Source organism: Saccopteryx leptura, chromosome 4, assembly GCF_036850995.1.
Source record: "Saccopteryx leptura isolate mSacLep1 chromosome 4, mSacLep1_pri_phased_curated, whole genome shotgun sequence".
In the NCBI taxonomy this organism is placed as follows: domain Eukaryota; kingdom Metazoa; phylum Chordata; class Mammalia; order Chiroptera; family Emballonuridae; genus Saccopteryx; species Saccopteryx leptura.
The window spans coordinates 103,437,722-103,581,900 of record NC_089506.1 but is presented as its reverse complement, the minus strand read 5'-3'; the positions used below and the strand labels follow the sequence as shown (position 1 = coordinate 103,581,900).

Sequence of the window (144,179 nt, the reverse complement as noted above, 5' to 3'; positions counted from 1 at the left end):
TAAATCAGAAAAAACTAAGAACTATATGATTCCATACATAGGTAGGACATATAAATGAGACCCAGAGACATGGACAACAGTGTGGTGGTTACTGAGGAGAGAGGTGAGGAGAGGGGGTGGAAGGAGAGGAGATGCACAAAGAAAACCAGATGGAAGGTGACAGACGACAATTTGACTTTGGGTGATGGGAATGCAGCATAATCAAATGTCAATATAACCTGGAGATGTTTTCTCTGAACATATGTACCCTGCTTTATCAATGTCACCCCATTAAAATTAATAAAAAAAGAAAAACAAAAGAAAAAAAACATTCCTACATATTGAAACCTATAAGGCAACACAATAGTGATGTCGTTTTACATATCAAAAATATTCACACATCTTCTACCTCCCATTCCTTTGTCCAGAGGTATATGTTACTCTCAGGATTCCAGGAAGAAAGGAAGAGTTAAAATCAGTGTAGGGTATGTAAATTTTGTCTGTTATTGAAAGGGAAAGGAAGTTCTTCAGATAACCTTTATTCTATAGTTAAAACTAAATGACCCAGTCGTCCTTGCAAGCCAGAAAGCTTCTGCATTCTTCTCCCTCCTTTCTCTAAAGAAAGGACGGGCAAGAAGCCTGACTTTTCCTCCTAAAATATTAATATTTATTTTTGCAATTCTTTGGTACCTTACCACAGAACAACAGGAAGATGCTGGCTTTCAACCCATGTAAAGATGAAGCAGATACTCCTGGGAAGATTATGACTTCCCTTACTTTCACACTAGAGTCGTTGTGAGGGCAGGTAGGGCCTTCAATGCTTAAAGAGAAGAATCTGCAGGTCTGAGAAAACACTGCCAAAATGGAGGCTTAGTATCTTTAGACTAAATCTTTTATATTTAATTTTTTTCCTGAAATTCGTCATAGCTTTTACTTGAAACAGAACTCTGAAAAACTCTTATTTTTCTTGTTTTAGATTTGTAGTTCCTTAACACTGTGTTGTCTTGGCCATCTACTGCCTTTCTTTCATCATTTGTTTAATTTCCTTCCTTTGCTCTCAAACTCTTTTGGGAAACTATTTTAATCTACTCTATTTCTTCTCCCAAATTTTCATTTGGTTCCCACTGGTCATGTTTATTTATTAACTTACAATGACTGCTTCCTTTATCAGGTCTGGAGAAGCATGCCCCAAGAAAGGCTGTCCCTTTGAAAACATGAACGCAAGGTAAAAAATATTGAGTTGATAACTGCATCTACTAGAAACAGTGATCCCTCTTCTGCTTTTGTTTTATTTGAAGACATAGGTTAGTAAGTATTATGACACTTCTCCCAGGAAGAAATACAAATGGCCAACAGATATATGAAAAGATGCTCAGCTTCTTTAGCTATTAGAGAAATGCAAATCAAAACTGCAATGAGATACCACCTCACACCTGTTCGATTAGCTATTATTAGCAAGACAGGTAATAGCAAATGTTGGAGAGGCTGTGGAGAAAAAGGAACCCTCATACACTGTTGGTGGGAATGTAAAGTAGTACAACCATTATGGAAGAAAGTATGGTGGTTCCTCAAAAAACTGCAAATAGACTACCTTATGACCCAGCAATCCCTCTACTGGGTATATACCCCAAAAACTCAGAAACATTGATACGTAAAGACACATGCAGCCCCATGTTTATTGCAGCATTGTTCACAGTGGCCAGGACATGGAAACAACCAAAAAGCCTGTCAATAGATGACTGGATAAAGAAGATGTGGCACATATACACTATGGAATACTACTCAGCCATAAGAAATGATGACATCGAAACATTTACAGCAAAATGGTGGGATCTTGATAACATGATACGAAGCGAAATAAGTAAATCAGAAAAAACCAGGAACTGCATTATTCCATATGTAGGTGGGATATAAAAGTAAAACTAAGAGACATTGATAAGAGTGTGGTGGTTACGGGGGGAGGGGGGAATGGGAGAGGGAAAGGGGAGGGGGAGGGGCACAAAGAAAACAAGATAGAAGGTGACAGAGGACAATCTGACTTTGGGTGATGGGTATGCAACATAACTGAACGACAAGATAACCTGGACTTGTTATCTTTGAATATATGTATCCTGATTTATTGATGTCACCCCATTAAAAAAATAAAATTATTATAAAAAAAAACAACAAAAAACCCCCCAAAAATGGGAGGAAAATTTCATTAGATAGTGTAAATTATGAACATTTTTCTTAAAAAAAAACAACCCACCCCCAAAACCTGGCTTTATACTTCTTTTTGTGTGTGCTGGTTCTTAATCACAGCTACAGCTGAGACCCCTTCTGTCCTCAGGCATCTTCTTACCCACATCTATTTGCTAAATTATTTTTTTTAGATCTTTGCAATTGGTTTTACCCTTGCTGGTGTCAACTAGATCACCATTATTTGAACTGAATGCTAATGTATGGTGTTTGCTATTAGGTTAAAAGTTTCCTTGGAGTGGGTCCAGTTCTTCTTATCTCTTTTGATAAGCAATGGCTTTCAAGGTCCTGGCTTGATGATCCTTATTTTGAATTAGGAATTCTTATCTCTCTACGTGATTTGAACAGTCTCAGACTATATGAGTATCTTCCAGGTCTACCAGATAACCATCCTCTATTAAGCCTGCACATTTAAAAGTCTTGAGGAAAAATTAGGTGGCCACAGTGGACCAGGCAGCTGAACGAAGAACACTAAAGAAGCTCCTACAAGGCTATTCTACCACTTCTGTCAATTGTGTTTGTTTATTTATTTATAAAACCTAAAGTATAGCTGAGAAACAATATGATATTAGTTTCAGGTGTTTAACATAGTAATTTGACCTTTATATACTTCATGAAGTGATCACCAAATAAGTCTACTAACCATCTGTCACCATATGAAGCTATTACGATGTAATTGACTATATTCCCTACGCTGTATATTACATCCCTGTGATTTATTTTATAACTGGAAGTTTGTACCTCTTAATCCCTTTCACTCTTTTGCCTACCCACATTTCCCACTCCTGTCAATTTAAATTCCACTGCCAAGTCATACTGTTTTCTAAGTGTTCACTTAGTCCTGGTTTATGGCTCAAGGCACTTTGCATGTACCAGCCCATTAGCCCTCTGCATTCCTCTGAGTCAGGCAGCTGAGAAGTGGAAATAACCCAGTTTTCAAATGGGGACCCAGAGGCACAGAGAGCTTAAATAACTGAGACAGGATCACTAATTCAGACAGCCTAAAGCTGTACACACATGGGACCAAGACGGTATCAAAATGTTTCATAGGACTGAACATAACCTCTCCTGTACTACTGTTCCCCTAAGTAACAAATACACAACTTTGCAGCAAGATAGAACACCTCTGCATTGGATGCCACCTTCTCTCTAGCACTGGGAAGTAGACAGGCTGATGAGGCAACATCATCCATTTGGGGGTGTTTTGACTCTTAGAGCCCTTTTCCCTCTAAGTCAATTTTCTTTCAACCTGGGGCAACAGTGTGGATTCTATGGCTAGAAATGCCAGAACTCAAACCTTGGCCCTATCACTATGTCCCTGGGAAAGTTACCTAACCCCTCTGACTCAGTTTCCACATCCATAAAATGGGGAGTAGTAATAGTACATAGCTCATACAGGGTGTTATGATGATTGAACAATGTAATTCATGTAAAGCACTTATGTATGGCCAGTAGCCACGGCCACCATCACAGCCGCCTGGCTTGTGCAGGTTCGCATTTGATTTGGACAGACAGTAATGAAACAACAGAGCCAAGAACTGGTGGGCCATTAGCTTTAATCCTAGCTTGCACCCGGTGGGCAAGAAATACACATAGTGGGAAAACATTTCCCTTTCCATTCAGGAAAGCCACTGACTTATCCGAGTTTCCTAGAATCAAAGGTTTGTACCTCACCAGCCTTATTCACCTCTGTTCCCCATCTCCTTTTCTCTGCACAAACTCTGCACAAACTGGCTTCTCCCTCAGCACTCTGCCATCTTGGCTGCTTCTCCTTTCCTCCATGTGGCCTTTTTCTGCTCTCCTCTAGCATGGGCTCCTCTGCCCTGTTTTATAGTGTAGAAATCAAGACCTTTAAGCCAATAAACAAACAAGGAAGTCTCTGATACAAAGTCACTTATCTGAGGCATAATGGGATTCCTCATGAGATTCCATCATGCAACAGTCAAGTGTGTAGGGAAAAGCTTAGTTTTGAAAAGCTTAGTTTTGAAAAGATCTTAGTATAAAAAGGGTGGGAAAGGCTTAGTCTTAAAACTAAGCCTTAGACTATAAGGATCCTGCCTGCTTACAGACTGTCCCCCTCACACAATACGAACTATAAGCGAGCAAACATGCATCATATTTGCAAACTTATTTGACCCACACCCCTGAAGAAATTAAGGGCACTGTAAATGTTTGGGAAATGAGAACAGGAAAAAACTAAATTACCCCTGAAAATATCTGAAGGAAACTGCTTACATGTTTTCATGGTTCCTTTCTGTCACAGGCAGGTCTACCTACCTGACCAGAATCCCCTCCTTTTCAAATCCTTTCTCCATCCCTGTTCTGTTGCCCTCTGTTTTCACATGAAGAACATTCCCTTTACTCACCCAGAGTACTTTATTTTCTTTCTTCTCACTCTGAACCAAGCTCTCTGATTGCCAGGAACGCAGGGACATTTATTTCCATGATCCTCTGCTCCATCAGCTACTTTTTGACCAGGATCTCCTCACCCTCACCCTGCTTTGCCATTATGATATGTTGTGTGGACAAAAAGTGAGAAGATCTAAACTGTAAAAGTATAATTTTCATATATAAAAGTCACATAGGCTACATATATGAGTGCTTACCATTATGTCTAATTGTCTATCAGCAGAACAATATAGCCTATATTAAGCATATAAATATTAACTTTATTAGTCTTTATTTGGAAGTAACAAAACTGGTATGTTCTAAAGAAGGTATGTAAAGAGCAAGGGGGGTGGGTGAAACCCAAGATATCAATCATGTTGGACATCAGGAGGAAGGGGTAGAATGTGGTAAAATTCAAAGAGGGGTGGCAGTTGGAAGTTCAGTTGGTGGGTATAGCACAAGAGACTTGAGCAACCTACTATGGTTCAGGTCTTGTGTGGGGTCAAAAAAGAAGATGAAAGTTCATGTTTCAAGGACTTACATATGGTCCAGTGAGAAACACAGACTCATGCATGGATTAGATAGGTGAGCACAGGTGCTATGGGTTCACAAAGAGTATTTAGATTAAGAGAGGTTCAAGATATAACAGCTGAGCTCAGGAATAAAGGCTGAGTCACAGTTATGCAGGGGATTTTAGGAAGAAAATATTTTAGGTGTATTTATACCACTATACACAGGGTGGAGCAAAAGTAGGTTTACAGTTGCAAGTACGTGAAACACAGCATTTATTCTTGTATTATTATTCATTTATTATTGTATTATTTTCCATACAAACAACTTACTTTCCCCCCTGTATATATGGTAAAAATATATGTGTTTTTTTGTGTGTGTGTGTCTGTTACATTTATGGTGTGTATATATATATATATATATATATATATATATATATATATATACACACACACACACACACACACACACACACACATACACATATATGATAGAAATTATATACTATATATTAAAATATGGGATATTTATGGTATGTATATAGTAAAAGTTTTATTAACAAAGAAGACACTTTTGTTGCAAAAAATTATGCATCATTGTATCTTCCAACTAAAAAAAAACCTTAGAAATATAAGAAAACTTTGACAAAACACCATTATAATATGGCTGTTGATATGTAGCTTTTTCAATTCCAATTACCAAATAAACAAAAAAACATATGTTAAATATAATCAACAAACTTAATTCAGTAAAAGCATATTAAGATATGGACACTATAAACAGTGAACACAGATGTTTTTCTTTGTAAACTAGAAGCAGAAAATGTACATTCTTATTTTGATGGGACATCTAATAGCGATTATCTATTTAGCTACAAAGCAAATCTTAATGAAATATTTTAAAGAAATTTTATAAACCATTATCTCTGACTAAACTCAAGCTAGAAATCAGCAATAAAATTGGATTTAGTTTTATAAGGAGTCACTGAAAGACTTATAGCAGGAGTGACACAACCACATGGCTCGTGGGTGGGGGGGCAGCTGGGGGCGTTAGGAGAAGGCAGACCACCAGCTAAGGAGATACAGTAACAGTCCAAGAAAGCAGCAGTGTCGATGGTCTGAACCAAGACAGGAGGAGCGGGGAATGAAAAGGAGTGAACAATTTAAGAAATATTTGGTAGCCTTGGCCGGTGGGTGGCTCAGTGGATCGAGTGTCTTCCCAGTGTGCCAAGGTTGTGGATTAGATCTCGTATGGGAATCAGTGAGTGCACAACTAAATGGAACAACTGAGTGGAACAATGAGTTGATGCTTCTCTCTCTCTCCCTTCCTGTCACCCCTCCCCCCAATCATTGGGAAAATTCAAAACTTATATTATAATATTTGGTAGATAAAATAACAAGGACTGGCTGGCTGACTGAATTTAGAAGGACAGTGGAGTTAAATGACAGATTAGGCAGTAACATGGTGGGAGGCAAGTGTCATCGATTTAGGTGAGAGATACTGGGGAAGAAACAGGTGTTGGGGAAAATGGAGAGTTCACCTTCAGGTTCATTGCACTTCAGACACACAGCCATTGTACAGTTCCTGGAGAAGAAAGAAAACTGTAAATTGCCATTACCAGCAAGCTTCTCCTTTGTAGAAGAAATTCAGAGCTAAGGCCATGAAAGGTAAGAGAGTGCCAAAGTCCCTCCTTAATGTGGTGCCTAGGAGGGGATGGGTGTGCCTTATCAAAAGCGTTTAACAGGACTTAACATGCCCAGCGTCTCACACCCAGAGTTTACCTGGGACCAGTTAAGACATGCTTAGGAGCAAGCTAAATAAATGTCCAATCCAGTTGGGAAAACAAGACTAAAGACTAGACAACAAGTGCCACAAATGTCCAGGAATACAATAGTAAATCAGGACAAGAAGACAGGACTGGAGAGTGGTCTTGCCTTAGTAAGTTGAGGGGAGACACAGTATTCTTTTAGGTGATAGAAAGATCAATGGCCCACAGATAGGAATAAGCTCTGGGAGGAGGGACCCAAAGAAGCCCGCTTGCGGAGGGAAAGAGGGAGATGGAGCCTGTAGCTGGGCCATGTAGCAAAGATAGTGTCAGTAAACTGCAGTTCATTCAAGGGCTGTGATGTAAATTAAAGGAATTAAAATTAATTTTGCCCTGTGATTTTCCTGAGTTTCTGTACGCTTATTTGGATAATTGATAGACTGATGAGATTCAGGAGAAACATTTTCCAACATAGACGCAAAATAAAGCCTGTTGTTTGCTTTCACATTTGAGAATTAAAGGACCTTGATTACTTGAGGGGTTTAGCAAGTGTTGATTACAATGACTCAGACACTCCTGAGGGCATCCAATGGGCACAAACCTCTAGGAGAGTGTATGGCTCTGAAGGCACGTAGTACAGAGGGCACGGGGACAAAGAGGCAGAACTGCTTTGGACACTGCCCTGGCCGGGCAGTGCAGTTTGTTACAGCATCATCCCAATATACCAAGGTTGCAGGTTTGATTCCTGATCAGGGCACAAGCAAGACTTAAACAATGAGTGCATAAATAAGAGGAACAAAAAATTAATATCTCTCCTTACTTTCCCCTTCCTCTTTCTCTAAAATCATGTTGTCTTCCTCCCTCTTTCTCTAAAATCAACAAAACAGCCGGACCAGGCAGTGGCACAGTGGATAGAGAGTTGGACTGGGATGTGGAAGACCCAGGTTCAAGACCCCGAGGTCGCCAGCTTGAGCGCGGGCTCATTTGGTTTGAGCAAGGCTCACCAGCTTGGACCCAAGGTTGCTGGCTCAAGCAAGGGGTTACTTGGTCTTCTGAAGACCCGCAGTCAAGGCACATATGAGAAAGCAATCAATGAACAACTAAGGTGTCACAGCGAAAAACTAATGATTGATGTTTCTCATCTCTCTTCATTCCCGTCTGTCTGTCCCTAACTATTCCTCTCTCTGACTCTCTCTCTGTCTCTGAAAACAAACAAACCAGGCCTTGGCCAGTTTGCTCAGTGATCGAGCATTTGCCCAGCATGTGGATATCCCAGGTTTGATTCCTGGTCAGGGAACAAAGGAAAAGTAACCATCTCCTTCTCCACCTCTCCCCCTCTTTTTCTCTCTCTCCCCTCCTGCAACCATGGCTTGATTGAGTTGGCTCTAGTGAGTTGGCCCTGGGTGCTGAGGATGGCTCCATGGCCTCACCTTAGGTGCTAAAAATAGCTCTGTTGCTGAGCAATGGAACAACACGCTAGATGGGCAGAGCATGGCCCCATAGGGAGCTTGCTAGGTAGATCCCAGGAAAGACACATGTAGGAGTCTGTTTCTCTGCCTCCCCTGCTCTCACATAACTTAAAAATAAAGTAAAATAAACAATTAAAAAAAAAACTGCTTTGGCCACTGAGTGGTCTCAAGCAAATATAACCTCTTTCATCTTTGGTTTTCTAGGCTGTAAAATGAAAACTGCAAATGATGTTTGTGCTCCATAATTCCATCACTCCCTATCTAAATCTGGCATTAAACATACTGTGGGCTTGGTGTCCAAAAACTTTAAGAACCACTGATACTGCTCAGATCAAATGATCTGAACCCTCTTTGAGATTGTAAAGCCTTTGTTGAGGAAGGTCACAATGGTTCCACCAAAACCTGAAAAATACACATGGAACACTTCTCACAGCACAGGGCCCCAGTGGGCGGATTGTGTGTGTATGGTAGACTTGGAGCTGGATTGCCTGGTCCTCCAGCAAGTGAAGCATTGTGTGTCTGTCTTCATGAGAACAGATAAAAAGCATGGCTCAGATAGAGTGAAATGTGGCCAATGTTTGGCAAGGGCTTCTCAGTGAAAATAAAAGGTCTTAAAGAGTGGCTTGCCATTTCAGATCTCCTAGGAGAGAGAATGTGGTGTCTGTCATTAGAAATTTTATATCAGGTGTTAGAGTCACAAAATATGCAGGCTACTTTCTGGAAGCCTGCCATCTGAGGACAGGGAGTCACTGTGCTCCCCTCTGGCTTAGAGCTGCCCCAAAGGAGTGACTCGTGGGGAGGTTTGAAGACCAGACCTGGCTGACGCCCAGCATGTTGAAGAGCAATGAGTTATCCAAGAAGAGGCAAGGGCTGAGCCCCAGAGAATCTGAAAAGACAAAGAAGTCACTGTTCTGCCCTGACTACTGCCAAGAAACCTCTCCTAACCTCATTGCTTTTACTCAAACATTTAGCAGTAAACTCATCCCTACGCCTTTAATGGTCAAATATCTGGCCAGGGTTGGAATTGGATAACATGAGTTTGGATGTATTTGAAAGTAATGGAAAAAATGGAAGATGATAATACAGTTATACAAGAAGGCTTAAAGCGCTGGGAATTTTGTGGTTTTGAGGTGGATTCGATTCTTCATTTCCTGGTGCTTCGATGTTTATCTCTGTGCTTTAGGTGGGGGGATCAAGTGACTCATTTATACACAAGGTCATGCGTCATGCAGTGCTTTCTGATAAACATTCAGAGACAAGGTTAAAGCAATCTGAAGCCAATGTTGCTAATTGAACTATATTGTTTAGCTGATAAGGTGTTTTTCTAAATCAAATCAAATCCATAAACATTTATCAAGCATCTGCCCATCACACGACAGGCTAACACACAAAAATGAATAGAACTTGAAAGGCAAGGAAATGAAAAACAAGCCAGCGTGGAGATTGTAGCTGATATTTTCTGAATTATCTCCACTAAGTTAGAGACAGGAAGTGAACTAACTTACGACCAGCCAAAAAGGAAACTTTTTCTGGGAAATATCCCTTGATATGGCCAAAACAAATATTTTGATCTGGGAGAAAACAAAAGTTAATACAAATGTAAAACAGATCTTCACATTAAGATGCTAGGTCAACTCAGAACAGCTTCAGTGAAATCAATGAACATTCATTAAGTGGCAGCTACTTTGCTATGAAATTTTTTAAAAATGTCATGAGGACTAATTTAAGCATAAGTTATTTGAGGAAAAATGGGTATTATACTGTGCAAAACATTTTTTTTCCTTTGTCCTCAAACCGTAATTGTGGTGGTTCTTTAGGAATGTTAGATGGAGAATAAAAAAAATATTGTACTTGCAGTTCATGAGTTTGGCAAAGCCTATCTTTGTTTACCTGTGCATCAAATGAAGACATGTGGATGCAATGATGGTATAATTAGGTGGATTTGTATTTGGTTAATTGTCCACATTGATTTATTAATTGATGTCTGCTGCATCCCAGAATGTTCTTGAAGGCATGAAGGCTATTGGGGTTAACTGAAATACCACATATTTGCTTTGGGTTGAGATTACATCACTTCACCCAATAAGCATGAGCTGGGAAAACGAGGAGAGGACATTCAGAGTGTATGTAATTCGGGTACTCCTCCAGCACCTTAAATTCTATCCTTGAATCAGGTTAGACCACCAGGAGGGTGACCCCAGGACCTGCAGCGCCTCAGGGAGCTCCCCTCCCTCACCCGCAGGCCAGGGCCCACCCAGCTTTTTATTCCACATCATTGATCTGCATAGCCCTCTGCCTGGCAGGTCCTCACAGTGTCCACCTCTACTGTCCACGTGTGGACACCAGAGGCCTGGAGGTTAAGAAAGGTGCCCTGGTTACACAGTAAGTAAGCGGGGGAACTGGGGTTTCAGCAGATCACAGGTTCTGGAGCAGGAAGTGCAGGTCCGGGAGAGCTGACGACAGAGAAGAAGCCCCTACCTCCCCCGCACCCCCCGAGAAGCTTCCTGCGTCCAGCAGCATCAGCTGCTCGGTCCCCATCTGGGGACGGAACGCTGAGAGGTCAGGCTCCTTCTCCTTCAGCGGGTTCTTGGTGGTCCCAGTGCAGGGGCCGGTGGGCTCCGGTATTGGAGCTGGCATGGAGCACAACAGACAAGGGTTAATGCGTGTGCCTGACTTTCCCTGTCCCCTTCTAAGTCAGGACAGATGCGGCTGCCTAGAAGGAAACTCCAGCCCAGGACCCCATCCAGATAGTCTTCCTAGGCTGGGTGCTCAATATTCCAGTGGGACTTGGAGCTGCTGGACAGGACACAACGGGCCTGTGCCTGGGAAGCTGATTGGAGAGATGGTGGCACTTACTGCTCCACAGGAACCTGGGGCAGGTAGTTCAAACAATCAAGACAGTAGCAAAATTCAGAGACGTTCATGGCCTAGTGTGAAGCCAAACAACACACAGTTTCTTGTAATCTACAGACAAATATGTGGGGAGTGACTTTCTACCCTCCCACATAGCTGGCGGTAGGGGACATGGGAGGTCCAGATTACTCTGAAATGGGATGTGGGACACTCCAGTGGGAAGGCCTGCGAGGACCCTGAGGAGTCCACAGATTTGAGTCTGAGTTCTGGGCCTGCCCAGGTCATACAAGGGCCTTGGGCATACAGACCCATCTACACCCGCTTTCACCAGCTCTGGACATTGATGGCCTGGTACACCTGCTCCTATCTAGGGAGATAGAGAAGTCTTCCCTGTCCACTAGCTCCTCTGTGGTCTGCTGGTTGGCTCTGCAAAGACAGTGCCTGGTACCCGGGCCAGGAGACATCTGGGCCCGCCTGGGCTTCACCACGTGGGGAAACCCCACTACAAATTCTGCCTCCCCCCCAGACCGAGTACAGAGAGGCATCTGCACCAACCTCCAGCCAGGGAGGGAACAAATGTCACCTGAAGAGCCCCAAATTAATAGGTGGATAGGTAAGCTTGGTCCCCAGCGCTCACCTTCTCATCCTGCCCGCCATGACCTGGGATGTACACTAGGTAGACTCAGCAGGCTTTCAACCTAACAACCTGCTCCTGCCCAGGCAGGTGCCCTCACCACCTGCCTTTCCCCGACTCTGCCCCATGTGAGGAGGGACAAGGCATGTGGAGTCGCCACGTGGGATCGCAGTGGCCTGCCCTGGGCCACCCTGAGTTACCTGAGCGTACACCTTGCTGGATGACCAGCAGCACAGCAGCCCGGAAGGTGCGGTGGCAGCCCTGCCCACTGCGTGCGAACGTGCCCTCACCACCTGCCTTTCCCCGACTCTGCCCCACGTGAGGAGGGACAAGGCACGTGGAGTCGCCACGTGGGATCGCAGTGGCCTGCCCTGGGCCATTCGAGTTACCTGAGCGTACACCTTGCTGGATGACCAGCAGCACAGCGGCACGGAAGGTGCGATGGCGGCCCTGCCCACAGCGAGTGAACGTGCTCTCACCGCTGGCCTCCTCAGCCACAGCTGCAGCCGGTAAGACTCCGCAGACACCTGGCAAGCATTCTCCCAGCTTGGCTTTCTCCAATCTAGTGAGCTAGACGGGAGGCTGTCCCTAGAATGGGATGCCTGGTTACCATAGTAACTTCTGTTTTGTTCTGTCACAAAGAAAGTGAGGTCACTTCCAGTCTACACAACCTGGGCCCCTATCTTCAATCAGACTCACCCAAAGACCCCTCTGGGGTAGTGACAGCTCACCCTCCTCACTCATGTCACCTTCATAACTATACGCAGACATCCAACACAGCCCTCCTCACAGCTCCCTCAGAATGTTACCAGACAAATAATCTTTGATAAAGGGGCCAACAACACACAATGGAGAAAAGAAAGCCTCTTCAACAAATGGTGTTGGGAAAACTGGAAAGCCACATGCAAAAGAATGAAACTCAACTACAGCCCGTCCCCGTGTACTAAAATTAATTCAAAATGGATCAAAGACCTAAACATAAGACCTGAAACAATAAAGTACATAGAAGAAGACATAGGTACTAAACTCATGGACCTGGGTTTTAAAGAACATTTTATGAATTTGACTCCAATGGCAAGAGAAGTGAAGGCAAAGATAAATGAATGGGACTACATCAGAATAAAAAGTTTTTGCTCAGCAAGAGAAACTGATATCAAAATAAACAGACAGCCAACTAAATGGGAAATGTTATTTTCAAACAACAGCTCAGATAAGGGCCTAATATCCAAAATTTACAAAGAACTCATAAAACTCAACAACAAACAATCCAATAAAAAAAATGGGAAGAGGACATTAACAGACACTTCTCCCAGGAAGAAATACAAATGGCCAACAGATATATGAAAAGATGCTTATCTTCATTAATTATTAGAGAAATGCAAATCAAAACTACAATGAGATACCACCTCACCCCTGTTAGATTAGCTATTATCAACAAGACGGGTAATAGCAAATGTTGGAGAGGCTGTGGAGAAAAAGGAACCCTCATACAGTGTTGGTGGGAATGTAAAGTAGTACAACCATTACAGAAGAAAGTATGGTGGTTCCTCAAAAAACTGAAAATAGAACTACCTTATGACCCAGCAACCCCTCTACTGGGTATATACCCCCAAAACTCAGAAACATTGATACGTAAAGACACATGTAGCCCCATGTTCATTGCAGCACTGTTCACAGTGGCCAAGACATGAAAACAACCAAAAAGCCCTTCAATAGAAGACTGGATAAAGAAGATGTGGCACATATACACTATGGAATACTACTCAGCCATAAGAAATGATGACATCAGATCATTTACAGCAAAATGGTGGGATCTTGATAACATTATACGGAGTGAAATAAGTAAATCAGAAAAAAACAAGAACTACATGATTCCATACATTGGTGGAGCATAAAAACGAGAATAAGAGACATGGACAAGAGTGTGGTGGTTACCAGGGGTGGGGAGAGGGAGGACGCAGGAGGGAGGGAGGGAGAGAGTTAGGGGGAGGGAGAGGGGCACAGAGAACTAGATAGAAGGTGACGGAGGACAATCTGACTCTGGGTGAGGGGTATGCAACATAATTTAATGACAAGATAACCTAGACATGTTTTCTTTGAATATATGTACCCTGATTTATTAATGTCATCCCATTAACATTAATAAAAATTTATTAAAAAAAAAAAAAAGAATTACCAGAGACCCAACTCTGAGGAGATGGAGCTGAGTTCAGACTTATTTTTTCCCACTGGTTCCATGTCCCAGAAAAGCCATTGTGCCCTTCAGGGCCTACCCTGCCTCCTGACCTGTGCAGTTGAATGATGCTAGAAATGACTTCCTAGGCACATGGTCAGGTGTGTGTGTGACATAAAACTAAAACACCAGTGGGCTTGTGTCACGTGTCTGATGCAAAAACTCAAAAATGGAAGAATTACAAGAAGGGGTGGGGTGGAGCACAAAGTATCATTTAAAACACACCTGGATTTCAGCCATGTGATCTTGGGAAAGTCAGAACTCTCAGGGCCATGTTTTAAGGTCTGCACCTTTAAGAACTTGATATTAAGGAAATTCAGATGTTGTCATCCACTACCATAAAACCTTCTGTGCTCTGTTGTACCTAGACTTTGTGCAGCACGTGGGCCTATGGGTGAGCAGCCTCCACAATGGCTCCCAGGGATCCCAGTGGTCCCCGCCTCCTGGTATGCACACTTCTGAATAACCATGAGGTAGTTAGCTACTGGCTTCTGAAAGAGAGAATACAGCTGAGGTAATGAGATGTCTCAATCAAGTTTTATTTCTTAATAGTCTGTCACGTCCCTCTGACTCAGTTCCTGGAGTTCCCTCCCTTTCTTTCTGATCCCTCTGTTCCATACTCTCTCTCTATCTTTTTCTCTCATTTCTCTGGAACTGGGAGGACAAGCACCAATACTTTGAGCTTCCCCAGAAGAGGCCCCATAGCAGAGAGCTGTGGGAGTGCCCAGTCTGAACGCCTGACACTCAGGCTCTTTGTACAAACCGATCCTGGCAACACTCATGCCTTAGCCTGGGAGGTATCCTGTCTGTCAGGGCATCCATCTAAGCTCTTCCCAGATTCCTGATCCATAAAAAGTATGAGATGTTAAATATTTATAGTTTCTGGTGCAACATTGGTGCCTCAGTTTCTCCATCTTACAGTCAGCAGTAATAATAAGCATATCCCCTGTAAGGTTATAAAAAGCATTAAAGAATTAATATTTGAAAAGTGCCTGGAACACGTAGCATATCTCAAGCTCTGTGCTCTATATTATAAATAAATTTAAATTCATTTCTAGCATGTCTGTAAGCTCCTGAGGGTGGTAACTGGTGCCTGGCTGAATGGAGAAGGTGCTCCTTAACTTACGATGAGTAAGTGAGTGGCAGTCACTGTTGAATGCACCGGAAGCTTATTTTGCACGTACTCCCATCACACACGTGAGAAACAGGGTCAGACCACAGATGGGTGGGGTTTCATGCTTTGAGGCCATTATTCCTCAGGCTTCCTGAGGTCTCCTGGGAGAGGATGAGACTCTCTGGATGGGTGGAGGTGGTTGTCAGGATCCGCTGAGCCTTTTTCAGGGAAAGGTTTGGAGGCCAGAGCAGGGGACAGACCCGTGTCCCAGCCCAAGGTCTGCAAGTGGAGAAGAAGAGTAGTCATTGCCCTAAAGGCTCAGACAAACCCAGCTGAGGCCAGAAGGGGAATCTTGGGGTCCATTTCACCAGCTGCTCCTGCTGCAAGGAAAGCCCTGGACTCAGATCTTTGAATGATTCCTTAGATTTTATTTATTTATTTTGATTCCTTTGACTTCAGAAATTCAAGTTTTAAAAAAAATATTATACATGTCCATAATAATCTAAAATTATTTATTTTTATTTTTCAATTACAGTTTACATTCTGTATTAGTTTCAAATGTACAGAGTAGTGGTTAGATAATCATGTACTTTAGAGAATGGTCCCTCCAATATTTTAAGTACCCACCTGGCTCCATACATAGTTATTGTACATAATACTATATTTAAAAATAGTAAACCTCATCGTTGAGCTGTAGCCTTCTGTGGAGTCAGGACGAGGGCTTCATCTCCCAAGCACACCTAGGGGTCTGTCTGTTCCTGGTTTCAAGACCATGAGGATCATCTGCAGACTGGGAGTCTGCCGCCCCTGAGGAAGCTCCAGCATGGCTGGTGGCGGCGGGAGCTGCCGACCCTTCACCCTCCTCAACCAAAACTACGGGTGGCTGCCGCCACCTCACCCAAATGCCCATGTGGAAGGACATCTCCTGGATGTCCCTCAGGGCCTGGAGCTAGAGCAGTAACGTCCCTCCCATTGCCCTGCAAGGACTCTGGGCCTCACGCCCAGAGTGGGGACACCGTGCTGGGTCTGGGCACGCAGTTCCTTGCCCTGCGGCTGGCTCTGCACCTATGGAGAGAGCAGATGTGGGAGCTGAGTGCTATTCCCACACACAGATTTCCTGAGTGTTAAGGGTGTGACCTGGAGAAAGCTCCAATGAACCAAATTTCAAACACATATATTGCTCGAAATGATAAAAGTTTTGGTATTTCCTTATATGCAATTCTGAATTGATGTGAACTGTAAGAACAGAAAAATAAAAATAAAGCTCTAGGAACCTATATCTTATTTGAGAATATAAATATAACAGTTTACATGAAGTATTATGTTGGAATTTATTGTAATATTCTATAAAAAGGAGTATCCATTCTGAGTAGGTAGGTTTTACTATGACTATGAGTGCAAAAACTGAATAATTCCATGACTTCGATAATTCTCTGTTGACTTTAAAATACAAATAAATGCTGTACATAGTAAATGAAAAAGAACATAAAAAGAAGTAAGAAGTCTTTTTATTCCTTGTTTAAAATCCAATCTCTCACCTAAAAATATCAGTTGGAAACAAGAACAGACAGACCCCCCCCGTTCTGCTGGGAGGTGAGATTCTCATCCCAGCCCCACGGAAGCCCCACGGACAGCTCTGAAGCACACACTCAGCAACTGGGTGTCCCTGCACAGGTCCTGAGGTCACCTGAGGGTTTCGGTTCTCTGCTTGCATGGGTCTGGCCCAGATGACCTATATCGTGTGGGAAGTCAATATTGAAGAGAATGTTTCACCCCAGAGAGCAGAGCACATGTGTGTCCCAAGAGCAGAAGAGGAAGGGCAGGCTTCACTAGGCCTCTAGCCCCCAGCTGGACCCTCAGCCAATCACATCTCAGACTTCAGCCCTCCTTCCCTGAGCACCTTCCCCCCCAGGACTGCTCCCGGATGCCCAAGCCCAGGCCAGGGATGTGTGCTCTGCTGGCTTAATTCAGCCTGGACCTCTGAGGTCTGGGCTCTGGCTCAGCTCTGCATTCAGAACTCTGCCTCCCTCCCTGAGCTCCCAGGCCACCCAGGAAGAGCCACAGATATCTCTTAGGTGATTGTCCCCAAGTACCCACACCACTATTAAGAATTGGCCCTTGCCATTCAGGAACCGGGAGACCCCTGCTTCTTCTGGTATGTCCACACCGAATCTATCTTGCTTATCATTCTGCTCAATGGGAATGTTCAATAAATGGTTATATAAGTACACTCAATCTATTTGTGTGTGTGCTTTTTAGTGTTTGTTCAAACATTTGAAATCACATGTGGTGCATTGTTGTTTCTACTGGCCTTGGCTGGACAAAGCATAGGGGAGCTAAGCCTGCCAGAGTGGACAGGGATAAATCCTAAGGCAAAGGAAGCCCTGCCACCTCTCAGGTACACACAATCTACCCTGCCCTGACCACACACACACACACCCTCATATCTGAGGTGATGGATATGTTCATCTTAATGAGGTTATCATTTTTCAATATATATGTGTATTAAATCATCATGTTGTACACCTTAAACTTACATGTGTTTTATGTAATTCTATGTCAATTATACCTCAATAAATCTGGGGGAAACAGATTTATCTGGAGTCTCATAAGAGCCATATTTGTGCTCATCTTGATATGTTTGTAGTAGTATGTATGTGGTATATATGTATAGAGTGTGTGTAGTATGTGCTTTTCTACTTGGTAAGATCAAAATAGTTACTATTTTAAGTCACATTTTCCTTTAAAACAGTAGATGTTTGAACATATTTAAATGCTGATGAATAAAAAGGAAAACATCCATATATCTCCAGCACCTAGTACTTCATAGTGCTTAATAAATATTTGTTACAAAAAACTTATTGATATAGAATAATAGCATCATTAGTATGATAAAGTTAATATGACTTAGAAGAAAGTTCACTGTTTCCTTAAGTTTTTTTAATCTTTATATTTGTTTCACTCTTAGGATATAGTTTGACGATTAGTCAGTATGGTTGGCAAACCGCGCTTGTGAGCCACATGCAGCTCTTTGGCCCCTTGAGTGTGGCTCTTCCACAAAATACCACGTGTGAGTGCAAAGGCCAGCTTGGGAGTACCCTAATTAAGTTAATAACAGTGTACCTACCTATATAGTTTAAGTTTAAAAAATTTGGCTCTCAAAAGAAATTTCAATCATTGTAATGTTGATATTTGGCTCTGTTGACTAATGAGTTTACCGATTACTAGATAGGCTAAAATATCCTGCAGCAACAAATATGTCCTACATGCTTGTGGCTTAATACAGCAGTTTAAGCTCTTGGCTCTCATGAAGCCCAGCATAAATCAAGAGGTTGCTCTCCATGAGTCTTGGGGATTAACCAGCTTTAATTTGGTGGCTTTGTTTTTGACATGTAGTCTCCTTGCATGAGGCTGGAGAGGAAGAAAAAAAGGAGAAAAAGGAATGAGAAACAGGGAACAAACAAAATAAATAATATTGGCACACTTAAGCTTAAACACACCAATAACTACTTTATATGTAAATGATCAAAATACACCAAATCAAAATTTGGCAAAGTGGATAATACACAGCTCTCCAGTCCTTAGAGGCCATGCCCATCAGGCCTGGAGCAGCTCCCAGCCTGGTCCCACCCACATCTCCTCTCCTCAATCTGGTTTCCTTCTCAGCTGCTGACCAAAGCCCAACCTTATATAAAATAAGCAACTAAAACATCTCAGCCTAGGTGTGGGTACCCTGCAGCTGCTGTACTGCTCCTCCCACCATTTAAGCTTCCAGACCCCCAAAGCCTGCTCTGAGCTCTGTGAACCAGAGATCAGAGGTGGAAGTGTGGCCGCGGGGTAAGAGGAGGGGTGGGCATTCTGGGATGGAGCTGGAGGTCCAGCATAGGGCAAGGCGGGTAGTCCTTTCTTCTCAGCATCTGCCAGCCAAAGCCAGGTGAGTGCTGGGGCCAAGGACTCCATCTGAGCCCAAGGAAGTGCACTGCCTCCTTCAGTCCCTCCAGGAGTCCTGTTTCCTTCCCTGGAGCTCCAGCTGTTTCCTCAGACCAGCCTGAAGCTGCTGTTCCCCACCCAGCTCAGTACTCCACAGACCCCTACTCAGCAAGTATTCCTCCTTCATCACCGTACCTGTGAGCCATTCTATTCCCCTCCTCCCTTCTCCCCCACTTTTGGCCATGTCTGGAGACACTTCTGGTTGTCACAAATTGGGAGGCAGTGGGTGATCTACTGATACCTAGAGGTTGGTGGCCAAGGATGCTGCTCAATGTTCTTCTGTCACAGGACAGCCCCCAGGATCCGGCCCCAAGTGTTGGTAGTGCTGAGGTTGGGAACCCTGGTCTAGAGCTGTTACTGGTTCAAAGCCTGTGTCATTGATGCTTGGAGCAGCCCTCGTATTTTCTCAAATCCATCTTTAAAAAAGTACAGAGTTCAGACTTCGTTTATGTCAAGGAAAGGGAAAACGGGAGAGGCTGTTTTGTAAAAACTCAAGCCCCAGGCAAAATTCCTCTAATAATTAGCTTGTCTAAAGCAGGAGCTGTCAGTCATGGAAACCACACAGACCTGAATAAGAGGGAGTCTAGAAACTGAGCATTTCAGTTTGTTAGAGCCTTAAAATCTCTGAAGTCCTGAATTAACTGTGGAAATCGTTTACAATTCAGCTGAGTCACTTATGAACCCCCTGACAAGCCACAGTTAAAGTTTCTTGAGTCATCTTAAACCTCTTTCCAGCCAAATGCCTCTTTCCAGGCAAACACACACACAGAACAAAGCTGTGCTCTTCCACGGGAGAGCAGGTGGCTGGATGGGAATCAGGAAAAATGTACCCACAACCAACAGGTTGGCCCTTATTGCCTCTTAAATAAGTCAAGCCCGAAAAGCAAATTTTGCGCCTTTTTTTTCCGACAGAAAAGCATTTCTGGAGCTCAAGTTTGTGTGGGAACCAGCCTCAAGTTCCACCTGTCCCTCCTGACCCATTGGATTAAAGGTTTTGATTTCTACACTATAAAATGGGGCAGACCAGGAGCTTGCTCTCTCTCGGTTCCTGAGATTAGCATTAGAGGAGAGAACAGAAAAAGGAGAGCAGAGAAAGGCCACGTGGAAGAAGGGAGAAGCAGCCAAGATGGCGGAGTGCTGAAGGAGAAGCCAGTTTGTGCAGAGTTTGTGCAGAGAAAAGGAGATGAGGGACAGAGGTGAATAAAGCTGGTGAGGTAGAAAACTTTGATTTTAGGAAAACTCGGATAAATCAGTGTCTTTGGGAGCCCCGAATGGAAAGGGAAGTGTTTTCCCACTGTGTGTATTTCTTGCCCGTGGGTGCAAGCTAGGATTAAAGCTAATGGCCCACCAGTTCTTGGCTCCATTGTTTCATTACCATCTGTCCGAATCAAATGCGAACCTACACGGGCCAGGCAGCTATGATGGTGGCTGTGGCTACTGGCTTTACAAGCATGCAGGACAATCTGGTGAGAGTGAGAGTATATTTGTTATCTATTGCCACATAACAAATTACTCCTAAACTTAGTCACTTAAAATAATAATAATTATATCCTGTATCTCACAGTTTTAGTAGTTTAGGAATTCATCTTAGCTTGAAGGATCTGACTCATGGGCTTTTGAGAGTTTGTAGCAGGATATCAGCTGGGGCTGCAGCAGTGGTGAAATTCAAATAATTTAGCAACTGGTCCTCTGCTCATTTTACGTATAAAAAATGATATACCAAAAAGCAGTTTATTATTTCATGTATTTAATACTTAAATAAGAACAATAAAAGAGGTATACAAAACTAGATTATAAGAAAGAGCTTTAAAATATTAATGAAAAAATCTTAAATAATACCTGACAAAAAAGAACAAAACTTATTTAAGATATTTCCATATTGCTTCTTGATTGGTGTCCTCACTTGCAATTTTTTTCACCTATGGATAGAATGAACATTACTATGAGTGCTTAGAATACAGTTGCACAGATGAACATTAAAAAAGAGTAAGGAATATAAATTTGTGATTTCCACATTGGGCAGCAGCCCAGGTGCCCACCTTAGAGAGAATCCTGATTACAAGTGCCATTTTAACAACCAGTTCTCCGAACTCAACAACAAAAAAAAATAGGTATTGGTTCTGCCAAACTGGTGCAAACTGGCTGAATCCCACCCCTGGGTTGGAGTCATCTGAAGTCTTGACTGGTGCTCAAGAATCCCTTTCCGAGGTGGTTTTGCTCTCATGCTGGAATGTCAGTGCTGGCTCTTAGAGGGAGGCCTCAGTTCCTCTCCAAATAGGTCTCTACATAAGGCTGCTTGAATGTCCTTGCTACCTGGCTTCCCTGAGAGCAAACAGTACAAGAGACCAAAGTGGAAGCTGCAGTATTCCTTTTAAGACCTAGGTTTGCAAGTCACCTCCACAATATTTTATTAGTCACATAGCTCAGCCCTAATTAAATGAACATGTGAGTACCAGGAGGCTTGGTCTGTTAAGACTACATAGGAAGCTGATTAACATAGTGGGAAAAGGTAAGGATGTATGAGATTTAAAGAGATTAGCGAAGCTTTGATGAGTAAGTTTGAATTTGTCACTTGTCTTAACTTTGTTCAGGGTGATTTTTGACTTGCCAATTTTTTTTTATGTTTACATGCAGTCAACTGTTTTTTGTGTTTTTTTTTTTGTATTTTTCCGAAGCTGGAAACAGGGAGAGACAGTCAGATAGACTCCCGCATGCGCCTGACCGGGATCCACCCGGCACGCCCACCAGGGGGGGGACGCTCTGCCCACCAGGGGGTGATACTCTGCTGCGACCAGAGCTACTCTAGCGCCTGGGGCAGAGGCCAAGGAGCCATCCCCAGCGCCCGGGCCATCTTTGCTCCAATGGAGCCTCGCTGTGGGAGGGGAAGGGAGAGACAGAGAGGAAGGAGAGGGGGAGGGGTGGAGAAGCAGATGGGCGCTTCTCCTGTGTGCCCTGGCTGGGAATCGAACCCGGGACCCCTTGCACGCCAGGCCAAAGCTCTACCACTGAGCCAACCGGCCAGGGCCTGCAGTCAACTGTTTTAATCATTGCTTTTATGGCATCTCAGCTTTGTGTCATACTGAGAAGGGGTGCAACTGTTGATAAGATAGGAGGTGGGAAGGAGCATTCTAAGTAGAGGAAATAGCAGATACAAAGGTCCTGAGGCAGAAAGGGGGCTTGACACATATAAGTCAGTTCTCCAGAGAAATAAAATCAAGAAGATGCATATGTAGGGAAAGAGATATATTTTAAGAAATTGGCTATGTAAGTGGGGAGGCTGACAAGTCCAAAATCTGGCGGGCTGGAGACCAGGGAAGAATTGCAGTTTGAGTCCAAAGGTAGTGTGCTGGCAGAACTTCTCTTCCTTGGGGGATGTCAGTCTTTGTTTAATGAGGGCCTTCAGATGATTAGATGAGGCCCACCTACATTATGAGGTATAACTCATTTTACTCAAAGTACCTTCGCAACAACAACTAAACTGATGTTTGACCAAACATCTGGGCACCTAGCCAATTGACACATACATTAACCATCAAAAGTTTATCCCTGTCACTTTGGCATACACACATCTCCTTAAAGCATTCTTTTCTGGTACATGATACGAGGCCCCTGCTCCTCCTCCTGCTCCCACAGGCCCAGCAGGACAGGAAGGGAACGGTGAGGTCAGAATAGAGCCCCTGATCCCCATGGAGACAGCAGACTTCAGGGGTGTGTGCCAGGATCCAGGTGAGAAGTGCAGAGGTTTACCTAAGACCTCCGTGAGGAGGTAAGATTTCTAACAGACTTGAGGTAGTGAGCTCCCATACCTTTGATTGTGAGAATGGGGAAGGAGGGCACATGTCCACAGGGTTGTAGAGAAATTTATGCACCAGCGAAGGTTTGGAGCTGGGGGAATCTTAGTGGTCTAAAATAGAGTCAACACAGCAGCTCTCACTTCCTGTAGCATTGGATACTCAGCTTGTTCATGCCGTGAGTGTGTGTGTGTGTGTGTGTGTGTGTGTGTGTGTGTGTGTGTGTGTGTGTCTGACAGTCTCCCTTGAAGTCTGAGATGACTGGTTTGCTGCAGTCATTGTGGTTCTAAATTGGATGCTGCCGTCAGCTCCTTTAGGTTGGCAGTATTGCCCCCTTGTGGGAAGAAGGAGCAGTTTCCCCTTTAATCTGGGGGTTCTTGCTGATTCTGCACATTGAAGTTGCCTGCCTTGTAGGGAGGTGAGGCAAGGGGGAAGGGATACAACACTTAACTGTTTGTGATCTGGAGATCATGGTCTGAGTACGGGGCCAATCCCCTCTGTTCAGTCCCAGGACAAAGTGGGACAGGGTGGGTGGGGACAGCCAGGGCCCTCACCCCCCCGCATTGTCTGATGGTAGATGAGGAGGTCAGGTGGCATGGATTCAATGCTCCATAAATATATGTTTCTACTCCAGAAAACTCCTGCGTAAGAATAGTGCTGGAAGGTGTGAAGAGAAATAATGAGAGAGAGACAGAGAGAGAGAGAGAGAGAGAGAGGGAGATGTTTAATAAATACTGACTTGTTTAATTGAAGAAAGGAAAGACTGGGGAGGAGGGGGCCCAACATGAACATGAATAAGCTGTGGTAGTTTGTGCTTATTTTGTGGATAAAGTGGGAGGATGTGTCCAGTGTGTGGACCCAGTCCTGGTGTTCACTGGGCCGGGCTGGTGGTATGAAGACAGAGGGTCCTGCCTCCAGCAGGGGATCAGGTTAGCTGAGAACGACTGGCATTCTCCCAACAGGAGAACTCCAGGCTCCCACTCCAGGCCCCTGCAAGGATGTGGTGGGGCAAGAGAAGCCTCCTAGAGCAGTGGTTCTCAACCTTTCTAATGCTGTGACCCCGCGATACAGTTCCTCATGTTGCGGTGACCCCAAACCAAAAAATAATTTTGGTGGCTACTTCAAAACTGTAATTTTGCTACAGTTATGATTTGGAATGTAAATACCTGATATGCATTATGTATTTTCCGATGGCTTTAGGCGACCCCGCTGGGGTCGCAACCCACAGGTTGAGAACCGCTGGCATAGAGCATCCTCAGGGAAGATCCCAGAGAAAGCCCTGGAGAGGTGTGGCCCGAACAGGCTGAGCAAGGTCTGGGGAGATGGAGTGAACTTGGCATGAACTACTAGCAGAAAGGAGGGAGCTGGAAAACAGCCCAGGATAATTGGCCTCTGTTAATCTATATGGGGATGGTAAGGGGGGAAAGAAGCCAGTTTCTAGGTGGAGCCCCCGCCTGGGGTATCTGCCTCAGGTCACAGTGGGCGGGGCAGCCTTGGGGAACATCACTACCCACTGGTGACTCAACTAATGGGAAAGGGCCTGGAGGCTAGTTCTAGAGGTAGGTTCCTGGGAGTCCGAAAACCCCAGGGTGGGTGTCCTGGGTTTGTCACAGGGAGATCTTGGGAGACTATTATTGTGGGTCAGATATAGCAGATGACCTAGGACATTAATAGGGTAATCACAGAATGGTTGCGGGGGGCTGGAGCCTGCAGGAGGGTGTGAGGCGTGAGACAGGAGTGGCACTGTGGGACAGGCCCTGTGGGAGTACATCCAGGGCAGAGGCAGGACAAGGGTGTGGGTTGAGAGCTCGAGACCATCCTGGGAGTCGGGGTCTCAGAGCATGGTGGTTTCGGGGCTATAGGTTGGGGATGGACCTGGAGGGGAAGGAGTCTGGGGGGACAGATCCCATTAGGAGAACAAGTCTTGTGGGGAAGATGGAACTTGGGGGGTGGCCTGTGGACATTGGGGAACATTTTAGTGTCCCATTGTAGGGGAGACCCGTGTAGAGCAGAACGTGGAACTTTGTGGTAGATGAAGGGGGTTGGTATTTGTGGGGGGTCTGAGCGTGCTCAGAACATAGGGTATCATAGAACTTTGGATAATTAAAGAGAGAAAAACCAACAAGGGGGATTTGGGGTGCTCAGAACCAGGGATGTCTTAGCAGGTGGATCTAGGGGCTATGTTTGAGGCTTAGAAATAGGGTCAGATTATGAGGTAGAGCCTAGAGGCTGGTGGAAAGATTCTGGGAGAGGGTTGGGGCACCCTGTGAAGTTTCCTTGGAGAGAAACAGGTTATGAGGATGGGTTGGGGATTCTGGAGGGACATCACAAAGGGGTGAATTGGGGGGGGTAGAGCCCAGGGTAATCTTGGGGAACAATATCAGAAGCACTAGATCATGGGGGTGAGATTAGGAGGTCCAGATCAGGGCATGTTTGGGTGGGGGAGGGCTTGGGTAGAATCCTAAACTGAGATTACCTTGGAGGCTGGGGGACCGACCCTAGGAGATGGGTGTGACAGGGCCAGTAGGGTCATGACTGTGTGGGTCCAACAGAGGACCAGACAATACCCGGGAGACAGGCAGGACAGAGCCAGCCAGGCAGCAGAGGTTTCACTGTCTCCCGCCTTCGTTTCTCATCAGTAGCATTTGCTGTACATGACGTGCTCCCTGCTCCTCATATTGCTCTCGCAGGATGGGAAGGTGGGAAATGAGGCCAGAATGGAGCCCCAATCCACACCGAGAAGTTCTAGATGGGCTGGGCCATTGCCACCATGTGCTCCCCTGGGGACAGACTATGCAGCAGCTTGGCCAAAAGTGGACTTGAACCCGACCAAGAGCGAGGAGCGTCTCTGGAGCCCCAGGTTCTGGGCCATATCCATGGGCCACCTTGAGAAAAGTCTCTGGCCATGGTGTGGACACCCAGGGCCACAGCCCTGGGACCTTGGGGCTGCTGAACAGCAGCTCTGGACACCGGAATAGCTCCTTGCCCAGAGTGACTGACTGTCGCTTGGGCAGCTCCAGGCTCTGCCTGAACTCTGTCTTGGCCGGGGTCTGCTCCTCCTGTAGGTCAGGGCCCTGCAGCAATAGCGGCACCCGAGTCTCCACAGTGTGCACGACCGCTGCCCCAGTTGCAAGCCGGAGCCCAGCAGCGTCTGCCAGGAAGGCCGTCAGGTGGGAGCCCCCAGGTCCAGGCTCTTGGTGGTGTGGGGCAGGTGGTAGCCCTGGAAGACGAGGCACTGTGCAGGTGACCCACAGCCTGTCCACCAGCAGCCTCTGACCTGCTCGTGGGCACAGATGGATAGTACAGACAGGGAAGTGGGGGAGCACAGCAACCCCAAGGCCACCTCCACCAGATTCTCGCAAACCTTGGTGAACAGGGTGGGTGGGGCTGGAGGCGGTGGGAGAACGGCAGCAGGTGGTCCAGGGAAGTCACGTGGAGGCTGTGGTCTAGCAGGGCCACCAAGTTGTCTTTCCTCACTGCCTGCACCAGGATCAGCTCCAGGAGAGCACGGGCTACCTCACCAATGAACTTCTCCAGCACCGGCTGCCCCCTGGTAGCTGGCAGCCCAGAAGAGTGACCATGGTGTAGGTGGGCCAGGCCTGCCCCATGAAGCCCACCCTACAGATGCCTGGGCCCGTGTTGATGACCACTGTGCTAGTCTTTGGTGGCAACCTGTCAGCCACCATGCTGAAGGCATCGTGCTGCAGGGTTTTAGTCTCCAGGACTGAGCTGGGTGTCAGGCTAGGCCGTGAGGCCCCTGGGGAGCACGGGGCCTCTAAGTGCTTGTGATCTGCATCTATGGCTGCAGATGACTGCGGGGGGTCTGCTGGGCAAGGCCGACCACTTTCCTCTGCTGTGCGTGGGTATGGGGAGAGAGAACCGAGGCTGGGTCCGGGCAGGCACAGGCAGAGAGGAGAGGGTGCCAGTGTGTGGCATCCGCCCACCTGTTGTCCCCTTCAGAAGACGTTAGGAAGTAGTGGTAGGAGTGGGGGTAGTGCCCCTCCCTGCCTCCAAAGCTCCCAGGGTGAATCCATGCTGCATTCTCCCCAAAGTGCCAAATTTAGAGAAGGAGGAGGAGAGTGGTTCCAGAAGAGGGATCTCTGATCCAGCCCCCCACTCCAGAACCGGTAAGACTCCGGAATCCTCTTGCTGCCTGGTTTTGAAGTTATCTATTGAGAGCTGGTGAAAGGCCTACTTGGAATATGAATCAAATGGCGGTCAGCTAGAGTGGCCGGTTTCCTAGGATACAGAAGCCGGTCTGGGGTGGAGGGCAAGGAAAGTCAGACGCCCTGCACCAGGTTCCTTGACTCTTCTGCTCCCCTCGCTGGCTGGAACAGCCTCGCTGACCATCCCTGCAGAGCAGCAATCTGCCTCTTCACACTCAGTCGGATTACCTCCTCCCGAAAGTCTTTCTCATTTCTCCTCTAGTCCTGGATGTGTCATGGGCTATCAAAGTGAGAACGTTCAATTTACTAGTTTATTACTCTGGCCAGAGAGAGAGGTTAAGTTTTTCTTAAGTTAATTAAATGAACTCTTTTTGTGTGTGGTCTAATTCATGTTTTTGTAAATGTTCTTTTTCATTATTTATTTATCAATATTTACTTACTTATTTTTAAGTGAGAGGAGGGGAGATAGAGAGACAGACTCCCACATGCACCGCGACTGGAATCCATCTGGCAACCCCTGTCTAGGGCTGATGGTCAAACAAACTGAGCTATTCCCAGTACCTAGGAAGGAGGGAAGGGAGAGAGGGAGGGGAAGAGAAGCAGCTGGTCGCTTCTCATGTGTGCCCTGACTGGGGATCGAACCCCTGACATCTGCACATCAGGCTGATGCTCCATCCACGGAGCCAACCGGCCAGGGCCAGAACTGTTCTTTACTCAGCTATTTATTGAAGTTCCAGGTATATTCCCTGGGCTTTATTGAGATATAATTTACATACACACATAACATGTTGATTTGGCACACATTATAATGATAATTATCATTCCAAAATGATAGCCACCTTAGAGTTAGTTAACACTTCCATCACCTCACATAATTACCATTTCTTTTTTTGTGGTGAGAACATTTAAGGTCTACTCTCAGGAACTTCCAAGTATACAATACAGTATTATCAACTAGGATCACCTTGCTGTGCATTAGCTCCCCAGAACTTATTCATCTTATAACTAACTAGAAGTTTGTACCCTTTGACCAACATCTCCCCATTTCCCCAACCCCCAGGCCTTGGTAATAACCACCACCGTACTCTGTTTCTATTGTTTAAGCTTCTTTAGATTTCATATATTAAGTGAGCTAATATAGTATTTGTCTTTGCCTCACTTGTTTCATTTTGCTTAATGCCCTCAAGGTCCATTCTCAAGTGTGGGTAGAGCGCAGAGCACATTCCTAGCAGCCGTGGCTGATGCAATGCTGTGAGAATACTCCAGCTCCCAGAAGCCTCCTGGGCACACCCAGGAAGGAAGTTCGCCCGCTATAAGGAAGTGACTTAGCGCCAACCACACAGCTCCCTGATCTTTTCAGCCATTGGCTATGAAGGACACGCTTTAACATCCTATTGGCTAAACCCATGTATATAAGCTAGCTTACTTCCTGAATAAAGTGGATCTGCGTCACTGAACCTGGTCCCCAGAGTTGGGTCTTTTTGTCTCTATCATCCTCACCCCTGGCAGGACTTGTCCACACTCAAGGTTCTGCCATGTTGTATCAGGTGTTAGAATTTCCTTACTTTTAAAGGCTGATTAATATTCCAGTATGAATGGATCGCCTTATGTTAGTCCATTTATCTGTTGATGGACACTTGGGTTGCTGCCACTTCATGGCTATTGGGAATAATGCTGCTGTGAACATGGGTATACAAAGATCTCTTTGGGACCCTTTTTTGTTTTTACTTTTTTCCAATGAGGGCAGGGGAGATAGAGAGACAGACTCCCACATGTACCTGGCAGGGATCCACCCAGCAACCCCAGTTTGGGGCTGATGCTCTGCCTATCAGGGCCATGCTCACACTAAGCTATTTTAGTGTCTGGAGGTAAAGGCTTCACAGAGTCATCCTCAGCACACCCGGGGCGATGTACTCAAACCAATCCAGCCATAGATGCAGGAGGAGAAGAGAGAGGGGGCGGGAGGAGGAGAAGAGAAGCAGATGGTCGCTTCTCCTATGTGCCTTGACTGGGAATCAAACCCGGGACTTCCACATAGTGGGTGGACGCTCCACTGCTGAGCCAACCAGGCATTGGGACCCTGTTTTCATTATCTTAGGTATATAAGTGGTAAGATTGCTGAATCATATAGTAATTCTATTTTACTCAGAAGCATAAAGCCCCATACTGTTTTCTACAGCGGCAATACCATGTTACAGTCCCACTAGCAATGGAGAGGCTTCCCCTTTCTCCACATCCTCGTCAACACTTGTTATTTTGTGTGTGTTTTTTTCATTGTAGCCATCCTAATGATTGTGAAGTTGTAATGGAGTTTTAAGCATCAGCATATTAGAAAACCACATTTAGTTCGGATGGACTATTCCATAAAGATCTGAATAGAATGTGCTCACAGCCCAGCCTTTGCTACTGATGTAATCCAGCTGTGTGCTGAAGGGTATCTTCCCAATACTCCACCTTACAACACATATGCAGGCTGGACCTTTGGCCCCATGAAAGAATATTTCAATGTATTTAGGTTAAAGTCGATAATAAGACAATAATAAACTTTTTTTTCCTTTTAAAGAATCATCATGACAAGTCAGAGAATGTTAGGTGACAGCTTGGAATGGGTAAATCTCACTGCAACTTTATGACTTAGAAATGGATATTGTGTTCATTTTTCTGATGGGGAAGTAGAGGCCCAGAGAGGTAAAACAACTTGCCCAAGTCACACAGCAGACATGGAGGCTAGAGCAGGATATGAATGTAGATCTCTGAAGTATTGCAGTGACTGACTGTGGGTCCAGGAAACTGTGAGGTCTAGGACCCACCCACAACAGTAAATGGGACTTTCTAAGCTTCATTTTTCTCTCGGTTAAAACAAGGATATCGTGTCCAGCACATAACAGATTCTAGATGCTGGGATGCTGCAGAGAACAGAGCAGAGAGATCACAAGACAATGGCGTGTTTAAAACCACAGATCTGGAGCCAGCTACTGGGGTTTAAGTCCTGGCTCCTCCACTTAATAGCTGAGGCAAACTACTAGTCTATCTGGGCCGCGCAGTTTTCCCATCAACTAATTGAAAGTAATAATAGTAGTGACTTCAGAGGGCAGCTATCAGGATGGACGAGTTGTTTGTGAAGTGTTTAGGTCAGTGGACAGCACATAGTAATGGTCTTTGTGAGTATGTTACATAAATTCCAGGTAGTGTGGTTTTTTTAATGGATCAAGGAATTAAGCATTTCTCTTGGAAGGACATTTCTTGTGCAGACATCAGCTGGACTTTAGATATGTGCCGTGAACTCACTGGAAGCCCACCGGGCCAGCACCTCTTCTCACCTATCTGAAGTTGCTGGGAGATGAGTTGTATAGCCTCCTGCCAGCAGGGGGGGACCAAGACCTCCAATTTTTTTTTGCTTTCTTGCAGCTAAATCCTTTGTTTTCTTGTTCAGTTCTAAACTATGGTTGCAAATTAGAATGACCAGAGGAATTTCAAAAATTCTCCATGTCCTGGCTGCACCCCAGACCAGTTAAATCTGAATCTCTGCAGATGGAAACCAAACATGGGTAATTAAAAAAAAACACAAAAAACTCCCAGGATATCTCAATGTGCACCAAGTAGAGATACTGATCTGAGTCTTCAGAATTCTTACATTTTTAATTTCTCCAGATCATCAGAAAGACTGGACAGTGAGACTGAGGTAGTGAAGCATAAAAATGTTTGAGAATCTTCTGTAAGGCTTGCTGAAACAAATAGATCTGGCCTGACCAGGAGGTGGCGCAGTGGATAAAGCATTGGCCTGGGATGCTGAGGACCCATGTTGGAAATCCTGAGGTCGCTGGCTTGAGTGCAGGCTCACCAGCTTGAGTGAAGGGTCACTGGCTTGAGTGTGGGATCATAGTCATGACCCCATGGTCTCTGGCTTGAAGCCCAAGGTTGCTGGCTTGAGCCCAAGGTCACTGGCTTGAACAAGGGGTCACTGGCTTGGCTGGAGCCCTCCAGTCAAGGCACATATGAGAAAGCAATCAATGAATAAGGTACCACAACTATGAGTTGATGCTTCTCATCTTCTCTTCCTTCCAGTCTGTCCATGTCTGTCCCTCTTTCTCTTTCTCTTGCTAAAAAAAAAAAAAAAAAGAAAAGAAAAAGAAAAAAATCATGCTGAGCAAAATAAGTCAATCAGAAAAAGCTAAGAACTGTATGATTTCACTCATATGTGGGATATAAAACAGAAACAGACACAGAGAACACTATGGTAATTACCAGGGGAAAGAGGGGGGAGGGGTAGAAAAGGGTAAAGGAAGCCAATCATATGGTGACAAGAGGTGATTTGACTTTGGGTAGTGGGCACACAATGCAATATACAGTTCAAGTATCATGGAAATGTACATTTGAAACCTATATGATTTTATTAACCAATGTTAACAATAAATTTAATTAAAAATGAAAATATAAAAAATTAAAAATAACATCCACACAAAAAATTGATACCAGACTGCTTCTGCATGAGAGGGGGAGAGCTGGCCCTGACTCAGCCTGGTCCAGGACCTCTCACGTGTCAGGCAACCTCCAGGTTCTTGACTTGTGCAGGACAAATGTCAAGACAGGAGTCCAGATGGAAGTAATAGTAAGTTTATTGGTCCTGGCCAGTTGGCTCAGTGGTAGAGCATCAGCCCAGCATGTGGATGTCCCAGATTTGATTCCCAGTCAGGACAAACAGGAGAAGCGACCATCTTCACCCCTTTCCCTCTTCCTTCTCTCTCTCTCTCTCTCTCTCTTCCCCTCCTGCAGCCATGCCTCCAGATGGACAGAGCATTGGCCCCAGATGGGGATTGCCAGGTGGATCCCGGCTGGGGTACCTGTGGTAGTCTCTCTTTCTACCTCCCCTCTTCTCACTTGGAGGAGGAGGAGGAAGAGGAGGTGGATGAGGAGGAGGAGGAGGAGGAGGAGGAGGAGGAGGAGGAGGAGGAGGAGGAGAAGAAGTAGAAGAAGAAGAAGAAGAAGAAGAAGAAGAAGAAGAAGAAGAAGAAGAAGAAGAAGAAGAAGAAGAAGAAGAAGGGGAGGAGGAGGAGGAGGAGGAGGAGGAGGAAGAGGAGGGAGGGAGGGGGAGGGGGAGGGGGGAGAGGAAGAGGAAGAGGAAGAGGAAGAGAAAGAAGAAGTAAGTTTATTAAATCTTAGGTAAAGAAAGTAAAAGCATGTGCCTGAGGAAAGGGGTGTGGGTGTGCCCAGAAAGGAGAGAGTGCAGGATTTCTTTGTCCTGAGAGTCTTATCTGTCTTCCACAGGCAAGCATTTTAGGGGCTTTCCGAGGGGAGGATTTCCACAGAACATTTATTAGCTCTCCAGGTGTGTTTAATATGCTGACATCAAAATGAGCATATAGTAGGGTCAGGGGTCGATTTCTGGTTAGTTTCACTTTCTTGGATTAGTCTGGCTCTAAGTGTTTTCATTTTGTTTTTGTTGTTGTTGTTGTTGTTATCTATTTCCCTGACTATGGTGATTTAAACCACCAGCTCCTTGGTGTCTCTGGTTAGGGGGATGGAGTCTTGTGATTTATCAGCTGGCTCTTAACTGCTCAGCCCTTCTGGCCATTCATTCAGCCATTTGGCTCAGTTTTCTCCTTCCACTTGCCAGGAAATTTTCCTAGTTTTTTCCTAACCTGCTTCAAAATTGTGCATTCGCAATATTGTGGTTGTTTACATCTGTATTCTATTCCAAGAAAGAAGGAAGAAAGGGAGGGAGGGAAGAAGGAAGGAAGGAAGGAAGGAAGGAAGGAAGGAAGGAAGGAAGGAAGGAAGGAAGGAAGGAAGGAAAGGAGGGAGGGAGGGAGGGAGGGAGGGAGGGAGGGAGGGAGGAAAACACACATGCAATCACTAAGCTCTCTTTAAAATTACCTTAACCTTTTATCAAAACCCAATTCTTGATTCTTTTTGAACCTTGAAATGTTTCTTTCTTCTTTTATTTCCCATTATTGAGCCAGTTACCTCTTCCCTAACTTGCATGTCAGTATTTTTCTATGAGAAGTAAATCTGCTTTTCAGTGTTTGACCTTGAGCCCAAAAGGTGAAGGAAGCACAGAGAAAAATAATCCCAGTCTGATAAACAAACAAACAAACAAACAAACAAACCAAAAAAGACCCTGCAAGTCTGTGCCTCATATATCCTTGATACCTTTGAGTTTTCTTCCTGGACTTTCATCCCCCAGGCCAGAGTCCTCAGATAGGTACCTAAAGCAAAATCCAGTATCCGCCTGTGGCCGAAAGTGGCCACACCATTTTGGAAGTCTCTCTTAAGGATTTGATCCTGCCTGTCTGTAGACCACAGTTGCCATGGCAACTCTCCAAGAGGTCATTTTCATCTAGACAAAGACATTCCAACACTTGGAGACACTTGGTTAAGAAAATCTATCTTGACAAATAGTTGGCATTTTAATTTGCTGCAAAGTCAGAAACTCTGCCAGCAGCTTGGAATGACCCTCTAAGCAGGAGAATGCAAGTGATCAAAGTAATCTGTTATGTCTGTAATCAGACTCCCCACCAGCAGGGCAGGGCCTGGAAGCCCTTTTGGGTGGTCTCCCTAAGAATGAGGTCTGGCCAGCTAACGACCTTGTAAGTGCTGCTAAGACCAAAAGTCAATGGGGTTGGTTCCCCCTAAAAATGGAGACAAGCTTTCTTTTTCTTTCCTCTCATACTCACTCAATTAATGATAAATACCAATATTGCACCTTGTCTAGATCAGGAAGGTTATTGGAAATATTTGGCAAAGCCGATAAAGCAGAGCCAGCTCATGGCCTTGGAAGGGAGTTAGCACTTGGATAAGCCATCTGCATTTCCACAGCAGAGCTTTTCCTCCAGGAAGCATGACCAGTGAGCACACGCTGGTGATCGGACTGCAGAACCAGGTGCTCTCCTCATCTGATTCAAACAGCTGAGGGAAAAGAAGGCCAGATGCAGCGTTTGGGGCTGTTTCAGGGATGGAATAACAGTGTTTCCAAGAGGCAAACGGAAGGGTGTCATCCATAAAGAGGCAACGGAAGCTATTCACAGGTGCAGCAGGGAGTGAGACTCACAGAATGAGGAGTGCTGAGATGAAAATGGACCTGGAACAGAACACCCCATGGAAAAGTGGTTTGTTCAGAAGCTGTTCTGTGGAGCTGGGCAAACTGCACAGAGGGAGCGGCTGGCGGCTGGCCAGACAACAGAGAGGCAGCAGAAACAATCAATAGACAACTGGTGAACACTCCTTGGGTGTCTAAATTACTCAGATCGTCCCTCTCCAGGGCTTCAGTGTTAGCACCACCATTCAAGTTAAGAGTCATGCAGGAAGAACAGGCCAATTCCCACCCGTGTGAATGGCACATTTGCACTAAGGAGACCAGGCACCTGCGTGGAGGGTCTCCTCGCTGCCCTCTGCTTTTCCTGTAGACACCAAGTTCAGCAAACTGTGACTCCCAGACAGGCCAGAGTGGGAGCTTACAAGATGCTGTCTCCAGGGACCCCAGCCCATCTAGCAAAACCGCATATGGGCTATTTTGGATGGCCTCTGCCTTGGGCTGGTCCAAGAGAGTGACCAGAGGAGGGCAGGCTCTGACTGCTTGTGAGAATTTGAAAACACACTCCATTCAAGCCTTGAAAAGAAAACTAGACAGAGCATGCATGTGTCACCACCAAGAGAGGGCAGAGCTAACTGCTGCCTGTCTCCATGGTGGACAGTCAGACCTCCCTCTGGCATAAGCTGTCAGGAGGCTAAGAATTCATTTGGGACCTAAATGATCTCTGCAGCAATGCTGAATAGCCGGAGTCCTTTCTAATCATAGAGGTAGGATTGTTGAAGGACAAGGGCAGGAATAAGAGAAAATGAGGAAGAATAAATGACAGAACTCTTATGTTCCTCTGTAGCGTTTTGGTTTTTTCTTTTACAGCCTCTGAAAAACTATAGCCAGAATAATCAAGCTTAGGTTCCCAGGTCCTTCCATTCCAGCACTCCTCTTCCAAGGCGGGGTGGGGTGGGGGTGGGGCGGTGTCTGCAACATCTACGCACACTGTGAGCCCTTTAGCATCTATGTGCACAGGAGCTCAACCCCACGTGCAGTCAGTTCACACATGCTCAGGACCTTCCTTTTCCATCAGGGTATGCAGCAATGCAGAAAACCAGGAGCCTTCTGGCCTCTGAAAGTGTCCGCGAAAAAGGATCTGCCGAGATGACATGAAATGCATCTCCTTTGTCCCCAGTAAACTGTTAATGCTTTTCGGTTTATGGTATAGGTAGGACGCTAAATATTGTAGCTGTGTGTGAGTGTGTGTCTGTGTGTGTCTGTGTGTATCTGCTTGTGTAAACATGTGTTTGTCCACACACTGAAGAGAGAGAACAAGCTTCTAAGAGCAGAAAGGAATGGAAGCGAATGTTGACACAATCAGGAGCCAAGCGCCAACTTGCAGGGATCAGGTTTTCCCTGTGGGGCCCTCTCCCAATTGCTGGGGCTCTTGGCAATTAGACTGGTCTTTTGCCACTAACCTACTTTATATAGAGGACTCATATATACATTTTAAGTAGCCCCTAAAAGGAAAATCAGGGTTTGGGAAGATAAATATGCCATAAAAGCTTTATGAAACAAAGACAGTATTTCACACTAAGCATACACTTTCTAATAATAACAGAAATTAAGCTGCTGTAGATCTTTCTGATCCTATTTGTAAATGTGCCTTGAGGGCAAGAAGCCACGAGCATACCCAATAACTCTAATAATTGAATAATAAATAAGCATTGAGTCACAATTTGCTGAACTGTGTGAGGGAGCAATGCCAACAGGCTGGAGGGAGTAGCACCTCCCCCAGCAACACGAAGGCAGACTGAGATAGAGCAAAGAGGAAATATTAGAGCCACTCCATACATTTCCTGACCTTGGCATTCATCCAAGACATGGGGCCACAAACAAACAGGCTCCTAAATGCACACCTAGCACACTCTTCCGACCTGCCTGCAGCTCTAAGTGAGCCTGCTGAGCACGCCGTGGTTTCAGTGTGGGTTTAAGACAGCTACCGGCAGCTGCGGGGCAATTGCCTGGAGTACTTAGCCCATCACAAAATTGGATGGATTCTGACTTCAGCATCAATCAGCTTCTGTCCCAGGGGGCAAAAAAATGTGTGTGGTGGGGGGCAGAGAATTAGATTATTGAGTTGGAAGAATTAACATAATGGAAGGAACTGGAGCTACACAGAGTGTATGAATTCACTGTTGTATATAACTCACTCCCAGAAACACTTTTTTTTTTCTGTATGATTCCTGGCAGATTTGGCCCAATGAGTTGGGGCATGTGTGAGGCTTCATTTAAGTCTGAAGAAAGGGAAAGTGGAGTTTCTTCAGGGAAAAAAGACCTAGAGGGAAGAGGGAACAAATGCTGGTGCACATGCACGTGATGACATGCAGGTCACATTTTGGGCTGGAGTTCAAGGGAAGGGTGCTGCCTAACTAAGGGGGCAGCCTCTCTCTTTCAGGAACCTCTATCAGGGATGCCTCTGCTATCTTTAACAGGAACGGCCAGGGTTTGCCCCTGGCCATGCTCCTTTGGACCCTGGGAGAGAGAAAGGGGCACGGGGCCAGCAAATTGTTGCACGTTCTATTAATATAGTTAGCATGTCCTTCGAAGTAGTGACAAAATGCTAGGATAGGATTAGACATGGAAGACATAATCTCTGTTTCAGTCCACAATGTAACACTAAATCATGAGAAAATAGTTCTATGGATTTGCATATATTGATCTAACAGTTCTCTGTGTTCATTTTACTAACTTGGCATAATGTCCTGTACACAGGGTGCTTGGTGGCAGATGATTGGAGGAGAAGGAAGAGGAGAAGGAGGAGGAGGAAAAGAAGGATGAGGAAGAGAGTGACGATGTTGCCTTGGAATGGTTTGGTTCAATCTTTTCTGTAAAATGGATGGATTAAATGATTTGTCTATACTATTCCTTGTAATCTATGAAAAGCCACTTTACTTTTCCATTTAATCCAAACATTGTATAAATATGAGTGTTGTGATTCTCAGTGTTGTATACCTAGTAGTTAAATAATAAATACCATGGGGCTGAGTTTACAAATCCATTTAATAGATTGTAACAGAAAGACTAAGCCTGTTCCTCCACCAGACAGCTTGTTAACAGCAGAATGCAAAGAGAAATTGACTAGGCCAAGTCTCAGATGGGGCGCAGCAACTTGAATAGTGAGCCGCTGGATTTCATGGCTAGGTTCGCCTTTGCTGCTGGCAGGAGAAGAGTAAGAACGCATCAAAGTGGTGATGTCAGGGATATCAGAGCCAACTCCTTTCTTGAGAAGGGAAATCACACACATTCATTGAACCATTAGGGGCTTGAAAAATGGGCTTTTGGTTTTTCTTAAAGAGAACTTCTTGTTCTCTCTGTCAGTGGAAGTGAGTAAAATTTGAGTGTCTGATGTTCATTCATTTATTCAATGATTTTTTTTACTGAACATGTGCTAAGTACTGTACATTATCAATGCCAAGCCAAGTGAGAAACTGTCAGTGCCCTCAGGGAGCTTGCAATCTAGTGAGAGTCTAAGAAGTATTAGTATATTACTACAGCGCAAGGCAAGATAAGGTAAGTGCCCCGAGAGAGATGCAGATAAAGGCCAGCTGGTGCTCCAAGGTGGCAGAGCTGTTGTGTGAGAAAGGGGAGAGGGAAAAGGCCAATCAGAATACCAACCGCCCAGCCTCCTAAACCCAACCTAACATTGTAAATATATGGGCAGTGTGGTGGCCTCCCCACCCGCTATTAGGATTCACTATTTGCTGGCTGTTTAAAAAAACAGTGACCTTTGGCCTTCTGCCTTATGTTTCAGGATCTAAAAGTCTGAGATGAGCTCACATGGTCTTAATATTTGTGCAGCCAGGAGACTAAATCTCTGACCAGGAGACTACTGTCTCGGCTAGCAGTCCAAGAGAAGAGGGTACATGATTAGGTGCTGACATTTCTGCATATCCGATAGAAAAAATGCTGGCTGTCTTCTGGGTTATCTGCACTATGAGCACTCAGGGTGAAATGTACCAGCGTTATCAAGAAACAGCATCATCTCAAGCCCTGACATTACATTCACTAAAAATAACAGATCTCATGGTCTGCCAAGAGGAAGAAAAACATCAGCCTTCCTCACGGAAACACACACACACACACACACACACACACACACACACACACAACTGTCAGGTTTCTCACTGCTAACTTTGTTTATATTCCTGACTTCCAGTTTTCACCATTAACCCCAGAACCTTCTTGATGAATTTAGATTGACAAACAGCTCAAGAAATACAGTCTTTATGACAATATGGGGACCGGGGCTTCTTATGGAATTTAATGTCTGCTTTACCTTGCTCTGGTTCATAATCTAGACTCTAGAAAGAGCTATCCAGTGTTGATATCGGTTGGGATTTTTTTTTACAAGAGAGAGAAAATTAATCTCAGAGGTTACCATCAACGTTGATGCTGAAAAACAGTGGAGAGAGAAAATAACAGCGATGATGCTGAGAACAATTCTTCTCCTCAGATGTCCTGAAAGGCTCCAAGAATATACAGCACCCACCCTTTGAGTCCAGCTTGGGCAGATTATACAACAATTATAACTAATAAAGGCATTTTCCTTATTTTAAAAATTATATAGGTAATCATATGCTCAATGTAGACAAATAGAAAATACAGATAAGTAACAAGAGATAAAACAATCAACCAAAATTCTCCTACCCAAAGAAAATCACTATAAACAATTTCGTATATAGCCATTGCTATAGATTAAATATTTGTGCCCTCCCCCCAGATTTATGTGTTGAAATCCTAACCTTTATGTGATAGTATTTGGAGGGAGGCCTTTGGAAGGTGACTAATCCCTGCTCTCATGAATGGGTTTAGTGCCATAAAAGAGTCTCCAGGATGCAGTAAACACAGCTATCTATGAATCAGGAAGTGGGTCCTCACCAGACACCAAATATACTCACACCTTGATCTTGGACTTCCCAGCCTCCAGAACTATGAGGGAGAAATTTCTGTGGTTTATAAGCCATCTTCTCTATAGTATTCTATTATAGAGACCAAAACGGACTAGGAAGAGATTTCATATATATGTGGTTATTTTTTAATGGAATTAATGCTATATTTAATATCTATGACCTATTTTGTCCCTTAATATATCATTAATATCTTTATACATTTATATATACACACACACGTACATCATTACTTTTTTAATGGGTAAATAATATTCTGGTCTCAAGACGAGCTACAATTTAATCAGCCCTTTATATCTTTTAGGACATTTAGGTTACTTGTAGCTCTTCACCATTAAAGGTAGACCCTAATGAATATCTTTATATCTACATTTTGCATACTTTTCTATTACTTTCTTAAAATAAAATTTTTATAGTGGAATTGCTAGGTACATATACATTTTTATGGCATTTGTTACATATTCCCAAACTATGGGATATTGTACTGATTTACTTTTAACAACAGTGTCAAAGAGAGCCTCTTCTCTGAAACCCATGAGAGACGATTTCTCTTTTTCTCTTTTTTTAATTAAAAAAAATTATTTGTTGATGTGTGAGAGAAAGAAAAACATTCATTTGTTGTTCCACTTTTTTATGCATTCATTGGTTGATTCTTGCATGTGCCCTGACCAGGGATCAAACCCTCAACCTCTACATGTCAGGACAATGCTCTAACCAGCTAAGCTACCCAGCCAGGGCCGTACAGTGAAAGGCACCTTTTTCAATCCTGTGTACCATCTTTGCCCTTGGACTCCCATCCAGCACACACTCCTTCCCTGACAGCAGTGAACTGAAATAGCTCTTACCATGTGGGTGCACCAAACAAAGAAAACGGGCAGGCAGCCATAAACAGGAGACATCACTGGGATGGGCTGTCAGGACACAGTAAAATTTTGCTTAGGAGCAAGAAAGAGAGAAAAGAGCAAGGTGTCAGCCTCAGATACAGGCAGCTTGCTTTTCTCATTCCTTCTTTTCTGTTTAAAAGGTGGCGACACTTTCTGTTTGTGCAGCATTGCTCTCCCAAACAAGTTAAATGAGCCCAACGAGGTTTCAGCTTCTGGTCCTCTTCCAGATTCTAGTGTGATTGACACCTCTGCGCTTTCAACTAGGTTACTGTAGCACATCCTTCCTGCTCCCCTGTTTAGCACAGGTATGCTTATCTGTTTCTCTGCAGGTTAGGACACTTGCCTAAATGGCAGGGTGGTAGGTAGAGCCTCTGGTTCTCTGACCAGTGTGCCCTTTAAATATTTCTCTCTTTCACCCAGTATTGAAGAGTTTGGAATAAAGACATATTAACCATGGGTCTGTGGTAGAAATTGCTCTTTTGATGTAATCCCTGGTACTGTGCTCTGTTTTACTTTCTCCTAAAGAAGGTGCAGCATAAATAAACCAAACCAGGCCTGACCTGTGGTGGCACAGTGGATAAAGTGTCGACCTGGAAATGCTGAGGTCGCCGGTTCGAAACCCTGGGCTTGCCTGGTCAAGGCACATATGGGAGTTGATGCTTCCAGCTCCTCCCCCCTTCTCTCTCTCTCTCTCTGTCTCTCTCTCCTCTCTCTCCCTCTCTGTCTCTCTCTCCTCTTTAAAAATGAATAAATAAAATAAAATAAATAAACCAAACTGAAATCTGGTCCTAGCCCCGCCCACAGATGCAGTGCTGTGACTGCACGAATGGACTCCCTTTCGTTGTGTGAGCGGCTCTGTAGGGGTAGTGCTCTAAGGACCCTGTAATGATTAATTGTATCTTGCAACTTGGCTGGGTCGTGGTACTCAAATATTTGGTTAAACATTATTCTAGATGGTTCTACGAAAGTATTTTTTTTTCTGATGAACTTAACATTTAAATTAACAGACTTTAAGTAACCCAAGTTACCCTGTCTAATGTGGGTAGGCCTCATCCAATCGGTTGGAGGCCTTAATAGATAAAGGCTGATATCCCCTGAGGAATGGGAGTTCTGCCCCAGACTGCCTGCAGACTTGAACCGGAGCCATCAACTCTTTCCAGAGGCGCCCTAGCTGCTGGCCTGCCCTGCAGAGTTTGACCTTGCCAGCCTCCATCATTATGTGAATCAACTCCTTAAAATAAACCCCTCCTCTTTGCTCCTCCAACCCCCATTTCTACCTTCTCTGGTGTCACTTTCAAATCCAAGAAGCAAGCACAGGTGAGCTCCATTCCTTCCCACTTTCAACGACATGTTCAAATACCAGTGATGTTCTAGGCGCTGTGCCAGGTGCAGAGCCCACATTAGGAGGCTGGCCTTAGCTAAGGCTTGGCACTGCTGGCTGTCTCTAGCCTTGTATACGTGACTCCAGCTAAATAATATAAGAAGCTCTTAAGTGGCACATCAGATCCAGATTCACCTGACTTGCCTGACTCCCAAGTTCAGGCCTTCAACCTCTATGCCATCTAGCCTTGTTGTAAAAGTGGTTTGACATTTGAAAAAAAATATTCAGTCCCTATTAGGGACAAGCAGGACTCTAAAGCCTTTTTACACCTGAGCAGGTGAAAACTGCCCTGAAACTCTTTCAGCTTCCGAGCACCGGAAGAGAGTTTCAGCGGAGAAAGGGAGTCTTCCTGCACCAGTGCACCGGAGCTCTCAGTTTCTCCGTACTGAGGACAATTTGGATGCTTAACACCACCCACTGATTATCTCCATATCTCTGTCTTGACCTTTTACGCAGAGCTGGCCTCCAGCCCTGATTAAACAGCCCCTGACTTCGCCCTTCCCAGCCCCCTCTGTTCCTACAGAAGCTGCCCTCTGGGCAGTACCTGTTGGCTGCTCTGCCCCTTAGGGGAAAAGATCTCTCACCCCAGCCCTGCTGCTTTCTTTCCCTCCTGCTGCCACATGCCCTTTCCTTCATTACTTTCCTTTGCAGATAAAAAGATCTGGAGACAGGAGCCAAGGGGAGGAAAAGAGGAGGAAGGAGGAAGACCAATCCTGTTCCTTTCCTCTCATCGTTCCTCTCAAGTCCAGACTCAGTAAAAATAAAATAAGCCTCTTTCAGCCATGTGAATAAATGCTGCAGTAACTGTCACAAGAAACCATCAATGTCTTTTAACACTCAAGGGATTAAAGCTGTGAGAAAGCTCTACCCACCGCTGTTTGGAACCATGGAAGGGAAAATGACAATATGACAAGAGGCACTGGGTTCCTATTTGTTTCCAGGTAGATTATAATATGGAAAATACCATTTCCTTTCATTGATGATACTTCAAGTGTTATGGAAGTATGTTCACTCAGAAAATAGCTGATATTTTAGTATTCTTCCTATTTTCCTAGGAAGTATTTACAGAATCATTTTGCCTCTTTATTACCACTGTTTCCCCTTCCCCCTCCACTCTGTGATGCAAGAAGCAGCTGCTGTTGCCTTGGCAACACTACAGCATAAACTTGTTGCTCTTGGACCATCTGTACCCAACCTGGGCTATGTTGAGGCTGTTTGTTCCCTTTTCCTGTTTTTCATCCACCAAAAGTCAGACTTGATCATTCAGATGCTGACCTTCCTGAACAGTTACATGAGGGTTAACAGAACTTCTCTACCCATCATCTCAGGGTTCAAAGGGTGGGGTCATTCTTTTGGCTTCTGGTCTTTCCCATAGAACCCTTAGTAAAATATATGCCTGCTGCTAGGGAGGCAGGACCCACCATCACATTACAATCCAATGGGATCTGTTCTTGTAGAAAACAGAATCTCAACACCACTAGAAAAAACGTGTTAAAATCTGCTTTTTTTCATGACTACGACACATTTTTACTCGTTTATTCTTATTCCAAAAGGGATAGAATGTAGTGATTACAAAAATAATATTTGCATCTCAAAACAGAATTGGAAAATAGAAAATAGTATTTTAAAATTACCAATAATCTTGCTACCCGTAGATAAACATGGTTACTACTTTTGTACACTTTTTTCTTTGGTGCTATATGGTTTTTTTTTTAAATAAGATAGGTTTGTTTTATAAATACAATTTTATGTCTTGATTTTCCCAATTTAATATACATTGGGCATTTTTGTATGTTACAAAAATTATTTGAAACATGATGTCTTTCTTTCTCTTTCTCCTCTCCCCCATCCCTCTCTCTCTCTCTCTCTTTCTCTCTCTCTCTCTCTCTCTCTCTCGTATTTATTTGTAAAAGAACGTGGTCATTTTTACTGTAGAATGTCTTATAACCTAGATTTTGCTAACTGTATCCTATGTTGTCATTTATTATGTTCCTCTGTCTTTTTTCCTATATTTCCTAAAAATTGTTAGCTAAATCTAGAAGTTTGATCTGATTTCATGTTTGTTACTTCGGTAAGAATGCGTTGTAAATGCTGTGGAAGAATTCCCAGGAGGTACACAATACCAATTATACTGAGGGATAGTATACGAGGAAAGGCAGGATAAACGCCTAAATTATTCCCTTTATTTGTCAGTTATCAATATAATGAAGTGCCAAGCATGATCCAAAAGGAACTAATTAGTTTTTCTAGTACTATTATGAATGCACGGACTTAAACATATTTGATGTGTTTTAATCCATTACAGTTGTTATTCTCAATCATGCTCCAACTGCCCCGTCTTTAGCCGGTGAGAATCTCTTTACCTTGCTTCCTGAATCCTTAAGAATTTCTTTCTAGTATTTCTTTTATTGCATTCTCACTTTCTGGCGCAATGAGATGTTCCAGACTCAAACATTTTCTGCTTCAGATCTAAACTGGCTATTTCTTCAAGGAGATCTAGTTTGTTTGTTTTTAAATGGGAAATTTTATATAGAAACCACATCTGATTTCTTTTTCACAATCTGAGTTTTGTGTGTGTGTGGGGGGGAGTTTCCAGGTTCTTTTATTTTCAAAAATTAAATTTGATGGGGGTGACATTGTTAAATAAGAGGGTTTTAAGGTACTTATTTGTTAAGGTATTTTCAGTGAACAGAATTAAGAAAATTTACTTTTGCTCTCTTCCTCCTCCTCCTCTTCCTCATCTTCTTCCTCCTTTGCCTGCTCTTTTTTTTTTTTTTTTTTTTTTTCATTTTTCTGAAGCTGGAAACAGGGAGAGACAGTCAGACAGACTCCCGCATGCGCCCTACCGGGATCCACCCGGCACGCCCACCATGGGGCGACGCTCTGCCCACCAGGGGGCGATGCTCTGCCCATCCTGGGCATCGCCATGTTGTGACCAGAGCCACTCTAGCGCCTGAGGCAGAGGCCACAGAGCCATCCCCAGCGCCTGGGCCATCTTTGCTCCAATGGAGCCTTGGCTGCGGGAGGGGAAGAGAGAGACAGAGAGGAAAGTGCGGCGGAGGGGTGGAGAAGCAAATGGGCGCTTCTCCTGTGTGCCCTGGCCGGAATCGAACCCGGATCCTCCGCATGCTAGGCCAACGCTCTACCGCTGAGCCAACCGGCCAGGGCCTTTGCCTGCTCTTTAACACAAAATCCACCATTGAAATTATTGCCATTTGCAATCAAGACTACAGTATTTTTCTTTAATTTCATCAACCCTATACCCATGCTTTCTTTCTCTTATGACACCAACATAATTACTCATTTGCTTCATCAACAATATACACATCAAAGTACCCCCAAAGTTAATGATTCAAAGCAATGCTAAACATTAATTATATCCCAGTTTCTCAGGATTAGAAAATCAGAACCAGCTGAGCTGCAAGGTTCTAGGTCAGAGTCTCTCATGAGATTGCAGACAATATGTTGGCCAGGGCTGCAGTCATCTGAAGGTATGACTGGGGCTGAAGACCTGTTTCCAAGGAAGCCTACTTACATGGCTACCAAGTCCATGCTAAATGTTTATAGAAGGCTTCAGCTGCTCTTACAGGGCTTCTAGGGATCCTCACAGCATGGTTTCTGGCTTTGCCTACAGTGAGTAATTCAAGAGAACACTGTAGGAATGGCAGTGTTTTTATCTACCCTCAAAAATTATGCATTGTCATGTTTATCAGATTCTGTTATTATAAATGGTTCACTCTGGTTCATATTCAAAGGGAAGAAAATTAGCCTCCATCCATGGAAAGGGGAATGTCACAAAATTTGTAGGTGTATTTCTTTCCACTCTCTGGTTGCAACTTATTTATCTTGCCAGTGTGAAATATTGTATAATCATCCCTTCCAAAGACCCCCAAAAGTCTTATTCTTTTACAACATCAGCTTAAAGTCCAGAATCTTGTTACCTACATCAGGTTCAGGTGTGGAGGAGAAGTCTCAGGTGTCCTAGAGCAGTGGTCCCCAACCTTTTTTGAGCCATAGACTGGTTTAATGTCAGAAAATATTTTCACGGACCAGCCTTTAGGGTGGGACAGATAAATGTATCACGTGACCGAGACAAGCGTCAAGAGTGAGTCTTAGACGGATGTAACAGAGGGAATCTGGTCATTTTTTAAAAATAAAACATCGTTCAGACTTAAATATAAATAAAACGGTAATAATGTAAGTTATTTATTCTTTCTCTGTGGACTGGTAACAAATGGCCCATGGACCGGTACTGGTCCGTGGCCCGGGGGGTTGGGGACCACTGTCCTAGAGCACAGCTCCTTCAATATAATTCCTCACAGTCTGAACACTGATGATCTAAAGAGAAAAGTTGGCCCTGGCCGGTTGGCTCAGTGGTAGAGTGTCGGCCTGGTGTGCAGAAGTTCTGGGTTTGATTCCCGGCCAGGGCACACAGGAGAAGCACCCATCTGCTTCTCCACCCCTCCCCCTCTCCTTCCTCTCTGTCTCTCTCTTCCCCTCCTGCAGCCGAGGCTCCATTGGAGCAAAAGATGGCCCGGGCGCTGGGGATGGCTCCTTGGCCTCTGCCCCAGGCGCTAGAGTGGCTCTGGTCGCGACAGAGCGACGCCCTGGAGGGGCAGAGCATCACCCCCTGGTGGGCGTGCCGGGTGGATCCCAGTCGGGCGCATGCGGGAGTCTGTCTGACTGTCTCCCCGTTTACAGCTTCGGAAAAATACAAAAAATTAAAAATAAATAAATAAAGAGAAAAGTTATGTGCCCCCCCCCCCACACACACACACACAATGGTGGGACAAGCATAGGATAAGTACTATGGACCCACCCCCATTCATAACAGAGGAAAGCAGGAGACACACAGGAGCCTCCATCCATAGCAAAATCTATCAGGGCAAATGTTGACAGTTTCTTGACTAGAATGAAGGCCTAAAAATGTCTTTATAGCTCTCAGCTTCAGCCTCTGAGCTCTTGGTTCTACCCTCTAAGTCATTCTTTCTCTTTCCACTGAATAGTTTTCTCAGCTCACTTCCCACCTATAGAAACTTCAGGATTCAAAGGCTCCTTGCCTAACCCAGTCCAAGTCACACTTGTGGTATTTCTGCCAACTTAATTCTGTGATTCTTGTTGTAGCCCACTCAGACAAAACCATATTCACAAACTCAAAATAAGCCTTTCTTCGCCTTGGGCATCTCTTAGCTGTCTTTCCATGTCCCGTTAGACTTTCATTAAATATGCTTACATCCACTGCCCAGTGCCAAAGCTGCTCCTAAATTTTAGGGTTTTATTGTGGCAGCACACTACTCCTTGTAGAAATTCTCTATGAGTTATCTATTGCTGCATAGTATTAATACATCATCCTTAAACTTGCTGGCTTAAGGCAACAGAAGTATTTATTATATTACAGTTGCTGTAGGTTAAAAATTTGAGAGCAGCTCAGCTGGTTAATTCTGGTGGGGAGTTTCTCATAATGTTGCAGTAAAGAATTTAGCCAGGGAGGCAGTTATCTGAAGGTTTGACACAGGCTGAGGGATCTGCTTTCAAGGTGTCTCATTGACATGGCAAATTGGGAGGAGACGTTAGTTCCCCCATATGGGCCCTCTAGAGGGCTGACAGACGTCCTCGTGGCATGAGGGCTGCCCCAGAGCAAGTGATCCAAGAGAACAATGGGGAAACTGCCATTCCTTCGATGATCTGGCTTCAGAAGGCATATACTGTCATCTCCACTCTTCATTAGAAGCAAATCACTAAATCTGGCTGATATTCAAGGAAGGGTGAGTAGGCTCCCTCCACTTTTTGAAGGTGATGATATGTTTTTAAAACACTACTACCAACAATATAACTGCTAAAAGTAGTTAAATTTTTAAAACTCTTTTGTCCGTAGAGAGTTTAGTCATATTATTATGTTTCAAGGTCACTTAAAATTGTCCTTTCTATGTGGATATGCCACCAACTTGAAAAACAGTTTGTTTTATTTTGCTTTTGACTTTTGGGGATTTCTTTTTTATTTCTATTTTACATTTTATAAATAGTTTCAAGTTTTTGAAGACAACTTATATACAAGGTATATTCAGAGAAGTTTAGTCTCATTTCTGCCCCCTCCGTGCTCTCCATTTTCTCCCCTATAGTGAACTTTGTTTTTAGTTTCTCATTTATTCTCCCATTTTAAGAACACAAATAACAAATAAATATACATCAAATATATACCTACCATTCTAAGATAAATATTTTCATGTTATATGTACAATTCTTCATAATCTTTTATAATCTACCAATATAACTTGAATTCATTCTATAGCAGTATTTGAAAATAATTATGATTCTTTTTGTGGCTAGCAGTCACTATTGTATAGAGAAGGTTTCTAGTCTTTCCAATTTGTGCTACAATAAACATCTTTATGCATACATCTTTCTAATTTTTTCCAGAAATATGTTTTTAAAGCTATAATTTATTCCATGTTGTGGATAGATGTACCCTACATTATTTAAGTCTATTTATATTGTAGACTTGCAGGTTACTTCTATTTTTTCCAATAGTATAAGTGCTATAGCAATGAACATCCTTGTACTTAAATCTTTGTTAATATTTCTGGTTGTATCATAAGAACAGATTCTTAGAAAGTTATTAGGACGTCAGAGAAATGGAGCCGTAAGGAGTGATATTGATAAATCTCCCCCAAAATTCAACAAGATCTTCAACCAGAGAAGAAAAGTCTATCCTTGGAGCCTCCAGAAGTTCCACACTAAACGCGAAGGTATGATCGAGCAAAAAATTGACTAAATATATAATCAACCCCAAAGGAAATAAAGAGGAAGAAACAATCCGCCTTCTTCACTAACCTAAATAAGGGCTGCTTTCACTGGGAACTGAGAGTACAGGAACTAAGGTGGGCATAGGGTGTGAATAGTACCAGGCTGTGGCACAAACGTCCAAACCAGGCTGTGGCACGGACATCCAAGCCGAGGAAAAAACTGTGCTATGGCAACCCAGTCAACATACGCTAACGCTCGTGCCAAACCCAAACAAAGAAAGGCACTTGGGACAGCCACCTGCCCAGATCTCCTGGTTGGCACACGCAGATAGTGGGCGAGAGATTCCTCCGAGAGCCCTGGCAGTGGGTGCCTGTGTTCCCGGACAGAGGGGCAGAGTCAGAGGCCTTTCTGTGGGCCTAAACCGAAGTCTCAGGGTCGCTCTTGCGCCCCAAAAAGCAGCGCGTGGGGAGTGAGTGGGAGCAAAATTCCCTCTGCTTGAACTTTTCTGTGTGGGCGGGGCACCTCACTCGGAGTGAGAGGCAGCCGGCCTGATATCCTGGTCAGCGAGCGCAGAGAGTGGGTGAGAGATTCTTCTGAGCGCCACGAGAGTGGGTGCCTGTGTTCCTGGACAGAAGGGAAGAGTCAGAGGCCTTTCTGTGGGCTGAAACCAGAGTCTTGAGGTAGTCCCTGCACCCCAAAAAGCAGCGGGGGGAGGGAGTGGGAGCGAAATATCCTATGGTGGAACTTTTCCGTGTGGGCGGGGCACCTCACCGGGAGTGAGAGGCGGTTGGCGGATATCCTGGTCAGCGAGCACAGATAGTGGGCGAGAGATTCCCCCAGGAGTGGGCGCCTTTGTACCCGGACAGAGGGGCAGAGTCAGAGGTCTTTCTGTGGGCCGAAGTCCCGCCTGATTATACTAGCGGCTCTGACTGATTGAGCCTTACCCAGAGCCCTGCGCTGAGTGGGAATAGAGTGGGGATTTGCCAGCTCTTTGAGCCTCTTACTCTCCATGCAGAGGCAGCAGCAACCCCATAGCTGGATCATCAGGCTACTAACTCAATAAGGAAAGACTATGAGAGAGGCTCTGGGAACATGGACTCTCTCATTGGCGGAGCCTGCAAATGCTAATGAGCCTCAACTGCCAACGAGACTGAGGCCCAATATATGACATCGCCATAGAGACTTATCAACTGCAAACCTCTACCTAAGCGTGCCACAGGGGCAGAACCTGGGGTACAGAGTCACCGACCAGGAAGAGGGAGAGAAAAGAAAAAGCAAGAAGATAACCTCTCAAAATCAAGAATAATACACAGACTTTAGAACCTATCCCATTTTATTATATTTGTTCATTTGTTTCTCCTATCTTCTTGTCTTGATTATTTTCTTCCTCTTCCAATTTGGTAATTTAATTCTCTGCCGGTTTTACTCTCTCCTCTCCTTGAACTATACTACCCATAAGTGTCACATCTCCCATTATCTTTTCTTTCTTCTTCCTTTCTCTCTATGAGGGTTGCACTCCAAACCACTTAACTCCCTCTCTCTCTCTCCTTTTATTCTTTTTTCTTCTTTTTGTGTTTTCCTTTTTCTTTTTTTTTTCTCCCTCTATATTAGTTTCTTCTTTTCTCCTTTACTTTTCCTCTCATTCAATCCTCAGTCACGAACAAATTATTTTATCTGAGACTCAAATTTTTCTTTGTGGTGCTTTGGTTTTTTTTTTACTTTGCTTTTTAAACTCACTAGCAGTGCTCTCAACCCTGGCTCTCCATTTTATCTAGTTCTTGCTCCACTAAATACATAGAAATTTTCAAAATTTCCCCCCCTTTTTTCTGTTTCTCTCTTATTCCTCTCATCATATCTCTTAGTCAACCATCACCTGAAAGCAAGTCATTTTATTCTTGACCCAAATTTTTTCCTTTTTTACATTTTGTGTGTCCATACCCCCTTTTTTACCCCTTTATCACTTCTCCCCAACTCAGGCCCTCCATTATAGATAGTTTTTGTTCTATTTAGCACAATATAATTCACAGTTCACAACAAGATTTTCTCAAGAAGGAGGGGAGAGGAGAGGAGAGGAAAAAAAGAGAGGGGGGAATAATAATTTTTTTATTTATTCTTTTTTAAATTTTTTTAACTTTTTATTCTTTATTAATTCTCATTAATACTATCAACAAAACCACCTCAGATGCCATTAAGGAAAAAAAAATCGAATATCATGGATACAAAAGAAAGAGAGGTAACACAGATAGATGAGGAAAAATCTATGGAGAAAAAATTTAATATATTGGAAGCCTTGGAGCTAAATGACAGATAATTTAAAATAGAAATCCTAAAACTACTCAGAGATATACAAGAAAACACAGAAAGGCAATTTAGGGAGCTCAGAAAACAACTCAATGAACACAAAGAATATATTACCAAAAAATTGAAACTATAAAAACAAATCGAACAGAGATGAGAAACTCAACTCACAAGCTGAAAAACGAGGTAACAAGCTTAGCTAATAGAACAGGCCAGATAGAAGGTAGGATTAGTGAAATAGAAGACAAGCAACTTGAGGCACAACAGAGAGAAGAAGAAAGAGACTCAAAAATTTTAAAAAATGAGAAAGCCCTACAGGAATTGTCTGACTCCATCAAAAAGAATAACATAAGAATAATAGGTATATCAGAGGGAGAAGAGAGAGAAAATGGAATGGAGAACATATTCAAACAAATAATAGATGAGAACTTCTCAAGCCTGTGGAAAGAACTAAAGCCTCAAATTCAAGAAGCAAACAGAACTCCAGGTTTTCATAACCCCAACAAACCTACTCCAAGGCACATCATAATGAAATTGGCACAAACCAACAACAAAGAAAAAATTCTCAAGGCAGCCAGGGAAAATAAGAATACAACATATAAAGGAAGGCCCATTAGATTATCATCAGATTTCTGAACAGAAACTCTACAAGCTAGAAGAGAGTGGACCACAATATTTAAAGTCCTAGAAGAGAGGAACTTTCAGCCATGAATACTATACCCATCAAAGCTATCCTTCAAATACAAGGGAGAAATAAAAGCATTCACAGATACAGAAAAGATGAGAGAATTTATCATCAGAAAATCCCCACTCTAGGAATTACTAAGGGGGTTTTCCAACCAGATACGAAGAACGAAACAAAACAAAACCACAAGTAAAAGCTCCACCAAGAACACAATAAAACCAAATTTAAACCGTGACAACAACAAAAAAAGGGGAGGAGACGACGGAGATTAACAGTAGCAAAGGACGATGGAGTGCAAAAGTACTCACAAGATAGTGCACTACAATGAACAGGGTAGGAACCCTTTTCATTACTTAATGGTAACCACCATTGAAAAAACCACCACAGAAGCACATGATTTAAAAAAGATAACAACAGAAGAAAGAAGTATGGAATACAACCAAACAAAAACAAAAGATAGAAAAATGAAAGAGAAGAATCAAACAAGACACAAAACTAACAGAAAGCAATGTATAAAATGGCAATAGAGAACTAACAAGTGTCAATAATTACACTGAATGTAAATGGATTAAACTCACCAATAAAAAGGCACACAGTAGCAGAATGGATTAAAAAAGAAAATCCAACTGTATGCTGCCTACAAGAAACTCATCTAAGCAACAAGGATAAAAACAAGTTCAAAGTGAAAGGCTGGAAAACAATACTCCAAGCAAATAACATCCAAAATAAAAAGCAGGCATAGCAATACTCATATCTGATAATGCTGACTACAAGACAGCAAAAGTACTCAAAGACAAAATTGGTCATTTCATAATGATTAAGGGAACGCTGAATCAAGAAGACATTACAATTCTTAATATATATGCACTAAACCAAGGAGCACCAAAATATACAAGACAGCTACTTATTGACCTTAAAACAAAAACTGACAAAAATACAATCATACTTGGCGACCTCAATACACCGCTGACGGCTCTAGATCATTCATCCAAACAGAGAATCAATAAAGATATATTGGCCTTAAACAAAACACTAGAGCACCTGGATATGATAGACATCTACAGGACATTTCATCCCAAAGTGACAGAGTATACATTTTTCTCCAGTGTACATGGATCATTCTCAAGAATTGACCATATGTTGGGCCACAAAAACAACATCAGCAAATTCAGAAAAATCAAAGTTGTACCAAGCATATTTTCTGATCATAAAGCCTTGAAACTAGAACTCAACTATAAAAAAAGAGGAAAAAAATCCCACAAAAATGTGGAAACTAAACAACATACTTTTAAAAAATGAATGGGTCAAAGAAGAAATAAGTGCAGAGATCAAAAGATATATAAAGACAAATGAAAATGACAATACGACATATCAGAATCTCTGGGATGCAGCAAAAGCAGTGATAAGAGGGAAGTTCATATCACTTCAGGCATATATGAACAAACAAGAGAGAGCCCAAGTGAACCACTTAACTTCACACCTTAAGGAACTGGAAAAAGAAGAACAAAGACAACCCAAAACCAGCCAAAGAAAGGAGATAATAAAAATCAGAGCAGAAATAAATGAAATAGAGAACAGAAAAACTATGGAAAAAATTAATAGAACAAGGAGCTGGTTCTTTGAAAAGATCAACAAAATTGAGAAATCCTTGGCAAGACTTACCAAGGAAAAAAGAGAAAGAACTCATATAAACAAAATTCAAAATGAAAGAGGAGAAATCACCACAGACATCATAGATATACAAAGAATTATTGTAGAATACTATGAAAAACTTTATGCCACTAAATTCATAAATCTAGAAGAAATGGATAAATTCCTAGAACAATACAACCTTCCTAGACTGAGTCAAGAAGAAGCAGAAAGCCTAAACAGACCAATTAGTAGGGAAGAAATAGAAAAAACTATTAAAAACCTCCCCAAAAATAAAAGTCCAGGCCCAGATGGTTATACTAGCGAATTCTATCAAACAGTTAAAGAAGACTTGGTTCCTATTCTACTCAAAGTCTTCCAAAAAATTGAAGAAGAAGCAATACTTCCAAACACATTTTATGAGGCCTACATAACCCTCATACCGAAACCAGGCAAGGACAGCACAAAAAAAGAAAACTACAGACCAATATCTCTAATGAATACAGATGCTAAAATACTAAACAAAATACTAGCAAATCAAATACAACAACATATTAAAAAAATAATACATCACAATCAAGTGGGATTCATCCCAGGATCTCAAGGATGTTTCAACATACGTAAAACAGTTAACGTCATACACCATATCAACAAAACAAAGAACAAAAACCACATGATCTTATCAATAGACGCAGAAAAGGCTTTTGATAAAATACAACACAATTTTATGTTTAAGACTCTCAACAAAATGGGTATAGAAGGAAAATATCTCAACATGATAAAGGCCATATATGATAAACCATCAGCTAACATCATATTAAATGGCACTAAACTGAAGGCTTTCCCCCTTAAATCAGGAACAAGACAGGGTTATCCACTCTGCATCTTATTTAATGTTGTGCTAGAGGTTCTAGCCAGAGCAATCAGACAAGACAAAGAAATAGAAGGCATCCATATTGGAAAAAAAGAAGTAAAAGTATCAGTTTTTGCAGATGATAAGATCCTATACATCGAAAACCCCAAAGAATCTATAAAAAGACTACTAGAAACAATAAGCCAATACAGTAAGGTCGCAGGATACAAATTAACATACAAAAGTCCATAGCCTTTCTATATGCCAACAATGAAATATTAGAAAACAAACTCAAAAATATAATCCTTTTCACGATTGCAACAACAAAAAAAATACCTAGGAATAAACATAACAAAGAATGTAAAGGACTTATATAATGAAAACTACAAACCATTGTTAAGGGAAATCAAAAAAGATACAATAAGATGGAAGAATATTCCTTGTTCTTGGATAAGAAGAATAAATATAATCAAGATGGCCATATTACCCAAAGCAATATACAAATTTAATGCAATTCCCATCAAAATTCCAATGACATTTTTTATGTTTGTTTGTTTGTTTTTTGTATTTTTCTGAAGCTGGAAACGGGGAGAGACAGTCAGACAGACTCCCGCATGCGCCTGACCGGGATCCACCCGGCACGCCCACCAGGGGCGACGCTCTGCCCACCAGGGGGCGATGCTCTGCCCCTCCGGGGCGTCACTCTGCCGCGACCAGAGCCACTCTAGCGCCTGAGGCAGAGGCCAAGGAGCCATCCCCAGCGCCCGGGCCATCTTTTGCTCCAATGGAGCCTTGGCTGCAGGAGGGGAAGAGAGAGACAGAGAGGAAGGAGAGGGGGTGGAGAAGCAAATGGGCGCTTCTCCTATGTGCCCTGGCCGCGAATCGAACCCGGGTCCCCCGCACGCCAGGCCGACGCTCTACCACTGAGCCAACCGGCCAGGGCCCCAATGACATTTTTTAAAGAAATGGAACAAAAAATTATCAGATTTATATGGAACTATAAAAAACCCTGAATAGCCAAAGCAATCCTAAAGAAAAAGAACGAAGCTAGGGGCAATTCAATACCTGACTTCAAACTATATTATAGAGCCACGACAATCAAAACAGCATGGTTTTGGCAGAAAAATAGACACTCAGACCAATGGAACAGAATAGAAAGTCCAGAAATAAAACCACATATATATGGTCAAATAATTTTCGTTAAAGGGGCCAACAACACACAATGGAGAAAAGAAAGCCCCTTTTACAAATGGTGCTGGGAAAACTGGAAAGCCACATTCAAAAGAATGAAACTCGACTACAGTTTGTCCCCTTGTACTAAAATTAATTCAAAATGGATCAAAGACCTAAATATAAGACCTGAAACAATAAAATACTTAGAAGAAGGCATAGGTTCTAAACTCATGGACCTTGGTTTTAAAGAGCATTTTATGAATTTGACTCCAAAGGCAAGGGAAGTGAAGGCAAAAATAAATGAATGGGACTACATCAGACTAAGAAGTTTTTGCTGAGCAAGAGAAACTGACAACAAAACAAACAGACTGCCAACTAAATGGGAAATGATATTTTCAAACAACAGCTCAGATAAGGGCCTAATATCCAAAATATACAAAGAACTCATAAAACTCAACAACAAACAAACAAACAATCCAATAAAAAAATGAGAAGAGGACATGAACAGACGCTTCTCTCAAGAAGAAATACAAATGGCCAACAGATATATGAAAAGACGCTCATCTTCTTTAGTTATTAGAGAAATGCAAATCAAAACTGCAATGAGATACCACCTCACACCTGTTATATTCGCTATTATTAACAAGACAGGTAATAGCAAATGTTGGAGAGGCTGTGGAGAAAAAGGAACCCTCATTCACTGTTGGTGGGAATGTAAAGTAGTACAACCATTATGGAAGAAAGTATGGTGGTTCCTCAAAAAACTGAAAATAGAACTACCTTATGACCCAGCAATCCCTCTACTGGGTATATACCCCAAAAACTCAGAAACATTGATATGTAAAGACACATGCAGCCCCATGTTCATTGCAGCATTGTTCACAGTGGCCAAGACATGGAAACAACCAAAAAGCCCTTCAATAGAAGACTGGATAAAGAAGATGTGGCACATATACTCTATGGAATACTACTCAGCCATAAGAAATGATGACATTGGATCATTTACAACAAAATGGTGGGATCTTGATAACATTATACGAAGTGAAATAAGCAAATCAGAAAAAACCAAGAACTGCATTATTCCATACATAGGTGGGACATAAAAACGAGACTAAGAGACATTGATAAGGGTGTGGTGGTGGGGGGGGGGGAGGGAAAGGAAAAGGGGGAGGGAGAGGGGCACAAAGAAAACTAGATAGAAGTTGACAAAGGACAATCTGACTTTGGGCAATGGGTATGCAACATAATTGATTGACAAGATAGCCTGGACATGTTTTCTTTGAACATATGTACCCTGATTTATTGATGTCACCCTAGTAAAATTAATAAAAAATAAAAAAATAAAGTGCTGCACAACATAAAAAAAAAGAAGGTTATTAAGTCAAAGTTTCTGAAACTTTTTAGGCACTGATGCATATCATCAAACTGTTTTCAAGAAAAAAGACAAGTTACACTGTCAGAGGCAGAAAAATCTCAGTATCTGGCACCGGAGAAATATCGGTTCAATTTCTACCTCTACTATTTACTAGTTGTATGACCCTGAGCAAGTTAATTTTCTTTGTCTAGAAATGAACAAATAATACTTATGTCATGGGGTTGTTGTAAAACAAAGAATAAGACATTTGACTACAAATGTACTTGAGTACATAGGGCAAGTATTTATTTAGCATAGTGCCTGATACACAATACCACAGCATTAAATGTCTGTTGTTATTCTCATCACCAGCAGATGAGAATGTCAGTCTCATTGAAGATTCATCAGCACTGGATATTATTGGTTAAAAATAAAAAGTACCAATTTGACAATTAAAAGATGATATCCTGTTTTGATTTGAATTTCTTTGATTTCTATCTCTTATACTTTCATTGAACATTTTCATTTATTCACTAATCTTTTAATTTCTTTTGTGTACTCTGTATATATACTTTGTGTGTTTGTTCTATATAATTTTAGTTCTTTAAAATATATATACAAGTTCTTTAGTAGGAATACAAAACTTTTGTTGTTATAATTGCTGCAAATATATCTCCTGATATTTTAGATTTTTTCCATTTTAGCTGTTAAACATTATTTTGACATACGGAGTTCAACATTATCTAATCAAGTATTTCCTTTTGTAATTACTTCAATAAGCTTTTAAAACCTTTATGAAGGTTTTCAAAATTTCAAAATTCACCATTCCAAAATTCAATTATGTGCTCATCCACATTTAAAAGTATTATTTGGTGGCCCTGGCCGGTTGGCTCAGTGGTAGAGCGTCAGCGTGGCGTGCGGGAGTCCAGGGTTCAATTCCCGGCCAGGGCACACAGGAGAAGTGCCCATCTGCTTCTCCACCCCCCCCCCCCTTCCTTACTCTCTGTCTCTCTCCTCCCTTCCCGCAGCCAAGGCTCCATTGGAGCAAAGTTTGCCCGGGCACTGAGGATGGCTCTGTAGCCTCTGCCTCAGGCGCTAGAATGGCTCTGATTGCGGCAGAGCGACGCCCCAAGAGGGCAGAGCATCGGCCCCTGGTGGGCATGCCGGGTGGATCCCAGTCGGGCGCATGTGGGAGTCTGTCTGACTGCCTCCCTGTTTCTGGCTTCGGGGAAAAAAAAAAGTATTATTTGGTGCATATGTCTTACATAGAGAACTATACACTGGACTTACATATAGAAATGTAAGTAAGTTCACAGCCTGAAGAATGACCACAAAATGGATATATTCATTGTGTTAGTTTTCTAGGACTGCCATAAAAACTGTACCACACAACGGGTGGTTACATAACAGAAATCTGTCTCTTAGTTCTGAAGACTAGAAGTCTGAAATCAGTGTCAACAGGATTGGTTCCTTCTGGAGCTGGGAGGGAGAATCTGTTCCGTGTTTTTCCTCTAGCTCCTGGTGGTTTGTTGGTTATCTTTGGTGTTCCTGGCTTGAAGATGTATTGTCCCAATCTCTGCCCTCAGGTGCAAATTGCATTTTCCCTGTGAGTATATTTCTGTATTCAAATCCCCCCTTTTATAAAAACATTAGTCATGTTGAATTAGAGCCCACACTAATGAGCTCATTTTAACTTGATTATCTTTGTACTGTATTTTTAAATAAGATCACATTCTGAAGTCCTGAAGCTTAGGGCTTCAAAATATCTGTTTTTAAGGAAACAATTCAACCCCCAACAGTCTTGAAACTGGCACACAGATAAAGAAAACAGAATACAAATGGAATCACACAACATCTACTTTCTGTCTGGCTTCTCCACCTCAAGATTATATCTGTGAGATCCACTCATGCTATTGCATTGTTACATAAAACAATAGCTCATTCTTCTTCATTGTTATGTAGTATTTAAAGAAAGGAGGAAAAAAATAATATAATTCATACATTTTATTATTGAGAGATACTATAGTTGTTTCCATTTTTTAATAAATAGTGAATATAGTTGCTATGAAACCATACTAGTACTATGTTAGGATAAAAATTCTAGGACAAGTCCAGGTTTTTCCACGTCCTCACTAGCACTGTGGGTTGAGTTGGACAAAAAATTTTTATATGAATATGATAATAGTGATGATAATAGCTTCTCATTAATGTTATTATGAAAGTTAGGCATTGGTCTGGTCATTTTACCTATATTAAGTATTTAATCCTTAAACTACTGTTCAAGGCAGTTATTAGTTTCATTTTACAGACAACAAAACTAAGCGTCAGTGAAGTTAATTTGCCCAGAATAACAGTAAGTAGCAATTAGGGTTTGAATACAAATTTGTCTGGTTACCAATTCCAGAGCCTTTCTAGTCCAGAAAAAATGTCAGCCTGGTTGTCACAGAGCTGAAGGGGGACCCTAGGCATCACATGTAGCATGAGGAGCTTGATGTGGCTATTGTAGTGAGTCAATTTAGTGGTAAGAGGTGGGCTCAGCTCTAAATCTTTACCTGAAGGCTAGTTTGTGCCACCCTATTTTGGGGGCATTAAGCATGAGTATCTGTTATTAAGGTGAGGTCCAAAAGTTTTCTAATGAATGATTATTTTGATGACTAATTCTGAGAACAGATGGATATGCTTAGTACTTTTTAAAGAGAGTGACGTAGATCAGTTTTGGAATACAGAGTTAGAGCAAGGGGTCAACTGAGACTAAGGATATGAAACCATAATAGCAGGTCTGTGGCACTGTTCTCACTGCTGATGTCAATATGCACTCTTTTTTTTTTTCTTAATTAAGTGAGAGGAGGAGAGGCAGACAGACAATCCAGGTGGGATCCACCCAACAAACCCCCTACTGGGCAATACTCTGTCCATCTGGGGCTGTTTCTCCGTTGCTCAGCAACCAAGCTATTTTAGTGCCTGAGGTAAGGCCATGGAACCATCCTTAGCACCCAGAGCCAACTTGCCCAAACCATTTGAGCCATGGCTGCAGGTAGGGAAGAGAGAGAGAGAGAGAGAGAAACAGAGAATGGGAAGTGGTGGAGAAGCAGATGGTTGCTTCTCTGGTGTGCCCTCACCAGAAATTGAACTGGGGCCTTCCACATGCCCAGCCAACATGCTACCGCTTAGCCAACCAGACCATAAGAACATAGCAGGAGCCAAATTCAGTCTATCATGCCCTCTGCTTGCATGGCCCTGGATGATAGAATGACTATCAGTGAGGTAAATATTTTGTGGAGCAGAAAGAAAAAGCATGCTGCCAAATAATCACCCTTCCACCAAGATGATCATTAGGCTCAAGTATTGAGAGGCTGTTTTGAATCAGGCACTATGCTGGGTACTTCCAGACACATCACCTTAGTCTTCACGACGCCCTTGAAAGAAATAAATTTCTATTATCCCCTTGTGACAGGTGTGGGAACTGAGCTTCCACAAGGTTAAGAAACCTGTCTGAGGTTGCACAAAGAGAAACAAAAACACAACATTTCCATTCTAACAAAGGATTTGAGAAAAGAGAAGTTTGGACTTTTATGAATTATGAGATGTGTTTTTAAGAAATTATATATATATAGGATTACAATCTCACTTTTATTTTCTTAAAGATGTAAGGCAGTAAAAGAATATTGAGTGTTTTCCAGCTGATTGTTCTAGAAAATAAACTTTAGAGAGCAAATTCTGGTATTGTGGGTCAGCAACCTCATTTACAAACCATTTGGAGACTGGCTGCAGGAGCTCATATCCTATAAAAGTACCATATTGATGAGGCGCTAGTCAGTTCAAACACTGTCATTTTCTAGGTTTGTGCCAGTGCAATTATTTTAGAAAGTACTAAGTTTCCATTTTAATTGGTGCTTGGCTTATTTGTCTCTTAAAACATTTGGTTTGGTTTAAAATTCAAATTAAAACTAACACCTGGGCTTTGGCCTGGTTTCAGTCCACTTGTTTGTTGTTTTCCTTTATTTTAATCTATTGTTGGTTTAATTGCCTGACCAGGTCACAGAGAAGGTATCCCAGATGCATGTCCACTTTCATACATTACAACCCATTTACAAAACTAAATTTGCCCTGGCACACAAGTACAGCAAACCACCTGTAGCCAGGGCAGAGAGAGAGCCATTCCGGAAGGAGCAATGGGCTCACAGCTCTGAGTGAAGTCACACACAAAGACCACCCTCACCCAGGCTTCCTGGGTCTGGTCTGATTTCTGAATAGATAAACAACCAAAGAAGTGGGGAGACGGAGCACGCTCAGCTCTCTTGCTTGAGTCACAAAGGCTGACTGTCCCCGGAAATTCTGATTCCTCAAGTGCTGCTTGGAGCCTCTCTTCCAGAATCCATGGTGGTGCTTACCCCACCCCCACCCTAGCCCCATTCTGGAGAGGGAGGGTGTCCAGTCTGAGGTCTGGGATGCCCTGTGCCTGCTCCAGCTGCTGGCATTTGCAGACACAAACAGATGATGTGGTATGTGTGCTCTTATTCTCTATTTTACTGTATCAAACAATCTAGTGGTTAATTAGCAATTTGCTGCCCACCAATATGCAAATGACAAGCAAAGACTCTACACATTGTAATTATTTTGCTGATTTACAAGCCACTTTCCTCTCTGTGTAGGTTTTTCTGTGTGTGTGCATTCATGCATCAGGGATTTCATTATTTTTAGAAGCATACTCCGTGAATTTTTATGCTTTAATATTTTCAGGCTTCAGTAATTACAGTATTATGGAGATATATATATATATGTATATATGGAGATATATACAGGTATATATATTGTGTTTGTTTGTTTTTCTTGTCCAGGATTCTTTTCTTTTCTTTTTTTAAGAGAGGAGAGTAAGATTTTTCCAAGAGGCTGAAACTCAAATTGCAGAGTGCAAGATTAAAAGATGCACATTTCTACCCCTGCCAAGTCCTTATCTGGAATCAGAGCAGTCTTGTAATATTTGATTTTCTCCCAAGCAGCTCTGGTGAACTGAGCCACGATCTGCATTATCCATCTGCCTACTTTGGAATAGGCTCTTTTACTATTTGGAGGTTTAAACGCTTTACGTTTTTTGCCAACGCATTAAGAAAGCTCTCGTGTTAAATTAAGTCAATTAATAAATGGAGACACATTAAGCAATCAATTTTGTCAGCCTATCTCCCTGGCATTATGTACGGTTGGCTGTAATCACAAGATAAATGCAATGTGCTGATCTATGGTAATGTTCAATAATACATTCTCCGCCAGGCTCAATTCATCAGGGAGTTTCAGTAGGGGAGGCATTTGTTATTGGCTGTCTCTGCACCTCAAGGATAACACTTCTGTCCTTTTGATTGGCCGCCTCACTGCTGCAAGATTCCAACCGTCTTATTTTGATGATGAATATGAAGGCACGGTAAGCCGGTCTGGAGCGAGTGTCTCGGAGACTGCACTCCTTCCAGAGCCCGCGGACTTACAGTTGCCCCTGCTGCCTTCCTGTGCCAACGACCCCCCAAAAGTTGTGATGCTTTTCTTCACCCAGTGCTTTGGAGCTGTGTTAGATCTCATTCACCTCCGCTTTCAGCACTACAAGGCTAAACGGGTTTTCTCCGCCGCTGGGCAACTTGTCTGTGTGGTAAACCCCACGCACAACCTAAAGGTGAGCTGTTCTCTGTGGTTTTATATTCACGTCGCTGGGGTTCAAGCCCTTTCTCCTCGGGCATCAGTGACCCTGCAGTGTGTGCACGGAGCTCCTGGCAAAGGCGGGTTGGCTGGTGCTGGGACCGTGTTTGGGACTCAGAGTGGCTGCATTCTCGCTCTCTCAGTGGCTTGGTACTCTCTGTGACAGTGTGTGTGCTTTCTCCCTGACTGGCCAGAGCAACTGTCATGACAGTCTAGTTTCTTTCCTCCAAGCTGTCAGCCCAAGAGTGTGGTGGGGGTCAGAAGAGGAGTGGTGGATGGAGTAGGGGCGTCCCCCCCACACCTACTCGAATATTTGTGGGTAAGCGTTCAGTAGACAGGATTTGAAAAGTTAACTAAATTGTAGTCTGCCCCATGTGTTTGCAAAAGCATGCAAGCGTGTGGATTTTGAAAGCCCCCTCCTGCTATCGCTGAAGTAAGGTAGGCAGGAACAGCCAGATCCCCAGACAGGGATCTGGGAACTGGCGAGGGGGCTGTCTACAAAGTGTTTTTCCTTGTGCTCAGACTCGGCGTGAGTGTGAGTGTGTGTGTGTGTGTGTGTGTGTGTGTGTGTGTGTGTGTGTGTGTGTGTGTGTGTGTGAGAGAGAGAGAGAGAGAGAGAGAGAGAGAGAGAGAGAGAATCAGTATTCTCTGCTTCCTGCGAGCTAGATTCCCCCACCGCACCCCTTCTCCCCAGGCTCGGCGCTCTGGGGAGCAGAGCAGGCAGATTTGCGTCAGTTGTCTAATAATGAAACCGGCTCCGAGCTCCTGTCTGACTAACCACAGGCGGCTGCCGGTGCTGTGCTGCCTGTGGCCTCCCGGCTGCGCGTCTGGCGCCGCTGCCTCTGCATTTGTGCCTTCAGGTCAATGCTTTAAAAAAAAAAAACAACAGCCCAAATATGGGATCCTGGAGGACTGCACCACATCCTGGCCAAGACTGATGGGGAAATGAATGAAGAACCACTAGTGGTAGAGAGGACGGGAAGGCTGTGCATTAGTGGAGGGGCGGGGGCACAGCTGAACTCCCCAAATGTGAAACTGAGCCGCCACCATAACTCTGTACAAAAATAAAGAATGGACTCCTTTGGAGTTGCTTTCCTGGCCTCGCTATACCCAGGGCTGAGTAACAGAGGGAAGGGCACGTCTACAGAGAGAGAGAGTGCTAGAATAATCTCTATGAAGATAGATCTATGATTCTGACTTCTGATCTTGGGCAGGAAGGGGTGTTTGTTGCTCATCACTTTATAAACTCCTGTAAGAAGTTAGACTCTACTCAGATCATTGCAGGGCAATGCCGCTGGGTGCCTCCCACACCCCAATTTCTGCAAGTCCCTAGGAGGGACAGCTGCTAGGAGCCCCTGGGGCCATTGCCAAGGCCAGTGCTAGGTTGAAGGGGTGATGGACTGGTCTAGAACTGCTCTCATGAACTGGCTCTCTGCAGTGCCAAGCTATGACTAACACCAGCTCATGCAACCTTTCTCCCTCTCTCTTCCCTGTGTTCTCTCTCTCTCTCTCTCTCTCTCTCTCTCTCTCTCTTTCCCCTCATTTCACTATTTCTTTTTTTCTTTGTGGCTTAGTTTTGTAAATGAGAATTCACCAGCAGTCATCCTTGGCAAAGCAATTGTATGAGGTACATAGTGAAATATGATTCTGAATTCCATTTCATGGTCACTTTTGAGAATGCATTGAAACTCCCATTATTTTGTCACTTTACATTAGTTAGTTCCCTGTGGCAAGAAATTTTGTTTACTCCTGTTTTGCATTTTAATACATATAAAAATTGTTTATGAGATTTAGCATTTCTGAAGTTTGAATTTATATGATTCATTGACTACAGCTGATGATGCAGGAGGAGAGAGGAGCTCAGCCCCTGGTGTGGGGCTCAGTGCGCTGTGCGTACTTTTCAGTGATGTGCCTGGATATTGACAAGTAGCCCTGCTGCCGAACCCAGGAGTCCGAAGTCAGGTTGAAGGCCAGGGGTCAGCTCTGACCAGCTGTGTGACATCAAAAGATTTAACCTCTCTGAGCCTTTCCTCACTATCAAAATGAACATATAAATACCTATCCTGTCTCCTCTGCAGTTCTGAAAGGCTGAAAAAGATATGCTTTATACCACTCCACACACACACACACACACACACACACACACACACACACACACACGTTATTGTACTTAATATGTAGGGATTCATTAGAAACTTCAAAAGTTGTCACTTAAAGCCATTAGCCAATTTTGAAACCATATAAGCACTAAAAAAAATAATAAGTGATATATGCTTTGAGAGGCTATTTCTCATGGCTTACTTTTTCAAATACATTCTCATTTGGCTTTTCACTTCCCATAAAAAACCGCTTAAGAGATTTTGCTCAGATGAGCATCACCGCAGGTAAGCAAAGCAAGTTGAGTGCTGCTAATGCAACCAGGGGTGCCACGGAACAAACAAGCTTCCCAAAGGCTGTGCCAGGCAGATACCTCTGCAGCCCAGACTACCTCGGTGGAGATTTCGATAAGCACCTTGTGCTCATCCAAGGTCCAGGTGCTGCATCAGGTAAAACTTACCCGCTTCTCAAACCTGAGTGCTAATGGTCGTTTGCAGAGCTTTTAAACAAACAGTTCCATAGGAGCACTGCTGGTCCCATCACTTATATTATAAAGCACATAAAACCTCAAAAGGAAAGTGCTCCTTCTAAGTATAATTTCCAGAGACAGACCACAGAAATATGCCTGGGTTATAATGAGCTGTGATCCACATGGGAAAAAATATTCTCTTAAAGGAAAAAAAAAAAGCTGCAGCAATGTTAACACAGAATAGCTATTGATCTGTGGTGGTCCTCGCACTTTGTATGACAAGCTGGTACATGAAATGGTGACTAAAGACAGGGAAGCTGCAACCTTGCTTTCAATGTTCTAGGTGGCATGTAGCTACATAAGGGGCTGGGAAGCCTGTGTTGGGTTTGTTTTGTTTTGTTTTGTTTTGTGGAAGCATTTCTGCACTCTGTCCTTTCCCGGGCTTTGCTGAGAATGCTGACAGCATTTTAGGAACTGAGGCAAGTGCTGAGTTATAATCAAAATTCATTTACTGAGCAGAGAAAATCCTGTATTTATCATGCTTGTATAGGTCACCTTCGTTCTCAATCTTATTATGGCGATTAGTCAGTAACCTAGGATTCCTTCAAAGCTGATGCTTTTCCTTCTAATGGAAGGCAGGAGACTTCCTAGGAATATAGACACCCTGGTTAAAGTCATTCCACCCCTAAATCCCACCCTAATTAAATGGGATGTTTAGTGTAGCCAGCCTAGAATATGAGGGACCTCTGCTTTAAGCAAGTCCCAGTTAGGGGGTGGATCTTTATATAGCAGAGCTGTCACTGTGAACTACAAAGGACACTCTGTGCTGCCTTGCATCTGTCGGTCTGTCTCTGCCTGTAGGGAGGGCTCCTTGCACAGACGATGCCTCCCACTTACGCTCCTTACGCCATGAAAGTGACCATTGCCAAGGAGTCAGTGTTCTTGACTGCTGCCCTCTGCTTCTTCATTCACTGCAGTTACTCAGGTGCAGCCCATGGGTCTCTGGCTGGCACCAGTTGGGGCTCCAGCTCCTTGTCTGGGTTCAGCACTCCTTTCTCCCTTGTGTCTTTTGCTTATTTCCACACCCAAAAGCCTTTCTCCCCCAGCACCTCTCCCATCTACACTAGCTGCTTGTATAATGCCCTGCCCTGGGCAGTCCTCCCCTCTTCTACCCAATCTCCTGAGTGCCCTCTGAGGGGTGGACTGTCCAGTTCCTGCTCTCAGGCATCCGCAGGGAACGGTCCGTAGTGACAGCCACAGCCCCTCTGAGGTGAGTCCTCAGCCCTTCCCGGGCAGGTAGTAGTAGCTGAGCTGAGGCCATCTGGGCAACTTCCTCCTCTGAACCACAGCCTTGATAAACCAGTTTTTGAAAGAGGGCTAGAAAAATCTTTCTGACAAGCTTCCGAAAGGCCCTTGCTTGTATCAGCATTGTTGCTGAGACCCACAGTGCCCTCCCCAGCATCTAGGCCTGAAGGTGTAACCTCTCCACCTCTTCTGGGAGGTTATTCATACCTCCGTCCAGCCTTCCCAGAGCTTTCTCTATTGTAACCTGTTCACCTTGTGTTTGTACACATCTGCGCACGCGCGCGCGCACACACACACACACACACACACACACACACACACATTCACACACGGTGGTGGGAGGGGCATATGTGACAATAGTGGCTTTAAGTGCCTGACATACTAAATCTAAAATTAGGACATTTCAGTACTAGTACCTGAAGCAAGGAGCCAGTGTTCTTGACTGCTGCCTTCTGCTTCTTCATTCACCGCATTCATGAAGCATCCGCATGCCCTTCATTCTAAAACTATACTTTGTGGTTGAAGTGTGCTGAGTGCCTCCGCTGGGGATGGATGGGGGTGTGGTACATGGAGGAAGAGGGAAACCATCAAAGGACTGAGCTGAGGAGGAATGTGTGGCAAAGCCAAACATTGCCTCTACTGTTTATGGAATAAATCTTCAGAAATCTCATGGGCCATGGGCTTCTACTAACTCCGCTTGACACAGTCGCAGCAGGCAGCCAAACGTGAGCGAAAGACCTGGGCATGGTTTTTAGAGATGTAGACATGGCCTTTGGAGTTCTCAGCCTGAGTACCTTGTTAAAGCAGTAAAAGGCTCCGACAAGATTATTGAATTGTGGAGGTTACTCAGTTCTTATTGACACAGCCCTCTCCCAGGGTCCCATTCCCATCCTCTGGAAATAATACCCTCTTCTTCCTGCTGCCCAGGCCTCAGGCTCTTCCAAGCTCATTAGCACCTTTGCGGGCAGAAAGGATAAGGGAGGGGCCAAAGCCGGTGGTGCTCACTCTCCGAGCTTAATTCCAAAGGCTTTCCCCTGCGGCCTCTTCCAACCCTTTGGTTTCTGTGAATATTGTATGATACTCCACCCTGTGGGCACAGAGCAGTCATGGGGCTTTTCTGGTTAGTGGTAATTGCAAATGAGACTCTCGAGTCACATAACTGGATGCCTTGCGCCCCGAGCACTCATTCGGTGAACTGCTAGTGATGGAGTCGCAGAGGAGGCTGACGCTGGCCCTGTGACGAGGTGAGTCGATTACCTGTGAACCACATTTACCCAGCAGCCCCAAAGCAAATTTTGTGGAACTCCTTTAACCATGCTCCCTCAAGCTGCAGGGGCTGTTTGGAGGAAATTAGAAAGCAGATACGGAAAGCTTTCTTTGAAATGCACAGAGAGGCCAAAGTTATTAGGATGGCTTCCCTGGGGTGAGACTGAATATTTTTCTAGCAATTAACAGTAAGAAAAAAAAATTAACTGTCTGTGAAGGTGTTTTACCCTTAGCAAAGTCATCTTGATTTGACCAGTTCTGTTCCCCCAAAGGGAAAAGTTGACCTGTTTAGACATTAATGTCACACAGAAGGGGTCAACCTAAAGAATGGAGACCTGCCCTCCCATGGGGAGAATGTCAGAGGGTAAATCTTATCTTACAGCCAAGGCAACTGAGACCAGAAAGGGGAAGTGACTTGTGTTAGTTTTCTGTGTCTGCTAAAACAAATCACCACACACTTAAAACTAGAAGCCTGTATTCCCCCACAGTTCAGGAGGCTAGGAGTCCAAAATCAAAGTGTCAGCATGGCCACTGGAAGAATCTGTTTCCTGCTTCATCCAGCTTCTAGTGGCTCCCTCTGTTCTCTGACTTGTGGCTACATCATGCCAGTGTCTGCTCTGTGTGTCCTCTGCTTTATGTGTCTGTCTTACAAGAATGCATGAGATTGCTGCATTCAGGGCCTACCTGAAAGATTCAAGGTAAACTGCCCCTCTCAAGAGCCTAATGTCATTCTTGCCATAGGAGGTAATACTCACATGTTCCAGGTATTAAGATGTGACCGGATTGGGGGAAAAACAGAAAAAAAGAGAGATGTGACCATATGTTTTGGAGAGCCACCATCAACCCACTACAGGACTTTTGCAAAGTCAACTTATTTCCTGACAGAATTGGAACCAACATTTAGGTCTCCTAATGACTAACCTACATTCCCTGCACTGCCCTGGGCTGCCTTCAAATTAGCCCGAACTAAATGGTCTTTAGTGAGCATATTCTGTAAGAGCAGGAAATCCCAGGGCCCCTCCTGGTGCCCCATCAGTCTGCCCTGGGCCAGCAGTACGACCCCATGGGCTGTACCTCACACTCCCACCATTTCCCCTTCACCAGACCCACATTTTCTTAACAAATTAGAGCCTGTACCTTATTACTCCTCCATCCTCCTACCCCTCCATAAATTTTCTTTCTTTTCCTTTTTCAAACTTTAAAAAATAATACAATTCCCATGAATGCATGCACATCATATTTAAAAAATCAATTGATAATGAGATACACAGTCGAAAGCGTGGTGCTTTATATTTTGCCCTTGGTGCATATTTTATTTTATTTTATTTATTTTCAAATTTATTTTTCAATTACAGCTTATATTCCATATTATTTTGTGTTACTTTTAGCTGCCTTGGTGCATATTTTGTAAACCCACCAGATCAACACAGAGAGAAGCAGTGGGTATGGGGGAGACCAGGGCACTGGGAGAGACAGTCCTGAATTCAGATTCAGACTGTGCCACTTCCTGATGTGCCACTTTGAACAAATGACTCGGCCTTTTGGAGGCTCCATTTTCTCATTGATAAAAGGGAGAAAATAATGCCCACATTTTACGGCAGCTGTGAGGATTAAACAAGCTCACATAAAGAAAATGTCTGCCACAGAGGAGAGTCAATAAATAGCAGTTATTGTCAACAGGGTCATTACAGGGAAAGCGGCTCCCCGAAAGCTGACGCCCGTTCCCCACGCTCGCACCTGCCCATCTTTCTGCCTTTCTCCCCCCTCCCTACAAGCCCAGCCCTTGCTGTTCCTTGGTATGTAAATTGCTCTTGGCCTTGAAGAGAATTTTGAATAGAACAGTCTCTTGCCTTATATAAAAGTCAGATTTGTCCTTAATGCCAAATTTCAAAGAAAACGCTGAATCCTGATTGGGTTCTGAGCCCAGCGGTCCAATGGGAGGAAGGCTGGGTCTGGGGAGAACAGTGTTGGGACAAGGGCTGAAGAGTAGGGCCCCCTGTCAGTCACTGAGGTGGGGGCCAACCAAGCAGATCAGTCCCCTTCTCCACCAACCTGCAACTAGCCCCTCATGACTTATGCATGACTTCTGTTCACTAGCAGCAGCTGAGTGTGCACACAGGTTCGTGGCCCTGTGAGGGGCATCTGATCTGGAGGGTCCTGGATCCCACCTGTCATTAGAGAATTTTTTAAAGTACAAGGCTAGGCCATGGGCCTAGGTCCCCCGCAGTCCAGCTGAATTGTTTCTATACATGCACACGCACACACACAGTTGATGGTGATTCTGAGATGCCAACCTCCTTGGACAATAGTGATCTCTGAATAGCAGTACAGGATCCAAAGCGCAGAGGATTGGGAAGGCCAGTCGCCGGCACTAAGGAAGAAAGACTAGAGAGGAACAGATCCTCCTCCCCAGTTTGTGACTGCTCCAATCAGGACGCAGTTGAGGGGGAGCATAGGCCTGGGAGTAATAGTCTAGATGAGGTTCTAGAGCAGGGATAGTCAACCTTTTTATACCTACCGCCCACTTTTGTATCTCTGTTAGTAGTAAAATTTTCTAACCGCCCACCGGTTCCACAGTAATGGTGATTTATAAAGTAGGGAAGTAACTTTACTTTATAAAATTTATAAAGCAGAGTTACAGCAAGTTAAAGCATATAATAATAATTACTTACCAAGTACTTTATATCGGATTTTCGCTAAGTTTGGCAGAATAAATCTTTATAAAACCACTTACTATAGTTAAATCTATCTTTTTATTTATACTTTGGTTGCTCCGCTATCACCCACCATGAAAGCTGGAATGCCCACTAGTGTGTGGTAGGGACCAGGTTGACTACCACTGGTCTAGAGTATGGGTTTTGGAATCAGACAGATCTGGGTTTGAATCCAATGCTATCGTGTTCCTTGAGTAATGTCTTTGACCTCCCTGGGCCTATATTTCTTCACCTGCAAAGTGATTGTTGTGAAGATAAATAATATGTATGCATAAAGTGCTTAGTATAGCACCTAGCACGTAATAAATATTCCATAAATGGTAGCCACTGTGGCTATTTAGGGGAGTTCCCTAGAGATATTACCAGATGCACAAGATATGACTAAGGTTCTTTAGACCAAAGTTTTCCAATTCCAACTGGATATTGAAGGTAAGAGAGGGAACAGTCAGCAGTGAAAGGACCTGTCAATGTGTGACCATGATTTTGAACAAATTAGGTTCAAGCTCAGATAACCAGAGTGATGCTCCTGTTCTAGGTTGTGGTCTAACAGATGAGGCCCAAAGGGATGAAGCGACTTGCCCAAGGTCACAGCTGATGAGGGGCGGAATCCACTGCTCTATCTGTGTCACCACACTGCTGGGGGAGAGGGGCGTTGGTTAAAGACGCTGCTATTATAGTGGCCGGCACGTGGCAGTGCTGGACATCTTCGCAGGAGGCGCTGATGCTCAGGGACTTGGCAGGGTGTAATTCAGTGGGGCAACAGTGGGCATTAAAAGGGCAAATATTCTTGTGTCTCCAGTGCTGGCACACATACATAGCAAAGACAAAGATGAAGTTCTTAGTGAAGTCACCAAGACCATAAAGCCATAACCCCAGACTTTCAAATAACAGAATGGATAAAGCTCTGCTGTAAAATGTTACATTTTCACCTTGACCATGGGCCCAGGATGAAAGAGAAATCAGAAAACAGATTTAAAACCAGTCTAGCATTTTTTAGCTGAAAATTGTGGTCTAACTGGAAATGTCAGTTTTCCTTGCAAGGTGCTGTATCTCAATCATTTCTTGGTCCTTTAATGTATTTTTTATCACAAATCCATAATCAGTAGGGAGAGCTGTGTGCTGCAGGGCTGTCTCCAGCTGCCACACTAGGAACTTCAGCCAGGAGAGAGTGGCCTTTGGACCAGATAGGGCTGGACCGCCCAGGACAAAACCAGACAGTGTCCTCTATGGAGGAGAAAGGCCATTGCAGACGGTGCTTGGAGAGAGAAGACAGGGTTAGCTTGGCATCAGGAAGCTCCCACAGAGATGGAAGCAAATCCAGATCAATAGCAATTTTACAAAAGGCTGGCCAGCAAGCCTAGCCATCTGCCCAGCTTTGCAGCCAGACACCATGGCCCCTCAGCTCAACACAACCTCACCAAGGATGTGCTGGGAAATCTGAGGCCCACAACCCCTCAGAACCTCAGGCTCCCTTCTTAGAAATAGGGGTATATTGTTACTTTTATTAAGGTAAGCTGGCTATACATCCTGATACCCTCTGACAATAGTTTTCTACTGTCTCAGTTATGCACACAATAATGATGATGATAAGAACGACTGCAAAATGACTACCTTTTACTGAAGGCATGCTATGTGCAGGAACTGTGTTAAATGCTATGCATTTGACTCCCATTAGGAAGTGGTATATTATTATCATTCTCTATTATACAGAATATAAAAGCAGAAAAAGAAGGAGCTTGCTCTATGTCTCACAGCTCTTTGTGGCGGAATCTTTTTAAATTAAAACCCCGTGCTTCGAAGCACTTACTGATATGCCATCCCTTAGTGTTTGTTTTCACAATAGACAAGTGAGCCAACTTGCTTGGCCATAAGGACTAATATTGGGTGTATTATATTTCACTTAACAATATTGATCTGGGACTCTGTTTTATCCACCCTTGTGTGTATATACATCGCGCACACACTAGATGCTCCAGCTGCTGGGGGACCCCCCCCCCCCCCCGGGAGGCATGCAGGCCTCTCTGAGCTGCCCATGGAACCTAGCCCTGCAGTTTACACCACTTTGTTCCTCCTGCCTGCATCCTGGAATCATCTCCCAAATAAACTCCTGCACTGAAGTCCGTGTCTCAAGCTCGACTTTTGAGGAACTCAGATGAAGGCCATGTAGGTGTATGTTTTTTATTAGCTAATGTTAATTGAACACTTACTAAGTGCCAAGTGCTGTGCTAAGTAATTTACCTGAATGAATTGCCTTTTAAAACATCCAAAGCACAATGCCATCCATCTGGCCCCACCTTACTCAGGAGGGAGCTGAGGCACAGAGAAGTTAAGTAACTCAGGCAAGGAGACACTCAGTGAGTGGTAGAGTTTAGCTGGTGCTTTTAACCTCTCTGTCATGCTGTCTCTCCCTCTTGATCACAGGATTGGCTGTCTGGAAGCTTCTACAAAGAGCCAAACTGTCCAAATTCAGGCTTAAAAATTATGATTTGTATAAAATACTTGAGGGGAATCTTTGCAACATCTTTACCTAAATGACTGACTCAAAATTATCCTGCAGAAAAAGAAATTTGTACTCTTTTTTTTAAATGGGTTAGTTCTTTGACAAGTGGCCAAACCCTCTGAAATTAGCAGTGATCCCCAAATCTGGGACCTGTGGTTGACTGGCTTCTCAATGACAATGGGAGCTAGTTGACAGCATCAGAAATGCAAATGCTCTCTATGCATTGGGATAGCATTAATCAGGTAGCTTTTTCTCTGTGAAAAGAGAAAAAAAAAAGTCACCTTTTTATACCAAAGCAAATATGTCCTTTAAGAGAATGTGGTTCTCACCATGTCACAGCTGTTCTCTGAGAAATCCACAGGCCTTTTAAATTTCCTTTCTCATTAGTTGCCATACTCTATTAGTAAATTTATTTTTTTAAGCAAAGAGGAAAAAAAATTAATGACCATTTTCTACCCTATTTAACTCAGCTTCTACTACTTTGGTTTCTAGTAAACCCTTCCCCTAATGTCTTTCGAATATTTTCTTTTTCCAAAACTGCTATGGGAAGGACTAAGTGAGGGAGGCATCAATGTGGGAGGTGAGTGTATTGGAGGAAAGTGGATGTTTATCAGGTTTGTTTTCAGTGTGCAAGCTGGGGAAATTCGGATGTGGTTTATATTGACATCAGAGAGCATCTAAACACTCTGCCAGGAGCTGCGGGGGGAGTCACCAAAGTAAAGCCCGGAGCTGAGACTCACCCACCAGTCCTGACACTGGAGAAAGTCACACAGAGCTGCAGCGGGCTCACAGGGACACTGAAGTGGAAGGGATTATAGGAACTCGGTGAAGAAAGGGCCTCAGACATGAGTGATGTGCCATCGCCACCATTCCCAGTCCCCCATGACATCTGCTCACCACAGTGTGCCTGGGGTTGGCATGGAGGCAACAGTGCGGGCGCTGGCACCATAGTGCCTCTGCCATGCCTGTGCCCTGCCCGGCATCCCCACACACAGGAGCACTGATGAGCACATTAAGAAGCTGCCTCATTGAAGCCAAAGTGATACATCTGTTTATGGTAATTAAATACATGCCAATTGGACCCATCTCAGTGTGCTTAACTGTAGTGAGTGCCAGATACAGGAGGCTCTCCAAGAATCTGAAATTAGAGGCAGAAAGGAGCGCTCCCAGGCACTTACCACCCACACCTTGAAAACACTTGGCAGAGGAAGTTTCCTCAGAACCAAGAGGCTAAGCTTTTCTCTGCAGTCTGGCCCAGTCCTGTGGGGTCTGGAACAGTCATTTCACCTTGGCTTCTCCCTCTGTCAGGGGAGAGAGTGACACGACACCGCACTGTGCCTCCCTCTGGCGTGACCATGGTGTGCAGCGATGGCTCTTTACTGCTGGCCTTATCTACAATACATGACGCCTCTTTTCAAAGGGGGTTGGAGGTCAACAATGGCGTGACAAGGAAAATAAAATGGAAGCAAAATCAAGAATTCAAGCAGATTAATTGTATGGACTTCACCCATTAATCATGGGTGACAGAAATTTAGCCGAAAAGTAAAATTCCATGAGCGTACTTTAAACACCTCTCAAAGTCCTGGAAAGATCATAGCGTTTGGACTCAGATGTGGCTTCAAATTTAGTTCCAATATATATAACTGTGTGATCCTTGACAAGTTACTTGACTATTCTGAGCTTCATTTTCCTCATCTGTAGTGAGATGTACAATGTGAAGTTAAGGAGGAGTACATGTGACAAATATATGCAAAAGTACCGAGACCAGTGCCAGGAGCAGAGTAGAGCCCTCGTAAACCCTGATTTCTTTTTCCTCCCTCCTTTCCTTCTCTTCTCCCTTCTTTTTTTCCTTCCTTGTCCTCTTCATTTGTTTTCCATGTTAAAAAAGAAAGTCTCCATGAAACATCTCTGACATTATTTGATTAGTGAATTAGAGGGGAATCTCTGGGAGTTTGAAATTATAAAAGAAAGAGAGCCCTGTCATGCAGAGAAAGGACAAATTTTCCAGATGGTACATGACTCAATTAACTTATCCAAAGCCAACAGATGAGTCTTTTAAATTCTCTACATCTTATTTTTGTTATCCGGGTGTAGAGTTAATAAGATGGATTTCTTCATATACCTCAGCTCTCCCAAAGGGACATAGAAGGAGAAAGGGGAATGCAGGGAGGACGGGGCTGCTGAGGTCCAGGGCACAACGCCGGACAGATGCGATGCTTCAAACAACAGTATGGCTGGGCGATCCAGGAGGCACTAAAACCTGCCATTCTGGGACAGCAGATGTCTGCACATTTTTCTCTAGTCATTAAAAATGAATATGACAGGGATTCAAGATGGAAGCAGAGTAGGTGTAAGGTACATTCAACCCCTCCCAGAACCGAAATGGAATTATAACTGAAATATAAACAATCAACCTTAATAACCAACCAAAAAGTAATTGAACAGAAGTCTTTTTTTCCCACCAGTTTTAGCATGCAATTTTCTTATGTAAATGAAGTCTCAAATGAATACATTCATGCCAATATAAAGCACAGAAGTATAACTTAGGATAAACAGTTTCACTTTTAGGTTATGTTACAAAAACATTGAAAATATCTCAATTTATATAGCAAAATACAAATCAACAAATACTCAAACTTTCAAGGTTGTTTGGTATCCATAAAATTGGCTCCATTGGTCAACATAGACAATATAAAAACTGGAGTTAGAGTTATAATATGCATTAGTTTCATATTATAACACCAAAATTTGCTCAAGATCTTGTGAGAACATTCAGCTATTCAGAATTTGGGTATTAATCATACAACATTATCTCTCACCTAAGGATCACTGTGCTCTGCTAAGTTTTAGAGTTTTTGACCAAACTCCTTTGCTTCCTGGAATATGGAATTAAGTTCAGCCTTGATAAATAACTTCATCTCTTCTTTGAATTGGAAAAAAAATGTAAGTGCAATGCTTTAACTATATATTATATATATATATATATATATATATATATATATATATATATATGTTGTTAGACCCAAGAGCCTCTTCTATTCTTGTCAAGGGGAGTGCTAACCCCAGAAATAAACCCACACCTTTATGGTTAATTAACATTTGACAATAGAGACAGGAACATATAGTGGTGTAAAGATAGTCTATTCAATAAATAGTGTTGGGAAAATTGAACAGATATGAGCAAAAATAAATAAATAAAACTAGACCACCTTCTTATACTATACACAAAAATAAACTCAAAATGGATTAAAAACGTATATGTAAGACTTAAAACTATAAAAATCCTAGAAGAAAACTTAGGCAGTAAAATCTCAGATATTTCTCATAGCAATATTTTTTCCTGATATATCTCCTTGGGCAAGGGAAACAAAAAAATAAGTAAATAAACAAATGGGGCCACAATAACTAAAAAACTTTTACACAGCAGGGGAAGCACTCAACAAAATGAAAAGACAACCCATTGAATGGGAGAACATATTCGTCAATGACACATCTGATAAGGGGTTAAAAATCAAAATTTATAAAGAACTTATACAACTCAACACCAAAAACACAGACGATCCCATTAAAAATGGGCAAAAGATCTGCATAAATGCTTCTCCAAAAGACATAGAGATGACCAATAGACATATGAAAAGATGCTCAAAGTCACTAATCATCAGAGAATTGCAAATTAATGAAATATCACCTCACACCTGTCAGAATGGCTATCATCAGTAAATAAACAAACAACAGTATGGGGGAGGATGTGGAGAAAAGGGAACCCTCCTGCACTGCTGGTGAGAATGCAGATTGATGCAGCCACTGTGGAAAGCAGTAGGGAGTTACCTCAAAAAGTTAAAAATGGAACTGCCCTATGACCCAGCAATTTTACTTCTGGGAATATATCTGAAGAAACCCAAAATACTGACTCAAAAAAAACCATACACACTCCTATTCTATGTTCATTGCAGCATTATTTACAATAGCCAAGATTTGAAAGCAGCCCAAGTACTTGGCAGTGGATGAGTGGATAAAAAAGCAGTGGTGCATTTACACAATGGAACACCATCGGCCACTAAAAAAGAGAAAATCTTACCTTTTTCGGCAGCATGGAGGGTCCTAGAGAGTATTACGCTAAGTGAAATAAGCCAGTCAGAGAAAGACCATTACCATATGATTTCACTTATATGTAGAATTAATGAACAAAATGAACTAACAAAAGAGAAACAGACTCATAGATACAGAAAACAGACTAACAGCTGTCAGAGGGGTAGTGGTTGGGAACTGGGTGAAAAAGGTGAGGGGATTAAGCAAAGAAAAAACACCCCACATCATAGACACAAACAACAGAATGGTGATTACAAGAGGGAAACAGGTGTGGGAAGAGGTAGATGCAGGTAAAGTAGGAATAAATGGTGATGGAAAGAGACTTGCCTTTGAATGGTGAACACACAGTACAATATACAGAGGATGTATTATAGACTTGTACACTTGAAACCTACTACATATATAATCTTATTAATCAATGTCACCTCAATTTCACAAAAATTTTAAAAATATAAAAAATATGACAACAGCCATTCCTTCTTACTCTCTGAGGTCACATGGGTATGTCCAAGCAGGCAGGATGAGATTTTTGCAAAGTTACCACCAGCAAATAATTACAGTCACCTGGTTGGCTTAAGGGAAAGGCAGCAGCAGGAAGCAGCCCACAGTGCCTCCTCTGTGAAGTCTGTCTAATAAACCCCTCTTCTGGGTGAGAACCAGGCCCTCTTCATTCTGCCTCACTGATCCTCAAAGATTTAATCACAGCGTTCACACTCTTTCTCTCTATGCAGTTATTTGTGTGGACATCTGTGTCTCTATCAGATGCCAATCTCCCAAGAGCTCTGTGTCCACAGCCCTGGTATACATGACTGGCATATAGTAGGTGCTTAGAAAATGTGGATCTAATCAATAAACAGAAGGCTCAGGACCGTGAGAACAAGGCAAATAAGTGGTAGAACCAAGTAGGTTGTCAAGATAGAAGCTCAAGAATGTGGAGAGAGACGAAGTCTGTCTCCTGATGCCTGTTCTTAGCCAGAAACTCTCTGTGAAGATGACAGTCAAGTTACAAAGCCAGAGCTGGACAAGCAGTGAGACTTGATTCCAAACCCCCCGTATACCTCCTGCCTGAAGACAGCATTGAGTTTCTGAGCCTGGACTGGGTCTAGGTTCATGGTTGGGGTCAATGAAACAATAAAGTATAACGTGATAATAAGTGTTAGACTGAGGAGCCACACTACGTGGGTGCAGCTACTGCCTCTGTCAGTCCCGTGACTTTCGACTTGCAACTTAGCTTTTTTAATGCTTCAGTTGTCCCATCTGTTAAAGGGGGATAATAATAGTATCCATCTCCTAGGATTGTTGTAAGGGCTAAATGAGTTAATATAGTACATTGCTTGGGACAGTGGTTTGCACAGGGTAAATGCTACCTGGATGATAACTATCGTTATTATTATTTGTGCTGCTGCTGTTATTATATTTACCAGGTGTGAGGCACACTTAGTCCTTAGGTCCTAACAGTGATGCAGTGAAAGGAGAAAGAGGGATCTAGCAGTCTTGGCTTTCATCTACCGCATTAGAGCTGCTCTCATTTTAACTGCTTAGGAATTAGATTACTAATTCCGAATCCTGAAGATTAGTTCCCTACTTGCTGTTGAGAAATGTTTTAAATTCTACTTTTTGAGTATCGTGGGAACAGTCACTCCCAACCATGATGCCAAAGGTTGACTTTTAAAGAAACATGGGTTTGGACTTGGTTTGCTGGTGCATTTAAATGAGTCAGGGGGCTCTGTGGTTTAGGGGATGAGGTATCTTTCTTTTTCTTCTTTATTATCTATTTTGTGGACTCCAAGACCTAACGGGGACAAAAGAACATTAAAAAGTCCTTTTAGCCTTACCAGGCAGTGGCGCAGTGAATAGAGCGTCGGACTGGGATGCAGAGGACCCAGGTTTGAGACCCCAAGGTCACCAGCTTGAGCGCAGGCTCATCTGGTTTGAGCAAAAAAGCTCACCAAATTGGACCCAAGGTCGCTGGCTCGAGCAAGGGGTTACTCGGTCTGCTGAAGGCCCACAGTCAAGGCACATATGAGAAAGCAATCAATGAACAACTAAGGTGTCGCAATGCGCAACAAAAAAACTAATGATTGATGCTTTTCATCTCTCTCCCTTCCTGTCTGTCCCTATCTATCTCTCTCTTTGACTCGCTCTGTCTCTGTAAAAAAAAAAAAAAAAAAAAGGTCCCTTTAGCGGTTAAAGGAAAGTTTCTGCTTACTTTCTACTTTTTATAGAATTTTTAGTTTTATAGTAAAAATGCACACACAACAAAGATTGTCATGAGTCACTTTCTGGCTGCACTTGTGCTGAGTACTCGCTCTTGAGCATATTTCTTTGCTTTACCATCCTGGCAAGTCCCTGATACCGTTTCCTGCAATCTTCCTTGTCCTTCCAGGCACTGCTGCTGCTATTTCCCCCATCTTTCAGGTGTATTTACTGGGTATGTTTTCAAAGCTTGTTTCCCAAACTTCTGCTCTTCTGTTGTCCAAGGAGTGAAATCTTTGCCCGGACCATCAGATCATTCTGAAGCTGTGTTGTCGGCTTGAGGCAGCACTCCATGCTCTCTTTTACATTGATCTCAGCACTTACTGTATGTCAGACACACTGTTCTAATTACAAATATTAATTTTTTTAGTCGCCAAAATAACCCCTGTGAAATATAGCATTTATTACCACGACTTGACAGATGAGGAATGAGGGACAGAGAGAATACACGATGTGCTCTCGGCCACATGGCAGCGAGTGATAGAGCCAGGATCGTGGGTGAACTCGGGAGCCTGGCCAGAGTCCCTCCTCTGACTTCTCTAAACCACCTATCCAGGAGCCTGAAGTTTGGGTTAATGCATAGGAAGGTAAGCGGGGCCTCTCCAGCCCAGGATGGCTTGAGCTGCCCACCTGTTCTGGAGCCTCCCAACCAAAGCAGCCCTGCCTTCCCTGCTGGTGAGACAGGGGATCCCACAGGCCCCACCGAAGTCCTAAGGCTGGCTCCGGGTAGGAGGAAAGGTTTTGTTCCACACAGACACTGAACTGCGAACCCTAGAGGGGAGCCCCCCTAACGATGGAACAAGGATACTGACTCAGCAATGGCCCCAAGCTCATGTAATTTGAGAGCCCTCTGTCTCCTCTTTGCCGGGGTTTTCCATTACTTCTCCGAGAGTGCCAGTCCCAGAACACAGAGCGTTTATGACCTGGGGGTTTTGTTCCTTTTCTCCCAGCAAAAGGAAGAAGCCCCAGGGAGCCTGTTGATGTCTGTAAACAGGTCTGTGTGACTGCCTAGCCTTTACAATCAGACAGCCTTTTCTCTCCCCCATAGAGATAAATGTTGATATCTCAATGATAATGAAAACATTGTACAGTGCCAAGCACAGCATGTTTAGTTACAAAGCCAGAAATAATTGCTTCTGCCTTGCTGCTAAGAAAACCAGTTGTGGAGTCCAGGATAATTCTAGTAAGAAATTGGCATTCAGGGATTAATTGTTTAGAATATAATGACTGCTACAACCCCAACTAATGAGAACAGAAGGCAGTTTCCAATTTGAATTTCAGGAACTAAATGGGCTTTACCAGGCAGGCTGGCTGGTACAGAAAGAAAGAATAGAAGGACTTTTGAAAAAAAAATTTTTTATTATTTATTTTTTTGCCTTAGTACTGATTGGGCAAAAAATAAGAAAGCATTTTGCAAGAACAGCTTTTGGGAAGTCTAGCCAAAAGTCTGTGAGAACGCCTCAAGGAAACTTGATTATTAGAAGTCTGGCTGAGCCTTCCCAGAGGAACCTGAGCAGGTTGGGGGCAGCAAGGCCAGGTGCGTCCTCACGTCATCACGTCATGACGCCCTGGGCCCTGGAAGGAGGAACCGGAGCTGGGCTCAGTCCTCCCTGACACTGCAGCTTCGACCTTCAGCGGGGCGTCTCACCTCTCTAAATCTGTCCCCTCCTGCAAAACCTAGATGGAGTACAAGTACTTACCCTACCAACCTCAACAGCTTATTGCAAGGATCAAATGAGAAAATATCTGGCAAAGTGTTCTGTGATCTTTAAATCACAATGTGGATGGAGAGTATTGTTTGGATAAATTACTCCTTTTCTCAGCCTTTTGTTTGCCTAGCTCTGCCTTGTTCCAAAAAGGATTCAAGGCAACATACCTTTTTTTTTTTTTTTTTAATTTCTTGCAGAGTTTACGAACACCCTTTAGAATAACCGTCACGGCAGGCAGTGGTTCAGGACCAAAAGAGAGCCAGGATTGTTTGCTGGGTTTACTGGACAGGAGCCTAAGAGCCCCGGAGGGAGTAGAACCCTTGCCAGGTCTTCACAGCGCTGACCATGCAATGGATTTGGGGCAAGAGGGAAGGAAAGATGGAGCAACCCATTCATTCATGTGTCTGTTTGTCGAGCTTCTACTACTAGTGAATGGTTATTTATTGAGGGCCTGCTATGGAGGGTGGCAGTATAAAGGAGAGATTTAAAAAATCTTCAAGATACCTACTTAACAAGTACCTCATGGAAGAGGTCCCAAATTCTTCACCAGTTTCCCAATTTTTTTTTCCAGTTTCCTTCATCTTCTGCTCTGACTTTCTAGCTGACAGTGGTGATCTAGATGCTGACCAGGATTCCCTGAAGCATTATTTATAATAGCCAAAAGGTGGAAACAACCCAAGTTGTCAATCAACAGATGAATGGATAAGCAAGATGTGATCTGTACATGAAATGGAATGTTATTCAGCCATAAAAAGGAATGAAAATCTGATACATGTGACAACATGGATGAGCCTCAAAAATACGATGCTAAATGAAATAAGCCAAACACAAAAGGACAATATGCATGATCCCACTTACAGAAAATATCTCAAATAGGCAAGTTCATAGAGACAAAAACTAGATCAGACAGGGGCTAAAGGGAAGGAAAAATGGGAGCTTCCATGTAGAATGATAAAAACAGTTCTGGAAATAGTGGTGGTGGTTGCACAACATTCTGAATGTAAGTAATGCCACTGGGTGTTACACTTAAAAATATTAAACACTTCACTTAAAAAAAGGGGCTAAGTCTCTGAATGAAGCTGGGCATAGCAGGACCTTACCCACATGGCATCACTCCACTCTGCTCTCTCTCTCACTCTCAACCACTCGGGGTTGGTTTAGCCTTACTGTTCGCCTTGCTCCCTCCCACCACTGGGCCGTTAGAATGCTCCTCCACATTCCTAAAGTAAGCCTTTTCAGATTACTCAGAAGAGGTCTGGTCCCTTGGTTATATGCTTTCAAAACCCCATGCTCCTTCTCTTCAAAGTACATCCTCTGGTGTTGGGATATTTGAATGATGTCTGAGTCCCCCAGGAAACATAACTGTGAAAACAGAGACAGTGTCTGATCTCTATTTTTGTACCACTGCCCGTAATAGGCCCTTAGTAAATAAATAAATAAATGCTGAATGAAATGAATGTGAGAATGAAGAGAACTGATTCTTGATTGAGACAGATTATCTCAATTCTGTGAACCACCCTGAGACCAGAAAAGAACACATCCTAAGCCCCAAGCCCCACAGGTCTCATCCGGTCCTCTTCCAGGTGTGTCCACCCTGCGGGCATGAAGAATGTGCAGCCCCGAGCTTGCTCTTCCCTTTCCAGGCCTCTGTGTGGGTGTGTAGAGCTTGTCTCCTGCAGATCTGTCTGTCTCAAGGGTTCGCTATGCCACCAGCATGCATCTCCCTCGGCCTACCAGGTACTCAAGGCTCCATTTCTGTGGAGACTGTGGACAGAACTTAGATGTACAGGCTGGGTGGTCACATACATATATCAAGTATGAAATGGGGCCAAAAATGGGGAGAAAGGAGCGGGGCCGCTCAGCCTGCAGCCATGACTGACTGTCTCCACTACCATGTTCCGGAACTCTAGACAAATGGTCATGGGGCCTCTATTTAACCTCTGCTCTGGGTCCCCCTAATGTGCAGGGGTGGCCTGTGCCTCAGCCAGGCAGGAAGGAAGTTCTCTCTAAGAGGGGGATCATGGGAAATGGTTCTTGTGTTGTGAACACAAAATTTTAAAAACACAAGGAAATTGCTACTCAAACTAAGGTATACATATGTGTATATTTATTAGCAGATCTCAGAAAGAGAAGTACCCTTTCATCTTCTCTGAGCAAAAATTAAATGCTAGAAAGGACACAAGCAAGACGATTTTGCCTCAAAATAATTGATGGAGACAGATGTCAGAAGAGGGGTTACCTGGGAGGGGTGTGTGGAAGAACTACCTGGGAGGGGCGTGCGGGAAGCTCCCAGGGTACTGGAAGCGTTCTACACCTTGGTCTGAGTGTGGCTACTGGGTCATGCACATGTTAAAATTCACCGAGCTAAACACTTGAGATGAATGCACTTTATACACAAGTAGTTTTTGGAGTCAGTCAGCATGGGCTTGCCAGCTCTATGTTCTTGAGCAAGTCTCTTAGCCTCATAAACCTCATCTGACCTAACGCACAGTGGGTGAGACCAACACTTCCACCTCACAGGGCGGTGGGAGACATGAAAAGAGTTTGTGCTCAGTGAGGGTTCTTTACTATATTAGCTACATTCACGACTATTAAATTAGCTATGTAAGCTGTTGTTTATTACAATACTTGAAATAAAAGAAAATTTCGAAGCGAGAGGCAAATAAGCATTTATTTGAGATCAGTAAGAATAGCTATTCTAGAATCATTAATTCAGGCAAAACCCCCAATGATGTTCTGATTAGGAGACAAAGCCAAAGGATATTTATGAGAAAGGGAGTGGGGACGATTGCATCAATAAAAAGAAGGCATTTTCATTGGTGCAAGTAACATAGTGATGTTAATTCCAAACAATGTTTTTAATTTTCAACCCAGTCCTCATTAGTCCGATATCATAATATCTGCTTTCTGGTTACCTTTGCAAACAGTTCTTTGGGAAATGAGGTTGGTAAGGGACCGTCCAAAGGTCATCTAGCCTGATTTTAACATTCCAAGGGCGTGAGGCATCAGACGGGCAAGGCCGTTCCTCCGGCATGGCAGCTCTAGCTTCATTTTAAAGTGATTCTGTTTATATTATTATTTACAAAACTTCGAAATGAATGGATCTTTTTTTAAGGTACAGGCTTTCTAAATGCAATAAAATGAATTCGTTCTGTTGAAAACTCTCCTTCCTTCTAACTATTCTGTCAATACCACTTCTATTCACCAACAGATTTCTTTTAAACCACACTTGGTTCAGGTGTCGACTTTTCTGTATGGTAAGAAGTTTTCCTCTTCACCATCAGGCATTACAATTCAACTGGATCCAATCCTAAGGGAAATAAAGCACACTGTTGAAATTAGCTTATTGAAAAAGACCTTTATGTTCTCACGGTGGGATTTACATCAGCCCAAAAGAAGCTTGCCTTGTCCCGGCTGCATTTAAATCCTTAGGGTAGTGTCCTGGGTCTCATCTCAGTCCACACGAAAGCTCAGCAGGGGTTGAAGAAGAGATTTTGACTGTTCTTATATTAAAAAAAAATTTTTAATTGATTGATTTTGGCAAGCAAGAGAGAGAAAGGAACATTGATCTGTTCTTGTATGTGCCCTGACCAGGAATCCAACTGGTAACCTCTGCACTTCAGGATGATGCTCTGACCAATTGAGCAATCCGGTCAGGGCTTGATGGTTCTTATATTAGGCGAGCTAGGATAGCAGTTTTTGAGTCTCACAGAAATACTGAATATGACTTCCTTACTATACTTCTGTTAAATTACACTGTTCTCTTAATTCAACTTCAAAAGAAGAAGTGGGCTTCACCACTGAGGCCTAGAAGCTTTAAGAGGAGCATTTGTACATTCAAACCTTTACTCACTGCCTGCCAAGAACAAGTAACCATTTCTGGCACTGAGAGAGAAAATAAAGAGCATCTCGGCTCTCAAAGAGCTTAACTTTCAGACAAGGGTATTCATCCATTCATCCATCCATCCACTCACTTACTATATGCCAGGCACTGTCCTAGGCTCTGGTGGTATATTAGTGAATGAGATAAATTAGTCTCTGATCCCATGAGCCTTATAATCTAATCTAGGGAGGAAGAAAAAACTAAATAAATACATCAGGTTATGGTAATGCTTTACAGAGAATTCAAATGAGCTTCTGTGGTCTGGTTCATCCAGGAAAGTCTCTAAATAAATGGCACATGAGCTCACCAGCCCTGCAAGGCTCAGGGAAACACACCTCCAGTCAGAGGCCAGGGAGAAACCAAGAAGCATAGTCACAGGTCCAGGGCATTGAGGACTAAAGGGAAGAAGGCCAGGGTCTCCGAGTGCTGAGGGCTCTGGGCTTTGCCTATGTGTGTGGGAGCCTCTGGAGGAAACCTGGGTATTAGAGGTTGAGTCCAAGTAGCAAGAAAGGAGCAGAAAGAGAGGCGTCCTATAGACAAAGCAGGATAATGACAAAGGCCCAGGGCTGGAGCAGTTGTGACAAGGGGAAAGGGGAGGGTCTGCGCAGACACAAAGGGTCTTTGAGGAGGGTCCCCGCCCTAGACCCTTGGGAACTCGTTGGTGGAGCAGTGAATGAGGAGTGGTGTCTCCAGTGCATTAACAGTGAGGACCACTGGGGTGGAGGGACTGCGGGCTAACAGGAGACCCATTAGAGGCATCGGAATAACCAGAAAAGAAGTGACAAGGACCCACACTGCAGAGGGGGCTGAGTGATAGGGAACAGAATTGATCTGGGAGATAAGTAGGAAGTAGAAGCATGACTAGACTTTCATCTTTGGATTCTCTGCAGGCCCACCTGGTGCCTTACCTACGACAGGTGTGTACTAATGTTTGTAGAATGAATGAACAGGTGAGGAGTAAGCCCGGAAGCTCAGGAAAACAACAAGAAGGAATCTAGTTCAGCAACAGAAACTGCTACCTCCACAGTCACTCCACAGCTCACCAACGTGACTCATAAAAACACTGACTTTTTAATTTTTCCCTGCCTTTATTTTACTTTGGCAGGAAGGTGAGCTAGGAGATGTGGGTCATTGGAGCACTAATTGGCAAAGATGAAAGGGTCAATTCAATATAACACCCTCAGCCCTGGCCAGTTGGCTCAGTGGTAGAGCGGTAGAGCTTTGGCCTGGAGTGCAGGAGTCCCGGGTTCGATTCCCGGCCAGGGCACACAGGAGAAGCGCCCATCTGCTTCTCCACCCCTCCCCCTCTCCTTCCTCTCTGTCTCTTTCTTCCCCTCCCACAGCCAAGGCTCCATTGGAGCAAAGTTGGCCCAGGCGCTGAGGATGGCTCTATGGCCTCTACCTCAGGCGCTAGAATGGCTCTGGTTGCAACAGAGCAACGGCCCAGATGGGCAGAGCATCACCCCCTGGTGGGCATGCCGGGTGGATCCCGGTTGGGCGCATGCGGGAGTCTGTCTGACTGGCTCCCTGTTTCCAATTTCAGAAACACACACACACACACACACAAAACACCCTCCACCTTGAGGTGATGCTAAGCACATTCTCCTACCTAGTCAGAAGCTGGGCTCCTCCTGGCTTTGGAAAAATCACTTTCCCTCAAAGTGTGTTACTGGGAGGAGTGTGGTGGAAGCTCAGGCTTGGAGGCTGCACACCCCTTCCTGCCTTTTCTTTCTCTTCTTCATTCCCATTTATTAATGTGAGTCTCCCAGAGTCGAGATAATGATTTAAAAGCTCCAATTTTGTTACATTCTGAAGCCTGTCTGCCATCAGGCTGATTGTAATGAGATTTGGGAAGGAGCTGGGCTCTTAGCTGGGGTCAGTTATCTCTGGGAGAAAGTGCTACCATCCAAACACCCAGGAATTATTAGCACTTAGAGGACAGCTGAAGAGACCTATTAATGTGGGATGCCTGGGGAGTCCTGAAGTGTGAGGTGCAATGATATTTCTTATTTATTTCCCCTGGCTTCATATTTAAGAGTGAAGAAAAGATGGGTCAGTAAGATCTCATGAAAATCAATAAGTATTTATTAAGCACCTCTAAAACTGTTCTATTACCTTACTTTTTGTATAATGTTCTGCATTCATTAATGTGAATCCATTCCGGCAAGTTAGTTCTCTTAATTGCTTCTCAGCCCAGCTGTGGAGACAGTAGAAGATGGCCTGTTGTTCTGCTTTTGTTTTTTAATAAATGAGGGAACACAAGTCACAGAGAGAATAAGACCCTTTCTCCGGTAAGCGGTAGAGCCGATTGAAAACTGGATTTTTCCAGTTCCAGTGCACTTTCCCAAGGACATCACATCACTGTCTTTATGTGCTGCTTCTACGTGATGTGGTCTGGCAGTCCGGAGAAATTTAGTGCGTGGCATGTTTCTACCAATGCTTCCCTGGTCTGCCTGCATGCTAGACTCATCTAGGAAGCTTAAGAAAATAAATAAGTGCTGAAACCTTGGTCCCAGACCCAGAGATTGTGCTTTGATTAGATCAGGTCAGGCTCAAACCTTTCAGCTGATAGAAATGGGAGAAAGAAGGAAGAAAAGGGCAAGGATGTGATGGTTACTCTGTTATTATTTGCTTTAATAGCAATGCTTTATTGGCAGCTGCCCAGCCTGCTGCTGGGACTTATCACATTCAATCCTACAAATAACCCTTTGAAATGAGGAACAGTATTGATACATTTAGGGAACTTAATATGGAAGAGAGAAACAAAGGGTTGGGAGGTAATAGGCATCTACTTCAAAACCAAGTTCTGCCAGTTTCTATTTGTTTAACTTTGAACAAGTCACTTAAAGCTTTTTAAAGTCAAATTTGACTAGTTTGTAAAACCAGATATAAAAATTTGCCCTGAGTTCTTGTGAAGATCAAAGAAAGGGTGTCCCTCTCCTTCCTCTCTGTCTCTCTCTTCCCCTCCCGCAGCCAAGGCTCCATTGGAGCAAAGTTGGCCCCGGCTCTGAGAATGGCTCTGAGGATGGCTCTGTGGCCTCTGCCTCAGGCGCTAGAATGGCTCTGGTTGCAACAGAGCGATGCCCCAGATGGGCAGAGCATCACCCCCTGGTGGGCATGCTGAGTGGATCCCAGTTGGGCGCATGCAGGAGTCTGTCTGACTTCCTCCCCATTTCCAGCTTCAGAAAAATACGGAAAAAGAAAAAAAAAAAAAAGGAAAGGTGTATCTTTGAACTTTGTCAGGTTACTATGTAAGTCACGAAAACATCATCCCATTGATACCACAGAGCGGAAACTGGATCTGGCAAGCAATTTGCCTGAGTCATGGGTCAAAGCCAGGGCCTTTGTGGGACAGACGCCCTTCTTTTGATACAAATCAGCACTACCCCCTATGTGGGGCCTTCAGAACTAAACCACCAGACATAAATTTTCACAGTACCTGCTTGCCCTATGGCCATTTGAATCCTTTGGTGTCTGCCTTAAAGGGAGGGGAGGGTAATGCTTGGTGGGGAAATCTGGGAAGGCTTCCTAGACAGGGAAAGTTTGACACCAAAATGTTCCCAGTGCTTGGGGAATGGTGGAATAGACCAAGCTCTCTAGGGCCCAGAGTACACATTCAGATAATTGGAGAATTTTAAAGCTGGAAGGCATATCAGTTGTAGGTTTCACACAAGAAAAGGAAATTGGAAACGCTCCAGGGGTAGAGTGAGACTTAAGGTTTCTAAAGTAGTGGCTATAAAAAGGTTTGACTGGAAACTGGGGCAGGCTCACCTTGCCTGTAGCTGTTCTGCGGATTAACAGAAATAGTGGCCAAGTGCTTTAAAAACTCATGGGGGAAGCAGAGGTTCTCAGTGCCGGCTGAGACTCAGGAGAAGCGGCAGGGAGGAGGGGGCACCATGCACAGATTAAGTCAGCATGTGGGGGGCTGGGGCTGAAAGCTCACCAGGCAGTTTCAATTACACAGGTAAAGCTGAGAGACCGCCATTCTTTAGCATCATGCAAATAGGAGTTGTAATTATGTTACTATGCAAGTAGACCCAGGGCTATTATAGAATTGGATGCCCACCTCTGTTAAGGTTCAAGTAAGAACTAACAGCTTTAATATGTAGCAGAAGAAACCAGTTAAACCTAAGGAAGAGCTGTCCATCCACAGGGGCATTAAAATGGGCCCTAGTGTTTGCTTCTCTCTGGGATGACCCAAACATAGACGTCCATGGAAGTCCATGTGACCTCTGGCCTTTGTCCCTTAACAAAGGAAATAAAGAGAACCATTCGCAGGTAATGTTTAAGGCTGGGGCAGGAGGCCATGGGGGCAGCTTTAAAATGAGGCATTCCTGGCTCAGAACAAGAAGGAGTTTCTATCTCCCAAATCTGCTACACACCCGGCTTCTACACAATACGTATTTGTCATCTGTACTGAGAAGACTGAGTCTTTAAAAAGGAACTTTTTTTCTGATTGTATAAAAAATATATACTCATTTTCAAAACTAAGAAATCAAAAATATAAAAAATTTAAAGCCCCCATAATCTCATGGCCCAGAGGCAATAATTATTTTATTAATATTAATATTATTTTTGCCTTTCTTCTTAGCCATATATATATATATATATATATATATACTGTATATAGTAATAAAAACTTCAGCTCATGTTTTTTATGCCATTGATTACTTGAGTGTAATTCAGCGCTGAAGCTTAGAGGAGAAAAGATTTCAATTCAAAAGCAGTTTATTTACTAGGTAAGTCCTTTTAGCTCAGTGTTTCCACATGAACCAATATGCTGCCTAGAAAACATAATGAACGATTACTGAGGAAATAAGAAACAAGAAACCTGGGTTGAAATATAAGAAACAAGTCTCTAAATCAAATTTCAGAAAGACTGCACATTTTCTGCTCACTGTTCCCAAATTATGAGAGCAGGAGACTATACAAGTCCGAGTTGAGACCCCAATGTCTTCAGAAAGTGCCCTGTCACAGAAGCCGGGCACGTCTCAGGGCCAACACTAGGGAGCTTGGGTCTGTATCTCCAGGGGCCAGACTTCTCTGAGGTGCCCTGAGTCCCTTGCAGCCAGGGCCACGTGCCCCCAGAGCAGAGGCACGCAGTCAGAGCTGGGAGCACACAGGTGTGATGCATTCCCCGGGGCGGTTGCTGACGGTCCTCATAAATTACTGCGGCTCCTCCCGGGGCCCTGCACTGCTCATGGAGGGTGGTGCTGAGAGATAAGAACCTAGAATCAGTTTGGCCCGGGAAAAAGAACCTCCAGATATTTTGCAGTAAACATTTGTTATTTTTTCCCCCTACCTGGTTTCACTGCCTTTCTGCCCTACTTTATTGATCATCAACCCAATAATGAACAAGTATTTCCTGGGACTATTAGCCAGGTGATGACATAATTAAGAGGGCCATTGAAACAATGCTTGCTCATAATTTGCATCTTTGTTATAGTTAATTAGAACAACAGTTAAAATTCAATCCGGTGATGTTTCCACTTTAAAGTCCAATTATTCTAATGGAACCAACATGTTTTGACTGCCTACTGTGGGTCAGGCCCTGTACTAGATCCTGAGGCAGTATGGTCCAAGGAACTGATGGTTTAGTTGAGGACACAAGAAATCAAATAAATCTAACACATTGTGATTGGGCTATTGGTACCTGTATTCACGTCCTAAGACCACAGTAACAAAGTACTGCAGGCTAGAGGGTTCAACAACAGACATCATTGTCTCACAGTTCTGGAGACTGCAAGTCCTAAATCAAGGTGCCAGCTGTCAGGGAGAGTCTCTGTCCTCTCTCCCAGCTTCTGGTGGCCTCAGGAGTTCCTAGGCTTGTCAGTGGCATTCTCTCTGTGTCTTCCCATCCTCTTTTCTCTATTTGTATTTGTTTCTGTGTTCAAAATTACCCTTTTGATAAGACCACTGATGATATTGGATTATGGCCCACCGTAATGATCCCTTTTTAACTTGATCATCTACAAAGACCCTATTTCCAAGTGAGATCACATTCCCAGGCATTAGGGGTTAGGACGTCAATATCTTTTTCGGGAACATAACTCTAGCCATACGATACCCATACACACACACACACACACACACACACACACACACACACACACACACACGGCGCAGGTCCTGGTGGGAGTCTGGGTTGGCCAGGGGGAGAGGGAGACAGAAAATCATGTGCAAAGGCCCAGCAGGCCAGAATCAGCCTTCTGGAAAAACCAGGCCAGCAGCTGCATGACTGAAACAAGCCCCACAAGCTGAGCTGTTCCTTGGTGAGGTCACTCCAAAGACGCCAGAATCTGGGGTGGCGGGGAGAGCCACCTCTGGGGAAGCTGACACCAGGGAAGACCCAGCCCAGGCAGACAGTCTGTCCTCTGCAGGAGGGTATTCAGTGTGCTGGCAGAGAAGAGGAGGGGAGTGGTAGAAGTAGGGCAATGTTGCTGCCCAGATGCACTCCAGAACTGCCCATTCCTTGGGAAGACGGCCGTACAAGGTACATGCATGAGCAGTTACCACTGTGGGTGACCGGGGCACAGTCGCCCTGGGTTCCTGTTAGCAACAGTGTGGAACACTACTCAGAGCTGTCCCTTTGAGGGGAAGGAAAAATCTGGGTAGTTTTTCCCCAATTTCTTTTCACCCTTTGTCAAAGCTGCCTTGGAGCAGAGCCACAGGCACTTGCAGAGGGAAGCGTTGGCTGGTTAGGGCAGGGGGTCGGCACCTACAGCACCTGCTGCAGTGTGAGCGACAAGCACGCAGCCTTCCACACGCGGGACAGGTCAACGGATGCGCAGAGGTCAGGAGTATGAGTTCGGGGCTCCAACACATCTCAGATCATAGTCTCATCTCTAAAGTGGAAATTGCAATGTGGCCTGACTTATGGGGTAGTTGGGAGGAGGGAAATAAACATATAAACATAAAATGGTGTATATATTAGGTATTAATATATATTATGCATATTAAAGTGCTTACAGTGATCAAGACACTATTTTAAGTGCATTATGTAAATAATGCACTTAATCCTCAATAATAGTAAAAGGCCTGTGGTATTATTGTTACTAATTATGCCTATTAGGAAATTAAGGCCCTAGCTAATAATTCTGTAGCACTGTGGTAAATATGTAGCACTGCCTCTTTGCAGTAAGATAATATTACCTGATTTGATGGCATAATTATGCAGCTAGTGGTAAGTGCTCCATGTGTTATTGTTCATTACTGCTGCCTGTAGGCACATGCAGTACCCAGCAAACACTCCTTCCCTCTGGTCCTTGTTCTCTGAGCATCTTCCCCAGCCATGCTGGGATTGGCTGTCCCAGAGCAGGTGGAAAGCAGCTACCTGCCACCCGAAGTGAAGGGAACCCCTTGCTGAATGTATGTGGTGTCAGAAAGCAGCCCCGTGAGCCTTCCCCATACTCAGAGGCGAAGGTGAGCAGTGTGGAGCAAGTGTTATTAACGGCGTGGCAGAAAGTGCTTCTGTCGAGAGGGCTGGGTTGACATTCACATTTGGGTGAATGCCATTCCTCAAGGTTTTGTAACTCAACTGTTCGATTTATAACAAGATTTCTAGAAATAGATGCATGCCCATCATTTTCTAGTCCACATGCTAGTGGAAATAAGTGGCTGTAAACACCTCTCTTCTTTTGCTGGGACATTAAAAGTTCTCACGGGATAAACCACACCTTATTGTTTTTATTCCAGTCTAATCACCAGGATCCTAAGCTGAAGAGGCCAGCAGAAACAGGCCCCCAGGTCGCCTGACTGAAGGGCACCATGACTATAGTCTTTGTGAAAGGAGGGAGGGGCCCTGGGTGTGCAATGTGGTGGCACAGACCAGAAACACAGGTTAGAGGCAGCCTCACTTTTGGCTCCAGCCGGACTTGGGCCAGGTCTGGCAGAGAGGTGACATGGAAGGGCCCCACCTGGCCTTCAGCCCTGCCTCCAACCACCTGTGTGGACCTGGGCAGTCAGTTCAGTGTTCCTGTGCCTCAGTTTCCTCATCCCTAGAACAGAGTTGATGATGACATGACTTCACTGTGAGCATTAAATGAGATGATGCCTGTGATGTGCTTCATGGGTGGCCTGGCTCCCAGAAAAGGTGATATAAAAAGCCTCCGTTGTCATTTTTTTTATAAGGATACCCTACACTCCCATGTCACCTTAATGGCCTCTGCTGATTGTGTGACAGATGAAAAAACCAGTTCCCAGGAAGTTCATCGACTTGTCAAGACTCTAGTGTCTCAATATAGCTGGGGCAAGAACGGAATTCAGGGTTTTTGTTTGTTTGTTTGCTTTTTTTTTCTACCAAAGCCTCTGAGATCTTAGTGTGAACACCTGTAATCAGAAAAAGCCAGAAAGCCTGGTCTCTCCTGGTGGATAAGAAGTAATGCTTTCAAATGAATCAGACAACCTAAAGATGCTGGGATTTATCCCAGTCAGAGTTCTCTGGAGAACAGAATCACCTACCTACCTATCTATCTATATAAAAGGCAGAGAACTTTATTTATAGAAAGAAAAGAGAGATTTATTTTAAGACTTGGCTCACGTGATTGTGGGAGTGATAAGTCCAAAATCTGCAGGGTAGGCTGGCAGGTTGGGGACCCAGGGAAATGTAGATATTGCAGCTTGAGTCTGAATACAGTCTGCAGGCAGAATTCCCTCTTCCTCAGGGGAAGTCAGGCTGTTTTCTTTAAGTCCTTCAACTGATTGTATGAGGCCCACCTGCATCATGGAGGGCAAACTGCTCTACTCAGAGTCTAGTGATGTAAATGTTACTCTCATCCAAAAAATGCCTTCATGGGGAAACATCTGGATTGGTGTTTGACCAAATACCTGAGGACTTTAGCCTAACTAAACTGACCCATAAAATTAACCATCACATCCAGGGATATAAAATGCATCAGTACAGCCCCTCCCTAGCAAGTACCCACACTGATGGACTTTTCTTTTCCTGGATCTTTATAGGCAAATAAACTCATAGGTTCTCCCAACAGCCTAGAAGTATATGAGCAGCAAGGGGGCATAGGGAGGAGCCAAGTTCCGGGTTAGTGAGAAAGAATGAAATTAATAGATTGCAACATGTCAGCGAGCCTGCTGTCCTGTTTCTCTCTGTTTGCCCATTTTCTGAGAGGTCACTTCTTCCGGGATGCCTTCCCCGATTCCCCAAGAAGGTGCTGTTTTTTCTGTTAAATGTCCTCCGACACCCAGTGCCTCCCCCGTGTCAGGATACTTCTTACAGGCAATGTAATTGTTTAACAACTTGTCGGTTTCTCCCACTGAATTCTCAGCATCTTGGGTATTATGCTCCAAAAACACTTCTTAAATGAATGGATGGGCGTCATGGACTGCATGTTTTTGTCCTCCCCAAATATATATATTGAAACCCTAACTTCCAATGGGATGCTATTAGGAGGTGGAGCCCCTGGAAGGTCATTATGTTTAGGTAAGATGATGAGAGTAGAGCCCCATGATGGGACCAGGGCCTTTATAAGAAGAGAAAGGAACTGGGGCTCCCTCTGCCACGGGAGGATTCAGCGAGAAGATGGCCATCTGCAAACCAGGAAGAGGGCTCTCACCTCATCTTGGCATCCTCCAAAGCTGTGAGAAATGCTGTTATTTAAGCCATCCAGGCGATGGTATTCTGTTATAGCAGCTTGAACTGACGAAGACAGATGAGGGAATGGAAAAATGAATGACTCTGTGAGGCTAGGCAGAGGGCTTGTCATCACAAAGCTGGCCGGAGACCTCAGAGGCAGCCCCCAGGGTCACTCCTCTTCAGTGTCTTAGTCTGTTCTGCTGCTAATACAAAGTACTGAAGAGTAGTTTATTGCTTAGTCCGGAGGCTGAAGCCAACGTGGTTGGCTGGGGGCCCTTTGCTGGGTCATGTATCTTCACATGGCACAAGGGGCCAGGGAGATTTCAGGAGCCTCCTTTATAAGGCACTAATCCCATACTTGATGGTTCCAACCTGATGAGTTAAGCACCCCCCTAAGCCCCACCTGCTATATCATCACATTGGGCATTGAGATTTCAACATGAATTTGTCGGGGAACACAAACGTTCAGACCGCAGCACCCAGGTTTCCCGGGCACCAAGCCCAGGGCTCCCCAGCTGTGGAACCAGACAGCCCCCATCCTCCCAGGCCTCTCCCCTGCTCCTGCTCTCAGGTGCGTGAGACCATTCCAGAGCAGGGAGTCCAGCCGGCTGTCAGGCCGGCCCTGGGGCAGGTTCACCACGCTCCTGCTGGACCAGGCCAGTTTGCTGCTGAGTGTGGACAGTGCAGACAGCAAGGGCCGGGGGCCGTCACTTCCCAGCAGCCCGCCTGGAGCCCAGCAGGCCCGCTTTCTTCCGCTCCGTAGGACTGATGGCGGCCTCACGTTCCAGCCCACGTGGGGTTCAACATGTTTATTTGCTGCCTGCCCTTGAGCCAGTGAAGACGGCCAAAGCTTTCTCTGATTGTGTCAGCTCCCTGTGTATGTCCTCTGCAAAGGCCTCTGCCACCGAAGCATCAGGAAGCCCCAGGAAAGTCCTGCTTGCTGGCGCTGGGACCTCAGGTCTTGCGCTGAGCACTCAGCAAAAGCTGCCTTACCTGGTTGCTCTTTGGGGTGTGTGTGTGTATCCACATGTGTCACAAAAAAGTATGTCATTGAGGAGGCTGTACCCCCAGCCCCTAGGATTCTATGTCATGATAATGATCAGTATAATCATTATAATCCCAGCCACCCACTGCTCCAGAATGACTCCAAGGACTAATGAATGCTGCTAACTAAGTGCCAAGTCCCAGGGAAACGTCAGGGCGTGGTTCTCAGCCTCTTTCAGGTGAAAACACAAGGCATAGATGGGAATGGGGTCGCACAAGGCATAGATGGGAATGGGGTCGCACAAGGCATAGACGGGAATGGGGTCGCACAAGGCATAGATGGGAGTGGGGTCGCACAAGGCATAGATGGGAGTGGGGTCGCACAAGGCATAGACGGGAGTGAGGTCGCACAAGGCATAGACGGGAATGGGGTCGCACAAGGCATAGACGGGAGTGGGGTCGCACAAGGCATAGACGGGAATGGGGTCGCACAAGGCATAGACGGGAGTGGGGTCGCACAAGGCATAGACGGGAGTGAGGTCGCACAAGGCATAGACGGGAATGGGGTCGCACAAGGCATAGATGGGAGTGGGGTCGCACAAGGCATAGACGGGAGTGGGGTCGCACAAGGCATAGACGGGAATGGGGTCGCACAAGGCATAGACGGGAATGGGGTCGCACAAGGCATAGATGGGAGTGGGGTCGCACAAGGCATAGACGGGAATGGGGTCGCATCCTGGCCCCTGCCCTGCCCTGCCCTAGCCATGAGACTTTAGGCCAGTCATGTAACTTCTCCGACTCTATTTCCTTGTCCATATAATGGGCACAGAGTGCTTGTCCATCTGCTCTCCTGGGGATGGGCGAGGCCAAAAAGAGATTATGTAAGTGAATGCCCACTGAAAACTAGCGGGCTTGGGACATGTCCACACGTATGGCCCTGTGTTGTGAGCCTCCCAACAGCTGGGGTCCCCTGGGAGTTCCTCCTCAGAAGTCCCCGCATCTGCTCGAATGTGACACTTGCTTCTTCTCTGTCTCCGCTGGAACCAACAGGTGTCCTTTGGATGAGTGGCTTTGGGCTAAAAGGAGTCCATGTGGAAAGCCTCATTCCCATTCCCTACATGTGTCCTCTGCCCCATGCCCAGGTGACATGCCCCTCCCTGTCGGTAGCTGAGGCATCTCCGAAGCCTCCCCACGGGGGTCCAGCTCACCCCAGGACCCTTCTCACCGCAGAGCCAGGTTAATGGTCCTCTGCTTCCCTAGACACAGATCACACTCCCTTTACAAAACTTATTATCCCAAATGACCTGTGAGCCCCAAGTCAGTAGAGACCGAAACACCTGAGGAGCAGAGGTTACACCCGAAAGAAGCAAACTCCGGGACAGGACAGCCCGGGCCCCTTGGAGAGAGACACAGGAGCGGGTGGTGAGGAAAGCTCCCGTCCCACACATAACTTCAGAGCCATAGATCCTGGTTTCTGGAGATGCAAAGAAAATGTCACCCATAAAGTTTCATTTAGGGGGCAGCCTTTCCAGGTTGTCTATTTGTCCCATCAACAAAGCCTGATTATAGAGTTTTCCAAATCTAATTAGGCTGCAAACACTCGTTTCTCTTAGGAAATGTTTATTGCCTCCATCATGGCCAAAGTACCAAGTATAGGCATTCCTCATCCCCTCCAACTAATCCTGCCTCACTAAGTTCAGATTATCATCATCATTGTCATCAACCTTCACCACTGATGAGCATCTACTCTGTCCCAGGCAATGTGAGAAATGTCTCTTCATTCTTGAAATCACCCTATGACAGAAGTTCTCTTACTGTGCTAATTTTATAGCTGAAGCTCAGAGAGGTTAAGTAACTTTCCCAGGTCACACAGCAAATGAGGAGCTGAACCAGAGCTCGACCCCAAGTCTCCAAGCCTCATGCTCTTAACTTCTTCCTTATTTTGACTCTCTTGGTGTAACAGAATAACTCCTCAACCATATTTCCATCGAAAACAACTAGAGGGATATGAGCATGCAAGCTGTGCATCATTTCTTTGTGACTCTGTGCCTGATTTCTGGAAATTCTGTCCCAGGCCCTCCAGGCACTGCGCGTGCAGACCCAACTCTACCTAAGGATCCATGGAGAGGACGAGCCACGGGGCACAGGGGAGGTTTGTGCTTCATCTCTCCACAGCTGCCTATAACTGAATTGGCAGTGACAATGCACAGCCAAATCTTACAAGCAGAATTTATTCAAGGTGACCGTTCTTGTGGAGCTGATAATCAATTCTGGACTCCCATCAGTCACCTGAGTATAGCAGCATATTGTTTCTCTAAGGGTTTGTCTCTGACTCCAAACCTGGGAGTAGAAAAAATCAACGAGCTCCAGGCAAATGCTGGGCTAACATCTCAGTGGTACGTTGGTTTCTGTTGCAGCATTTTTCTATCTCCAGTGGGTGATTTGCTTTGATTCCAGAACACATCAATACCCCATGTCTAAGCCACCGAACACCAGCTGCTGGTAGCAGGGCTTGAAACATGCCTCCTTGATTTTAAGTATCCAGCGTGGTTTGCAGCAGCACTACATCAGCTGGACAACATTCACCGAAGGCAGGATATGTATGAGCTCCTGCTGCAAACCATTCCTCATGTGAGCACTCTGAAAGCTGACTCCCGGGAGGAGCAGACAGTCATCCATCCACTCCAGCCATTGTGGAACATCCTGACTCATGCAGGGTAGGGCTGGGCCTGCTCATTTCACCTCCATGGAAGATGAAGGAAGGGATGAGCAAAAGAGGACCCTGCTTTCTCCTGGGGGAGGACAAAGACCTTAGTCTCCTAGGAGGCGCAGAACCTCAGCTATGGGCCATCGTGATCTAAGCTGAAGGCTTCTCAGTTATTAATATTCTTGCTGAATTGTGCCTTCAGCGTGTTGCCCCAGGACTCTGCACTGGTTTAAGAACTTTGGGTGCTGTAGGTTAGGACTAGCACAAATAAGGAGCCTAGGGCTGGGTGACAACCCCAGACTTGGACTTCTGATAGGAGAAATTCTAAATGAAAGTGGTTTTTGTTCTGCCTTTGCTTTGCTCTGTCTCTGTCTCTCTCTTTGTCTCTCCCCCCCACACACATTATTTTTAAAATAGCATTATATTTTTAATTAATATTTTTAAATTATAAAACTAGTATATGCTCTATAAGGATGCTTGTTAAATACAGAAAATCACTAAGAAAACATTGCCTATAATCCCACCCAAAGATAACAATTAATATTCTGGTGTTTATGTTTCCAGCAATTTTTTAATGCAGTATGGTTAATTGTATTTTTTAGTAAGAAGAGCATTGAATACCATTATGCATACATAGGCTTAACTTGTCTTATTTTTTTAAATTACTATATTGTAAACATTTTGTTAGGTCAGTATGAAGATAAGACCTTCTTGGGTAAGTACTCAGGGCACTTTTGAGCCCAGTATCCCGTGATTTGAGTCATGGCCAGGCTAGAGGGAAATGGTCCCAATTACTATGATAATACTCCTGTCTGAAACTTCCCGGCAGTCTTGAAGCAGCCAATTCTGTGCATGAGTGGACATGATGATGCCTGGCAACTTCTCCATGAGGCACAGCTCTCAGTCTTCAATGGGCATATACAATTTATCTGGGGCATTGGTTACAATGTCCAGAGATTCTCATTCTGCAGATTTGCAGGCACCAAAAAAAAAAAAAAAAAAAAAAAAAGTGTCGAGTACTTGTAATGATATTCAAACCACAGTCGATAAATTTCCAGTGTGGGACGGAAATTATGGAGTCCATTTAAAGGGTTCAGTTCTATGGAGCCTCCAGCATCCTCATTCCATCCACCCTAACTCCCAGCAGCTCAGCCATTGCCTGAAGGCAGCAGCCACTAAAAGGTCAAAGGTTATGCAGGACAGCCTCAGGATTTATGTCCACTTCAAGACTTATGACCCTTATCGACTTCTTTTATGAGTCAGGACCAGGAAAGGACCATCAATATTGTTACAACAGTGTTGGAAGTGCACTTATTCGCCATGTGAGACGTGCCACTGAAGGCACAAACTCAGGGACTCTAGCTACAGAGGCTTTTGACTCAACTATGCTCTTTAGGTTGAGAAATGGGTACAATTCTTAATTTATTCATAATTTGAGGTGTGAAATAAATGCACCATTTTTTCTTCCATAACCGAATTAATATAGATTTAAGGTTTCCATTCCATCAAGAGTGGAACCTTAATCTTAGCCAAGTGGAAGATTCCCTAGCTTTACCCAGAGTTGTATCCAAGTTTTGAGGTACCTATGAAGAGATGTCCTGGTAGATATTTAACAATCAGCTCTCTGTTAAATTGCTGCTTTTAGAAAGTATGCATTGGCCCTGGCCGGTTGGCTCAGTGGTAGAGTGTCAGCCTGGAGTGCAGGAGTCCCGGGTTTGATTCCCAGCCAGGGCACACAGGAGAAGCGCCCATCTGCTTCTCCACCCCTCCCCCTCTCCTTCCTCTCTGTCTCTCTCTTCCCCTCCCGCAGCCAAGGCTCCATTGGAGCAAAGTTGGCCTGGGCACTGAGGATGGCTCTGTGGCCTCTGCCTCAGGCGCTAGAATGGCTCTGGTTGCAACAGAGCAACACCCCAGATGGGCAGAGCATCGCCCCCTGGTGGGCACGCCGGGTGGATCCCGGTCAGGTGCATGCGGGAGTCTGACTACCTCCCCATTTCCAACTTTGGAAAAATACAAAAAGAAAAAAAGAATGCATATACATAGATACATAAATTTATTATAAATTGTACTAATATAAAAGATGTGTGACACAATTTTAGAAGAATAATAAAATATACAATATTTTTAATTTTAAATTCCATGTAGCCATACAGAATGCCTTCACTGGTTTTGCTTATACCCACAGCCAATCTATGGTTACAATTCAGCCATCAGGCCCTGGCCAGTTGGCTCAGTGGTAGAGTTTCGGCCTGGCGTGCAGAAGTCCCGGGTTCGATTCCCGGCCAGGGCATACAGGAGAAGCGCCCATCTGCTTCTCCACCCCTCCCCTTCTCCTTCCTCTCTGTCTCTCTCTTCCCCTCCCGTGGCGAGGCTCCATTGGAGCAAAGATGGCCCGGGTGCTGGGGATAGCTCCTTGGCCTCAGCCCCAGGCGCTAGAGTGGCTCTGGTCGCGACAGAGCGATGCCCCGGAGGGGCAGAGCATTGCCCCCTGGTGGGCAGAGCATCGCCCCTGGTGGGCGTGCCGGGTGGATCCAGGTCGGGCGCATGCGGGAGTCTGTCTGACTGTCTCTCCCCATTTCTAGCTTCAGAAAAATACAAAAAAATAATAATAAATAAAAATATTTAAAAAAGAAATTCAGCTATCATTTGACAAAATCAGATTACAATGAGATGTCACCACATCATTGATGAATGTGTGTGATTTCCATGTGAATGTCAGCTGATATTTTCTTTTATGTTAACTAGACAAAAGTAAAATAGTAGAAGTAAATAACAGAATATCACTTATAATGACATAACTGACTTCTTGGCCAAATCAGATCATTGTAGAATACTAAAATAATATATATATATATATATATATAATTTGTTTTGCAAGAGAGAGAGACAGAGAGAGGGCAGATAGGGACAGACAGGAAGGGAGATGAGGAGCATCAATTCTTTGTTGTGGCACCTTAGTTGTTCATTGATTGCTTTCTCATACATGCCTTGACAAGGATGGGGCGCTATAGCAGAGCGAGTGACTCCTTGCTCAAGCCAGAGACCTTGGGCTCAAGCCAGCAACCATGGGTTTCCAAACAGTGACCTTTGGGCTCAAGCTAGTGACCATGTCTATGATCCCATGCTCAAGCCAGCAACCCCTTGCTCAAGCTGGTGATCCCATGCTCAAGCCAGCAACCTCAGGGTTTTGAACCTGGGTCCTCTGTGTCCCAGGCCGATGCTCTATCCACTGCGCCACTGCTTGATTAGGCTAAAATAATATTTTTTTTCAATTTTTAGGTCTATTTAACACAAAGTAACAGGTACCTACATGACACACTTTTAATTTTTTTTTTTTTTTTTTTTTTACAGAGACAGAGAGAGAGTCAGAGAGAGGAATAGATAGGGACAGACAGGAAGGGAGAGAGATGAGAAGCATCAATCATCAGTTTTTCCTTGCGACACCTTAGTTGTTCATCAATTGCTTTCTCATATGTGCCTTGATCGTGGGCCTTCAGCAGACTGAGTAACCCCTTGCTCAAGCCAGCGACCTTGGGTCCAAGCTGGTGAGCTTTGCTCAAACCAGATGAGCCCGCACTCAAGCTGGCGAACCTGGGTCCTTCTGCATCCCAGTCCGACGCTCTATCCACTGTGCCACCGCCTGGTCAGCGACACACTTTTAAATTTAATTTGTCTTTGTAACATATCTTCATCTCTTTCTTCAGTCTATTCTCTACAATAAATAAATAAAATAGGAACTCTAGCTCTGATTATCAGCATTTGCCAGCTCCCATGGTGTAAATATTTCCACCATGGTTAATTTTAAACCATGTTGCAAATGGAAAGATTTCATTCTTTTTAATGGTTGAGTAATATTACCATACCTTCTTTATCCATTCATCTATCAATGGACAGTTAGGTCACTTTTATATCTTGATTATTTTAAAATAAAGCATCAGTGAACATAGTGGTACATATGTCTGTTAGAATTAGTGTCTGGGGTTTCTTCAGATAACTTCCCAGAAGTCGAATTGCTGGAACATATAGTAATTCTATTCTAATTTTTTGAGAAATCTTTATACTATTTCTATAGTGGCTGCACCAATTTATAATCTCACCAATAGCGTACAAGTATTCTATTTTTCTACACCCTCATCAACACTTGCTGTTTGGTTTATTGATGATAGCAATATTGACAGGTATAAGATATCTTATTGTGGTTTCAATTTGCACCTCCCTGATCATTAGGGATGTTGAATATCTCTTCACATGTCTATTGGCCACCTGAATGTCCTTGTTGGAGAATGTGTATGCAGGTGCTCTCTCCATTTTTAATCAGACTTTGTGTGTGTATGTTAAGTTGTATGAGTTGCTTATATGTTTTATGTTAACCCCTTATCAGTTGTACCATTGGTAGATATCTTCTTCCACTCAGTAAGCTGTCTTTCCATTTTGTTGATGGTTACCTTCACCACAAAAGTACTTTAGTTTGATGTGATTCTATTTGTTTATTTTTTTTGTTTGTTTCCCTTGCCTGATTAAGTATCCAAAAACATTACTAAGAGCAAGGTCAGAGATTACTGCCTATGTTTTCTTCTGGTAGTTTTTGATTTTGGGTTTTGTGTTTAAGTCTTAAATTCATTTTGAGTTTACCCTTGTGTACAATGTAAGAAAGTGACCCACTTTTATTGTTTTGCACGTGTCTGTCTAGTTTTTCCAACACCAGTCACTGAAGAGACTGTCTTTGCCCCATTGTATATTTTTGCCTCCCTTCTCATAAATTAATTGAACATATAGGTGAGGACTTATTTCTGGGCTCTCTGTTCTGTTTCATTGATCTGTGTGTCTGTTTTTATGTCATCACCATGCTGTTTTGATTATTGGAGCCTTTTAGTATAGTTTGACATCAGATACCATGGTATCTCCCACTTTGTTCTTCTTTCTCAGAAAGGCTTGGCTATTCAGGGTCTTTTGTGGTTTCATGTAAATTTTAGGATCATTTGTTCTAGTTCTGTGAAAAATACCACATTGGTATTATTTTGATATGGATCCTCAAGGGGATCTCTGCAGCCAAGATAGCCTCTCATTTACTAACCAACACACATTGGATATGGGACCCGCCCATTCCACATCTCCACTTCTCTTACCAGTCTCGCAGTGCTTCTTCTTTATATCCTTAGCTATAGGACTTCTGTTCAGCTGGTCTTCAGGCAGTTCCCAATGATGAGTGCTGTGTCATTTATTTGTCATTTAGATGTGGCTATGGGAAGAGGCAAACACATCATTTGTCCACTCCCCATTTAGGTATATTCTTTTGAGAAATGCCTATTCAAATATTTTACCATTTTTAATTGGGTTATTTGTCTTTTTATTGTTGAGTTATAACAGTTCTTTATATATTCTGGATAGAGATTGCTTATTGGATATACAGTTTGTGGGTATTTTCTCTCATTTTTCACTTCACCAAACATCTTTTCAACATCAAAGAAAAATTCTGTAGTTCTTTTTTATCTAGTTATATGGTAAATCATATTAATAGCTTTCTAAATATTAAATCATCTTTGCATTCCTGATATGATCACTTCCTGTCCAAAGGATATCATTCCTTCATTATGCTGTTGCTATATTTTATTTGCTACTATTTTATTTAGAATTTTACATTGATATTTGTAAGTGATATTAGTCTATAGTTTTTGCATTATTTTTATTAAATTTTATTATTAATATTATAATAGTTTTCTAAAAATAAGACTTCTTTTTGGTCAGCTGAGCAATTTAAGTAGGATATGGATCATCTGTTTAGTAAATATCTGTTAACAAACATGGCAAAGAATTTCTTTGTGGCCCTGGCTCTTGTGTATAGAGCATCAGCCTGACACACGAATATCCCAGATTTGATTCCTGGTCAGGGCACACAAGAGAAGCGACCATCTGCTTCTCTTCCTCTTCCTCTCCCCCTTCTCTCCCTTTCCTCCTCACATAGCCAGTGGCTCAATTTGTTTGAGTGCTGAAGATAGTTTGGGTGGTCCGAGCAGGCACTAAAAATAGCTCAGTACTTGAACATCAGCCCTAGATGGGGGTTTCTGGGTGGATCCTGGTCAGGGCACATGTGGGAGTCTGCCTCTCTATCTCCCCGCCTCTCACCTAAAACAACAACAACAATAACAACAACAACAAAAAACCCACAAGAATTCTTCTGTGAAACCATCTGGGCCTGGTGGTTGCCTCTTGGGAGGACTATGGGAGAGGAGCAACAATTTTCTCTATTACATCCTAGCAGTTGATATGTTTAAAATTTTCTCTTCTGAGCTTACTTTTGTCAATTCATATCTTCTAGAGAAAGTAGGCATACACTCCAACTTCAGGCATACCAACAGATACTACCTGATCACCTACTGCATACCCACCAGTGAACTGAATAGGACAGAGTTATATCAAGTGCAGCCCACACTTTCAAATTTTTTGGAGATGAAATCACTTCTGCCTACCTTCTACTGAGCAGGTGTTATGGTCCATGGCTGCTTCAAGCCAGAGTTCTTGTTCTGCCTTCTTTAGCTTGCCTAATGCATATAAATTTGGCATGACAGCATACTGAATGCAGAACTGGAGCTAGCTGGGCATTTCCAAGAGGCTCATCAAGGCTTCATGTTTCAAAACTGCATTATCCTGGAGCATTTCCATTGCTGGTCACACGGCAGGAACATGTCTCTCCCATCTAGTGTTTAAATACTTTTGTTGAGAATTAGCTTAATAATCCAGAACCTTCCCCATTATCCTTTATGCTCCAGGACTGTACTCCAAGGTTCAAAAGAAGCAGTCACTCAGTAGTTGCTTCCCTGCTTCCCCCCACCTCACTCTGTGAACTCACCAGTCCTATTGTGACTGGACTCCTGTTACCTTGACACTTTATTGAATTTTGTACTCTTTGTACTGATTTTCTAGTTGATTATCTTAAGGAATATCTCAGTCTCTTTGAAAAGCATTTTCCCTCTGCTACCTGCATCTTCTAGAGCCAGCTCAGATAAACAGAATCTACATCAAAAGTCAGTCTTGGCCCTGGCCAGTTGGCTCAGTGGTAGAGCGTCGGCCTGGTGTGCAGGAATCCCGGGTTCGATTCTCGGCCAGGGCACACAGGAGAAGCGCCCATCTGCTTCTCCACCCCTCCCCCTCTCCTTCCTCTCTGTCTCTCTCTTCCCCTCCCGCAGCCAAGGCTCCATTGGAGCAAAGATGGCCCGGGCGCTGAGGATGGCTCTATGGCCTCTGCCTCAGGTGCTAGGATGGCTCTGGATGCAACAGAGCGACGCCCCCGAGGGGCAGAGCATCGCCCCCTGGTGGGCGTGCCAGGTGGATCCTGGTTGGGCGCATGCGGGAGTCTGTCTGACTGCCTCCCTGTTTCCAGCTTCGGAAAAATGCAAAAAAAAAAAAAAAAAAAAAAGTCAGTCTTGCTGTCCCTTTTGTGTCTTCATCCATTAGCTTAGACCAATGCCAGGAATATGGGAAATATGAGTCAGCAAATGCTAACAACTGGGTGACAAATGTTCCGGCCTTACCTATATTCAAAACTACACAAGATGCTAGAAATAAAGAACACTTTTTAAAATGCTAGTGATGGTTCAGAGTAATAGTTTATGACCAGAGAGACAGCATGAGAATGAATAATGTAATGTGTTATTAATGATCTGTTGAGCCCCTGTGAAGGGCTCTGTACACACATATTTCCATTGTAAATTTTAGTAATTTTTATTAGGAGGCATATCATATTCAATGGAGCTTACATATCATGGTCATATATTCAGGATACTGAACCAATCAAATCTCTTCTCACCCCCATCCTGGTCTTGCTTTTAAAGCCCTTGGTAATATGGTTACAGTGTTCCAACCCAGCCTATTTCTCCTTATTCTGCTAAGGCCTTACCAGTTCATGGAAAGACTACTTCCTTGCCATCCTTAACTGTTCCCCCCCCTCCAGTAGTGCTCTCCACTACTCAGGTCTCATCTACTGTTTCTGGCCCATTTCAAGGTTTCCCCCTGTACAAGCCTTTTCCTACAACTCAAGCTATTTGGCATTGAAGGGAAGGTAGCCTGCTTCACTCCATGCACTCTTATATTTCAGAAACACACGGCTTCACATAGGGCCCGTGCTGGGAGCTTTCTGGTGGACAAAATAACAATATCGATGGCTATGTCTCCCTCACCAGGTCACACAGTGTCCAGCATATTCTAGTTGCCCTACAGGCATATGCTGATTGATTAGGATCCTGGAGGGAAATGGCCCTGAGCCTATAATCAAAAGTGAATGCAGCCCTAGCCAAGTAGCTCAGCTGATTAGGGCATTGTCCTGATATACCAACGTTGCGAGTTCAATTCCTGGTCAAGACACATATAAGAATCAATGAATAGCCTGACCTGTGGTGGCGCAGTGGATAAAGCGTCGACCTGGAAATGCTGAGGTCGCCGGTTCAAAACCCTGGGCTTGCCTGGTCAAGGCACATATGGGAGTTGATGCTTCCAGCTCCTCCCCCCTTCTCTCTCTCTGTCTCTCCCTCTCCTCTCTAAAATGAATAAATAAAAAAATTTTAAAAAAACATTAAAAAAAAAGAATCAATGAATAGATGCATAAATAAGTGGAACAACATCTAGTCTCTCTCTCTCTCTTTCTCTCTCTCTCTCTCAAAACAATCTATCTATATAATATATATATATATATATATATATATATATATATATATATATATGAAAGAAATCTGTCCTTCTTATGGGATAGTTAATGGAAATGAGGTCCCATCTTCCTCCCCGCTATGGACAGGGAAGGGCACCAGGAAAGTTCACCTATCAAAATGATAGCCTGACCAGGCAGTGGCACAGTGGATAGAGTGTTGGACTGGGACACAGAGGATCCAGGTTCAAAACTCTGAGATCGCCGGCTTCATATGGTTTGAGCACAGCTCACCAGCTTGAACCCAAGGTCGCTGGCTTGAGCAAGAGGTTACTCATTCTGCTGTAGCCCCCTGGTCAAGGCACATATGAGAAAGCAATCAATGAACAACTAAGGTGCTGCAATGAAGAATTGATGCTTCTCATCTCTCTCCCTTCCTGTCTGTCCCTATCTGTCCCTCTCTCTGTCTCTGTCACCAAAAAAAGAAAAAGAAAAAAAGGTGATGCTCTATCTCATTACCAGTTCAGTCCGTGTGAAAACCCTTCCAGAACTGTTAATTTCTTGTGTTAAAACAACAAATGAGGTGACCCCCGCATAATCCCTAATAGGTAGCATGGGTCAACAATTATTCATTTGTACTAGTGCTTTCTGCATGACGGGCTGAGATAAAAATTTGTCCTCTTCCTGGCAATAGCTATAAATTAGTTTTATGCTACTGTTAAACCCAGAGGCAAAAAAGGGGGGAAGGGATTAAAAGTGGGGGAAGGTCAGTGAACAAATCCTGCTGCTTCCAGCAACACAGTGACTTCTTGGACAGTGTGCATAGGGAGGAGGCGGCAACTGAGGACAATGAGATTGGGCCACAAAAGAAATTGATGCAGAGATTCTGAGATAAGACAGTGAACTCTGAGGATCTGAATTGAGTTTTGCCTTTCTTTTACCCTCCTTATCTGGCAGTTTTGCCAAGTAAATTTACTAACGAATGATTGAACACACACAGCAACCGTATCTCTCTTAGCCAGATCTGAATGACACCAGTTACGCCGCGTCCAAATGAGTTCTCCAAGGCTGATGGGACCAGGAAAAACGATGGTGATAATATACACTTTTCCCACATGTGTTGTTCTGTAAGCCACTAAAGGGAGGGGGACCCAGCTCACAAGGCTATCCATATAATATTTGGTATTTATGTTCAAAAGGCACTGGAAAAAGTAGTGTCAGAATATAGTGGCATTCTGAGTTTTCTACTCGCTTCTTTATACTGTGCAGAATTTTGTAAAAGTTTTGTGATGAGAATACATTTCTTTCTCATCAGAAAAGAAATGTTTATTTTTTATTTTTATTTTTTTTTAATTTACATCATCAGCTCAGTTATCTGTGCTAGAAAAAGAGAACGGATCACCTAAAAGATGAGCAAAATCACCCATGCTTGACTTTGGAATATGTTACATACATTTTCCCCTTAGAAGATTTATCTTCCTAATTATGCTTTGCGCTAGACTTAATATCAGGATTAGTTCTAAGTCCCTGAGCTCCTCTGCCAGCTAATGAGCTGAACCGGATGGCAGGGAAAAGTCAGCTTGCAGAGAAATGAAACACAAGCTGCAGATAATCCGCAGGCAGGTAATTGAGCTCTGGCGGCACCCAGAGAGAGGACGCACGACGCTTTGGGGGCTCCGTTCCTTCTATCTCAACCAGACTCCTAAGGATCAAAATATAGCTCCACCACCACTAACCCCGAGGTCTTGGAAAAGACGCTTATTCTTCCTGCACCTTGTTTCCCTGTATGCAAAATGCTGGTGATACTCGTCCCCACCTCCCGGAGCCCCGAGGAAGAGTAAATGAGACCGTGCGTGTAATGTGCTCAGCATCGGTCCTCGATTGGTGCCAGGCAGGCAGTACAATTATATTTTGGGCATGCCCTTCCATGATTTGTATTCATATAACACTTTCTTTCAAACAATTTAAAACGCCTCTTCACCTCTTCCTCATATCCTCTAGGAGTGGCACAGGTATCATCATTCTCATTTTGCAGGCATGAAAACTGAGGCCTGAAAAGAAGTAAAAAAAAAGGCGTAGAAGAAGCATGACCACATCTCAGCTCTTTGGGAGTCTTCATTGTCACGTGCCCCAACCCCTCCTCACCCACACGGTCGGGCTCGGTAACCTGTGCCTTGGTTTCCTTTCTTAGCACAAAAAAATTTAAGCTTCAACCTGAGGTCTAGCCATGAAGACTTGTGAAGGTTAGCCAAGGAGTTACTGTGAAGTGCGGGGCCAAAGCCAAATGCAATGGAAATGCCAAGTTCTCGTCCGGGGGGAAATGGAAGAGACTGTAGTTCATTTTGAGTCCCTGTCATGAAGTTGGTACATTAGCAGAGCTGGAATTGAGGACCTGTCATTTCTGTGTCTTATGGAAGAAGTCTTCCTTCCAGAATAGTCTCTGATATTAGATTCATGGAAGCATATTTTGGCAGCCATGGAGTGGGGGATGGTATGAGGAGAAGGATCAAGTCCTTCCAATCTCCCTTTTCCTTTACAGGCAACTTTACAGAAATCAGACCCTGAGAGTGGCTTCCGGTTCCTTCCTCATCTCCTAGCCAAGGCCTTTTCCTCCCTCCCCTCCTGTTGGGTTTGACATCAAGAGGACAGAAAAGACGGGGAAGTTTGTGCTCAGGCCTGCAGGACACTGGACAGGACATCACCCTGCTCTTTCTCCTGAAAATCCCGTCCTGACCCCTGAAAGCATTTTCTCCTTCTACTGGGAAAGTCAGGTCTGTGACTGGACCAACTATACCTCACATAGTAACTGCTCAATACATATTTGCTGAATGAATGAACAAATTCACTCTGTAATGGCAGAATGGTATAGGAGTCAAGGGACGCTACTGAAGAGGGTGATATTTGTTTGTTTATGTATATATTTTTACTTCTTAAAACTAAGAGAAGCTACTTCTAAATTCTGAACATGAAAACCCCAATTAAACTCAATAATAAGAGATTACAACCACTAAAAATGGGGAATTTATTAATTAAAGCTAAGCTTTCTCTTAAAACAAATGAATTTAAATACTGTAAAAAAAAAAAAAAGAAGAAGAAGATAAGCCAACTTGCCATTCTGTACTTGGAACTCCCTCAGAGTGATGCTTCCCCTGTTCCTCCTGTGAGGTTCACACTGCCAGGGCACAAGGACTTCACACAACTGACAAGTCAAGCTCATGTCTTACAGAATGGGGCAGCCCTCTTCTATGAAAGTACTTTGAAACCTGCAAGGATAGGAGGTCGTGCCTGACCTGTGGTGGTGCAGTGGATAAAGCGTCAACCTGGAATGCTGAGGTTGCCGGTTCAAAACCCTGGGCTTGCCTGGTCAAGGCACATATGGGAGTTGATGCTTCCTGCTCCTCCCTCCCCCTTCTCTCTCTCTCTCTCTCATTCTCTCTCCTCTCTAAAAATTAATAAAAGTAAAAAAATTAAAAAAAAAAAGGAGGTCGTAAAAGAATCAGACAGGAAAATAAGAGGAACGTCTGAGACCATTAAGAACCATATATCTGATTGCAGAGGGATACCTCTGAGCCCCTCAGGATGATGTAAGTGGTGGGAAAGAGTCCCTCAATACGCACTGTGGTCTGTGACCCAGCAGCGTGGGCATCCCAGGAGCTGGTTGGAGATGCAGAATCTCAGCCCAGCCCAGCCCTGCTGGATCAGCCTGCTCCTTCACAAGATGCCCAGCTTATTCATGCACACTGCTATGTCTGAGCCTTGCAGGTTCAGCCCTCCCTGAGTGGAGAAGTGAAAAGAGTTTTGCTGTTTGTGAAATTCCAAGGGTCACAATAGGATATTTATACAAGTGCAGGGTATAAAATCCGGCTTTAGGTCAGTCCAGCTTGGCCTGTGCCTTCTCTACCATAACACGCCCTAAAGCAGGAAACAGCAGAGAGAGGAAGCAAGGCCAGCCCCTGGTGTGATCCCATGAGTGACCCAAGCAGCAGGCATTGTGTGAGCTGCAATCATCCTCGCCGGCAGATGGCTGAGCCTGGAAAGTTAATCTACTTCCCCATGGGCTAGTTTGAGATGCTTGTAGAAAGTGAACACCCTCAGTGGGGGAAATGTGAACAAAACAGGACCAATGTTAAAATGTAGCAATGGTGAATTCTGGGAAAACATATACTTATGGACACAATTTCAGTTGCCTTGAAGTACATTGGGCTAATTATCTTAGCAGACAGTAATAAACATGTTCCTTAGAGACACACAGTGACTGCAATAACTTAAAGATGAATACGGGTTGAATGAGTTATTAGGGACTGGCCAGGCCGCTAACTTCCCATGCCCACAAGATAGCAATTCTCCTCCTTCCTTCCTATATCTTCCCTCCTCCAAGCCTAAGATCTTTATTAAATATGTACCCAGCGACTAGGAAAGCTCTAGAACCAATAAAACACCTGCCCCCACCTCACTTATAGGAATGTACTCAGAGCTGTCAGCAGCTTTTCGTGGCAGTGCTATAGAGAAAGAAGGGGCCATTTATTCAACCAGACATGCACCAAAGCCAAGGGTTAGCCTCCTCTAACTCTATGGCATGCTGTGGTGCTAGTTTCAATTCTTAGCATCTAATCTAGTCTTAGAGAGGAGCCTTCTGCCCCTTGAACTGAACGGCTCGGCCTGCACCATTCCAGACATGGCTATGAATACTTTCTCTGCCTTTCATCTGGTTTTGAAGCCCTGTGTCTCTCTCAGTGCGACAGCCACAACCCTTTCTAAGTTCACGTGGCTCTTAATCTCCTAGGATACCCAGGATCTGTTCCTGTTGTGACTCTCATTCCCAACCTCCAGTCCCCCTAGTTATTAGCATGACAGGCAACCAGATCAATAGATGTCAAATGAGTACATGTAGAAATGGAAGAAAAGGCTTCCTAGGGTTCTTCTTCAAGTCTCGTGCAATATGCCCATTTGCTAGTGATCTGGAGACAATGGCCACACACACTTCCTCCCACTCTTTTTCTTTCTCTTTTTAGGTATAGCATGCAATGAAGAGCACAAATCTTCAGTCTACTATTCCATGAATATACATATCTATCTATATGTATATACATATCTATATCTTTAAGTATATCCATATAACCATAACCTAAATCCATGAAACTGGAGCGAGCCTGCAAATAGACTTACAATATTTCTGGCCCCCTAGAGGGTCCTCCTGCCCCTTCCTAGTCAATATGCTTCCACACGAAGATAACCATTGTGTAACCTGTATCAACATTTCATGTTTTTGAATTTCATACAAATAAAATTATTAGTATGTACTCTTCTGTGCCTAATTTTTCTTTATTTGACATGTTTTTTAAATGCATCCATTTTGCTGTATATAGTAATAGTTCAGTCTCTTGTTATTGCTGTGTAGCATTTCATTGTGGGACTATACCACAGAGTATCCATCTAAAGAAAATTCAGGTGGTTTTTAGATTTTTGGCTATAATGATTTTTAATCCTTCTATAAATATTCATATATATATTTCATACTGTCTGTTCTGTCAGGTGTTGAATGTAACTATAAAGAATCTGAGATTTTACTCTATTAGCAGGTGTGCCCCATTTTCAGGGATGCTAGTGGAAGATGGGAGAATCCTGGGTCAGAGATGAAGGTCAGGTTGTTTCCCACCGCAATAGAAGCAGCCAAAGTATCTGCATTTTTTTTTTAAGTGGGAGGAAGGGAGATAGACAGATTTCAGCATGCATCTGACTGGGATTCACCTGGCAACACTGTCTGAGGCTGATGCTCAAGTACTGAGCTATTTTTAGCACCTGAGCCTGACACATTGGGATCAACCAAGTTATCCTCAGTGCCTGAGGCCATGCTCTAACCAATCAAGCCACTGGCTGCCAATGAAGCCACTGGCTGCAGGAGAGGAAGAGGGAGAGAATGGGGAGAGGGAAGGGGAGAGAAGCAGATGGTTGCTTCTCCTGTGTGCCCTAAACAGGAATCGAACCTGGGGTATCCATATGCTGGGTCAATGCTTTATCCACTGAGCCACCATCCAGGGCCAGTATTTTCATTTTTGCACTCATTCCTTAGGACCCAATTCACACAGCATAATACAGGTAGGGCTAACTAATGCCTGCACACACAGTAGGTTGCATTACAAAAGCTTAGGGAGTCCGAATCTTTTATAATGGACAGCAAGCACACCCACCCTTAGCTCTGAAGGGAGATAAGATCTTTGTGTCCCAATGCTATAAGAAAATCCACCTTTTGCTCCAGAGGGAGACATTATATTTCAAGGCTGTTCTCTATGCAAACATCTTTGAAAGATAGTCTGGAACAAAAGACATTCAATGCCTTGCTTGCAAGATGGACAAAATACAAGAGCCGAATGGAGACTTGTTTCCCAACAGGTGTATTCCCAGGAGTGGAATTGCCAAGTTAAAGGGATTGGCATGTATTTAGTTTCAGTCAGTACTGCCAGAAAAGTTTCACAAAGTGATTGTACCAATTTATATTCCTGTTAGCAAAGTATGAGGTTTCAATTGCTCCACATTCTTGTCAACACTTGGTATTGTTGATCTGTTTCATTTTTGCTATTCTGGTATGACCATGCCTTTGTTTTTTTCAGGGATTTCTCCACATACAAGACTACTTAGATGTTATAATGATGGTTCAGAACAACACAAATATCATTACCAATACCAGATTTTTGGTTGTCAACTATATATTAATAGACATGCCAAGCAAAACTTCTCTCAGGAAACACATTTTAAGGATATAGAAAGTACAAAGTGGTTTCTAAACAAAGAAAGCTCGTCTTAAGGGAAGGTGTTAGCTGTTCAATGCCATCCAAGCCCTGCCACCATTGGTGAGAGGCCTGATGGATAGATGCTCATTGGAGGAGAAAGAAAGCTTCCTGGTCAGGAAGCTGGGAGGGCCAATGGCCAGACCTGCTCATAGAATTGCCTAAACTTTCTAGCAACACTACACTGACCAAAATGCTAGAAATGATAATGACAATGATGATAATCATGATAGTGATAGCAATCATTTCTTTAGTACCAACTATTGATATATTCTAGGTACTGAGGTAGTCTCTTTAGATATATTAAATCACACTGTACATTGCAGTCAGTATCTAATATCTGGTGACAAAATGAAAATACTCAGTAAAAGGCTTTTTGCCAGTGAAAACAATAGTCCTGGGTAAGAGTTGTCAGGGAGTTTTAAGGGAAACTTGGAAGGGCTTTGGTGTTTCTTTGATTTCATCCAATTCAGACATGAGCCTAGAAATTACATAGTTTAAATTTCCTTAGCTGACATCTCGATTAACTAGCTATTAAATAACAAAAATAATATAATAGTGATGATAATCTTATTCTGGGCTAGGAATTATACAATGTACTTTGTATCTCATTCAACCCTCACTTCATCCCTATGAGACATTACAATTCCCATTTTATGGATGAGGAAACTGAAGCATAGAGAGCTTAACAGTTTCACAGCTTGTATAATAATAACAATACCAGAATTCATATCCCAGTTTGTCTGACTTCAAGTATGTTTTCTTCCTATTTTGCAGCACCATCTTTCCATCTCCTCTTGGTCAAATAGCACCTTTCTTGTTTTAAGGATAGGCTTATAGGAAGGTCTTAATTTGCTAAAAGGGATTATTGGATATTCAGCCTGCTACTGGAACATAGTCTGTTGTGTGAAATGAGCTGGGGCTCTGCCCTTGACTTGCGCATCTCAGGTTGATCATGTGGGCAGGAGTTGATAGCCATCCTTGAAAGGACCCTGGCCACAGCCATGCCTTTGTGTAGATGCACTGTTTCCTGACAGTGAGGCCATTCCTGCTCTCAGTCATCTAGGGCAGGCAAATCCTCAGGTGGGAAACCAGACACACCTGGATCAGGGCCATACATGAATAAATAGCACTCTCCACTGCCAACGTAGCTCCCTAATGACATGAGCAGTCCCATGGTATCGGCAACCAGAGACTGTGAGAAGTCCACCAGGTCAGAATTGCCCAAAACTCTGATGGAGAGAATGGAGGGAGGTGAGAACAGTGAGAATAGTCACATCAACATTGCAGTGCATGTAGACTTTGCTCAGGTCCTCTAAGATGGAAACATTTAAAACCCAGAGGAATTTATCCATTCATTTCACATTAAAAAATTATTTAGCTTTTTTTGGTACTAGATAATGTTCTAGAGACACAGCAGTGAACATAAGCAAGTTCCTATTTCCTAAGAAACTTACATTGCTGTAGGAAAGATAGTACACAGTTAAATAGATGATCTACACTGTATATATATATTATAAATTATATTCAGTAGTCCCCACCTTATTCATGGTTTCGCTCTCTGTGGTTTCAGTTACCTGTGGACAACTATGGTCTGAAAATATTAAATGGAAAATTCCAAATATTTTGAGAGAGAGAGAGAGACTACATTCACATAACTTTTATTGTAATGTGTTGTTATAATGGTTCTATTTTATTATTATTTATTGTTGTTAACCTCTTACTGCGCCTAATATTTAAATTAAACTTTATCATCGGTATGTATGTATAGGAAAAACAGTATATATAGGGTTTGGTACTATCCATGGTTTCAGGCATCCAGTGGGGGTCTTGGAACATATCCCGGGAAGATAAAGGGGAACTGCTTTAGTACTGATAGATGCTATGAAGTGAATAAAGCAGGATGAGGGGCTTTGCTTTTTAAATAGGTAAGTGAAGGACAGCCTCAGACTGAAGACAAGTATGGAGCAGGGATGTGAACAAAGTGTGAGAATGAGCTACGTGGGTACCTGGTAGTGTTCTAAGCAGAGGAAATAGGCAGTGTGAAGGCCTTATGGCAGGTGTAGACAACTTGTTCAATGAATAGCAAGTGGTCAATGTGTTTGAGCAGAGCAAGCAAGGGAATGTGGGTAAAAAAAGGCAAAGCCAGACAATTAGCTGGGGGCCAGAGCATATAGATTCTTTTTTTTTTTTTTTTTACAGAGACAGAGAGAGAGTCAGAGAGAGGGATAGATAGGGACAGACAGACAGGAATGGAGAGAGATGAGAAGCATCAATCATTAGTTTTTCGTTGTGGCACCTTAGTTGTTCATTGATTGCTTTCTCATATGTGCCTTGACCGTGGGGCAATAGCACACCGAGTAACCCCTTGCTCAAGCCAGCGACCTTGGGTCCAAGCTGATGAGCTTTGCTCAAACCAGATGAGCCCGCGCTCAAGCTGGCAACCTCGGGGTCTTGAACCTTGGTCCTCCGCATCCCAGTCCGACACTATCCACTGAGCCACTACCTGGTCAGGCGGAGCATATAGATTCTTAATGGCCATGATAGGACATTTGGGCTTCATTCTGAATGTGATGGAAAACCATTAAAATATTTAGTGAGAAAGGCAAAAAAGGATGGCACGTGGCCGTGGAAAGCCTGGCCATCAGACTGTCTCAGACCACCCAGGCCACACCTCTGCCCGTGAATAATCTGCTAGCACATCTGCTTCTGAAGTTTTTGTTTGCATATGTAACCATTTTTAGCAAACCAACCCCTCTCTAAGGTTACAGCACTGACTCCTGCCATAGAAACCCTTGTTACTTGAGCAACTCCGCTGCCCACAACCTGAGGCTGTCCAGACTGGCTGAAGTTGTGCTCTCAGCTTGCTGGGCACACCTCCCTCAAGTCACCCCCGTGGTCCTGAAGTCATCCTGTGGAGATGATTATAGGACATAGGAAAATTCATGTGTTAGTTTCTTAAGGCTGCCATTCAAATTACCACAAACTTGGTGCCTCAAAACATCAGAAATTCATCCTCATACAGTTCTAGAGGTCAGAATTCCAAACTCAAGGTGTTGGTATGTTCATGTCCCCTCTGAAAGCTCTATGGGAGGATCCTTCCTTGCCTCTTCTTTTTCTAGTGGCTCCTGGCATTCCTTGGCTTGTGGCCACATAACTCCAATCTCTATCACTGTCTTCACATGGCCTTTTATGCTGTGTCTGTGTTTTTTGTTCTTCTGTCTCTTTTAGAACATTTGTCATTTGATTTAGGGCCTATCTGGATAATCAAGAAGGCTGTTATAGTAGTTAAGAAAAGTAATGAGAATGACTTGTGCCTGGTGGTGGCAGTCAGATGATAAGAGGTTAGATTGTATTGGGGTGATAGGCCAATAGGAAGGACTCATTTATTCAGCCTGTCCACGATATTTCTTGGGTCCCTACCATTTCTAAGCACTGCTGATCCTGGGGATAAAGTGGGGAAGAAACAGATATAATGTTCACCCACCTGGAGCTCAAATCAGAGTCCAGCAGGAAAACTAGACCTTGGATAAGTGTGTTGCATAGTGTACAGGAAACATATAATAGGCATACCTGACCATGTAAGCATGAGAAACACCCTAGGAGGAATAGAACTCAGCCAAGCCAAAGGGTGTTCGGGGATAGGGAGGACAGAGAGTTCTGTCAGAGGGAGCAGAATTTGTGGAGTTCCTGGTCATGATGTCCTTAAAATATCAGACAAAAAAGGATGGCACGTGGCCGTGGAAAGCCTGGCCATCAGACTGTCTCAGACCACCCAGGCCACACCTCTGCCCGTGAATAATCTGCTAGCACATCTGCTTCTGAAGTTTTTGTTTGCATATGTAACCATTTTTAGCAAACCAACCCCTCTCTAAGGTTACAGCACTGACTCCTGCCATAGAAACCCTTGTTACTTGAGCAACTCCGCTGCCCACAACCTGAGGCTGTCCAGACTGGCTGAAGTTGTGCTCTCAGCTTGCTGGGCACACCTCCCTCAAGTCACCCCCGTGGTCCTGAAGTCATCCTGTGGAGATGATTATAGTTAATGGGTCTTCAATTTATTAAATTTTAACCTTCAAATTGCTCACACAGTCACTGGGTTTCACTTGCCAGTTGCACATATAAAATCCGACTATGCAAAAAGTTGCTTTTAAGAAAAAAATTTCCATCTACAAGATTCATAAAACTCATTAGCATGCTCACAACCTCGCAGATGAAAGGCAGAGCCAAAGGGTAAATGAAGACAGCATGCATTCCTCTGATTGTGGCTTCACTGCAGGCCGCCCCTAACATTTGCAGGGCTCAAGGCAAAAGTGCAAATGGAGGTCCAGATACCATATGTCTAAATACATACAAGCAAAAATCTAAAATCCATTCTACCTTCCTACCTTAATAATTATCCTTTCATAATGATCTGGATGGTCACAGCCCCCAGCCAGTGACATGTTTCACTTTCTTCCAAATGAGGCATAATCCTACACTGTAATGAACCTCACAAAAGTAAGCGGGCACTGCAGGCCATCCACCCAAGCTCTGCTCATAGCCCCCCGAAGTAGTCACCCATTGACCATACCTCACACCTAATGGTCCACGTTCTGGATATTGGAGCTCAGGAACAGCACAAGCTACAGGAAACTGACTCAGAGTCATTGTGTAGGAAATTCCAGGACCACAGATATCGAGAATAAGGTCTAGAAGGGCCAGTTTAGGAGCTCTGGGTGGGCATAACCCATTAGCACCTCATCTAAGGAGAGAGGTACTGGAGGAAGGCCAGTGATCATTGGTGAAAGTTACTTCTTGGTGATTGTTAACAAAAATGAATAAGGAAGTACGGGTGCATCCAGCCTTTTGTTGGGTCAGTGGTCCTGCCACATGTGGGCAGGGAAAGTAGGTCTAGATCAGTCTAGGAAATGAACAGATTTTCTGGGTTGATCGAACAGACTGAGCTTCTCAAACAACTTGTAAGAGGCAATCTGCTATTGATAAAGGAAGTACCTTAGATTTAGAGTAATCTCTGTAACAAGTAAAAGCAAAGACAGTACCTCTCTGGCATGGAAAGTTTCTTCTTCAAAGCTTTTATCTGACTTTCTATGATGGCAATGGAGCATTCACCTGTGCCTCCTACTGCTCAAAGCCAGTGCATATCCGGTGTCTCATCACTGTTGGGTTCTCGATGAGGAGCTGCCAGGAAACCTTCCTGATTAGCCCTCAGCTGTGGACTGACATGGACACACACACACACACACACACACACACACACACACACACACATTTCTCTAGCAGCTAAGAAGGAAAGAGCCTCCAACTAAAAACAACCTTTCCATGGATATGGTCCAGACCAGGCTCCATCTATAAATCATTCAGTCATGACCTACATGATTTGCATCCTAGTTGAAGAAAGCAAGCCATGAACTGCTGATTTTTAATATGTTGAAATAAATAGTGAATTGTACAGACAGATCTTAACTGTTGCTTGATTCACAGGGCAAGGAGGGAAGCAGGCAGCATCCCTGTCTTACAGGCGCTGATGGTCTCAAGCAGACACCACCAGTCGGAACTGCAGCTGGTCCACCTGAATCGAACTAGCATAATCCTATGTGAAGCTGTCACTGATGAATCGGCGAGTGCCACAAATATGTATCGTGCATCTATTGTGTGTTGAGCACTGTGCTAGCAGTGAGGACATGTGAACAATAAGTCCCTATCCTGATGGTACTCAACAGGAAGGAAACTACTCATGTGTAAGCCAGCCAATGCTGGGCAGCCAAGGACCAGCATTTAGGAACTAAAAAAGGGTCCTGGTAACTCAAGGACTAAGTCATAGTTTTTGTTTTCACAGTATTACTCACATACTCCTTCCCAGCCCCTCACATAGGCAGAGACTGTATTTATAAGATGACCAGCTTGATCAGGAGCCTTTTGAGACCATAGGACCTGTGTCTATGCAGACATCTGCATGGACCCTTTTTTACAGTTTTTTACCCACAAACCTTGTTTTTAAAAAGTTTGTCCACCAAAGTTTTTATTTTTCTCTTTTATCTGTAATACCCATTTCCCTCTTTTCTGACTAGTTAATACATATATGGCCCAAGACTCAAGGCTTCTGTGTGTTTTCTAACCAATATCCCCTTGCTCAATTCACATAATTTTGATCACCAGTAAAGAAACTGTGTATGTGCCTGACCATGCAGTGGATAGAGCATTGGCCTGGGATGCAGAGAACCCAGGTTCAAAATCCCAAGATCACTGGTTTGAGCGTGGGCTCATCGGCCTGAGTACACACTCACCCAACTTGAGCATGGGCTCACCAGCTTGAGTGTGGGGTTGCTGGCTTGAGCTTGGGATCATAGACATGACCACATGGTCACTGGCTTGAGCCCAAAGGTCACTGGCTTGAGCCCATGGTTGCTGGCTTGAGCAAGGGGTCACTGGCTCAACTGTAGTGCCCCACTCAAGGTACATATGAGAAAGCAATCAATGAACATTCAGGGGTCTCCAAACTTTTTACACAGGGGGCCAGTTCACTGTCCCTCAGACCATTGGAGGGCTGCCAAATACAGTGGTCCTCTCACTGACCACCAATGAAAGAGGTGCTCCTTCCAGAAGTGCAGTGGGGGCTGGATAAATGGCCTCAGGGGGCCGCATTGTGGCCCGCGGGCCGTAGTTTGGGGATGCCTGATAAGTGCTGCAACTATGAGCTGACGCTTCTGATCTTTCTCCCTTCCTGTCTGTCTATCACTATCTGTCCCTCTCTCTGTCTCTCTGGCTAAAAAAAAAGAAAAAAGAAAAAAAAAAAAAGAAACTGTGTATGCAGTAATATATCAGAGGCAAATTTTGATATCCTTCATGATGGCATCAGACCTCCACAAGCCCTTGACTGATGGTCAGATACAGGGATAGTAGCGGGAAAGCATCTGGGCCCATCCTTAAAGTAAAAAGTCTCTCTGAAATATTTTAACCAATCTTCATAGCTTGAAAACCATGAATTTCATCAAGGAGAAATTTCTAGCATCCATATATTATGCTCATAAACAAACTACTGATTTGACCAATGAAAACCTCTGTAGACATGTTAATTAGCAGCATCTTGTGTGGATCAGAAACATAGATGTTAATTGAGGCAATTGTCATCATTATCTCTGGAGTGTGGCCTTGCCAATGAAATGTTAGATGATCACCTCAAAGTGTGAATTCCTGGTTAGGGATTTGACAGTCCCTAGGGCGTAGGTTAAAAATGTACACATTTATATCACATTCTCTCCACTAAGGTAGTTTAAAGAAAAGTATAGACATTAGCATGCTGTCCACATGAAGACCTCATCCATCTGTGAACCAAGTATATATACTAAGTCTGCGGGGAAGGGAGGGTGAGATACACTTTCTAATGAGGATGGTCTATCCCAGGTGATCAAAGCCCCCTTTTTGTTTTCTATCTCAGCTTAACGTATTTCTGTTTGGAAGCCTTCTAGAGCAGTGGTCCCCAACCCCCGGGCCGCGGACCAGTACCGGTCCGTGGGCCATTTGGTACCTGTCCGTAGAGAAAGGATAAATAACTTACATTATTTCTGTTTTATTTACATTTAAGTCTGAACGATGTTTTATTTTTTTAAAAATGACCAGATTCCCTCTGTTACATCCCCCAAGACTCACTCTTGACGCTTGTCTTGGTCACATGATACATTTATCCATCCCACCCTAAAGGCCAGTCCGTGAAAATATTTTCTGGCATTAAACTGGTCCGTGGCCCAAAAAAGGTTGGGGGCCACTGTTCTAGAGTCCTCCCGGATTTTGCTGGCACATGTACCATCACACTAGTTTCTGTAAAAGAGAAGTGGGGAGCCAGGGCACCGCAGGAAAATGGAGCGGGCAACACTCAGCCTTCTGCCTTAACCTTCCTTCCCAGAAACATGGAGAATTTTCCTAACACTACAGAGTAGGACCTGGGAGTTACAATCATTCTCTCTTCTTAGCCAACATGACTCCCAGGGCTTGACTTTATCCTACTACTCTGCCCCGGCATGTCACCCCACCCACCCGGCCTTCCTCTCTGTGTGTAAAATGCACTCATAGCGTCACTGCCCCTCCCCCGCACCAGCACCGGACAGCACGTGAATCAACTCTCACAAACGGGGGCCGAGCAAACTCGGAGCAAATGTTTTTGATTTGAAATTGGGGGGGGGTTTAAAATCCTCCTTCAGCTGAAATGCATTAGCATGGCCCTATTCCTGGAAACAAGTGGAATGGCAAAACCTTCCTCCAAGTATAAGGAGCAGACGCTGGAGAAAGGCTCACGTGATTTTCCAGGGGGCGGTTTCGCCTTTGGACGCCAGAATTTGGAGAGAGAGCCATTACCAACCACGGCAGTGTGGCTGATCAAATTAAGGAAGCATTTTTAAATTCAATTACACCCTCAGTGAAAATGGTCTCACTAATGCTTGGGGAAAGAATTATATGCAGTCCATAAAGCCTAACAATTTTAAACCCAATTTTGCACAACATTCTAAAGGTTAATTCAAGATCTTTCTTCCAAATGGGAAGTTAAGTAAAGCCAATAGAAGGCAGGCATCTGTGGTCTGACTGGGGTTTATCTGTCTGTAAGAGTTCATTAGTTTTAATTAGCGTAATCACTAATGTTGCACTAACAGTTGAGTGAAGGAAAGTAATTACTCACACATCCACTGTATTAGATGGAAAGATTAGAACTCATTTTCCGAAACGATTAGCATTTTGCCAATTAAAAGAATTCCTCCTCCCTGCCAGCAGCCCTGTGACCTCACTCACGCAAAGATCATTTAATGAAACATATTTTACATCAGAAGATGGAGCAGGAAGAAAAGAAGAACAAGGCTGTTTTAATTCTTAGCTCCTTCTTGGGGCACAACAAGCTCACGGTTCTCCGTGATCTATAATGTCTCACTCTATTTGCATGGTCATTTACTTCTGTCACTTTAGCGTATACCCCAGCTTCTTTGTTATCATGCAGCAATTAAACAATGAAAAAGCTAGTAGAAGACGAAGCCGAAAGGAAGCAATGAGAGAGTCTAGGTGCAGTGACCATTGCTAGGGTCCAACAGTTGGACTGCAGTGGGGCCTGGGCGGCCGGCCCCATCCTGAGTGCCAGCTTAGGACAAGCTCTGCTGGTGCTGCCTGCAGGAGCTCCCTAACACATGATGTTCTATCTCTTGGGCACCCCCGCTACTGACTTCTACTGAGGACTGGGTGCCACCTTGGTGCCACGGCTCCACTTACAAGTCTTGGGCAATATGTTCCAGCTGTTCCCAGCACCATGGCCCACCTTTTGCCTATTCGTTAGAGCATTCTCCTTTCACACTTTGCCCCCTGTAAATATCACTTTGCACTACTAGAGTAGCTACCTCTCCCATTTGTACTGTCAGAGCCCCTAGCGCATCCTGTATTTTTACATTTTGCATATATTACACATAACTATAGTAAGCTACTAAGGCAGAAACGATCTTATTCTGCTCAGCCTTCTCAGCCCCTTGTACATAGCATGTTTGTTGAATGGCTTAATGAATTGTAGGCTTAGATCTACCCTTTCCACCTCTCCATCATCCTCATCAAATCTCAGCCTAGGAGTGCCAGCCTGGTCAGATAGCAAACATCACAGAAGAGGGAATAGAGACATTGCATACAGGTGGGCATTTCCTCTTCACCTGTGCGCCTCATTCAGCACCACTTCCAAAGGGAGCCGTCCCTTGCTGAGTGCAATCTCTGCGCACCGACTGGGTTCAGCCGATGGAAGACCCTGGCAAGAGTTTGAAGGCAGGGAGATCAAAGTATTTCTTTGCCACCCCCTCTCTGCTTTGATTTCACACCTCTGATGTCAGCTACACAGAATGGCATCAAGAAGAGGGAAAAGGGATCTGGAAAAGGTATTGAAAATAACTTACCCAGAGATCGTTTCTGAGATGAGACTTTCAGAATGTTTGTCATCATGGATCAGCTCCGGCACAGGAGGCCCCAAGTCCAGTGCAATGTCAGGTTCTCCAGACCCTCACGTTGGCCTGTGCTGAGCCCGGGATACTGCCCAGGTGCAGAGGTCAGCTGACCAGGATAGACACAGAACGAAAGGACTGAGGCAGAAGGCTGCCACATCTTTACCCCAAAGCACATCTAAATGGAAATGCCATCTTAATGTACTACTTGATGTAGTCTTAGAGCTGTTTGGCATTATTTCACCTGATTCCCTAATAAATATTAGGGGATATTTTGAGATAAATATTTTGTTAATGGGAAAACTAACTTAATCAACACTGTTGGCCAAGTAACCTGTGAAACAAACCAGAGCCCACTGACACCTAGGCTTAACCGATCTGGGCTCCACTCCCAGCCGCACCCTTGTAACCTGTGTGACCTTGGTCAAGTGACTCAACCTCTCTGTGTATCAGTTCCTTCATTGATAAGACAAACACAGTGTTTCTCTCATGATTGTTGTAAAGACTTAGTGAGAGAGGGGCTTCTCAGAGGCTGGGAGAGGGGACAACGTTTGGGGCTTTCCATGTGAAGGCAAGACCAGATGTTCTTGAGTTCAGCAGAAGAGGCCGACCTTCTGCAGGTCCTCAGACTGGTAGAAGGACCAGGGAGGGGGCCCTCACGCCTTGCTGATGGAGTGTGTGAGCCCTGGGCTTCTATAAGCCCAACCAATAGGGGAGCCCCCCATCCCCACCCTCACCTACTGACTAAATGATACATGCCACCAGCAGGCAGATGGGAACTAAGTCAGATTTTTATTTATGTGTATTATTTTATTTTTCAATTACAGTTTGCACTCAATACTATTTTGTATTAGTTTCAGGTGTATAGCACAGAGGCTAGACATTCATACAGGTCCAGCAGTTTTCAGCTGGTGTGCCACAAGTGGTACACTGGTGTGGCACGAAAACATTTAAAACATGCAACGCCTGACTATTTAGTCAGGGGCAGTGACTTCTTTCCCTTAGATTGTCAAATACAATAATGACAACAGCCAACAAAACAATGACCATCTGGTGTGAATGAATCATAAGTATACCTATTTTTTTTGTCAGATTGACAAAAAAATATGTATTTTTTGGTATGCCGCAGAATTTTAGTAATTAGTTTATGTGTGCCGTGAGATGAAACAGGTTGATATAGGTTACAAAGTGTTCCCTCTGTAATTCAAGTGCCGGCCTGGCTCCATAGATAGTTACTACAATATTGTTAACTGTATTCCCTATGCCTTACCTTACTTCCCGAAGCCTGTTTTGTGACCATTTAGTACTTCTTAATCCCATCACCATATTTTACTCCGCCCCCAACACACCTCCCCTGTGGCATCCATTCGTTTCTTCTCTGCATCTATGTCTCAGTTTTGTTTATTTCGTTTTTAGATTTCATGTGTAGGTCAGATCATACTGTATTTGTCTTTCTCTGTCTGGCGGAACTAAACCAGATTTAATTTTATTTTTCTTAAAGAGGAAATCGATCTATTCCTATGAAAAATTAAATGAATTATGCAAAAAATACTTACTTTCCACAGTGCCTGACACTTAGTAGCTACATACTGGTTCCTTTCCCTGTACTTAACACTAACAGGTAAGTGTGCGCAGGATCTGGGACACAGCCTGCTCCTTCATGGGCCTGTGTGTGTGTGAAGGTTGTGTGATGGTCAACTGCCCTGTAGCTGCCATCCAGGGACAGGAGCTACTGTAGCTAGCTCACCCTTCGGTCTGCGGCATTACCAGCGGGAGATGCAGAAGCTGGGAGTTGGAGCCAAGAACTCAAGACCAGTTAGTCTGGCCCCTCTTGCCTGCAGGTCACCTGCACCACCAGAGTGACCATCAAGCACACTGCGCACACACTCTATGCCCTATGCCCTAATGAAAGGGAAGCTAGCCAGGCCTTAGCTTTAGCCACACCCTTAGCCCGGGGAGATGGAAACTCCAACAGCCATGATGGTGAGTGTGAAGAGAGACCTAAGCCCTTGTCCCCTAAGCCAGATGAGGAGGAAGTGCCCGAAGACACCTGAAGTACACAAAGAAAGACTTCCCTGTGATGGCCACCTGCCTGGAGTGCAGCCTGGATCCTGCAGGCTAATGAAAGGGAAAAAAGAACTGGAGGAATGGAGGAGCGAGCTGGAGGGGGGATACAGAGGTGTGGGGGACGCTGCTGCACTCAGAGTGAGCAGGTGTGAGAATGAACCCCCGTCTTTCAGGGACCAGCGTTTCAACCTCAGCCACATTACTACGGGAAGTGTGTTTCTTCATCTGAAAAATATGAATCACAGTCCTCATGTCTTGGGGAGGACCCTCGTGAAAACCAAATTAATTATATGCACATGAATGTCTGCACTACCCACACCAAGAAATGGGTTATTTCTTTTGCTTGTGGCTGTACTCTTAGTCTGGCTGCCACAGGTGCTCAGTGAATGTTTACTGATACCCGATAGAAGGGACCCTCTCGGCTCCTGGTGTTTCTGAGGGCATTTGTGGGGGCACTTTTATGGGGAATGAAAGGTCAGGAGAGCCTCAGGGTGAAGGCTGCCTGATGGTGAGACCCTGGGGAGCTGCTTCAGGGCAACGAACAGGAACAGAGCAGAAGTGTGCCCGGCAGGCCGAAGTCCCAGGAGTCCCAAGGGAGGCTTCCTCTCTGGGGACTTGTCCCATGGCATCAACCAGCTGCACATCCCACCAGCTGCCTTCGAATCCACGGGAAGAGCACCCACAGCGGCACAGCCCCTGACAGCACTGGAAGGACAGATGGGCACTGACTGAAATTTTGCTTTAAAAATAATAGCAATGATGAAATAGGCAGGAATAATCCACTGACCTGTACATAGTATTGACAGAGTCAAGAAAACAAAAACAAAAAAAATTTTGTTGTTGTTCTTTACAGCTAATGACCATCATATTGCAGGTCCAGGGAGGAAATTGCCTATTTATAGGAGTATCTTATTAAAGAATCAGAAAGGCATAAATATTTCATCTTCCTGGACTGAGTTTTCTGAATCTCAACTACCCAAAGCATCCGCTGTGACCCTCACTTTCCTTTTTAGACTTTAAAAAAATATTCCATTAGATTTAGAAAATCTCTTCCTGTAGGAGGAATCTTTGGAAGGAGCTTCTATTTTTAATTAGGTAAATTTAGGTTCTATACTGCAATGAAATGACATAGAAAGAACTCACAATTTTCAGCATCTAAATTTAGTAAAACAATTTTGTCTCAAAAATATTTGTCAAAAGAGAGAAAAACAAATTTGATGAGTATGCAGAGAAGTTGGAACCCCCTTCCATAACTGATGGGGCTCTTGAACGGGCTGCCACTTTGGAAACAGTCCGGCAGTTCTCATATTTTAAGAAATAAAGTTTCCTCTACGTGCACTGGAGAGGCTGCTTTGAACACTCTGAACACCAGGGGAGTCTCGGCCAGGCTGGGAGACCGACCTCACCCCCACTAACGCTGCTTCTCTTTGTCCTGCAGTATGTGTCCAGCCGCCGCGCAGTCACTCAGAGTGCACCTGAGCAAGGCAGCTGCCCCCATCACCACCTCACCCACCACCACTGCCACCACCGCGCCCAGCACCACCTCCGCCACCACGCCCACCCTCACCACCTCCACCGCCAGGAGGCAGAGCTGCGTGCCACCCAGGTGACGCCCTGCGTGTGCCCCTTGTTCTCCTGCCAGTGGGAAGGCCACCTGGAGGTGGTGGTGCCCCACCTGCGGCAGATGCACAGGGTTGACATCCTGCAGGGAGCCGAGATCGTCTTCCTGGCCACGGACATGCACCTCCCTGCCCCAGCAGACTGGATCATCATGCACTCGTGCCTCGGCCACCACTTCCTGCTCGTGCTGAGGAAACAGGAGAGGCATGAAGGGCACCCCCAGTTCTTTGCTACCATGATGCTGATTGGGACCCCCACCCAGGCCGACTGCTTCACCTACCGCCTGGAGCTCAACAGAAACCATCGGCGTCTCAAATGGGAGGCCACCCCCCGGTCTGTCCTGGAGTGTGTGGACTCCGTGATCACGGACGGGGACTGCCTTGTCCTCAACACCTCGCTGGCCCAGCTCTTCTCTGACAACGGCAGCCTTGCCATTGGAATTGCTATCACTGCGACGGAGGTCTGCTCCTCTGAAGCTGAGATGTGATGGGAGAGGCCTCCCCCCACCGAGAAATGCTGCCTGAGCCCCTCGGACCTCCAAATTCCAGGACTTCAGACTCCTTTTTATCCTTCTCCTTCCTTCCTTCCTTCCTTCCTTCCTTCCTTCCTTCCTTCCTTCCTTCCTTCCTTCCTTCCTTCCTCCCTCCCTCCCTCCCTCCCTCCCTCCCTCCCTTCCTTCCTTCCTTCCTCCCTCCCTCCCTTCCTTCCTCCCTTCCTTCCTTTTTTGTCTCAGGTGCTTAGTGGTATCTAGTATCTGTCTGCCTTGGGCATTATATTATGTAAACATCCTGTGATTCAAGATCTTCTTGTGATGTTTGTCCTAATTAGATGGAATAGTTTTATAGAACATTTTTAAGCAGATTCATTCATCATGGTTATCACCCACCACCCCTAATTCCCTTCTCTATGGCTTCCAAAATAAACAAAAGCCATTGAGACCATGAAGCAGACTGTTGGGGTTGAAAAGAGACTTGGCATTTAAACCATTTCTTCCTTCTCTTTCCAGTCTGTTTCCACGCAAGCTAACTCTGAAGGGTGTGAGTATGGCAGGTTGGGAAGGGGATCTGGCCAGCTCAGAGATATATTTCAGACACAACTCGGCTCCTTCCCAAGCACCTCAGGGTCAGCACTCTGCCTCTGGGTGTGAGGAGATGGTGTCTCCTTGGAAGGCCGGGGCTCCAGGCTGGAGGCGCCACCACACAGCAAGGCCCCTGAGTGGATGCAGGGGCCCACGGGAGTGGGTGGATGTTGAAACCTCCTTGCCAGGCTGCCGTGGGTGTGCTCTCTGCCGGTGCCATCTTTCCCTGCTCTGGAATCAAGTCCTCACATTTTTGGTGCTTTTCTGAAAACTTCTTTGCCTTCCTTTGAGCAAGGAGTAAAAAGTAATGGGTGAGATGTGGGGAAAGAGAAGCTGCTGAAAACACAAAGGACAAAATCAGCTGCCCACTTCTGGGAAGGGACTCTCTCCTCAAGAGAGTTTTATTATCAAGGTGTAAAGCCAGCAGCCCTCTCACTGATGTGGGACACGTTTGTAACATGCAGGGCACCCACCCTGCCCTTGGGCCATATAGACCCGAACTTGGCCAGACCTTTGGCTGGTGGGGCAGGCCCGTTTTCCCTTCCTCACTTTCTAAGGTGCTCTGAGGGCCCATTCAGCACACAAGTGTCATCCTCCTCAGGTAGGTATTCGGCACCCTGCTGCAGCGTGAATGAAAAGCTATACTGCCTCCTCCTAGATGGCTTTCTCTCCTGTGGTTGTCAGGACAGATTGTCAACATCTTGTGGCAATCCCTCATGTATTTGAAGAAAACAGCACGTTTAGTCAACTTTGTCTCTTCTGTTCAAGGCTGACTTCCCAGTGGGCCCTCTGCTCCCTCCTCTCTGTCGCTTCTGTTGCCCCCCCCCCCGGCCCCCAGGGGGGCAGAAGCATGGCCAGCCCTGCATGGTGCTCACTAGAACCAAGCGGGCCAGCGCCCACCCAGCTCTGCTGTCTGCCCCACTCCCTCGCCGTGGCCACCTTGCCTGGGCCTGGGCTGCCGAATGAGTACTTAGTTTCAGGCAGCTTGCCATCAGCAATCTTTTCCCCACCAAAAATAATCAACCCTGAAACACAACAACCTCCCCTTAATGACCAGGTAATCCTCCAGCCACCTGTGCTGCCAGCCCACACCCCAAGCTCCCAGAGGAAGATTTAATGACAAAGTGCCCCTTGGTCATACAGTGATTGCTGGGACTCCACTCTGGGGCTGAGGTTTCCTTCTGTTACAGCCCTAAGGGGTCAATAAATATTGTGTCACCAACTGAGGTAGACATCAGGTTGCAACCTTTCTCTTAGAATGGCAGAACATTTACCAGGGCACCAGCTGCCCCCCTCAAACTGAACAGATGGTCGGGAGCTAGCTGGAGCCACTTGGCCAGCCCAGGGAGAGACTGGCTCACCTGGCTTCTTGCTTTACCCCCAGGCCCATGCCTGGGAGCTAAGACCTCCTTGGCCGCAGGTCTGTTCTCTCTGAAGCCACAGCTACTCACTGGGTGTCTGGTACTCAACCGTTTTCATAGCACTTGTGTAGCATCACAGGTGCCCGGAGAAATAAACAAATGAAACCTCAATAAGAATATAATTAGTATTCACAGAGCCTTGTGGCTTCAGCAGGCATTACCTCTGCCTTCTTGTGCTGAGTTACCTGAACCAAATCTGGAATAACTAGTTATTACTCACAAGACTGTGTTATGAAAAAGTGATCCTAAATGGGAACTGATACTTTTGGTTCCTAGAATCCTTTAGAATAAAGGGTAGAAATGTGTTATTTTTGTCCATCTGTGGTGCTACCAAGAATGCCCTTCTCTTCAAATCCACATGTGAGGAATGGAAGAACAAGGAGCCAGCTGAACACAATGAACAGAGACAGAGACTGGTACCAACTGGTGTTGAGCTTTATAGGCACAAAGGGCTCCCTCATTTGAGTCTCAGGTTAATTCTCAATATGCCAAAATAAATAAATATGTAAAGGTTCAGAGACATGAAATGACCTTCCCAAAGTTACACATCAAGTGGTTGAAACCATGACTAGAACCAAGTAAATCAATTGCAAACTTGGTGTCCTTGCAATAGAAAGGCTGACTCAAATATTAAGCAGTATTCCCACCTTGTCAGTGGCCTGAGGGTCAACTGGGCCTTGGTCATGGGAAACTTGAGGGAGCAGGGAGAGAGATTCACTTTTAGAAGCATCTCAGCTTGAAGAACGGGTCACCCTGGAAGCTAGAGGAGAGGAGGGTTGTGAGAACCGGCAAGTGGGGTCTGCAGGGTCCTCAGCCCCTTCCGGGCTCCTGGAGGAGTCCTGTGCAGAGCCTGGGACTGCTTGCCTAGGACCAGTCCAGGTGCTGACTTAATGACTCACCCAGTGAGGAGCACTTGCATTTTAAAAGAAGGCCTGGAACAGCTTCACTTAACAGCAAGAAGTAAGTTACCAGTATTTGAAACTTCAGGCATCTTTGAGGACATTTTTTTCAGGAGTTGTGAAGAGAAGGCTATTTCTGCCCCTGCAGATAGTGATGGGATCTATCTCAGATGCAAGATCATGCAGAGACCGATTGTTAAAGACGATTTCTTTTGTATGACCTGACCTGCATTTCTGCAACAACCAAATGTTAAGCGCAGTCATTATTAAAAATTAAATTGTATAAATTTACAATTAAATAAGTTATAAAAACAAAGATATATTTGAAACTCATCACTAATTATTTCACTACTTTTTTACTTTCTGTGCTCTAGAGTTTATTTCCATCTATCATATCTGTATAGTGAACATAGTATATAATAATATCCTATAGTACATCTCTTAACTCCATGTTTAGTGACATAGCTTGAAGTGACCAGGATGGTAGTATTTACCCCATAGAAATTGGCAAATGCTATAAACTGGGCTTATTTTTTCTGAGAGCTAGTTGTTAAACAGTAACCAGCACACCACTGCTTAGACATCTCCAATACACACAATGAGGTGGGGACTTTAGATGGAGACTTTAGCGAAACCCAGTGGCCACACTGAAAGGGACACAGTTGACAGCCAAGCTAGCAAAACAACAAATTATTGAGAAAAATACAAACTGTTCTGGAGAAGAGACTTTTAGGTTTCTAAGTTTCTTCAAGAGCATTCATTTCCCCCCTAATCAGGTTATCACACAGGTAACTCTAACATGGGTTAGAGTTTGTCTTTTCCAATATTGTATGAAAATATTTTACTTTGAGTGCTATACTATAAATACTCTTTTTTTAACCTTTTTTTTTTAAGGTATTGAGATAAGAAAGAGAAAGGTGATCGAGAATCACTTTACTTAACCTAAACTGATGTATATACAATTCTCTAGACCTTATGAAGTTAAAGACAAGAAGCAAACTGAGAACACTGCTTTACTGCTACCCTGTCTCCCAGGGAAAGGGTCATTAAATTGCACTGATATTGTTTCCTTGAACCCTTCAGAGTTGTTCTATGTTTTTGTTGGATTTTTTTTCTCCCCACAGGCTACCATGCCACATGAGGGAATAGAAATGAAAGGTTACAAGGGAAGTACAATTATCAGAAATGTGCCAGCTGCCACATTTGACTTATGTTTCATTATCGTCCTCCCCTTTTCGTTTCTGCCTCCCCTTTAAAGTTATAATTGGATGTAAGGAAGGAAGTGCCACTGGAGGTGACTAAAAGCCTTAGCCACTAATTTGCTCCTGATGCTATTTCAGTTTACGGTGTTGCCCTGAGAAGGACCGAGCCTCTCACCAGATTGCAGAGACAGAAACAGGCATCACTCCCCGGCCCCTTCCTGCTAGTGCCCTTATCTCAGCTGTCCCGAGCCTCTGCCTGACAACAGTGTCCCTGAAATTTACTTCTGTGCCTATCAGATCAGTTGTCAAGGGAGCCTTCATGCTTTAATTCTTTAATTTCAGGCTACTGTTACTTACTCGCAAGATCAGGATAGAGTGAGAGTTCTAATCCTATTGCCTGTCAATTCATTTTAACCTCTATCTTCTCCCTCACCTTCTTATTCCCAGCACTTGTTTCCTGCTCTCACAAAGGCTTATAGTGAATGCCTTGAATTGATCTGAGCAATCAAAACGGACCGAATGGCCAGCATGAATAGGCATGAGCCAGGCTTGTTTCCAGGCCATGTCTTCTCTTGGGACAATTCTACACCCCAGATACTTGCCCTTCCCTTCAAAATACCCTAAAAAATGTGCAGTAAGGTTGCCAGTGCGAGTGAGGACTCACTGAAAGGAAGGAGAAACCGACCCCCTGCAATTCAGCAGGCAAAGGAGGCCCAGTCCGGCTCCACTCTGAAATCTAGAGTTTTAGTTCCCAAACATTAGTGTACTTGAGAATTATCCAGAGAACTTTACTTCTGGGTCTCAGAACCAGAGATTCTGATTCAGGAGGTCCAGAGGAGAATGAGGATTCTGATCTTTAACACCCTCCCTGCAGGATTCTGCTGAGCATGCTGGTGAGAAAAGGGACCACAGAAAACAAAGGAGCAGATTAAAGTCACCTGAACAAGAGAGCTGGTCCTTCTGCAAGAGGGAGGGCGGCAGGAACGGAGGTGAGGGGAGTGGCCACAGTTAAGTTCTGATGGAGAAGCAGGAGGTGGAGGCCAAAAAGGATAGCAGAGGGGAGCTGAGCAGGAGCTCCCCAGAGAGAACTCTCTTCTTCAGTTGTGGACAAGTCCTGCCGGGGGTGAAGACGACGAAGACGCAAAGACCTGACTCCGGGGACCAGGTTCAGTGATGCAGATCCACTTTATTCAGGAAGTAAGCTAGCTTATATACATGGGTTCAGCCTATAACGTGTTACAGCGTGTTCCTTCATAGCCAATGGCTGAAAATATCAGGGAGCTGTGTAGTTGGCACTAAGTCACTTCCTTATAGTGGGCGAGCTTCCTTCCTGGGTATGCCCAGGAGGCTTCTGGGAGCTGGAGTAGTCTCACAGCATTGCATCAGCCACGGCTGCTAGGACTGCACTCTGAGCTCCACCCACATCTCCCCCTTCTCTTTTAATTAAGGCCAATTGGACTTGATGAATGACAGCTTGCTGCTGTTGTAGCTTCTGAATGCTACGCATTATGCAACGGAACCCCAGTAGAACTAAAACAATTATAATTAAACAATGAGGCAAGCTTCTGTAATGTTTGACTAGTTAGGAAATAGATCAGGGGTCTTAAACAGGGGATTCCTCCTAGGGTTTGGGATATCATTTCCCTCCCATTGTGTTAGAGACCTTCTAGGTGCCATAAAACACAGTTCCATTTTGATTTTAATAAATGGACGTAAGTCCCTGCATGCTCCCTTCCCACAAAGGTCCCAGAGTCCAAACACAGAATGGATGGCTTGCCGTGGGCTGCGTACTGCATATGGTTGCAAGACACATTACACAAATAACAACGTGACAAATTGTACAATTTCAACAATTACAGAGGTACACTTCACCAGTCTCTGAGCACTTTGCTAAAAGAGCAAAATGTCCTCAGCCTTCTTTCTTGCCATTTGAGAGACTTCCCGGGGTAGGGAAAGGGCCTCCAGCAAAGCTGCACCCCACCCACATCAAGTTATTTCACATTGTCCAAAATCCATAAGTCCATCCAGTGCCTACTCTGGTCATAGTCCAGGAATCAGTCCAAGCACATGGGATTTCAGCCACCCCCCTCATCCCTGCCATCCTGGAAGGTCTTACACTGTCCCAAGGAGGAGCATGTGGCAATGGCAGTCAGCATTTCCATCTCTGCTCCAGAGAGCATGATGGCAGTCACCCCTATGTCCCAAAATCGCAGACATGCCAGGAGCATAGTAAGTATTTCTTCCTGCTGGGCTCTCACCTTCTGGAGACTGTGGATCGTCACTCTGGCCCAATTCTCCTCATACTCCAAAGATGAACTGAAAACACCAGCTCACGCTGCCGGGCTTGAGCCCCGGGCTGGGCTGCCGCCGCCTGCATCTGGGATCAGCGGTTACTATAGCACACATAAGCAAGAACAGAGCACCAGGGCCTGGGGGTCCATCAGGGGCCATTCTCTGGGCCCGCCCCACCAAAGCCTCCACATCCCCCCAGGTGATGGGGTGCACGCGGGCCGTGAGGTCTTCTTCTGGAGCGCTGAGGATCTCCTCCCCTCAGGCGTAGTCAGTGTGGAGAAGACCAGGGCTGTGGCTTTGGATGGGTGAAGACTGAACCACTTAGTTGATGCCCAAGAAACCCTGTCAAGCAGGTTGGGGGGTTCCTGGAATCCAAATTGGCTGAAAAACACAAGCATAACCTCCCTTGCGTTAGAAGAGGGTATGATCCCCGCCACTGTGCCGTGGCTGGGCCCTTTCAGCATCATTTCAGAGAGAGGGGTGGGGGAGAGAGAGAGCGAGAGATACAAGACAGAAAAAAGACACATGGGGGCATATAGTCTGGCCCATGGGTCTGCAGCAGGAACACGTGTTAGAGAAAATGGAGTCTGAGAGGCTGGGTTGGGCACTGAGCCCCGGCAGGGAGTGCGGAACTAGCAACTTCAGCTTTTTCGGGTGGCAGAGCTGATGGCGTAGTTTCTAATGTATCTAGTTTTGTTTCTGTATGCCCCGGCCGCAAGTCCATCAAACTCGGTGGCCAACCCTTTTCTTCCTCTACAGGGGAGGCGAATAGGGAGATAGGGTCCCTCTGAAAGAGGAGTAGCCTGTAGGACCTTAGTGACTGGCGGAGGGTCCCCAGCAGGAGCACCGGTCAAGCAGGTGTGTATTGCCAATAAGGCAGGAGTGAGGCCGAGAGGGAAGGCCTGTCCCTCATGCACCTCGGCCAAACGAACACGTCGAAGAGCTCAGGCCCAAATATCCGGGTCCCAGAGCAGCCGTCCTCAATCCAGGGATTGAGATGAGAGAGAATCTCCAGTAAGTACAGAGATCCTTTTCACAAACTTCAACTCGCCTACTCTGCAATAGGGCATGCAGGGCTCGAGCCTGCAGGGCTTGGGAGTGGGGGAGAAGGTTTCCCATTGCAGAGGGTCATTCACCCATCCCTTGGATGCCAGTTAGGTCCCTGCCCGACGTTGGGCGCCAGTTGTAGACAAGTCCTGCCAGGGTGGGGATGACGGAGACGCATAGACCCGACTCCTGGACCAGGATCAGTGATGCAGATCCACTTATTCAGGAAGTAAGCTAGCTTAGATACATGGGTTCAGCCAATAGGATGTTACAGCGTCTCCTTCATAGCCAATGGCTGAAAAGATCAGGGAGCTGCATGGTTGGCGCTAAGTCACTTCCTTATAGTGGGCGAGCTTCTTTCCTGGGTGTGCCCAGGAGGTTCTGGGAGCTGGAGTATTCTCCCAGCATTGCATCAGCCACGGCTGTTAGGAATGCGCTCTGCATTCTTCAGTCATTTGGGGATGGCAGTTGAGGGCAGTAGAGCGAGATGAGTGGCTGTAAGGGCAGAATGCAGAGCTCATCAGCCACGACCCGTGACCGGGGCTGGTTGATAGGGGCCAGTGTGGACGGTTCCCAGTGCTGAGTTTCACACAGTGACACTCCCGCAGCCTGGTGCCACTGAAGGGACTGCGTCAATCTTCCCTATGAGCACAGAAGAGGCTCCTGCTGCAAATCCCTGCCAGGCTGGAATGATAATTCATATTTACATCTCTACCCCCAGCCCTGACAGTGAGTTACCTACCAAATCCCCAGGGAGGCATTTATTTCTCCTGCAGATCTCCCGGAATCCCAAGCAGGGGTCATGTTTCGGGGCTCTCCATGGGGACTGTGAATCATCAGGCCAATCTCCCCAGCCGCTCAGAGCTAAGCCCCACACAAGCCTCGCCTATGGGGTAAGAGAAAAGGAAATCACTAAACTCATTTCTTATCAGCCTAGAGGTAGACAAGATATACTCTGCCCACCCCCTGCAGGGGGGCCAGTGGGAAAAGCTCTGTTAAGAATCAAACATGAATTCCCACCCAGCTAGCAGAAGATTGCATTTTCTATTCTCTCTGCCTCTTCCTGGGTTCCAATTAAATTTTCATAAGCACACAAGAGATAGACATTTCTTGATTTTTAGGTCTGACTTGACAGGCAATTCTGGGAATTATGGATTTGAAAATAAAACACAATTTAAAAGGACATTAAGCACGTCAACTTATCAAAATGCTTTCAGGTCACTCAGAAAACAAGCTCACCACCACGCTCATGGTCCCGCTTCCTGCAAACCCTCACAGAAGGTTAGGCCATGCTGCAAAACTCAAGAGAAGTCTCTTGAAAGTCTAGGTCCCTTTCCTAAACATCCAGCTTTGCACTGGCCACCCCAGGAGAGGCACTGTGCAGAAAGGAAGAATCAGGAAACTAGACTGCTGAGGCTGGGGTAAAGCAGTGGCCACGCCCCTGAGGCTGGGGTAAAGCAGTGGCCACGCCCCTGTGCTGAGGCTCAGTGGGGGTGGAGGCATGGGGTGGGGCGTGGGCTCTGGAAGGGAAAAGGCAGAGAACAAGCCTACTTAATAGAACACAGGGCACACAGTTCTATCTGAATTTTTAGTATATCTTTGAAAACTTTCGGACATAGTTATACAACAAAAGTATTTCTTGTTTACCTGAAACTCAAATTGAACTGGGTGTCCTGTATATTTATTTGCTAAATCTGGCAAACCTAGGAGGAAAGAGTCCATAAAGTGCATTCATTTTATTGTGGATGAAGGTTCTACCCTCCACAATCATTCAGGAAGGAGGGTTCCCCATGCTAATTCTGCCCCCAGTCTGGGGAACTGAGGGTGTGTCCAATTTCCTCTGGCAACAGGGCTGATGGGGCCATTTTCCTTAGTCCCCGTGGCTACATTCGTGCTGGGCCTATTCTCTGGGTGGACAGTGGTGGGCTGGAACTTGCCTGCCGGGGTCCAGCCCCGGGGGGGATCCAGGGGTCCCACAGGGAGAGAGGGCGTCGGCACGAATCGAGTGAGAGAGCCGAATTCTTTTCTTTCTCTTTATTCTCTAGTTAGCATTTACTGCCAGGCATCTCCGCCAATGGCTGGTCTAACATTACTTTTTATGCACACACACTAAGTTACAATCACATGGTATTTTGAATACATCATTGTTTTAGTTTCACTATAGTTACATATTTCTAGATAACAGTTAATTCATATCTATAAGCTACAAATCAGGTGGTAAGTCATTCAAAGTACAGTTATACAATAACTTGAATAGTAATAACAATATCGGTACAAACTTCTAAAAGATTAGTACTAATTAATAACTCTATTTTACTGTTGTTGTCTGAGTCAAGGGCGCAGAAAGAGATAGCAGACAAAATCATCAAGGACTAGCAAAGGACCACCGCTTGCTCAGGCAAATAGCCTTGAGTTCATGTAGTGTCCTAATTCTTTTTTCACAAGACTACAAAAGGCTTGCTATTTAAGAAACTAACATAGTATTAAGAGTAACTTTTACTTAAAGATACATAGAGTGCACCTGCAAGATAGCTAGTAGCAACATAATATCAGAAGGCATTAATTTAGGGGTCTCAAACTCGCGGCCCACGGGCCGCATGTGGCCCGCCAAACAATTTTGTGCGGCCCGCAGACTAATCCACGAAGTTCAAAATATTTTGGATAAAATTAAGTAAGCCTAGGGGCCTACTTGTATTTTTCATTTCTCTAGCATCCTAGCTAGATATTAGCTTAGTTAACAGCAGTTGTGATGCAAACTACAGTTTCTGGTCGTTTTGTGACACTGAGTAAACTGCATGTACGATTGTGCTTGTTGTACTGATTTTTTTTTTTGTTTTCAACTGCAGTGAGAAAAGTGTTGCGTAACAGTTGCCTTTTGTAGACCTAGTGCGGCCCGCTGAACGGCTGTGATCTTGCTCTGCGGCCCACATGCTGAGTTGAGTTTGAGACCCCTGCATTAATTGCTATTGCTGCTATGAATCCCACCACATTCCTCTCCTTATTCTTGGAAAATACAAAAATTTCATGAGAATGTTTTACTGAAAAAAACCCAGCAACTGCCTTCAGTGACAAAACAAGTCTTTTAACAAACATTCTTTACTTGCCAGCTGCGCTCCTATCCAAGGCCACGCAACAGGCCACTCCACTACACTTTACCTAAGATTCTAATGTCTAGTTAAACTTTATTCATTTACTATATTCATACACTAGTCAAGTTCTAACTTTATTCTTTCTAACATGATTAATAAGAAGAAATTCTCCTACAAATTTAACCCTTTATGAGGGATATCATGGCCAGCCTCTTATGTTTATGAGCCCAGTTCAAGGGGCTTATAGGCTTTTCTGTGGAACTTACACCTTCTGTCTCATTTCCAAAGAAATTACTACAAATCTACAGTGAAAGCACGGTACTATTATCCCTGTGCCATAAATAATAGCACACACCCAGGAAAGGGGGGATATAAGGCCAGATTAATTCAAAAGGTCAAAGGGGGAAGTATCGTTGTGCCTTTCCTTTGCGGTGACTTTGTCAACCTGCTGCCGTTGGTCTTCACTGCGGTAACTCTATCAACCAGTAGCCATCGATCTTCTTTTGCTGTGACTTTGTCAATCAGCAGTTGTGGATCTTCTCCTGCTGTGACCTAGTTAGCCAGCATTAGTGGATCGGCTCCCGACACTTGCCTCTGCTATAAAACAAGATCAGAATCTCTTTAGATCCCAGAGTCTTGGGGACACGTGAGCAGAAAAGGAAGTCATGGCAATTTAGAAATTGTCCCAAGTTTCTGTGAGCCACTAGGAAAATACTTCAAGAAAGGATATAGGGGTGCCTTTATCTTGAGTAACAAAATATTACTGAATGCCAACTGTATGTTGGGGTTGCTGAAGAATGCAAAGGGGAGAGATCTGATCCTGGCCCCTAGGAACTTCTCGGTGTACTCGAGGGAACAAAACAAGTGTAGTTACTTACACACGCATCCAGCAACAATGGTCACGTACCTGGCTCTTTCCAAGCAGCAGCCCAGCAGCTGAGGTTGGACTTAGCCAGTTAGGAGGCAATGGGCCCAAATGTATTTAGGCTATTGTTCACAGCAATAAGAACATTCTGGTGCAGGGTCCCTGACCCCAATTCCAATAAGATGGTGTAGTGAGGGCCAGGCATCACTTGCACACAGAGTGGGGGTGCACTGCAGGAGAAGAACCCTGAGATTAGGCGACTGGTCCTATATGGGGTTGCTAGCAAATCTGCTTTTCCTCCCATCTGGGAGAGAGATTTTTTTTTTTTTACCCTGGAATGTAAGCCAATCTTTCTGCAAAGGGAATACCTCAATCGTCCCTATCCAGGAATATAAATAAATTTATTCTAAAAAGAGTCACTCCATGCCTCTATTAACATTCCTGAAAAGATAGATCTAAAGCAAATTGATTGTTCATCCCTATTACATGAGAGACTCGTGGACAGCTGTCTACCAACAGCAATCTTGATGTCCATAATAACAGGGTTCAGGCTTATATAACAGAGCTAATGAAATGATTAACTGACATGGTTTGATGAGGAGCTTGATAGCAGCTGATGCAGTTAGAGAATGCTTCATAGAGGAAGAATGTCAGATTGTCCCTGAAGAATTTGTAAATACAAGACTACCAGCCCATTTTATCTGCTAGAATAGGGTTGCCAAATTCTTTCTATAAATAAATATTAATTAGTAAATAATAAATATTTTAGGTTTTGAAGACCCTGTGCCCTCTATTGCAACTATTCAATTCCTGCCATTGTAGAGTGGAAACAGCCATAGACAATACCTAAATGAATGTGACTGTGTTTCAATAAAACTTTACTTACAAAAACAAGCAGCAGACTGGATTTGTCCCACAGGCTATAATTTGTCAACTCTTGCACTAGAACACACAACAATGGACATTCACACAGAAGCAATGGGTAACAAAATGTTGGAAATAGTAGAAGGGATTCATTCAAGGGGAAGAAAGTGGGATGAAGCCGTGAATAATGAAAAGAATGAAAGAAGAAATATTTAAATTACATAATTCCTGGAATCCTTTATCACTCTGAAATTCCATTATTGTTTAGGGACGTGGTAGAATAACAATAAACTATACAGGTATTTTGAGTTTTCTCCCAAATAGAAGACTAAAGTTAGAGTACTGTTAGAATTTTAGTCTATCTATTCACCTCCAAGATTCTAGAAGAGCTAGGGATTCCAGAAGGCCATGGAGAGCCTTACCTGTGACAGATCCTATGTTCTCTGAAGAACCAAGTGATGAAGGGGACTTGGCGTCTGAAAGTCAGTGACCTGTCCATAACATCAGAATTAAGGCTTCATAATAACAATGAGGGGGGGTGCATTGATGGAGAAGACTGTAACTTCCCTGAAGCAGAAGACAGTCAAATAAAAGGAGTCTGTCCTAGGAAATCCAGTTCATCATAGTAGAAGACAACTTTGGACTATGACACTATGTGGTGCTGCTCTGATAGCTTCTTTCCCAGTGATTCGAGATGTATTCAGGATTTGATTTAATTGAGTGTGGTAAGAAGAGACATAAAAACAATTGCCACTGCCTTTGCAAACAAAGTTTGCCTGATCAGGCGGTGGCACAGTGGATAGAGCATCAGCCCCGGACACTGAGGACCCAGGTTTGAAACCCTGAAGTCGCTGGCTTGAGTGCAGGCTTACCAGCTTGAGTGCAAAGTCGCCGGCTTGAGCATATGATTATTGACATGGCCCCACGGTTCCTGGCTTTAGCAAGGAGTCACTGGCTCAGCTGGAGCTCCCCAATCAAGGCATGTATGAGAAAGCAATCAATGAACAACTAAGGTGCCCAACTATGAGTTGATGCTTCTCATCTTTTTCGCTTCCTGTCTCTCTCTCTCGCTCACTAAAAATAAAATAAAATAAAATAAAATAAATAAAATAAAACAAAGCAAAGTTTATTATTACAAATCCCAAGAGGAAGAAGGTAGGCCATGCCACAGAGTCACATAAGAAGCAGAGCTGATCAGCAGCAGGAGGAGTAAGGGGGATGCATCAGTGTCAAGTTTTATTGTGGTCTCTTCATGGGAAAGATGGGTGAGGTAGGCTAAGTGGCTGAGCAGGTTAATACTATTTGAATTGCTTCAGTGGGCTGTAGGCCACAAGGATGGCCTCTAATCTGTACCACACCTGGCCCTGGGGTGATCTGGGGCAAGGGATGATGTTCTGAATTTGAGAAGCCTAAAAGAAGGAGGAGGGTCGAGGTGTGAATTCAGGATTGGTTGGTTTGCATATCAGTCATGCTCACAGCAAGCTGTTTGCTGTCTCTAGAAATTAGCTAGCTAATCTTGGAAGTGGCAGCTCCTTCACAGTTCTTCAGGACCCCAAGATGTCAGAGCATCATAAAATATAGGAAATAGAACACATGATTAAAACAGCTAGCGCCCCGGAAATTTTTTTCTAAGTGTCGAGACGGAAGAAGGTATAGCCTAATACATTTTAGTCTGTTGGAAAGGGTCGTGTGATCTGAAAGAGATGCAATCTTTGTGGAAAATTCTTTCTTTACACTTTATTCAGTAGCTACTGAATAAGCTGTGGAGTTAGGCCCAAACTAAAGCAGTGGAAACAGCCAAGCTCAGGGACAGAAAACAGCCTTTCAAGAAGAAAGTAATCTGTAAGCAACAGTTGTTCAGTTGTTCCATGTGAGCAGCGCCCTGTGTAGCGGTCCAGTGCACAATCTGAATGGCCGGACACAGGAGCCCTGAGTGCGACCCGCCTGGGACACACAGGGAAGGGGGAATATATCTGTCAAGATTTTTACTTGTGGACAATAAAGTCTACTTTAGTTAGTTTAAGTAGAAAATAAATTAGGAAGTTCACAGGCGGGCCAGAGAGACACAGAGCCAGGGACAGAGCCCAGAGAGGACACCCAGCTCAGAACTCTTCCAGCGGACACGCTTTGACTGCTCATTTCCTTCACTGGGGACCAGACGCCAGGGTCAGCAACGCCGTCTCAGTTGCCACAGAAGAGGAATGGGTAGCAGGGTACACAGCCCCAAAATATGCCACTTTGGTCTACTGATTATGTTGAGCTGTGGCACTTAAAAATCAGCAAAAGCAAGGAGAGGGTTTCTCCAAACTCCCCTCATCTGCGTAATGACAGAGCCTCCAGAAGGTACTCAACTGTCATAGAGCTCCTCTCCAGCAATTCCATCAACTAGGAAAAACAGATTCGTCACAGGAGAGGAGGTTGTAAGTCAATGTCACATTCAGACAGACTTTGTCATAATCTTTCCTTAAAATCATTTGCTCTCTCCTAAGAGGCCTATTTCCATTGAATTCTAAGTCCCGTGGAGAGTTACTCATTTTTCCTGGAAATCTCCCATGTGTGCATAAGGTATACACGTTAATAAGCTTCTGTTTGTTTTTCTCTTGTTAATATGTGTTTTATTACAAGGGTCTCAGCTAAGAACTCAGAGGGATAGAAAGACCAATGTTTTTCCTTGCTGGCACCATACTTGCCAGAAGATCAAATCCCTAGATCATACAAAGAGTCTTAAATGCCCAGGAAAATAGGAATGTTGGTCTTAGCTTCCAGGCTCTTTGCTTGGGAAGGCAAACTGGAGGGACATCGGAGTCAGAGCTTAGAAAGCAAGTTATGCTGTCACAGTAAAGGATGAGAGGGTCAGAGTTCCAGGCACAAAATAGGGGATTAGAAGCAAGCACCACTGGAGTCATCATCTGAGTTCTGGACTGTCCCCATGCTGGTGTGGGCTGGGAAACAAGGTTGGGAACATTCTGAAGAAGCACCGAAACCCTGTAGGTAGACTGCATTTTGCCAATAGATCCATTCCTGAAAAAATGAACTAAATCACATGCTATGTGACACATATAGCATTTATTATTTTACAATCCTACTGTGAATCCTTTTGCAAAGTGAATAATTGTCCTTATATATTTCTTTCACATAAAGCTGGATTTAATAGATTGAGCTTTCTTAAATCAAGGTATACCATCCCCTTGGAGCCTTTAAAAGAATGGAACATCACAAATCTCCTGAAAGGAGGCCATAAAGAGTCACAGTTTTTACGTAACAGGCATGACATAACTGCAAATAGAAAAGGGCAATTGTCAGTGCCATCCTCAAACCCCCTGCCTTCCAAATTAAGAGCTGGAACCCATCAGCTTGGACATGGAGGGAAAGGTCTGTGTGATCCTAACACCAGGATATGTCCACTTAGTAGCTAAAGTCCTCAGAGTAAGAACTTGGTGTAGATCACGGCCCCACGTCCACATGTATGCTAGAAATACTCACCAAGGGGCTGGATGGGAGGTAGAGGTACTTGATGCTCTCATCAAAAGCAGCAAGCAGATGGTAATTAAGGCCTCACGCTGTCCCCAATATACAAAGCAGTGTTTCTAGGGTGGCAGCAACTCTGATTTCTAATTTCTATTTTTTAAAATTTTTGCCCAGAGAGCTGGAGGCCAAAAGATTTCGCATTATGAAAGATTTCTCTGACAACTCACTTGAATCCCAGTTTATAATGGAGATTGGTTCTCATTAACAGATTCGTGTACTTCTTCCCCAACACCTTGTCAAATAATAGCACAGTCAAAGCAATAAGAAGGAAGTCCACACTCACACACATCTCACGAGTCCAACTGTAGGGAAGGTGCTTGTTTATTACTCTGTCTTCAGCAGAATCAAATTATTTATGGACCATTTAGATGCAAATGTATCATTCACTTAGCACACATACTGCATATGCAGACAATTTAGCCAAACAACAGATCCATAAGGGTATCCCTGCTAATCTTCACATATCAACTGTGCCTTTTCAAAAAGGATTTGGATTTTCTCTGAATTGATCAAACCTGACAAGTAATTTCTACCTAATGTTCAAGCTAGCCTTTTCTCTCTTCACCATCTGTAGGTGAGAAATCCTATTTTCTGCTACTGATGAGGTAATGCAAAAGGCTGTAGCCTTAGGTTAGGAACAGGAGGAGATAGTGTGCCCATGACAATGTCACCACAGAAAATTAAATTATTCTGAAGGATCCGGTTTTTTTGGTTGCTTTGAGATTAAAAATGTTTCCATTCGACACGCGCCCCATCCCCCAACCCACTTACGCTTCCCGCTTCCCGCTTCCTGCTTCCCCGAGCTGCTGCGGGAGAGGAAGCGGAGAAATCGGAGCTATCTCTGCACTCAGCGTGTTCGCAGTCCCCACCTGGAACGGTAACAGAGCCACCGCTGTTCCAACAACGCTCGGAGTCTGTGAAACAAGATTAGGGGAAAAGATACCAAATTTGAAAACTCGCCCCATCCTGGAGTTTATTATCAAAATGTCAGCTTGATTCAGTTGTGTTCAACAATTGGGTGAATGGGAGAAAATCAAGGCAATAAGCCCAGCAGGTCAGAGATGTAAAATGGAGTTAAATTTTTCTACAGCGGGCTCAGGGTCTGGGGTGCTTTGGTGTGAGCTCAGAAGATCAGCCTCTAAGTATTTTAATCTCATGATTCAACCCTACACGCACTTCCGTCCTGGTGCCACACCGGTGACCTTTTTAAAAAATCACATTTTTCTTTGTCCATGTCCAAAGGAAGAGATGACATCTGCAGTTTGCCCACTGCTGCCTCCAGGAGTCTCAGCCCAACAGCAGCTTCCTTGGACTCTGATCTTTTGGTTCTATCATTGGAAAACAATAATTAAATTACCAACACGCCCTTCAACTAGGTTATCTTTGTTTTACTGGAAGGCCAACACATACCTAGATTTAACTGATAATAATAAAGCGGTAATGATGTGTGCCAGAAACACTGGGT

At 44.2% G+C, this 144,179-nt stretch overlaps 1 protein-coding gene and 2 pseudogenes across 1 annotated transcript; 1 reads left to right on the top strand and 2 right to left on the bottom strand.

The window, feature by feature from the left end:
- Positions 1-25,599: 25,599 nt before the first annotated feature.
- LOC136404211 (actin-like protein 9) lies at positions 25,600-28,323 on the bottom strand (annotated as a pseudogene).
- Positions 28,324-61,571: 33,248 nt separating this feature from the next.
- SIAH3 (siah E3 ubiquitin protein ligase family member 3) lies at positions 61,572-126,948 on the top strand. The gene is made up of 2 exons (XM_066383719.1): positions 61,572-61,775; positions 126,248-126,948. Exons 1-2 carry the CDS (start codon positions 61,641-61,643, stop codon positions 126,914-126,916), a joined length of 804 nt encoding a protein of 267 aa, XP_066239816.1. The 5' UTR covers positions 61,572-61,640; the 3' UTR covers positions 126,917-126,948.
- On the bottom strand, positions 75,120-75,211 carry LOC136404753 (U6atac minor spliceosomal RNA; annotated as a pseudogene).
- Positions 126,949-144,179: the final 17,231 nt, after the last annotated feature.

Excerpts from the sequence above, each read along its gene's own strand:
- SIAH3 (XM_066383719.1), top strand. The coding sequence starts at position 61,641 with ATGCTTTTCTTCACCCAGTGCTTTGGAGCTGTGTTAGATCTCATTCAC. Across the intron at positions 61,776-126,247 it reads ACCCCACGCACAACCTAAAG|TATGTGTCCAGCCGCCGCGC; the intron begins GTGAGCTGTTCT and ends TTTGTCCTGCAG.